This window comes from Parasteatoda tepidariorum, unplaced genomic scaffold (genome assembly GCF_982258835.1).
Source record: "Parasteatoda tepidariorum strain Cologne lab strain unplaced genomic scaffold, Ptep-v5.0 scaffold_34, whole genome shotgun sequence".
NCBI classification, from domain to species: domain Eukaryota; kingdom Metazoa; phylum Arthropoda; class Arachnida; order Araneae; family Theridiidae; genus Parasteatoda; species Parasteatoda tepidariorum.
In genome coordinates this window covers 294,382-425,497 of record NW_028257393.1, presented here as the reverse complement: position 1 = coordinate 425,497, position 131,116 = coordinate 294,382, and the positions used below count along the sequence as shown (strand labels likewise).

Genomic DNA, 131,116 nt, shown 5'->3' with positions numbered 1-131,116 from the left:
TTCAATGCTCTATCATTTATTAAAGTTCTTCATTTTTAATATATTTTTTTCATCTATGTGAATGCATTTGAAACTAAACTAAAAGTGTTTCAGAGTAATATTTGAAAGGAGAGGTCTAAATATATTCTAGAATTAAAAAGCCTTTAAGTTAATCATACTACGTCATCAGGTGAAAAATATATTCTCAAGCAGGCAACCTAAGATATTCTTCAGGCGATAAATTTAGAATTTTGTCTGAAAGATACATCTTAACGGGATCTGCAAATTTTCATTAACGCTTAGCGAGACAGAAAAGCGTAAATTGCAATTGACTGGTAACTATGGCAACGAATGAGTGGAATAGTATCTAAATCTAGATATTAGAAAACTGAATTCATGGTCTCCCAATTCAAAATAGGATAATCATTTGCCGCTGAGATATCCCTAGTTAAAATTTTTGATGGTTTTCCATTGATGGACCAACATAATGTTGATGGTAACCATCAATAATTCCATCAAGAACCATTATATTTTTTTGATGGTAACCAACAATTAGTAAGAATTCGGATCGATTTATGACGGTCCAACATAAGAATAGCTGGTCCAACATGAACAACACACCATCAACTTGATTTGTTCATGTTGAATCTTCACGAATTTCCATCATAGTGTCGTAGAAATCCAATGTTGGAACGATCATGAATAACCGTCATCCCGCAATGAAGAAATTCGGGATGTTTCAACATAATTTTTGATGGTCCAACATAAAAAACAAAGCAAATTGTTCTGATGGACCAACAAGAATTCCCATTAAACCAGCATGAACCACCACAGATCATCATGGATTGTTGGTTCATGAGAGTCAAACTTCTCTTGATGGTTAATCATCATAGTATTAAAGTAGCATTTTCCATCATGGAAATTTGCACTGAGTGGAAAAAGTCACTGATTAGTTGAATTATTTTAAAGATTGTAGCCTTCCATCTACAGCTTTGCATATTTGTTAAGAATAAGCTTTTAGTTCTTGTTGAAACTAATCATTAATAGGAGACTTTGCGAATTTGTATTTGCTTAAGCCGTTGGAGTAAAAATTGCACCAATTAAAATTCAGCTGTACTTTGGAATTTGATAAGTGCAATGTTTACACGAGTTCGGTTTATCACAATATAAAGAAAATTTGAAATAAAAAAATGCCTTTTTTGAGAAAAACTATTTCTTTCAGTATTAAAAAAAAGTAATATTGTGGACTTTTTATTAATTTTTGAGGCCCCCCAGAAAGTGTGGAAAGTTTACAAATTTATTTATTTATTTCATAAAAGTTTATTTTGTTTTATGATTTAAACTACAAATTTCAAAAACGGAAAATTTTAAGAAATTTATAAATTTGTGAAGGAGAGATTTAAGTTTGGTTATGGTAAAAAGTTTTTAAGATTTTATATCAATTTTCAATTTATGTAAGCTTATTTCTTTTTTTACCAAGTCGTTTGAAACCTCAACTAAATAATTTATTTTGCGAATTGATAAATTTGTTTCGATTAGGAGCAACATAGATTTAGTTTAGTATAAATTCAAGAAGAAATAAATAAAAAATAAAAACAGCTTATAATAAAATTTAAAGTGATGCAATTAATAATATTCTTTTCTCATCATGACTTTGATTAAAATAATTTTTGTAAATAAAAAAATAAATAAGTAAGTAAAGAATAAACGAATAAAAACGAGTTTTATTGTTTAATTACTTTCATTATAAAATTACTTTTATTATAAAATTACTTTAATTTCAATAACTAGATTTTACTTAGATGACTTAGATTTTAAAATAATTAAAATATGCAAAACTCTAACTGAAAAACTCCCTTCGCTCCAAAATTATAAAATGATTTTAATAATTTTAAATATGAATTTTTTTTAAAAATTGATGCACACAGAAAGTGTACGTTTTCACCACTCTTAATATATTAGTTAAAAGTTCTTATAAAAATCTAAGAAATTAATTATTGGAAATTAGTATATAATCGAGAAAAAAAAACGAAGACTTTATAAAATAATAAATTATTAAAGAAGTAAGCTAGTTTGAAAATGTTGAAACCTGTTAGATTTCCAGAAAAATATACACTTTCTAAGAATTTAAGTTAGTATATTTTAAAACTACTTCAAAATTTCCAGCATGGATTCTAACTGGTTTCGAAATTTCCATCATATTTGAAAACTGGTATCAAAATTTCCAGTACAATATTATACTGGTTTCACACTTTCCTGTATATTTGAAAACTGGTATTAAAATTTCCAGTATGCTACATACTGGTTTTAAAATTTCTAGCGTGGCGTCATACTAGTTTTAAACTTTCCAGTATGGGGCTATACTGGTTTTAAAATTTCCCGTATGGTGCCATACCAGGTTTTAAAATTTCCAGTAAAGTTTCATACCAGGTTTTAAATTTCTGGTATAGTCATACTGATTCTGGTATCATTGTTACTGGTTTTTGATACTGGTTTTGTGAATTTTTTCCAATAGGGAGGCGATAATCAGGCCCTGATTTTAGGCTAGGATTTTGTATTGTTGCTGAAAGGAGACTAAATAAAGCCCTCAGATATGATGGCTCAGCCGATAGAGCGTTCACCTACTAAAATGAACCGGACCCGAATCCCAGTGACAGCTGTATGATATATCTGCACTCGGCCCACAATGACTTCAGTGCTGACGTAAAATATCCTCAGTGGCAGACGGATCACGGGTTAGTTCCCTTTTCATCAGGCTAACCGTGGGGGTTTTTCTTCATGTCACGCAAATACGGGTTTGTTTCATCAAAAAGTCCTACACGAGGGTAAATTTCTCCCAATACTTGATCCAGGAGTTCCCTTGTCTTCTGTATTGGGTTCAAAATTACAAGGCTACGGAGTTGAACATCAGTAGTCGTAAACCCGTGAATTGGGTCGGCTGTTTAACGACGGTTAAAAAAAATTATGCTAAGAAATTTAAGACAAAAATATTAAATGCAAGCGCTTAGCAACTAAAAATTGAAATTCACCTGAAAAAATAGGCCTTATTTTGATTCCTTGTTCATTTATTTAATCTTTTTCTTGGGCACTAATAAAGTTTAAATTTTTAAGAGGCCTGGTTGTTAGGGTCATGTCCAAGAGGTCATGGATTTGATCCTTCCGGTGAGTTCCATTCCGATCCGATGAGTGCTACCTTTGATAACTCGGAAACAAGTTTACTCTATGACGATCCAATTTCGCCTCTATTTATTTCAAACTTGCACAAGATTCGTAAAGTTCTTAAAAGAGTTAAAAAGTGATAGGAAAATAAAGTGTATCTTAAAAACGTTTTATTCGCCAGCACACTTAATTATTTAAATAAATATATCTAGTCTCGAAATGAGCAACAACTAATTTTTTAATTTTAAGAAAAAAATTGATAGAAATAAATGCGTGCTTGTCACCTGTTCAGCATTTTTTTTTCTTTTGTAATTAACTCACTTTGTCCTATAGCGTCTCTTTAACACTAGATTTATGGGACGCGTCATTTTGACGCATTTCGAATTTTATAAGGAAAATTACAAAACCCGGTTGCATTTTTATTTATTCTATTTTTGTTGTTTCTAATGTCACTTGCCTCACGGACAAGCTTGCTCGGTGAAACCGAGCAAATTTAAGGCAGAGTGTGCGCTTCTTGTTTTTCAGTGGCGCCATCTATGGCCTAGAATTCGACTTCTGCCACACCATACGTCGCAACCGTTTATAGGGCGGACCCATTCATACAACCATTCATTCATCCACAGATCGTAATTTTGACTTGAATCGGAGAACGATCGATCTCCAATCCAGTACCCCCAGAGGTATTGATTTGTTATGGGAACATGGAGGACTTTTGCGACTCAACAGATTTAACGTGCATCAGTCACTTAACGATAAATAGTCTTCGACCGGCGGGATTCGAACCCGCGAACTCTCGGACATGAGCCCAGCGCCCTACCGACCAGGCTATCTCGGCCTGCATTTTTATTTTATCTCTGGTAATGACTTTTATCCATTGATTGAGGTAAATATATATTGAAGTCTATTTTCTTCAAAAGTGTTGAAATATTGAAATTCTCTTTGTGGTATAACTATCTCGACGGATATGCGTCAATTTGACCTTCGATCGTAATTTAGACAAAATTTTGAGTAAACATGCAAACACCACATTAATAATAAATAGGAATGTACCAACAGTATTTCGATCCGTTATCTCAAATGAAACAAGCGATAAACAACTGTTGCCGATGAGCAATAATAGGAAGAACAAACGCAGAATGTCAATTGATGTTAGATTTTGAAGGTTTCAGTTTCTTAGTTCGAGTATTGAAAAATAAAATACTGGAATATTTCATAAATATATATCTCATATTTTAATTTTTTTTCTTATAGTAAATATGTACAATGCCTTCTATGTTTAAGAGATACCAACTGCTCCGGACACGCCTAAAAAATTATTTTTTAAAAAATCGGTAAATAACTACTAAGTAAAATTTGCAAATACAAAGAGGTGAATTATATAAGCATGCGAATTATTTAGAAATAGTGGTGGATAAAAATCTACTTAATTGAATTTATAAAACCAAGAGTCACAATTGATAAACTACCACTTTAAAATATATATTTGCTGTCCAGAGCAAGTAGGCATCTTCAGTAAGTGCTGTTATATATATTCGTTCATGCGTCAAATTGACGCGTGTTCGTAGAGATGGGTATATAAGAAGCGTCCGTAAACCTAGTGCTAAAAGAACAGTTCTTTTTTGAAAAAAGGTGTTGAACATTTGATTTATTGCTAAGATTTATCTTGCAGAAACAAGGAAGCTCGGTCTACCATAATACAATATAAATAAGTATGAAGCAAGTCATATTACCTTTATAAAGTTTAAGTCAGTGACTCCCTAAATGGTCTCTATCGACCCTCAGGGGTCAACGACAACCTGCAAGGGGTTCATGTCAAATGGGAAAAAAAATGGGGGTCAACGATAGTGGATCACATATGAGCAGGTCGTGACTTTTAATTTTGGTCTCTATCAGTGTAGAAGGGCTCGGAGAGTTCGTTTTGCAACTTAACTTTGCACTTTAGAGAATTCTTAGTGTTGCCTTTGTCAAGTTAATAAGCTTCAGGGGAATACCAAATTCCTCCATTGCTTCCATACTACTTACTTCGTTTGATACTGTCGTATGCTGCCTTAAAGTTTATAAAAAGATGGAAAGTCTCAATACTAACCAAAATATAACAAAATATATACCAAATATAAATATGAAATACTTTTTTCTTTGATATTTTTTTTTCTGTTATTCAATAGATGACGCCACAATAGAAAAAATTAATGTTACGAAATATAAACAATAAATGTTTTTTTTCTTGATATTTTGCTTCGTTTGTTATTCAATAGATGTCGCCCCAATGGAAAATATTAATATACTACAAAATATCAGTAAAAAATACTTTTTCCTGGTATTTTGCTTCCTTTATTATTCAATAGATGCCGCCACAATAGAAAATATAATACTGCAAAATATTAATATTACAAAATACAAATAATAAATATTTTTTCATGATATTTTGCTTCGTTTGTTATTCAATAGATGTCTCCACAATAGAAAATATTTTTATTACACAAAATAAATAATAAATATTTTTTCATAATATTTTGCTTCATTTGTTATCCAATAGATGCCGCCACAATAGAAAATAAAATATTACAAAAATATTAATATTACAAAATATTAATATTACAAAATATTAATATTACAAAATATTAATATTACAAAATATTAATATTACAAAATATAAATAATAAATATTTTTTTCTTTGATATTTTATTTTCCCTGTTATTCAATAGATGCCGCCACAATAGAAAATAAAATATTACAAAAATATTAATATTACAAAATATTAATGTTATAAAATATCAATATTGCAAAATATAAATAATAAATATTTTTTCTTAATATTTTGCTTCCTTTGTTATTTAATAGATGACGCCACAATAGAAATTATTAATGCTACAAATTATATATATGATATTTTGCTTCATTTGTTATTCAACAGATGTCGCCACAATAGAAAATATCAATATTACAAAATATAAATAATAAAAGTTATATTTTTTTCTTGATATTTTGCTTCATTTGTTATTCAATAGATGTCACCACAATCGAAAATATTTATATTAAAAAATATAAATTCCTCTTCTTCTTGGGCACTACAGCCCATGACAAGTCAAGGCCGACCCAAGTTTTTGCCATCTTGATCTAATCTGTACCATGGCCTTCCAGTTAGTTATTCCTGTTATCTTTTTTGTCCCTCCCAACTGCGTCCAGCCACCTAGTCAGTGGACGACCCCTTTTCAAGGCTTCAGATCTATAAGGGTGTCCCAGCCATCGATTGCGATTGGTCTTAATAACACGAACTATGTCTGGTTTTTTTATACTTATTATATAACTCATGATTGTAAAGGGTGCGCCATTTGCTATTCTCATAGACTGCACCAAAAATTCTTCTAAGTGTTCCTCTCTCAAAAATCAGCAATTTGTTCTCCTCGTTTTTATTAAAAATCCAGCACTCACCGCCATATAGAATCACAGGCCGTTTTGCATAGGCTAATTTTTGTCTTTTGTTTAAGAAATTTACTTTTCAGTTGGCTTTTTAAATCAAAGTAGCACTCGTTTGCCATTGCTAAACGGCTATCGATTTCGGTATTAACATCATTTTTGTAGGTTACAGTAGTCTCAGGATGTTTAAATTTATCAACAGCTTCAAATTCATAATCATTCAAGGATATTGCCTTTGTGAGCCCTCTGTTTATATCCATTTATTTAGTTTTGTCAGGATTAATGGTTAGTCCCATTTCATAAGCTGCTACTTCAAGAGCTTTGAAGTTCTCCACCACTGATTGTCTAGATCTTCCTATAATATCAAGAGCACCTGCATAAGCAAGAATTTGCGTAGATCCCTGAAAAATAGTGCCTCTTACATTGATTCCAGATGCTCTGATTACTTTTTTAAGTGCGATAATAAATAGAAAGCAGGTAAGTGCATCTCCCTGCCTCAGGCCTCTATCAGTGTAGAAGGGCTCGGAGAGTTCGTTTTGCAACTTAACTTTGCACTTGAGAGTATTCTTAGTGTTGCCATTGTCAAGTTAATAAGCTTCAGGGAAATACCAAATTCCTATATTGCTTCATACTACTTATTTTGTTTGATACCGTCGTATTCTGCCTTAAAGTGAATGAAAAGATGGAAGTATCAATACTAACCAAAATATAACAAAATATATACCAAATATAAATAATAAATATTTTTTTCTTTGATATTTTGTTTTCCCTGTTATTCAATAGATGGCGCCACAATAGAAAATATTAATACAAAATATAAATAATAAATATTTTTTTCTTGATATTTTGCTTCGTTTGTTATTCAATAGATGTCGCCCCAATGGAAAATATTAATACTACAAAATATCAATAAAAAATATTTTTTCTTGGTATTTTGCTTCTTTTATTATTCAATATATTAATGCCGCCACAATAGAAAATATAATACTACAAAATATTAATATTACAAAATACAAATAATAAATATTTTTTCATGATATTTTCCTTCGTTTGTTATTCAATAGATGTCGCCACAATAATAGAAAATATTTTTATTACACAAAATAAATAATAAATATTTTTTCATGATATTTTGCTTCATTTGTTATTCAATAGATGTCGCCACAATAGAAAATATTTTTATTACACAAAATAAATAATAAATATTTTTTCATAATATTTTGCTTCATTTGTTAGCCAATAGATGCCGCCACAATAGAAAGTAAAATATTACAAAAATATTAATATTACAAAATATTAATGTTACAAAATATTAATATTACAAAATATAAGTAATAAATATATTTTTCTTTGATATTTTGTTTCCCCTGTTTTTCAATAGATGTCGCCACAATTGAAAATATTAATATTATGAAATATGAATAATAAATATTTTTGTCTTGATATTTCGCTTCCTTTGTTATCCAATAGATGTCGCCACAATAGAATATAAAATATTACAAAAATATTAATATTACAAAATATTAATGTTACAAAATATTAATATTGCAAAATATAAATAATAAATATTTTTTCTTAATATTTTGCTTCCTCTGTTATTTAATAGATGTCGCCACAATAGAAATTATTAATGTTACAAATTATATATATGATATTTTGCTTCATTTGTTATTCAACAGATGTCGCCACAATAGAAAGTAAAATATTACAAAAATATTAATATTACAAAATATTAACGTTACAAAATATTAATATTACAAAATATAAATAATAAATATTTTTTTCTTAATATTTTGCTGTCTTTGTTATTTAATAGATGTCGCCACAATAGAAAATATTAATGTTACAAATTATAAATAATAAATGTTTTTTTCTTGATATTTTGCTTCGTTTGTTATTCAATAGATGTCGCCCCAGTGGAAAATATTAATACTGCAAAATACAAATAATAAAAGTTATATTTTTTCTTGATATTTTGCTTCATTTGTTATTCAATAGATGTCACCACAATCGAAAATATTTATATTAAAAAATATAAATTCCTCTTCTTCTTGGGCACTACAGCCCATGACATGTCAAGGCCGACCCAATAAGTTTTTGCATCTTGATCTATTCTGTACCATGGCCTTCCAGTTAGTTATTCCTATTATCTTTAGGTCCCTCCCAACTGCGTCCAGCCACCTAGTCAGTGGACGACCACTTTTTCTTGTACCTTCTGGTTTAAAAAAGTTATTTTTCAAGTCTTCAGATCTGTAAAGGTGTCCCAGTCATCGATTGCGATTGGCCGTAATAGCATGAACTATGTGTGGTTTTTTATACTTTTTATGTAACTCATGATTGTAAAGGGTGCGCCATTTGCTATTCTCATAGACTGCACCAAAAATTCTTCTAAGTATCCCTTTCTCAAAAATCAGCAATTTGTTCTCCTCATTATTATTAAAAATCCAGCACTCACCGCCATATAGGATCACAGGCCGTAGGACTGTTTTGCATATGTTAATGTTTGTCTTTTGTTTAAGAAACTTACTTTTTAGTTGGCCTTTTAAAACAAAGTAGCACTTATTTGACATTGCTAAGCGACTATAGATTTCGGTATTTATGTCATTTTTGCAGGTTACAGTAGTCCTAAGATATTGAAATTCATCAACAGCTTAAAATCCATTGTCATTCACATGCAAGGGTAGGCATTGCCTTAGTGAGCCCTCTGTTTATCTCCATGTATTTAGTTTTGTCAGGATTTATGGTTAGTCACATTTCACTAGCTGATACTTCAAGCGTTTTGAAGTTCTTCGCAACTGATTGTCTAGATCAGTGATTCCCAAAATGGTCTATATAGATGAAAAAGGTGTCCCAAGATAGTGGATCGCTTATGAGCAGCTCGAGTCTTTTAATTTTGACATTTCATGAATGGAATAATCAACATACACTGAATGTACCTATTTACTTACATTATACTACCTTATGATACAAAGACATCTGTCTACATAATTTATAAAAGTAGTTATGAAGTAAAAATTTTATTAAAATTTAAGTTATCATTATAGGGAATAATTATAAACTAGTAGTTGCCTGCAGCTCTCCCCGCATACGTTTTTATTTTCTCTGCGTGTAAAGTTTTATTTTGTAACTAAAAGTATTTTTCCGCGGTAAATCGTAGCCTAACCTGTGTCAACTCTTTAGCTAGCTAGACTTCCAACTTTATCTGCACGCAAGATCACGGACAAAAAAAAAATCAATATCCGAAACTGAAAAACATGACAAGGGGTCTGCGAGACAAAAAAGTTCAGGAACCACTGCTTTAAGTGATACGTAAGAGAAAAAAAATATTCACTTGGTATACAGATCTGCCGACTTTCTACGCTTTTGGTAAAAATTTATTCTAGTAGTGGCTAAGTAAATGCTCAAAGTTATTATTTTTTATTCATTTAAACATATTTTCGGCACCACTACACATAAATGATTCAAAAGTTCATATACAACACCATATTTTTCCAGACCGACTCAATCTTGAGTTCACGCCCTATCAACCAGGCTATCCCGGCCAAATTTATTAGTTTATTTTATAACAGTCATTGCAAAGCCGACCTAATTTCGAGTTTACGACTACTAATATTCAACTCCGTGGCCTTGTAATTTTGAACCGAATCCAGAAGACAAGGGAACTGCTAGATTTATACCCACAGGTATTTATTTGTTATGAGAATTTGGAGGACTTTGTGACCCCGACAGTTTTAACATGCCCCAGTCACCATTTTATACATGGGTATTCTTCTGCCGGTTGGATTCAAACTCCCACTCTGACCAGCACGAGTCCAACGCCCTATTAACCAGGCCAAATTTATTAGTATATTTTATAAGAGTCATTGCACAACCGACCCGATTGCGAGTTAACGACTACTAATATTCAACTCCGTGGCCTTGCAATTTTGAACCAAATCCGGAAGACAAGGGAACTGCTATATTTGTACCCAGAGGTATTTATTTGTTACGAGAATTTGGAGGACTTTGGGACCCCGACAGTTTTAACATGCACCAGTCACCATTTTATACATGGGTATTCTTCTGCCGGTTGGATTCAAACTCCCACTCTCACTAACACGAGTCCAAGCCCAAATTTATTAGTATATTTTATAACACTCATTGCACAACCGACCCGATCACGAGTTAACGACTACTAATATTCAACTCCGTGGCCTTGTAATTTTGAACCGAATCCAGAAGACAAGTGAACTGCTAGATTTGTACCCAGAGGTATTGATTTGTTATGAGAATTTGGAGGACTTTGTGACCCCGACAGTTTTAACATACACCAGTCACCATTTTATACATGGGTATTCTTCTGCCGGTTGGATTCAAACTCCTACTCTCACTAACACAAGTCCAAGGCCAAATTTATTAGTATATTTTATAACAGTCATTGCACAACCGACCCGAATGCGAGTTAACGACTACTAATATTCAACTCCGTGACCTTGTAATTTTGAACCGAATCCAGAAGACAAGGGAACTGCTTGATTTGTACCCAGAGGTATTTATTTATTATGAGAATTTGGAGGACTTTGTGACCCCGACATATTTAACATGCACCAGTCACCATTTTATACATGGGTATTCTTCTGCCGGTTGGACTTAAGCTCCCACTCTCACAAACACGAGTTCAACGCCCTATTAACCAGGCCAAATTTATTAGTATATTTTATAACAGTCATTGCACAACCGACCCGATTGCAAGTTAACGACTACTAGTATTCAACTCCGTGGCCTTGTAATTTTGAACCGAATCCAGAAGACAAGGGAACTGCTATATTTGTACCCAGAGGTATTTATTTGTTATGAGAATTTGGAGGACTTTGTGACCCCGGCAGTTTTAACATGCACCAGTCACCATTTTATACATGGGTATTCTTCTGCCGGTAGGATTCAAGCTCCCTCTCTCACCAACACGAGTCCAACGCCCTATTAACCAGGCCAAATTTATCAGATTATTTTATAACAGTCATTGCACAACCGGCCCGATTGCGAGTTAACGACTACTAATATTCAACTCCGTGGCCTTGTAATTTTGAACCGAATCCAGAAGACAAGGGAACTGCTATATTTGTACTCAGAGGTATTTATTTGTTATGTGAATTTGGAGGACTTTGTGACCCCGGCAGTTTTAACATGCACCAGTCACCATTTTATACATGGGTATTCTTCTGCCGGTTGGATTCAAACTCCCACTCTCACTAACACGAGTCCAAGGCCAAATTTATTAGTATATTTTATAACAGTCATTGCACAACCGACCCGATTGCGAGTTAACGACTACTAATATTCAACTCCGTGGCCTTGTAATTTTCAACCGTATCCAGGAGACAAGTGAACTGCTAGATTTGTACCCAGAGGTATTTATTTGTTACTAGAATTTGGAGGACTTTGTGACCCCGACATTTATAATATGCCCCAGTCACCATTTTATACATTGGTATTCTTCTGCCGGTTGGATTCAAACTCCCACTCTCACCAACACGCCCTATTAACCAGGCCAAATTTATTAGTATATTTTATAACAGTCATTGCACAACCGACCCGATTACGAGTTAACGACTACTAATATTCAACTCCGTGGCCTTGTAATTTTGAACCGAATCCAGAACACAAGTGAACTGCCAGATTTGTACCCAGATGTATTGATTTGTTATGAGAATTTGGAGGACTTTGTGACCCGACAGATATAATACTACAAAATATTAATATTACAAAATACAAATAATAAATATTTTTTCATGATATTTTGCTTCGTTTGTTATTCAATAGATGCCGCCACAATAGAAAGTAAAATATTACAAAAATATAAATATTACAAAATATTAATGTTACAAAATATTAATATTACAAAATATAAGTAATAAATATATTTTTCTTTGATATTTTGTTTTCCCTGTTTTTCAATAGATGTCGCCACAATTGAAAATATTAATATTATGAAATATGAATAATAAATATTTTTGTCTTGATATTTCGCTTCCTTTGTTATCCAATAGATGCCCGACAGTTTTAACATACACCAGTCACCATTTTATACATGGGTATTCTTCTGCCGGTTGGATTCAAACTCCCACTGTAACTAACACAAGTCCAAGGCCAAATTTATTAGTATATTTTATAACAGTCATTGCACAACCGACCCGATTGCGAGTTAACGACTACTAATATTCAACTCCGTGGCCTTGTAATTTTGAACCGAATCCAAAAGACAAGGGAACTGCTACATTTGTACCCAGAGGTATTTATTTGTTATGAGAACTTAGAGGACTTTGTGATCCCGACAGTTTTAACGTGCACCAGTCACCATTTTATACATGGGTATTCTTCTGCCGGTTGGATTCAAACTCCCACTCTCACCAACACGAGTTCAACGCCCTATTAACCAGGCCAAATTTATTAGTATATTTTATAACAGTCATTGCACAACCGACCCGATTGCGAGTTAACGACTACTAATATTCAACTCCGTGACCTTGTAATTTTGAACCGAATCCAGAAGACAAGGGAACTGCTAGATTTGTACCCAGAGGTATTTATTTGTTATTAGATTTTGGAGGACTTTGCGACCCCGACATATTTAACATGCACCAGTCACCATTTTATACATGGGTATTCTTCTGCCGGTAGGATTTAAACTCCCACTCTTACCAACACGAGTTCAACGCCCTATTAACCAGGCCAAATTTATTAGTATATTTTATAACAGTCATTGCACAACCGACCCGATTGCGAGTTAACGACTACTAATATTCAACTCCGTGACCTTGTAATTTTGAACCGAATCCAGAAGACAAGGGAACTGCTAGATTTGTACCCAGAGGTATTTATTTGTTATTAGATTTTGGAGGACTTTGTGACCCCGACATATTTAACATGCACCAGTCACCATTTTATACATGGGTATTCTTCTGCCGGTTGGATTTAAACTCCCACTCTCACCAACACGAGTTCAACGCCCTATTAACCAGGCCAAATTTATTAGTATATTTTATAACAATCATTGCACAACCGACCCGATTGCGAGTTAACGACTACTAATATTCAACTCCGTGACCTTGTAATTTTGAACCGAATCCAGAAGACAAGGAAACTGCTAGATTCGTACCCAGAGGTATTTATTTGTTATTAGATTTTGGAGGACTTTGTGACCCCGACATATTTAACATGCATCAGTCACCATTTTATACATGGGTATTATTCAGCCGGTTGGATTCAAACTCCCACTCTCACCAGCACGAGTCCAACGCCCTATTAACCAGGCGAAATTTATTAGTATATTTTATAACAGTCATTGCACAACCGACCCGATTGCGAGTTAACGACTACTAATATTCAACTCCGTGGCCTTGTAATTTTGAACCGAATCCAGAAGACAAGGGAACTGCTAGATTTGTACCCAGAGGTATTTATTTGTTATGAGAATTTGGAGGACTTTGTGACCCCGACAGTTTTAACATGCACCGGTCACCATTTTATTCATGGGTATTCTTCTTCCGCTTGGATTCAAACTCCCACTCTCACCAGCACGAGTCCAACGCCCTATTTAGGCCAAATTTATTAGTTTATTTTATAACAGTCATTGCACAACCGACCCGATTGCGAGTTAACGACTACTAATATTCAACTCCGTGGCCTTGTAATTTTGAACCGAATCCAGAAGACAAGGGAACTGCTAGATTTATACCCAGAGGAATTTATTTGTTATGAGAATTTGAAGGACTTTGTGACCCCGACAGTTTCAACATGCACCGGTCACCATTTTATACATGGGTATTCTTCTGCCGGTTGGATTTAAACTCCCACTCTCACCAACACGAGTTCAACGCCCTATTAACCAGGCCAAATTTATTAGTATATTTTATAACAGTCATTGCACAACCGACCCGATTGCGAGTTAACGACTACTAATATTCAACTCCGTGGCCTTGTAATTTTGAACCGAATCCAGAAGACAAGGGAACTGCCAGATTTGTACCCAGAAGCATTTATTTGTTATGAGAATTTGGAGGACTTTGTGACCCCGACAGTTTTAACATGCACCAGTCACCATTTTATACATGGGTATTCTTCTGCCGGTTGGATTCAAACTCCCACTCTCACCAACACGAGTCCAACGCCCTATTAACCAGACCAAATTTATTAGTATATTTTATAACAGTCATTGCACAACCGACCCGATTGCGAGTTAACGACTACTAATATTCAACTCCGTGGCCTTGTAATTTTGAACCGAATCCAGAAGACAAGGGAACTACTAGATCTGTACCCAGAGGTATTTATTTGTTATGAGAATTTGGAGGACTTTGTGACCCCGACAGTTTTAACATGCACCGGTCACCATTTTATACATGGGTATTTTTCTGCCGGTTGGATTCAAACTCCCACTCTGACCATCACGAGTTCAACGCCCTATTAACCAGGCCAAATTTATTAGTATATTTTATAACAGTCATTGCACAACCGACCCGATTGCGAGTTAACGACTACTAATATTCAACTCCGTGGCCTTGTAATTTTGAACCGAATCCAGAAGACAAGGGAACTGCCAGATTTGTACCCAGAAGCATTTATTTGTTATGAGAATTTGGAGGACTTTGTGACCCCGACAGTTTTAACATGCACCAGTCACCATTTTATACATGGGTATTCTTCCGCCGGTTGGATTCAAACTCCCACTCTCACCTACACGAGTCCAACGCCCTATTAACCAGACCAAATTTATTAGTATATTTTATAACAGTTATTGCACAACCGACCCGATTGCGAGTTAACGACTACTAATATTCAACTCCGTGGCCTTGTAATTTTGAACCGAATCCAGAAGACAGGGGAACTGCTAGATTTGTACCCAGAGGTATTAATTTGTTATGAGAATTTGGAAGACTTTGTGACCCCGACAGTTTCAACATGCACCAATCACCATATAATACATGGGTATTCTTCTGCCGGTTGGATTCAAACTCCCATTCTCACGAACACGAGTCCAACGCCCTATTAACCAGGCCAAATTTATTAGTTTATTTTATAACAGTCATTGCACAGCCGACCCAATTTCGAGTTTACGACTACTAATATTCAACTCCTTGACCTTGTCATTTTAAACGCAATCCAGCAGTCCCTGGAGCAGGTGAGGGTCGTTACATTAATACTGTTTGTTAAAATCAAAAGAAAATTTCGTAAGCTGATATTATTTAATTGATGTTTATATTGAAAATATTTTTTCATTATTTTTGCTTTCCTTTTAATTATTTGAAGTACATTTGATAAATTTTAGTGCAAGAATTTTTTTTTCATTATTTATGTAAATTTTTGTCTTATAAGGGTTTATTAAAGGGTCTATTAAATATCAGAGAGAATAAATGTCATGCGTGTTTGAAGTATTAGCTCTGCTCTTGATGGTGTATAGTGGCTAGGATGTGAAAGAGCGACTGTCCCGGGCATCCAGCCAAAACGAGCATTCAACATATCAATGGAACACACTAAAGCTTTATATCAATTAGTTTTAGATAATTACAATTGTAGAATAATTATCTTATTATAGAATGAAATGTTTTAAAAGACAAATATTTGTTAATGTTTAACATTTAATAAACGAAAAAACAGAACCAATATTGAAATCTAAAGAGTTTATTATTTTTAATTACTGATAAAGTTTGTGATAGAAAAAAAAATTAAAACCTGATAGATTTCAGAATTTTAGAAACAACTTCTATTTATACTATTACAATCAAATAGGTTTCGATGTCTTTTATCCCGGTCTCATCAGTGATTCAGCATATTTCGATAACATTTTTGTTTTGTTCTTACTTAATATTAATTTGTTTGCGACAGTTAATTTGTATACCTCTTTTACTACATTTTGGAGGAATTTAAAAATATGATATTGAGGATTTTAACTGAAATGAAATTTGCTTTTTTTGTATGCCTCTTTTATTACGTCATCATCACACCCACACGCAACTGTCTACTCTAAATAATGCTATATAGAATGCGATAGCAAAACAAACGTGTGCAGTTATTTAAATTCTTATTCAAAAGTATTAGTTAAATTTTTTTCTTTTTTTTGAACTGACAATTTCTGTACTTTTTTAGATATTTTGAAGTGCTATTTAAAACCCTGCATATCACATGAAAGCATTAAATACATCATTTGTACAATTTTAAAGTAAAATAAAAGGGAATTCTGATCCTTAAAAACAAATATTAAATAGTCTGATGATCGAATGATGGGGCAAAAAAAAAAACTTTTTTACCTTTAAATTATTTACATATAAATAATTTATTATAAATAATTTATTGATACTCAAATTGCTTGAAAGATGATATGTTTCCTACTAATGACAACGAAGTTTTTTGTTTTATTCAGTCATTTATTTATATTTATTATGTCCGACAATGTAAAAAAGAAAAAAAAAATGCATTTTGGGCTTCTGAGGGCCCCAACTCCGAATAAAAAAGAGGGGAGGGGGAAGTAGGATCTGGGGCCCTTCTCATCTCGGGGCACCAAGCAACAGCTTATTTAGCTTATACGTAAATCCGGCCTTGGATACAGTGAAGAGTAATCACATCTAAAAGTGACCTCTTTTTTAGAAGCAAGATACTGCTCAGAATACTTACGCATAACCCTTCTTCTTCACCCAGATTGTCACAGTGACGTCATAAAGAGTCATAAATATCACAGCAGTCACAGGTATGACCGTTCTGAAATGTTTCTCAGAGGCCATAAGGTGACTGATGATTAGAGCCCGGAAGTTCAGGCAAAATGCCATAAATGCCCTTTTCTGCCTTTTTTAAACGTTTTCTTCTGAAAATGCCTTTTTCGTTCCTTTTGTTCATAAATGCCTATTTCTGTCTAATTTAAAATTTTTCTGCAAAGCTTTTTGTGCTTTTGACCGAGCATAAACGCAAAATGAAGAAATTTTGAAGTACAGAAATGGTTGACTGTCACCCGACGTATTGTAATGCATTTATAGAGATTAGGACTTTATTCCTCTTATCTTATTAATATTTTCTCTCCGTCTCTTCGTCGTGGCGTCAGAAAACGTGGCGTCACCTTCGCCCGATGCGTTTTGCAAGGAGAGAGAGAAAGGGAGTGAAAAGATTGGAGTTATTTTTACTTACAGTCAATAGAATTTATTCTTACTTATGGCCCATATAGCCTACACCATCGAATAACTCGTATGCTCTCTTATCTACAAAACGAATTCACCAAGCTGGTTGAGCACATTGTAGCAGGAGCACGAAAAAGTTTTCTAGTACTACTAGTTATTTCTAAAATGCCTAAAGTAAAAGCCTGCACAAGCAAAAAACTGGATAGTTTTGTGAAAGAATTTGGGTCGGATGTATTTTCTACTGATGGGAGCATTCTGTTTTGTAAGGCATGCGAGAAGTCAGTAAATTTTGAGAAGAAGTATTTTATATCTCAGCACTTGGAGACATCTAAGCATAAAACAGCAAAAGAAAAAAAAGATGGGAAAACACCGACTCTGATTCCCACCTGTTTTCAATTATCTTCTTGCAAATCGGAATTTGCAATGAATTTATGCAGATCAATTATAGATGCCGGCATACCGCTGTGGAAACTTGAAAATAAAAGTATACGAGCTTTTTTGCAAAAATATACGAATCAAAGTGTGCCCTGTGAATCAACTTTAAGGAAAAATTATTTAGATGACTATTATACCGAAGTTCTTAAAACTATTCAAAATGAAATCGGAACGAAAAACATATGGCTATCTATAGATGAAACGACAGATGTAACTGGACGATATGTTGCGAATGTTATTGTTGGTGTTATAGACCCATTTGAAAAACATAAAATCTTTTTGTTGACATCTGAACAGTTGTAAAAGACTAACAGTACTACAATTGCACAGTTGTTCACTAATGCACTGGCTTTACTTTGGCCAAATGGTACTGAGCATGAAAGAGTGCTATTATTTCTTACAGATGCAGCCTCCTACATGAAAAAAGCTGGAAATGCCTTAAAAGTTTTATTTCCTAATATGATCCATCTAACGTGGCTTGCTCATGCATTACACAGGATAGCAGAGGAAGTAAGAGGTCTCTAACCTGAGGTAGACTCGCTTGTTTCTAGTGTGAAAAAAGTATTTGTGAAAGCCCCTTCAAGAGTTCAAGTGTTCAAAGAAATTGCACCAGACATTCAATTACCTCCTAAACCGATCCTTACGAGATGGGGAACATGGATTTCAACAGTCTGATACTACTGCACAAATTTTGAGGAAGTTACTCGAGTCCTTACCAGCTTTTCGGATGAAGAAGCCATATCTATAAGAAAAAGTAAAAATCTGCTTAGCAGTTCTAAAATTAAAAATGAACTGACTTTTATTTCAACTTATTTTGGGAAGCTCCCTGGAGCTATTGAACACATGGAAAAAAGAAATATGTCTTTATCCGAGTCACTACAGATTTTCGACAATACTATTGAAGAACTAATGTCTGTGCCTGGACCATCTGGTGACATAATAAGGAAGAAATGTGAAAACGTCATCTCTGCAAATACAGACTTTGAATGCATCAAGGACATTGCAAAAATACTTTCTGGTGATACTACAGTTGAACTTACCATATCTCCTACCATGGCAAGTTGTTTTAGGTACGCACCCATAACTTCTGTCGAAGTAGAAAGATCCTTCTCTTTGTTTAAAACTATATTGACTGACAGGAGACAAAATTTCTATTTCGAAAATTTGAGAAAGCATCTAGTTGTGACGTGCAACAACAACCAATCATCAGAATAAATCTGCATACAATATTATTGTAAGTACGAGTTTTCAATTTTTATTTCGCACCTACGCAGTTGAGGTTTTTTTTTGTGCAATTATGTCCACTTCTTTTGTACTATTGCTACGACAGTCGAGTGAAATGAATATGTAGGTATGCTGGATACTTCTAGCAACTTTTTTTATACCTTGGATACCTATATGGGCTTTTAAACATTACCAACTACCATTTTGCTCCAATTTTAAGTGCCTTTTTTAAGTGCCTATTTCAAGCTTTTTGAATGCCTTTTTGCCTGCCTATTTTTGCATTTTTTATTGCCTGAAATTCCGGGCTTTACTGATGATACACTGTCTCGTGAAATCGCATAAAAGTCTCCATGATTGTGACTTTTGTTACTTCCCAGTTAGCAAAATAAGGTTCATTTTAACTCAGGAAACCTTTTAACATAAACCTCAAAAGGTTTGTTATGTGGTTTACATGTAAACTTTCTAACCTTAAAACGAGATCTGACAATCTGCTCCATTCTACAAACATTACCCTAACCCAAAATCTTGGAAAACATCCTTCGATATAAAAACCTCTAATCGAGGTTTTAGGATGAAATTAACCTTAAATCAATGTGTACTTAGGATTTTCAAGCGTAAAAACATCCTTTATCAAAGCTAGTCTCAAGGTAAAAATAATCTTAAATCTAGGTAGGGTAAACTAACCAGTGAAGGAACACTTAAGCCTCGCTTGCCTTTTAAAAAATCATATTAATTTCAAAACTCGTAATTTTAGTTAAATGACAGTGTCGACATATTTGTTACTGATTGCAAATTATGTAAAAAAAAATTTAGAGAACTTACATAATATTGTTTTAAAGTTTTGGAGGTTCATATAGCAAGTAGTAAGAAGACCCAGTGAAGGAACAGCTCTTACCAGTGAATGAACACTCAGTAAAGGAACACTTAATTTTGGTTATTTTTTAATGCTCTTTATGAATTTATTAGCCATACAAATATATAAAAACAAGACTATTTGTGTAATTATAACATATAAATACTTGGAAAATGTTAACTTTTTTTTGTAATCATGAATTGAAAATTAATGTGTCAACATATTAACACATACTGTTCATTCACTCGGAAATCTATGCCCAGTAAAGGAACATGCCTGTTCGCTCACTGGTTAGAAGTTGTTTTTCGTATTTTTAACATACTTTTGATACGGAACATAACATCCCTAAAGGTACAAGAAAATTAAAGTTTCTCTTTTATTGTCATTAACTTAGAAAAAAAAAACCAGTAAAGGAACACTTGTTCCTTCACTGCTGTTTCATCGTTTGGTGATCCAGTGAATAAACACCCCCCTTATCTCAGCACTTTATCATGCTATGATGCTTAAAAAAAATAAAACGCAAGTTCAATAACTATATTTTGAAGTGCTTTGAAGTATAACTATATTTCACAGTGCGAAAAATAAAACTATTACATGCAATTAATTCCACTTCAAACATATAAATACAAACACTCACCTTATATTTTTTTCAAAGAAACAAGGTGTTGCAGAGATAATAACAAATTCAAAAATTTTTCCAGAGAAGTCTATTTGACCAGGTAATCCAAAACATTGCTAGATGACTTCCTATTGTTTGGCAGTAAGCTATTGTTTCCAATCAATCTAAAGAAAAACTTTCAAATTCTTATTTTTAATCAATATATATGAAATGTTCCTTCACTGGTTGGTTTACCCTAATTACAAAGTTTCTTTTCGCAAAGTCTTGTATACTCAGCTAAAATCCACCTTGTCATGAAATTTTAATGGACAATGCCATTTGATCCTATCGCTAGTGTGACGTTAGCTAAAACGTCATTATGGATCTAAGTGACCATTTTACTTAAGCGACAATACTTTTTTTTAAAAAAAAAGCTTTAAAAATAATTTTTAATCATTTTAGGATGAAAGGTTTGAAACAGCAATACTTTTGCTTCATTGAAAAAAGGTTTTTAGTACAAACGTTTTCGTGTCACTAAAAAGAACACGAAGTTGCATGCTTTCTGGGGGAAAATATCACAGCAGTCACAGGTATGACCGTTCTGAAATGTCCCCCATGATGATACTCTGTTTTGAAATCCCATAAAAGTCTCCGTGACTTTCGTTACTTGTTGTTGTTGCTGGCCCACACGGTTAGCGGAGCTAAACCAAGTCCATGACTCCAGAGACTCTGAGCAAGTCTGTAACAAAAAGTGGATCTGAAAAGAGGTCCACTTTAGAGATACAGTAGAGAACCAATTATCCGGGATGCTCGGGACCATCGCTATCCCGGATGTCTGAATTTCCCGGTTTTCTGGATCGGCAAAAAAACGTAGTTTATCGATGTTTTATCGAACCCAAATTACAATGAAAACAAAGTAAAACATTTTAAGAAAAGAAAATTTCTCTTCACATGACAAAAATAGAAAAATAACATTTACAAGAATAGAAAAATAACATTTTAATAACATTTAAAAGTTTTGACAAGAAAAGTAAGTTTAAAAATTACAAAATTCGCATATATTTATTTTTTAAACATTTCATCAACTTTTAGCTGACGAAACTTTGGTTTTTGATTGAGAAACAACTGTTGGATTTTATAAACAGCCATTACATGAGTTTCCTCAATAAATGATTTCTGTTCCATTCCAGCTATTAGTTCTTTAGTTAGTTGGATACATCGTTCATTAGATATGGCAGATACTTGTTCAACTTCATCTTCGTCGTCACTTTCGTTTTGTTCTGCGCCTGGGTTCAACACCATCTGAATAATTTCAGAATCTGTCATTTCGTTTACAATTGGGACGTCGTTATCTATATTAAAGCACTCATTAATCTCTGCTTCTGACATTAAGTCCCGCTCTAACCATTTTCGAGAGTATTCCCGGAGCTCATTTTGAAAATCCTTTTCTTTTGAAATTTTAAACCCTTCAAAAGGAGAGTCGTCAACATCTTCTTCTAAAAAAATACAAGTCGGAATTAACTTCCGCCATGCGTGAGTTAATGTATCGTGGGAAACAAATTCCCATGCTTTCGCTGACAACCATATAGCATCTTTCACGGTGAATGTTTTCAGAAAATCTTGGACTGATTTTCCTTCATTAGCTGCGTCGATCAGCTTCTTTAAAAACTCAACCTTATAGCGGCATTTCAAGCTGCGTAAAATGCCTTGATCGAGAGGCTGTATCAAGGACGTACAGTTTGGGGGGAGATATTGAATTTCAATATTACTGGCAGTTAAAACGGCTGCAGGTGGATGTGCCGTACAGTTGTCTAAAAACAAAACAATTTTACAGTCATCGGGCAATCCCACCGATTTACAATGTGCGCGTGATTTAGGCACAAATTCCTTCTTGAACCATTCCGTGAAAAGTTCCTGCGTGATCCAAGCTTTTTTATTAGCTGTATAAACTACAGGCAAAACTTTGACACCTTTTAATGCCCGGGGATTTTTACTTTTGCCGACAACAGTCAGTTTCAATTTACACGTGCCCGCTGCATTCGCGCAGGCTAATAATGTCAGCCTATCCTTCGCAATTTTGAAGCCACTAGGATTAATTTCATCTGTTGTGGTATAGGTAGTATCTGGTAGATACTTGTAATACAGACCCGTTTCATCAACGTTAAAAATTTGCTCTAGGGTCAAGTTCTGAGTCTGAACCACATTCAGCACAAAATCTACATAATTCTCAGCGGCTTCTATATCGGCTGAGGCTTTTTCACCGCAAAATTTCGTTAATCGAATGCCGTTTCTCTCTTTGAATCTGGCAAACCATCCTATGCTGTATTCGCAATTTTTTTCTATGCCAAGCTCATCATGAAAATTTTTCGCTTGAGCCATAATTATTTGTCTAGTTAAAGGAAAGTTTTCTGATCTTCTCTGTCTTATCCACTCCATTAATACTTTGTCGACATCCTCATTTTTTGCCTGATGTAAAGTCTTTCGTTTTTTCATTGCATCTTCTCGCTCGGAATTTGAAAATAGAGCCAGTATTTTTTTCTTTTGACCGTCTTTTCGAAGATCATAAATGGTTTGAGTCCCTACGTTATAAATCTCACTAAGAGATTTTACTGAAGAACCTTCATCTAATTTTTTTAAAATTTCTACTTTCGTTTTTATCGATAAACTCACGTGCTTTCTTTTTTTAGACGTTGAAATAGACGAAGACATTTTCTTTCAAAATCACAAAATATACGACTAGTGCTATAAAATTCCAAAATTAAAATAAATTTTTCACACTCTAAAAAAGATTTCTAACACGTTTTAACTAATCCTAGCACAAGTAGATAAATGATGGATGATCTACTAATGTCAGAGAAGGGGGTGGAACCAATGTCAAATAAATGAAGCTGCGTGTAAATTATCTGCCCATCTGGAGGTGAAGGTCATGATGTGAAATTATTTTAAACTATTCTTTCTAACAGTAAAGACCAGATGTCCCATGAGTCATCCATTTTACAGAAGGTGGTTGGTAGGGATTAAGACAGGTCAAGTAGTTCTTAAATTACATTGCTAAAAAAAGCAAGATTATCTTATTTATGTTGCGTGTCATTTCAAAACTGATTAAAAAAAAAACTAAAATTTAAACGCTAATTAAAATCCAATATATTATTGGAAAGAAAAGCACCAATGAGTTTGTAAAACAAAGCATATTTTTAGCATCTAATTTCAGACCGTTCTTTAAAGAAACTAACAAATATGTAAACAATCCATATTTAAAATTAATCCTTATTTATTAAGTTAAATCACAAAAAGAATAACTAACTAAAAAATAATGCATTTTACCAACAGATAAGCAAATAAATAAATATTAAAAATAAATAAACTATAAAAACTTATATTTTTAATCTTTAGATACAAAATAAATAAATTATCCCCTGAAGTATTAAAAAAAAATAAAAAATCTTAAGGGAGAACTAATTAATCAATAAATTAATAAGAACAGCTTTTCAACAGTCATCCCCCAAAACAACTAAATTAATGAAATATTCAACATTTTATTTATATTTAAATGAAATTAAAACGTATTTAACCAACTGGCGAACGTTTTTAAAATCGAAGGAGAAAAAATTATAACAATGCAATACGTTTAGATTTTCTATATAAAAAAAAATTAAATCACAAATAAGATGGATAGATAAAAAAATAAAAATTAAGATGGTAAAACAGCGAAATTAATAAAGATAACTTATTTTGATCATAATACACACAAGGAAACAAATTAAATATATAAGTTAATTGAAGTTATTAATTTAATTAAAGTTGTGGAAAATTATAATAAACTAAATAAAATCAAATTAAATTTAAAAAAAAAAAACAACGCTGGAAAATTACCAAATGGAAACAGTAACTAGAAAGGGCTCTATCATAAATATTAAAACCGGGAGATTATAAAATCTACTGAATTAAAAAGAAATTATCTTAAAATTCATGAATAAAAAGATATAATTTATGAAGTACGAAATTTATTGTGAACGACAGGAGGAAAAAAAAAAAAGGGTATTGAAATCAGAAATAAATCGCTTTTAAAAAGGGAAAGCTGCAATCTTTTTTATTTTTAATTTTAGTAATAAATAATTGTATGCTTCATTATTAAACAATCTTTTCCGCTAATTTTTTTTATAAAATCAGAGGATTTTTAACGAAAGCAAATGGGATTCCACATCAAGCAAAATTTGAAATCATTATTAAACGAAAGAATCTGAATTTATTTAATCGAAAAATATTGTTTCGTTAATTAGTGTCAAATAAATTAATATAACAGAAAAAAAACGTTTTAAATTGTAATAACGATGTATTGTCAGAAATTATAGAACAATAATTTGTCATAATAAATCACGGATAACAAAAATGAAAAAACTGGAGAAAAAAAATAAAAGATTAAAAAAAAAAAAGTTCTAACATGTTAACAAGTTCCTTGACTCGGACTTCTAATAGACAACATTCCAGAAATGATTAAGAATAATAGAAGAATCTTAAAGATGCAAAAAATAACGTCGGTCCGGTAAAAATCGGATTTTTGTAAAATTCTGTGTTGCGCTAGCGCAAATTACAGTACTGAAAACGGAAGCGAAATCTCGCAATTTAGTAGTGTCGAATTCTCTGACAACTGTTTCCAATTGTGTTTTAAGTTTTATTTTGCGAAATTATTCTGATTACTTTTTTAATGATAAAATGTAATCTTTTTTTAAATGATCAACTTAACTATATTCTTACTTTATTATTGAACTAAAATTTGTCGTACAATTTTAATCGTTTTCGTATTCCAATTTGTACTCCCATTTCAGTTTTTTTTTTTACTTAGTAATGTATAGGGATATATTTTTCTTTTTATTTCTCTTTCACCTTCTATTCAACGATATTCGAGTGCAATGCTTGTTCCCCGCCCCCCACATAAATCAAAGAGAAAACGAAAACAGCATGCCACTCCCTTTTTGATTGACGGTAGCTTATCTGAAAACCACAAATTCTTGGGAATGCAGGGATGAAAGTAAAAAGTTTCCCCTTTTCCGGCCCCTTCCCGTCCTAAAGAACTTCAAGGTTACAGAAGAAATAATCAAGTTTTCTCTTGACATATGACTCCCCCCACCCACCCTTTTTCCTACTAAACTTCGAAAATGAGTAACACTTCCGCATTTTTTCTCCATCCTTCCAGTTCAAAATGGCGGGAAAACGAAGCGAAATTTTTCCCGGTTTTCTGATTTCCCGGTTTTCTGGGTCCCGGATAAATGGTTCTGTACTGTATTTAGGCATTGAAGTATATGTTCAGGAGTAGCTTGTTGGTCGTTACACTTAGTGCAAACAGGGAAAACTCTTGAACCATTATTGAACAACATAGTTCTTAGGTGACCGCTTCGAAATCTTGATATAACCGTCTGATCCCGCCTGCTGCACTGAAGGGTCAGGTTGCCACCTGGGCGGTTGCACTGATGCCAATGATGAACTGGAGGGGCCACAGGATCACGAAGCCTGTTAAAACGGGAGTGGAGCTCCGAGAAAGTCAGAGATGCCGAAGAATGCAGGGGCAGATCAGTTCCGCTCTTAGCCAAGGCAATCTCATTACCCTCAACATCGACATGAGATGGGATCCATTGCAAGTGTATGTTATGGGAGAAAGAAAGGGTCTTCAGCTTGTTTAAAATTGAAACTCCATCACTGTCACCCACCCCATACCAATCTGAAAGGTGCTGGATTGCACTCCTACTATCGCTCAAAATCCAGATGTCATTTGATCCAGGAAAAGTAACTTAGTTTTAGCAGTTGTTTCAATTTCTAATCTTTTCTTCAATTATAACTTTTATTACAAATGCCAAAATTTATGCCAAAAATTTTAAATAAGAACTATGATAAACTAATGTCATAAATTTTAGGGTACTTATATAAGTTTTACAAACAGCATGTTGGTGACAGCTTTTCAGATTAATCAACCAATAAGAACATCAATTCCTATTACCGATTGGATATGATTATCACCAAGTATTCTCAAAAAACCTGATATACTTTTGTGAAATTTAATTCATATTTTTACATGGGTCGATATTTTTATTGCAACAAGCAAAATTTCTAAAGACTCACAATATCGTATTCAAAAATTATCACATAATATTTAAGATGATATCCTTGACATTTAATTTTTCTAACAATCTATAATTATAGTTACAAATAATGATACTGACTTTTTCATATTCAATATCATTGTAGGCGATATTCTCGTATTTGATGCACATATGTTTATCAGGATGTACTTTGAAAATACCAGTAGAGATATATTTTTCAAATTTACTAATTTATTTTGACATTTGCCACTATTTCTGTAGTTTGGATAGCGTATAATACTCATATGCATTTAAGTAAGTATCCGCTATATATTGAAGGCAGAATTTATTAGCAAAAATCCAAAAAAAAAAGCACGATGTGCAAAACGAATTCTATCACTATGTGCTTGAAAGCATGAACATTTAATGCAAAATGAGTTTTAGACTTTCTGGAAGGCTGCATTTAGTAGCTTAATTGATCAATTTTATTTACTATTCGAATTTATAAGGGGTCGTTCAAATATTACAAAAGCAAAGCAGATGGTTTTGAGATTATTTTGCCCACAAGGGTGAGGAGTTTGAGAAATGCTTACCTATAACATTAAAACCACATTTTCAAAGCTTCTCAATTGAAAAAAATTGCACTTAGTAAACTTTATTTCAAATTTAAAGTTACGAAATAAAGAATTGGACTAAATTTCCTTTTCCCGAGGTCAAGACTTTACCACTGAAAGTAAACTCAAGATTCCTAAAGAAACAGGAAACTTTATAAAATGGAACACTTGTTTTGCTAACTTGCATCGCTTATTTTAATTTGAAGCTGATTTTTCACAAAAGTATTTTATTTTCAAGTTAGTGAAAAAAAAAAGTTTTAGACTTTCCTACATAAGCGATGGAAGTGCAATTCTTATTTTGCTAACAAGAGGGGGGTTAGTGCCAAATTTACGAAAACTCGCTGGTAAAATATTTGAGCGGCCTTTAAAAATTGAAATGTACTATATAGAAGTAATATTAAGCAACAACACTAAAAATAATTTCAAAATTACAAGTTTATTCAAGATATTTACAACAGTTGTTTGCCATTTAATAAAACAATGTATTTGTACAAGACATGGTTTAAATATTTACTTCAAAAAACTGTTATAACATATGATCTGGAAAATAACAATTTCTATTACAGTTCATGTATAAAGTCCCAAATGTCTAGTCTAGGTGCAAATCTTAACTACCATCTCGAAAAGCAGTTGTACAGAAGTTTTTTCTTATTCTGAATATTCTTTAAAATTTTATCAGTATATTTATTTAAACAACTGTTTATATGTTTTGTTAGAGAAAAAACCTTGCTGCAGGCAGCAGTGTGAAGGTTTTGCATCTGGGCTCTTTTACAATAGCGTATGAATACATTGTTTATTTCAAAATTGACAATTCAATAAAATGATACACAAGTATGAAAACAAAGTTTGAATAAAAGAATATAGTTTAGAATTTTCACACTAAACGAATAAACTCAATAGCTTCCAAACAATATTACAGGATACGGAAACAGATTTTAAAAGTTAATATTTAAATTCTCTATTCCAGGCAGATTTAACGAAGCTGAGACATGGTAACCATGTTAAAATTCCTCCCCTACTCTGAAAGTGGGCTACTATATCGTCTTTCAAAGTTATTTCGCGCTCGGCAAAGAAAAAAAGATAACAAAAAGAGAGTGGGCCTTTTTTATTTTGATGCATCAAACCTAAATTTTGCTTGACTATTAGGTATAGATAAGATAACTAATGAACCAAGTTCAACAAAAGCAAACTTAATGACGATTAACATTTATTAAAAACAAACGTTATACGAACATTATTAAAAAATGCGACATACATCAAAAATCATCATTCATACATCACTTGGAAATTTTTTATTCATGAAAACAATTAAAAAATTCAAAACTTTAGTCATAAATAAGGTTTACCAACAAATGTTAACAGGTTTCAAAAAATAAATCTTAACATTAATGCATAATGAGCAACCTGAATGTTCAAACTGAGAAATAAATGTTAAAATAAAAGATGTTTGTTGCACATTTTACTTGAGAGGAAAATAATTAAAAATTTCAATCATTTAAAAAAAATCAATAAGGGACAGTTTTGCTGTTGACTAAAGACATCTAAAAAGTCCTAACATCTTTTGTTGCAAAATTTTTTAAAACCTGAGAAATAAAAAATTGGTTAAATAAATATCAGTTTAATCAATATAAACTAATTTTAAACAATACAATTCCAATTTTTTACCAATTAAATTTAAATTTCTTAAATTTTCAACTCAAGTGGAATAAACCCCTTTTCAAAAAGAATTATCAAATATCTAGACAGTTTAAAATAGCAATCTAGTTTAAATAATAATATTAATTTTAGAGCTTTTTAATGTCATTCTCAAATAAGTGAAGAAAAAAAAATTATGAATTTCTTAAAAAATTAAAATAAGTGATATTTTTAATATATTTTATATAAAAGAATTTAAGTTATGTTTGCAATATTTTATGTAAAATTGTATTTTATATTACTTAAAAGAACATAACCAATTTATCAATATCATTAAATAAACTAATCACATATTAAACATAGTTACTACTAAAATCATATATTGAATTCACAATTACAAATAGCATAATAATTTTCATTATCAAATAATTTTAAGTATGAATACCCAAAACTCTTATCAGAAAAGATGGAAAAAAATTAGTAAAAGATGATAAAATAAGATTTTTTACATTATCTGAAAACCGATAATAAATAGAGAAAATAAGGTTGAAATTTGGAAAAAAAATAGTTTTACAGGGGTTTATTGTTTCAGAGAATATCGTAGTAATGAGAGGAGCATGACATTCATTCGCATGCAAGTTTGTCGGAACCACGAAATATTATCGTAATAAGGGAATTATTGTTGTATAGGATATCGTAGTAGCAAGAGTTCACTGTAATTTAAATAATACAGTTAATTTTGAGTAGCAGTTTATTGCTACTCAATAATTATGTAATGCTTAACTTTTACAAAGTCTAACTATGGAACAAAAGAATTTTGAGATAGTTTTTATGATTTTAAATCTAACCAACCACAGTTTTTAATGTCAAATTTTACCAGCCAAAAAATTCCAAATTCTGAAGATACACAATTCATATTTATTATTATTCATTTTAAGAAGCAAATATTTCCCACCTGTTTTATTAAAACACAAGCATTTCAATGTTCAGTTCATAGAAATAAAGAAAACCTTCTAAAGATGCTCACATACGGATCATTTCATATCCTGAAATAATTCAATGAAGTTAAACATTGCAATATGTAATAGAAAACTTAAGAATCACAATATTTATTTTAAATTTTGAAACTTTTATTACTTTATTAAGAAAAAAATGTTAAAATAAATGCTGAGTACAAAATGTTAAATAGCAACAAAAAAAAGCTTCATTTTTTAAAACACTTGATTTCCAAAAAGGAGTTTTATGTAAGAAGAAAAAAAAATATACATAAAACTAAAATTTGTAGATATCTATTTTACTCCCAGACAAGAGACTCAAAGCTTTAACAAACTTGTTTTTTTTAATGATTATTTCATGGCAATAAGTTTTAAAAAATAAAATAGCAAGAAATTCGTATATTTCTCATTTTTCAAACACTTACTTTTGGTGACATAAGTGATTTGAACAAATCATCAAATATTAGTTTTTTACCCATCAGCATAGCTGCCAACATAGATAGGAAAAAATCCAGCAGATTTTACGAAATAATATAAATTTCATAATAACTGTTGCATAATGTACTAAATATTTTACACATAAGGAATTTTAGGGATTTTTATAGTAATAAAAATAGAAAAAATTTAATATTTTCCAGTTATGATTGACATTAAATATACTTAAAATTATTAGTTTAGTATTATATTCCTTCATAATTTTGAATACTAAAAGGCATTTAATTCATCAAAGATAGCTAAAAGAGTTTTTTTATTAATTTCAAACGGAGTCCTGAATAAAAATTAACTGAACGATTTTAGAACAGAAAAAGTTTTAAATTGATATCTCTAAATGAAGCCCATTTCATTATGCATTATGTACTTGTTTAAATAATTAAACAGGCATTAATCTATTTCAATGGAGATTTTTTTAAGAAACTTACACAATTTTAGGGAATTTTTTAAAATGTACAGAAACTAGGAGAATTTTTATTAAACCAGTAGACCAGGAGAAACTGGCAAAACTCCAGTAGAGTTGGCAGCTATGTATCAGTGTTTTTCTTTTCACTTGAGACTCTTTTTCAAAAAAAAAAAAAAAACACTTTAGTGTTTTGAAAATAAAAACTCAGTGCACCCTAATATACAATCAGTATTTGATCAGGGAGCATAGTCAAATCTTTCAACAAAAAATAAGTATCTTTCAAGTACTTTTTATGCGCTCAGAAATATTTTTCAGCACTATATACATTAACAAAATACAAAATAATTTTTAGAAACTTTACATGATTATGATAAAATAACTAGTTTATGACAAAGAACTCTTTTCTTGATTAAATTAGCCATTATAAAATAATCGAGAGATTTTTCGGTTCGAAATTAGAGGGTGGAAAATGAAGCCTGAAATTGATAATATTTTGCAAAATGCAGCAGAGTTGTACATGAGAGTCTCATCTCGTACATGAGAGTTGTACATGAGAGACTCAATCTCACCGAACCCAGCTCAGCAAAAGCACATGCAGTCTCGCAAGTATATTATCAAACATGTAAAATGTTTGGCGCTTTCGTACGCTATAAACAGATGGTACGCCGAAATAGATTGTGGGTGAATAAATTGGTAAAACGTTGAATAGACCAATGTAAAAAACACGTTTTTGCATAATACAAGTCGAAAATCGACACGGTAAAGAAAAAAATATCATTTTCGAAAAGGGAAAATTACGCACTTTTAAAAAAACACCCACTGAAAAAAGGACCTTTAAGGTCTTTTAAAAAATGAAAATAAGCACCTGAAAGTACTTTTAAAAAACGCTATGCACCATATGTATTAATTTGACTCCGTTAAGGTTGGAGTTCTTATGTAATAGTATTAAATAAATAGTATTGTAAAACATAAATTAGATAAATGCCATAAAGCTTCTCATTTTTAAATTTAAAAATTATATGAAACAAATAAATGTTTTGTAAATTTATATTTTGATTAATCAGAAAAAGAATAATCGCAGCCAATCGCTGCTTCTATGGTTTAAGATCATTATTGAAATCCCACTTAATAAAAAGACGAAGATTTTACTTTATAAGGTATTAATCAAGTCAGTTTTGACTTATGCTTTAGAAACATGGACTTTAACGAAAAGGGAAGAGAAGTTATTAGCAACCTTCGAAAGGAAGGTCTTACAAATCATCTTTGGTGCTATCCTCGATAACAACAACAGGAGAAAAAGATATAATTTTAAAATATATAAGATCTCTAATAGCGATGATATCATTAAATTTATTAAACTAAGTAGAATGTGATGGGCCGGGCATGTAGTGAGAATGAGCCCAGAGCGAACAGCATTAAGAGTCTTTAATGCAACCCCCTCCAATAAAAGGCCAAGAGGGAGGCCCAAAAAGAGATGGAAGGACTGTGTGGATGAGGATTTTGGCATCCTTAAAGTAAAGAACTGGAAATCAATTGCTGGGAAAAGGTCAGAATGGGAAAAGCTTCTGAGGAAGGCCCAGGCTCACAAGGCAAGATGATGAAACTGCAGTGCCAGATTTACCAGAATGGAATGCAAAAAAATCTAGTTTTAATGTTGACATTAATTTTGAAGATGTTTACAAGTGGACAACTGCCTGGCAACATGCGGAACATTGACAGATGCGGAAATAGATTAGGAATATCAGATGAAGAGGAAGAAGGTGAAGATCATATTGATGAATCAAAAGTGAATGCAAAAGAGGTAGAAAAAGCTGTAGAATTCTTATAAACTATTCTTGAATCCCAGGAAGATGTTGGCTTTGATGTATTTGTGCTCTTTCTAACCTCAAAAGAATAATCAAAACAAATAAGGTTATACGTCAAAAATCATGGAAAAATTATTTTCAGTGTTAAATATATGTTAAATTTTTTTTATGTAAATAGATATATATGGTATAATTAATTTAAAGAAATGTGTATATTTTTCTACTAAAAACAATTAAAGCACTTTTAATAGAATTTCCTAATTAGTATACTGTAAGTACCTGTATAACTTGAAACCTCTCAATCTCAAATTTTTCGCCTTTCCCGTGAGATTTGAGATAAACAGGTTTGACTGTAATTCCAATTCACTAGTATACAAGACATGTTAACTCGATTCTATGTAGTAGGGGTACCTTTTCATAGGTGAAGGTTGATATTGTGGTTAACTACTATCCCCAAAATGTATACTAATTGAAGTAAAATAAAAAGCTATGCACTGAAAGAAAAAATTATGGAGAAATGTTAATAATTCGTTTAAGAGAGGGTAAAAGGGCTTCCATAGCTTCCAAAAATTTAACAGGATCACTGATGGGTTTTAAATGAAATATCAATCTTCTCAAATTATTCTTATGACAGATCGTTATTATCCCTTTAATTCAGAGACAAGGATTATGTTTTGAGAAATAAAAAATAATGAACTGCAAAGATCAATTTAGAATAATTTATTTTTTTGATGTTTTCTAATCTAAATTTATTTACTTTTCATTTGATATTTAACTGACAAATTGAGTTCTTGTCTTATTTTTACGGTAATAAATTTGCAATTTTTTTTTAACCATTTGAGTTAGTAATATTGAGTTCTTTAGTTATAATATTGTTTGTAAATAATATTAAGCAATATTAATATGTTTTACATAATTAAGCAATATTAATAGAACTTTTAAAAGGTCTCTTTTACATACCACATGAGAAAAGACGAGGTTCTAAAGTGATGAGGAAAGTATTCCCGTCTAACAATCCTATTGGAGATAGCACAGGCTGTGCTTTCGTAGTAGTTTTGTCGTAGGTTGTGTCTTTGCAATGGAACATAATCAATGAGCAGTTCTTTATGAGGCTAAATAATATTCGTGATGCTTGTATTTCTAACTTCTGCAATTACTTTCCATAAATGCATAGCCTATAAATATTCAAACTGAATTAACTCAAGTAAATATGTATAGAAATTTAAACAAAACAGTTTAGAGGCCTTCAATGTTACACAGATAATAAATGCTAAGAATATATTTGAAATAAAGATTACAAGTTACAATCTATCAATAATCTCACACAGTTTCTCAATGTCCTCAGTTAAAATTTCACAAACCATTGTAAAACTTTATTTCTTTTATTTCAGTAGTCCCCAAAAATAAAATAAAAAACGAGAATGTATTTCACAATTAAACAAATCAATTGATTTTATAAAAAAAAACGTACATATTTCTATGATTTTCTTTCTTCATAAATGCAATAGTTAACTTTTTAATGTAAAGCAACTAAAACAAATATAATTCAATTCTGTCCCAATTGTGTACAAAAAACAATTTAATAGGTTTACTTTGATTTTCAACGAACTTCCTGGAAATAAATCTCCAGCCTGCTTAATTAAATGTTAAAGTACAATTGGCTTGAATTTTGGCTTTGTCCATTTTTAATGGATCTCTTTCTGTATTCCAAACCAACAATTAAATATGCACTTCTTAACTGGCATTTAATCAGACAGGTCATAGTGAGTTTATCTCCCATGGCTTATTCTTATATTATTATTCAAAATATATTATTTTTTCCTAAAATGTTACATGTAAACTAGGCAACAAGAGCTCTGCATTATTATTTTATGAAATAAAAGTTTCATACAGTCACCCTGTTCCTGTTTTAAATCACTTATGATTTATTTTATTTTCAACATATATCGTCTACAATTATTATCGAAGCAACATCACCTATCCCAACTGAATTGTAAGGTTTAAGTATACTTTTTTACTAAGTTTGTTTTCAGTTAAAAATAAACTAACAATTAAATTGTTTAATTGTAAGTAAACAATTAAATTGTTTACTTACATCAACTTCAAAATAATTGCCACATGCAGAATTTGATCAGTTGCGTGATCATCCAGCTAAGCTAAGAATTAGTAGTATCGAATTCCAAGATTAAAGTCAATTTTTTTCAGTAAATAAGACAAGTTTAAAAGTTATGAATATGTTCCACAACACCTGCATTTCAAGTTTGAATACAGATTTCAATGAAATTCGCTTATAATTGGATATTCAACGGAAATTGAAAAGCAATGACTACAGCAATTATCTACAGCTTGTGAGGCAATAGTAATTGTTCTGTAATTAAATCAGGTATGAGATAATTACCACTCACATGCCAGTCTGAAAATATTTTTTTTAAGACTTGACAAAAATAAAAACTTGAAATAATTGAGCTACAAGTTACCAATTAATAACAGCATCAAACAGCTTCTCTATGTTCAGAAATTAGAATTTTCCGTATTCTTGATAAAGCCTCCAAACATAATAAATACTAAAATTATATTTTCTAATCAAAAATCATACATAAAAGGATTTTCATCAATTGAACCAGGTAAAGGGAAATTACCACTCACAAGCCAGCTCTTTCCTGTCTGAAAAAACTTTTTACAACTTGCCACAAATAAAAAATATATTTACTACATAATATTTACAATAATTATATCCTTACCAAATTATTGTATATTAGAGATAATATATGACTTCAAAATCTTATCCTTTACGAATAAACATGCATTTTCATCCATGAACCTTATGAAGAATTTTATTAAAAATGGAGGCAAAGGGATGAACATTTAGCATTACTTTTTGAAATTTGAACAATTCAGTTCAAAAATTTTTTACAAATAACTTATGAAATCTCAATTGCAGTTTAATGCAACACATTGCTATTTTTGCTGTAATATTTTTAAGCTTCATGAAATTTTAAATTATTATCTTCCAATTTTCAAAGAATTTTGCTTAACACTGTATAAAGATAAACTAAACTATTTTATGATAAGCTAAATTTATTTACAGGGTGCGTAGCCAAATTATTCAAGAAAAAATAAGCACTTTTCAAGCACTCAAAAAATATTTTTAAGCACTTTAAAAAAATATCATAGTTAGGCAGGGTTGGAAAATTTTTGACAAATAATGGTTTTATCTTGTTAAAAAAAAAAAAAACTTTTGGCGTTGTTTTTGACAATCGTCAAAAATCATGAAATTTTCAATCATGCAAAACTAATGGCGTTTTCATACGCTACGGACTGACAATATGCCGAAATAGGTTGGGGTTGAATTGTTTATGAAAACATTGAATAGAACAATGTGTACTGTGTCTTTTTTGCATAATTTGAAGCGAAAACTAACATAGTAAAGGAAAAAACTCATTTTGAAAAAGGGAAAATTAAGCACTTTTTAAAAACACCCAAAGAAAAAAGCACCTTTAATGACTTTTAAAAAACGAAAATCGAAAAAAAACACCTTTAAGCACTTTTTAAAAACGCTATGCACCCTGACATATGTTTTCAATGCTAAAAATTTCCGGTCTTATGAACATTTTAGGGAAAAACAATTATGGTCCCTAAAATTTAAGTAGTAATTTTCTATACTGACTTAAGCTTGGTTAAGTTAAAAAATTAAGTTTCTGTAGTCAGGGTTGTCTGTCTCCTAACAACCCTGATGACAAATTTCTTTGAAGTCTCGAATTTTTTCAAATTATTCTTTGAGTGATAAAAAATTATTCTTTTTTTATAAATAGTATTATACCATATAAATTTATAAGGAAATCATTCACGTTAATTTATATATTTGTTCATAATATTAAATTTTTTACATAATTAAAACTAAAGAAATAAATCTGTTTGTTATTAAAGTTATTGAAAAAGACATTAAAAATACTTACTCTGATCTTTAACTCATGTATTTGGTTGAGTCGGCTGTCGTACAAGTTCCTGAACAACTTCAATTATAGCTTTGTTTTGAGCTGCAAACATGTCTGCATCATCACCAGGAAAATGTTAACAGTAAGTAGTGAGCATCGTTTATAAATTATTTCTAAACAAATAAAAATGTAGAAAAAATTTATGAAGTAAAATCATTTCGTTTCTTTTTAAATTGTTTGTAAATGAGTAAGGAAAAAAAAAGGATTTTCATGAGAACTAATAAAAAAGCATATAACATGTAGTATTTTTGACATATTGGCTAACTTTTTCAACCTATCAATTACAATAAAAAATAGGAAATATTGTTGTGTCATGATATCCACTGATTAAAGCAGTTGTCATTTTTTTTAGCTAATGCAAAGTCTTACATTTTGAAAAGCCTCGGATTGATACTTGACACATTAAACAGTTTATTTTTTTAACTTAAGTAAAAGCATTACATTAAAAAATATTCACAATTTCTTTTGTTTTCAAGTTTATTTAACTCAAGGCAATTAATACATATAAAAAGGAGAAATATTTGGTTTTTCTTGTAATCATTGTTTTAGAATGAAAAATTTGAAAAACTAGGTTGAAAGTACAATTTAAAAACATGTAAGCTTGATGTGAGTATGCTGCACAGAAGTCAAAGTAAAAATAACATTATGATAATTCATGCTTAAGTTAAAAAGTAATGTAACAATGGTATAAACTATACTAATATTAAACTATAGTGGTAAATATACACAAAAACAATATTGATTGGAGGATCAGGATAAATCTAAACAAAGTATTAATAAGGAAACTAATACATCATACATTACTTGATTAACTAAATAACTTTGAAATATACATTATAAAATTATTTTAAACTCATAAATAAAACTTATATTGTTATGTCTCAAAAATAAATTTGTCTACTTTACTTAGCAAGATCAACAGCACCACTTGAAACTTCACCAGTTAAATCCATCATTACAAAAAGTAATGCTTTAAGAAAACTATACATAAACCCATATCTTATTTCAGGGCAGGAAGGGAACGAGCAATTATATCGACATCATCAGCATATGCAAGTAGTTGTACTGATCTAGTAAAAATGTAACCACTGGTGTTGATGTTTGAATCACGAACTACTCTCTCAAGCGCAACATTAAAAAGAAGACAGGAGAGCGAATCTCCTTGTAAACGTGTCAAGATTTTCTGACAGAGACCCCAGAAACTTAATCTTACACTTTGTATCTTTCAATGTAAGTCTCATCAATTTAATGAGTTTTGAAGGTATTTAAAAAGTATTCATTATTTCAAAAAGATAGTTTCTATTGATAGTATCAAAAGCAGCCTTGAAATCAATAAAAGGTGTTTCAATGTTAAATTCCATTGATTTCTTCAAAATCTGAAGGAGACAAAATATCTGATCTTTAGTTGATTTTCCAGCACGGAATCCACATTGATATTTTCATATTTGTGAGTCAATAAATGGTAACAGCCTAAGATATAAGATTCTAGATAGAATTTTATAAGTTATACAAAGAAGACTAATGCCACGATAGTTGGCACAGGTCATAGGATCTCATTTCTTGTGAATTGGGCACAAAATGCTGATATTCCAATCTGTTGGCATAATCTCAGAGTGCCAGATGTCAGTAATAAGTTCAAATAAATTAATCAATAATGTATGTTCACAATTTTTTAGTAGTTCTGCTGAAATAAGATCATGTCCAGCAGCCTTCTTATTCTTTAAGTTTTTAATTGCAGCTCTAATCTTCTCAATAGTCGGAGCCTCAACTTCTATGTAATTTATGAATTCAGGAGCAATTATTTCAACATCCTCATAATTTTCATTTAGAAGTTCTTTAAAATGTTCATGCCATCGTTTTAAAATGTCTTGTTTATCAGTAATAATTTCACCAAATTTGTTTTTGCATAGACTAGAGGTCTGTTTAAAGTCCAATTGACTGCGGTTAATTTTCCGATAGAATGCTCTGCATTCATTAATGGATTTCAGATGTTCAACATCTTTCAACAATTGTTCATCAAAGACCCTTTTCTTCTGCCTAAAGAGTTTCTTCACCGCTTTTCTGCATCTATGGTACTCCTCTGCACTATTTCTTGTGTGTGTTTGTATCATATGTTTATAAGCAACATTCTTTTTATCATTAGCAATGGCACAATCAATATCATACCAATCATTAACCTGTTTCTTAGTTACTTTACCAATCAGAGTATTGGGAGCCTTATAGATACTATATTTTATACATTTCCATTTATTTTCCACAGTACTACCACAATTCTTTAAATTCAACTGTTCCTTTACTTTTTCGCAATATTCAAGTCTTATCCTTTCATTTTTAAGTTCATCACAGTCATATTCTCTCTAAGTCTCTCCCTTAAACTTTTTTGCATTTGATAATCTTGATCTAACTTTGGCAATAACCAAGAAATAATCTGAATCCACATTAGCCCCATGATAAGTTCTCCCGTCCATTAAGTCTGAGTAATGTCTTGCGACAATTAGTATGTGATCAATATGATTTGCATAGGTGCGACATGGGGCATGCCAGGTAGCTTTATGAATATTTTTATGCTGAGAGGATGTACTTCCTATAATCATATTATGTGAAGCAGCAAAATAAATTAATTTGTGTCCATTATCATTGGTTGTATCATGCAAGCTAAATCCACCAGTTACAAACTTAAATTCCCTTTCTCTACCTACTTTAGCGTTTAGATCTCCCAAAATAATTTTGACATCATATTTTGGAGAACTGTAGTAAATTTTGTCTAAATTTTCATAGAATATTTCTTTTTCTTCCTCTGTTTTATCTTCAGTTGGTGCATAAGCATAAGAACAGACAATACTGAAATTAAAGAACTTTCCCTTAATTCTGAGCTTACACAGTCTCAGAGAGATTGCCTCAAAATCCAAAATCAAGTGCCGTATTCTTTTGCTTACGATAAAGCCAGTGCCCTCAATATGTGTTTTGGGGTGACAACTGTACAGATGAAAAGACATTATTAATAGTAATCTTTTATTTTCCGGATTTTTTAAAAATATTTTGTTCTTTTCTCCCCCCCCCCCCAGTTTTTTGTTATTTTTATTGTTATTTTTCTTTTTTTTCCCCTTTTTTCATTTTTCTGTAATTTTTCCCTTGTTTTCGCTGCATTTTGAACTTATTTTATAAGTTCTATTTACTCGAAGCTTATGCACAATAAATGAAACTTATTGTTTTTCCTAATATTCCTTGTGTTTTTTTTTTGTTTTTATTTATTATGCTATATATATATATATATATATATACTTTTTCTTTCCCTGTTTTTTTAAAACAATTTTCTCTTCTTTTTATTTTACAGCTTTTAAAAAAAAAATCAAATAAATAAATAAACAAATAAAAAAAAATAATCATATTCACTTGAGCCGGTGAAATGAAAAAGTACCAAAAAAATATAGTAATAATAACAATAATACAATAATAATAAAATTAAAATAAATAAAAGCACATAAGTAATAAGACAAGATAATAAGTAAGAATGAGGTTATTCTATGAGCAGGCCTATTGATGGTCTAAATTTTATGGGAGAAAAATTAATTTAAAATAAGAGAAGCATTCAAATTGACACAATACTTACGTCATTGGTCGCTGCTGAACAACTTGTCCAGGAGTAGGGACTGTTAATGTATAAATATCCAAAGATTGTAGAGCATACATCAATCTTATAAAAACTAGAGTTTCTTTATGTTGGTACTGCTTACTTGGATTAGTGTTTTAATCTGAAACAATTTAAATAAAGGAACAAAATTAAATGTATAATTTGATAGGGAACACATATTAAAAAAATAGTAATGGCAAAGTCAAATATTCAGGTAAAAATAGTATTTAATTTGTAAAGAAATAGCATAAAACACAGAAAATAATGTAGTTTTTTTTTTTTTTTAATTTTTATAATGATAAAAGAAGAAATAACTCAATTTTTATGAGAATAGCATGATAGTAGAAATACGAACAACATTCACTTTTTCTTTGAGAAGAATGTAATCTTAGAAACTCTTTTATAATTTTGAAAACTATATAATTTTACCAGAATCTTACTATCAAATTTTATACTTACACCCTATGGTGACTGCAGAAGCATTGCAACATAGCACAAAAAAAGTTGCAAAAAGATTAAGAAAGTATGCCACTAGTTATATGCTGCATTTTTTATGAGCTACAACAGCGAACAGCAAAGATAAAGGGGAAAAAAACTAATCAAAGTGATATTTTGATATAATCATAGATACATGCAATTTTAATGGTATTAATATAGAAAAAGGGATGATTCTGATCATATTTTTTTCAGTGTAATAAACAAAAATTAAAAAACTACTTTTTTAAAATAATTTGTTTAAATAGTTTTGATAAACTATGCTCTCATGCAATTCCAATAAAGCATGTACATTGAGGAATATGTAAAACAGTTTGAAATATCCCTTTAGTATTAAAATTAATATTATTTTTAAAGCATTAAAATAAGTCAAATATAGCCTAAAAATTTGAAGAAAATTACATGTAAAGGTTTATATTCATCAATGAGAATAATTTTGTTTTTTAAATATTAAAAATCAACTTGAAATTTTAAAAAAAAATTATAAGAAATTAAGAAACAATTCTGCTAAACATAACATGCATTTCATGATAAACAGAATCATAAAATTAAAAAAAAAGCCATAAAAATCACCTGAAAAAAATATTTAACTTAAAAAAAAATCTATTTTTAAGCACTATTTCTGATATTAAATTCACATCACACAGAATATAAGCTAACTTAAAATTTCCCCAAAAAATATTTTTTTGAAAATATATATAAAATAGAAAGTTTAACTATGACAATAAATTAAGATATAAATAAATTACTGCTTTTGAAACAGCCATGCAATTTGAAAGTTTAATATACATTTTATGTATTGATAATAAAATTAATAGGAAAATTAAGAAAAAAATTCATCAACACTTATTTGTTGTTTCAAAAAGTCAATTCATAAAAATTTGTGATGTAATGCAAAATGTTAAATATCTTAATCTAAAATTATGCTTAATTTTAAAAAGAAGGCATCCAAGAAAAGTTACACTTGTATTTACTTTACTAAAATATTCTCTGAATATCAATTAATAAATAAATTTAACAGCTTAATAACTTCTGGACACAAGAAAAAAAATTTAAGTGAAACTAAAAAACATAAAAAGGCTATATGCCAAATACCTTTGAAGGTATATATGCCTATATACCCTAAAATGTGATACTTAAAAATAATTTATATCTATTTAATTTAAAAAAATAATAATAACTATCTCTGAGTTTCTGATACACTTTAAGAACTGTATCAAAAACAGATAAAGAAACAAGTGAACTAAGCTCAGAAAAATTTATAGTTATTAGTATCACCACATTTCAAATTCTGTTTATTTTTACTATCTAAGAGATAAGTAGGAATAAATAACATTCCAGGCAGTACCTTATTTGGGTTATTCTCACATAGGAAAAGAATACTTCCTTTATTGTTAAATAAAGGATAGTTATTTTGAACACAATTTCCCCATTTATTAAATAACAAAAAAATATTTTGGTATAATTTTCGTTTAATTTTATTTAACTGTAGCAAAAACTGACTTGCTACTGAAGGTAATTATATTCAACAGAACCTTAACTACCTTCACCTTAACTAATTTGATCATAATTATTTTTTCAATGAATAATAAAAAAGATATTCCAAAATATTGATCCGATATTTAAAATAAATTCAGAAATTACATTTATATAATTCTCTGACGTTTACAGGAAATCCTTTTTTTGTCTGACAAAGACCTTTAACACTAGAAGACTGACCTTGAGTTCATTGATTGCTGTTATCATTTTTGTATTATAATTCATTTAAAACTCAATCCAGTGAGGGGATAAGCTACCGACCATGTTAACTGTCATCTATCTAAAGGTACCTCTAGATGGAATTGAGTTAGCATGTCATATATATTAGTGAATGATTGTAGTGGTAGCTATGCTACAATACTCCTCACCAGAATTTTATCTGTGATAGAATTCAATGAACGGATACCAATAGTTGATTCCTTGCTGTTTGCCAGAGTCCAGGAGAGTTGCATTAAAATCACGGTTGTTAGAGCGGTCGCTCTCGCCTTGAAATTAGCAGTCGAGTGTGTGTGGGGTGCTGTTGTGTGTGATCAAGGCTGTGTAGAAACAGCGTGAGGAAAACAATGTTGCAGTCAAAAATATCAAGTCAATTGTTCTCGTAGCAGGGTTCAACTTTATTAATTATATGAAAATGCAATTCTGATTTTTTTTTCCTTTTTAAAAGTAACTGTAACAGTAATGATAAAAACCTTATAATGCGTAAACACGACTGCTTTCTCAAATCTTACTTTTTCATCTCATCGGTCTAATAGACCCCCTGAATGGAACTTCAGTCTTTACTTTAACTCCACCGGGGAGAACTCAAGGAGCTAAACTAAGTGGAAAAAAAATATGATGATAAAAAAAGCTTGGTGAGTAGATGTTTAACATTGAAATTGCTTGTCATGTTTGCACTTTGTCTGTTGGCAATGATATAGATAGAAATTTATTTGCATTAAAAAATTAAAAAATAAAGTGGATGCCTTTTACCAAAATAAAAGTTTCATTCTTTGTGTTTCAATTATAAATATGTGTGACAAGAATGATTTCTAAAATGCATTTGCAGTTATCAGCACTGAACAGATACAAATTCTTTAAGATAATATTTATTATATATTAGACAATTATATATATTAGACAATATATATTATATAGACAATATTAAAATTAGTATTCTTTAAGACAATTGAAAATATCCTTCAAGTTTTTTTTCTACTCTAAATGATTAATACTAGTCAAAAGATGTTAAAAACAGTGGATATTATTATTTTTTTCAAGGAGTTATTACATTTTCAAGTTTTACTGTGAATACAAGCACTATAAGCAACTATATAAATTTAACAGAAAGTAAATGTATGCTTACGCTTTTTTCTGCAGAACAGGCAGTTGCAGCTTTGCAGTAGTTTTAAAACTAAAAGCTCAAGCCTCCTCATTAACAACTCACGGCTATAAATAAAGCATAAATTTTTTTCAAAATATAATAAACATCATAGATGACTTTTCACTGCTTCATACATAATATACCAGAACTACTGTTGCTACAAATATTATTCTTATGAAAATTACTAATTTGCAAAAGAAAAAAAAACTTGGAAAATTTCTACAATAGACTTAATAGTTAGCAAAGAACAATTTTCATTGCCAGAACAACAAAACTAGTTATAATATCGTGAATTATAAACTAGTTATAATACCATAAAATAATCTGAACTGAAATTCACTTTAAGAATAGTTAAGGTGCAAAAATGGTTGAAATTCGTAGCTAGAAGAATATAATGTAAAAATACAATGCATTCAATGGCTGAAAGTATAAGGCTTTGATATGCTGCCAGATTCTCATGGTTATTGACATCATATTTTTATAGACATAAGAAGTGTAACAAAATAAATTTAACTGCACACACCACTCTCATGATTTCATTAAAATGCAACTATTATTCACACAATAAAAAATCTTCACAATTTAAAAGCATTATTGCCTTGCATTATAATAAATTTAATTAGTGGCCTAAAATTTATATTTTAATTAATAAGAAAAAAAGAACTTACATTGACATTTTCTTGATCAGATCTTATTCTAATGCATTCAATTACATTCAGAATAAGCATACAAGACATTGTTTGAATTGTAGTTACTAAAGATTCATCATGAACATTTCTTGAGAACACATTTACAGCCTTAGCCAGAACCTTCAACTATAAATATTGTCTCATATGATGCACAAGATCAGCTAAAGTACTATAAGCAAAAGGCCTAAAAATGTACAAGATTCTAATAATAAAATAAGTAATACCACAGTCAGTAAAGGCAATTAAAGAGCTGTGAAATATAATACATTTAACAAGAAATTTTAATTTAGAATATATTTTCCAAGCCTCATAATGAAACAAAGAAAAACTCAAACAATTAAAAAAAAAATCAAGATATTTTTTGGAACAGTATACAGGGTTAAATTAATTTTGAAAAATACAAAAGACAAAGTAAAAAGGTGTATTTTTCTCTACTAAAACAAAGTTCACTAAATGTTACTAAATGTTGGTTGTGAAAAATTCACATAAAGTTAGAGTAGGATCAATTAATGCATAGACAAAATTACTATGATACTTAGATACTAAATACACTATTTTTCAAAAAGAAAGGAAAAACACTTACATTACAATACAAAAATTGTAATTCTATAAACCTTTTCTCTTTCCAAACAGTTTATTATTATTTTAAACAAAATTAGATAATTCAAAGAGCAACTAAAATCTAAGTGCTACTATTAGCCCACAGACCACACAATAAAATATCTTTAATAGATGTAACTGATAGACGGTCTCTGAGTTGGAACTACTAAATTTTGAAATTTTAATAGCATTATCAATTTATATTAAAATAATAAATAAAAGAAAAAATTTGAAAACAAAAATCCTTTTATTCTACAAACCAAATCTTTTAAAGTTCATGCTTGTAGAAAATGGGAGGATCAGAAAATACACGAAAAAAATTGGGAATATTAGATCAAAAAGTTAAAAACAAGAACAAATTTTTTTTCATCCAGTCAATCTGGAATATTAGGACAACTGTGAAATCTTAAGGTTTTTCAGCACAAGAAACAGATGATGTTTTTGTGTCTCACTGAATTATCTCATTTAGTTTAAAACAATTTGATAGGAAAATAAAAAAGTTTGTGCACAGAAAATTATTTCAGAAAACTTGAAATACAACATTTGAAGCAGAGGCTTAGAAGATTATAAAATTAGATGCCAAGTAAACATATTCGAACACTTAATTAAAAATAACATAATTGACAAATTAGCATTTAGCAATAAAACAATTCATTAAATATTGGCACTTTAAGTAAAGCAAAAACAGAATCACATAATCACATAAAAAAGTCACATAATCTTTTTAATTAAACTTTTTTGTAATTTTTTCATGCTGTTATATTGTAGATATTTTTAGCATCTCCGTATATTATGATTTATCCATTTCAAACAGCAGTAAAATAAATAAAAAATAAACTGATTATAATAATTTTTTAATAAATTTTTAACAAAACACCAATATGTTAGAATTAGAAACTTAGGAACCTATATTAAAATTAATTATTTCCCTCTTGCTATTGAATTACTAACTATATTATATAATCTAATAGATTTTGGGAAACAAGGAAAATTGAATTTATTGATTTTTATAGCCTAATCTTTCAACCAAAAATAAGCACCTTTTAAATACTTTTTAAGCACTCTAGAAATATTTTTAGCACTATATACATTAACAAAATGCAAAATAATTTTCAAACAGTTTACATGATCATGATAAAATAGCTAGTTTCAGACAAAGAACTCTTTTCCTGATTATATTAGCAACCATAAAAATATCGAGATATTTATCGATTCGATTTCAGAGGGTAGAAATTGAAGCCTTAAATTGAAAATATTTTGCAAAATGCAGCAGCGTTGCACATGCGAGGGCTATAATCTCACCTGACCAAGCTCAGTAGACGCACCTGTGGAATCCAAAGTATTTTAACGAACATGTAAAACGATTGGCGCTTTTAAACGCTACGGATGGAATGTAAGCCAAAATGGATTGTGGTCAAATGAATTGTTAAAAACGTTAGAACAATATGAAAACCACTTTTTTGCATAATATGTGGCGAAAATCGACACGGTAAAGGAAAAATTATAATTTTCGAAAAGGGAAAATTAAGCACTTTTTAAAAACACCTCATGAAAAATTTAAAAACGAAAATCGAAAATAAGTACAGTAGAACTCCAATTATCCGAGCTCCAACTATCCGAATCGCCGATTATCCGAATCGCTTTCAGAATTCCTATGGAAGAATGAAAATATAGTAAAAAGATAAGTTTCTCTTTTTTCTTCTTTTTTTATATGAATGAAATAAAATTTTAGTAAAGCCAAGGAAAGATTTATGCAGAGAAAGTTTACAGGATAGGACAAAGATTTGTGGAAAAGCTAAGATCTTAGCTGAAAAGCTGGGTTATTTATCTTTCAAAGCAAGTAACGGCTGTTATCTGCAGACTCCAAAGCTTCTGACGAGTTTAATGAAAATTTTAAAGTTATAGCAGCCTCTTACGATTCCGACTTCTTATACAACGCCGATGAGACTGGTCTAATATGGAAAGCTTTACCCAAAGCCACTTTAGCCTCTAAAAGAGAGTGCATTGCCAAAGCCTCCTAGTGCTCCAGGGCATAAAGCTAGTAATACTTTGTACTGTGCTTAACTGTCCGAACTCAACTGGGAGCCATAAAATAACCCTTCTGTTAATAGGGAAGTCAAAACGCCCAAGAGCATTTAAAAACATCAAAAAACTTTCCCTATTTTATAAAAACCAATACAAAGCTTGGATGACTGCAGCACTGTTTACAGAGTGGTACGATGAAATTTTCATTCCTGAAGAGAAAAAAAGCCAAAAATCTGTTGGAAATCCTGTGCTTTTGATTTTTAATAATGCACCAACTCATCCCACAGAAGAATTGTTGAAATCCTTAAGAATCCTTAGAAGAAATCCCTAAAAACATTTTTTCCCCTCATTTCCACTATATATACAGTAATTATTTAAAATAAGCATTTTAAAAAAAAAAATCCAATTATCCGAATTTTTGATGATCCGAATGGGGTTCGGTCCCAATTGATTCGGATAATTGGAGTTCTAATGTACCTTTAAGTACTCTTTAAAAATGCTACGAACCATGTATTATTTGAATTTATTGATGTGACACGTTTGCCTAAGAGGCCTTCTGGCCAAATGTGAAGTTATCACAATTACCACTTTAACCACAAACCTAAATATAGCCAAAAAACTTGGACCTTTTTAATGCTTTGTAACAGCCTTGGTAAAAGTTTTACAGCATTTTGTAGAGTGAAGGATAATCAGTGATTGAGCTGGTACCCCCTTTTCCAAATTTTTACAAAATTAGAAGGACTTTCAGTCATAACATATAAGTTGCTATCTATACTTACTAGATTTTTGGATGGATACCAGAATCAAACACGCTTTCAGAGATATCAACAACAACAAAAAAGAAGATATTTACTTGTTAGTAAAAAATCTAAATTTGACATAAGGTATGATTTTTTTAAGTCATGCAATTTTTGTGAAACAGAAATGTTAATAAATAATCCTAAAAATTTCTTAGGCTTACATAAAGGAAGAAAAAGTGAACATAATGTATTAATATAATATATTACTAGTTTCACAATTAAAATCATAAAAATTGGTTTGAAGATTCGAGATTCTTTCAATTTCAATATAATTTTCCTATTTTACTCTCCGAATAGTTAGAGAATGGAATGGTGTAAAAAATTAAATTTAATGCCACAAGAATCAAAACTATCACCTTAATGACTCATAAGATGTCCATCTAGTTCCAATTAATATATTTTTATCAAAACGCTCTTTAAGGGAAGGCACTAATTCTGAAAATAGAAAACTGTTAACTTTACTTGAAAATAGGGTTAAAATAAATGTTAAAAAAAAAATTTGTAATCCCCCCCAACATTTAAAATATAGATACTGCACTTGACATGGCAGAAACAAACCTGTTAATTGATATATGATTTAAAAAGTGCTTGATAAAATAACTAGAGGAAATGAGTTTAAATTTTTGGAAAGAGCATACAGTTTTTTTTTTTTTCTTTTTGCCTTTCAAAAAACTTACAAAAATTTTTAGTTTGAATTCAAGTTTTTCTCAAAATAAACTAAAGTTTTATATAAATTTTTATAACAACAAACCAAACATTTAAAAAAAATTCCAGATAACAAATGGGAATTCGTTAAATTAAGGCTAGCAATCTTTTTCAAAAACTCTAAGAAGTAACTGTAACAACTGTATATTTTCAACAGTAAAACAGGATGATAAACAAGACTCAATATTCTAAAATAAATATCATTTGTCATCGTAAACTCTTTTAGAGAATGATTTTCTTTAAAACAATAGTAAACTGGGATGAAATTATGTTTAAAGTGAAACTTAAGAATTGGAGAAATCTGTGAGTTTGGTAAGCTCAGCTCCAAGGAAATGAGATGCTTTAAATAGCAGTTCATGAAGGCCCCTAATTTTCAAGCAAAATACATAGATAAAAATAAATCTTGTTGTTAGTGTTGAAAAATCTTTGTTTCTAAACACTAGTGATCTTCAAAGCACCTTTGAGCATTAGTCTGTTTTTGAATTGTAAGCTGCAAATAATAAAATCAGTTTTCCTCCTGTTATTCAATAGAAAAGTGGGTAGCAAGGAAATTTCGGTACATTTATCCGAGAGGCTCAACCTTTGGAGGACTTATAACACTCTTGAAAACGTTTAAAAACCAATTAAATATTAAAACTATTATAAATTAATGCTAATAATGCATACAGCCCCCTTTTTTTTTGGTAAATATAGTTGATCTATAACTACTAACAATTAAATATTTGAATTCCAACTTCCACAAACTAAAATAAACTAAAAGCAAAAAGAAGAAACAAAAAAGTTTTAAATTTTTTATTAATTACATAATACATATTTAATCTAGTATTCTTTATAAGATACTTAAGGTTTATTAACTTGACTCAGAAAATGAATTTTTCTTTACTGTTCTAATTAGACATGTAAGACTTTTTTGGAGGAAAACTAAATTCACATTGTATAAATATATGAAGAAATAGTTATCAATGTTGAAAAATTTGTAAGACTTTTACATTATTGAACATATGTAATATTGTAAGAATTATACAAGGATATTTTTTCAAATGAAACATTTTTTATATTATATTTTTTAATTTAAACATTAATAGCAATTATGCCATTGTATAAAATCTTTTTTTAGTTGTTTGTTCATAGTTATGAAAAGTATTTTACTCCATCTTAGCAAATGAAAGATATATAATAACATAGTTTATTTTTAAAAAAATAGTATTTAAATTATGAATTAGTTTAGACTGAGAAAGGCTGTTTTAAAATATAATTTTGCTATTCTTTTTTTAAAAAATCCAGCTATTACAAACACTTTTACAAATTTCCTTTTCTTAGAAAATTTTCAGTTTTCAAAAAATATTTTCAGCTATTCAAAATTTTTACCAAATAAACTTCACTTTGCATAATTTTTGTATTCGTATTACCTCGGAGAGATAAATTTAATTTTAATTAGAATATTATTTATAATTACGGGCTTACAAATCCTGGGCACATGGTTGCCTAAAGACTTACAGCCCAATATTTCAGTAAAATTTAACACTTCTTTTAATCAAACAGCATGGCGCATAAAAATGAAATCCTAGAAGTTTAAACTTTTCTAGATCCATGCTCTTGATTTTTATGTATTTCAATTATACTCAACAAATAACAATGCATGCAGAACAAAAACCAGAGTTCTCCCTAGAAATAAAAAAGGGCAGGGTGCTCTTAGACTGGAAAGGGCATTTCAGTCTTAAATGGGGCACTTTCAGTTCCAAAGGGGCACCTTCGGTTTCGAAATGCGCCTACTCAGCTATTTTATGAATTTCATTTTCAATAGTCTGAAATATTTAAAATTTTAATCCCAATATGACACAAAAGAGCTGGCATTTGCATATCTATGAAATTAATTAATTTCTTCATTAATTTAATCAATTGTTAATTTCTTTGATTAAACTAATTTATTTGAAAAAATGTAGTACTTAAAAATTTTAATTTTAGTATATTTTGTGACTAATATGAGCTTAGCTCATATTTAAAAAGAAAGAAAAAAAAAATGTTAATCAAGACTTTCGCTAATTATGGATAATTTTCTGTCTATAGCAAGTTTCATTTTTTCACAAGCTTATTAAGATAAATAATGGGAGGCATTTCTGGATTCAATCAATAGAAAAAAATTAGGAACAGCATTATAAACAAAATATAGATATGCATGTGTGATTCAAGGTTTGGGTGTTAAAAGTATTCTTTCAAAAAAACAAACTGACACAGAGCTTTCAAAGAAAAATATCAATTTTATTGAGAAAAAGTACCGTATTTTTCGGCGAAAGCGCCGCTTCGTCGCAAGCGCCGCACATCGATAAAATTGAAATTTTTTTAAAAAAAGTTATTGTAAGCGTCGCTCCGGCGCAAGCGCCGCAATGGCGCTAAACCGAGCATATCAGCATCCTTTTAGAAGAGACCTTTAAATTATCATTTAGAATATCTGTATAATAAAAAATTAAATTTTTGTATGCATTTCATAAAGTAGTTTTAATTTCTTAATTATAATAAAAAATTTCTTTTTCGGCAAAAAAAAAGAAAAGAAAACAACAAAACGATATAAAATAAAGTTGTTCTTACCAGTTGGCACCGCGCCAAAGAACAGAAGAACAGCAAAAAAATTATTTATATGTGCAGTAGCTACGCTGAACTGATTACAGAAATCAGTAAAACAATGTAATAAGAAAAGTAAAATAAAAATTTATTATATGAAAAATTTTAAAATAAAAAGATTTTAAAATTTATTACCGTTAACAATTTGAGGAAAAACTAATACATAATAACGAAACAGCTAATAATAACGAAATAACTAACAATAACAAGAATAATAAATAACTAAACAAGCCCCAAAAAAATTCTGAAGGAATGAGAGAAGAGGAAATAAGTTTCACTTTCACAATCTTAGGGGGTGGAATTTTAGTGGGTAGAATGCCCTCTCCTTCAATGGAAATAACCCAATGTGACTCAACCAGAAAGAGAAGAAAATGTTTAAAAGAGGGGTGTACCCCACCTCCTCCACGTGTCATTTCTACTGGAGCTGATTAGGAGAAATCAATCAGTTATATTTTAAAGGGGTTGGGGAAAAGAAAAGGGTATGGGACCCCTAATCCAGCATTCCAAAATTCAGCACTTAATCTGATCTAATTTTTTTTTCTTTTTTTTTTAAGAAATTTATATTGATAAGATAAAAAAAAATTAGCTATATTCTTTTTATTTGGAATTTTATTCTGTTGAAGTAACTTACTTTATTTTATCTTTTAAAAATTAAAAAGAAGCTTGAAAAAAAAATCTGTGTCAAGGGAAACATCTGTTTCTTAAGCAGTTTAAAATAAATTGAGAAGTAAAAACATCTGCATTTCCAATGAACAAAATAAAGAAATGCAAGTTGGAAAAAACAGATCAATCAATCTTGACAGCTTGGCTTGTGCTTTACTGATTCGCCCCCAAATCTCCCTCCTCTGTTTGACCATAAATTGGCCACACCCAGTTGACATTGCAACTACCATGTAGACAACAAAATGAATTCTATTCCTTTTGCGGTTTTTTATTCGATTTATTAATTTTTTATTTTGCCGCTTTTTATTAGTTATTAACTGCTAATTTGTTTTTTTTTTTTTTTGGTAAATAGTGAGCTTGTTTTTTTTTCTTGCTAATAGTTGTTTGCTTGTTTCTTTTTTTTTAACGTTATTAGTTTTTCGCTTGTTTTTTGTTGTTATTCATTGTTAGTTTCTTAGCATTAATTGTTACATTTTTTTTCTTTTTTTGTAGTTCCTTGTTAGCTTTTTTTTTTTTTTTTTTCTTGCGAGGTAAGCGTCTTTTGTTAAAACAAAATGTTATCTAAAAGAAAAAACGAGAACTATGATCTCGCTCCAAAGAAGAAACGATTATTTCTTCTTCATAGGATTCGAAATATTTCTTCTTGATTATATTAGTAAGACAAAATAGTGGCTAACTCAAGAAAGATAAGAAGATAGAGTAATTTATAATAAGCTTTTGCAAACTGGCTACGTAAAGAGTTCAAAACACGTTTATCATGTTAATCTCCGCCCCCTTCACGGAGATTATCTTATCGGCCGTTATCTGTCACAGAAAGCCAGCAATACCCCTTTTCCAAGAAAGAAAAATGACTTCTTTTTTGGAGGGGTGGGGAATAAGGGAAGAAAGCGAGAATGGCGGCAATTTTTCTAAAAGGGCGGATTGTTTATGATAAAAAGGGCAATGAGGGGCGCATCAGTTCGGGAAAGGGGCAGGCAGGGCGGGCCGCCCTTTGAAAAATGCTTAGGGAGAACACTGCAAAAACATACTGCAAGTTCTTGTTCTGCCTATACAATTCAAATGTGTAATTGAGTTGAAGATTACTTTAATCTCTTTAAAGTAGGGTTTCAATGATCTCAAAATAAAAATGCAATGAATATACCGTTTAACATTTATGTAGAACACTAATTTTAGTAAGCAATCCCCTAATATATCATTTAAAAGTTTTATAACTGCTTGTTGACTGAAATCACATGAAAGAAAACAATCAATATTTGTGCAACTGGGAAATCTTACAAGATTTTTTATTGTATTTGGTGAAAATAATAAGTAAGCATATCACCCTTGAAATCGACATCATAAAAATTTTATGTTGCGAAATTGCTTATCAATTTTCCTTTCCATTGAATGACTTAATTCCCAAAGAAGTTGAAACAATGAATCCTCTGGGTAAGACTCTAAATATCTAAACCATGTAAATAATCAATAGACAGTCCCTATATTGGAACTATCAAATATTGTGATTATGACAAGCATTTAAAAAAGAAAGAAAAAGGATATTGGATCAAAATTTTTCAATTCTTTAAATCTACTTTCCCAAAAATCTGCATTTTCATTCCTGGAAAATCGAATATTCAATACACACAAAAAATTCAGGACAAATACGGATAAAATACTTTAAATCAGGAACATCAAGATCATCAGGACAATTACTAACCCTGATTTAATCTAATTTTTAAAAACAGCAGTCTTGAATATAAAAACAAAGTGAGATGAAGCGTAAATAGAGAAAACCTGATTATTCTGCCAAAAGATTAAAATGAGGTTGATTTCATACACACACAACACAACACAGACATTAGCAATAATGGGGTTATTTTTTTAAATACTGTTCAAATTTTGTTATCTTAAACCCAATGACTATTAACTGTGTTCATTAAGTTCATCAGTTATGTAAACTAAATAATTGACAACATATGAATAAAATAAAAACATAAAAGAGTAAAGGAAAAAAATTTAGATTGGCTACCTTCATAAAAAATAATACAGGATATATATAAAAATATGTACATTAAAATATACAAAATGATCCATTGGCATGACATGAAAATACATACATGGGTGGCTTTTTCAGCATTGAACTATGGTTCTCCATCTTCTAAAACTCTGATGAAAATTTTTATAGCCTGATCCAAAAATGAAGGATATTGTGGATTACTAACAATAGTCTGCAAAAATAAAAGGATACTTTTATTACAAAATTATAACACAAATATTTCATTCAAATATTCTTTTTATTATTGTTAGTTAAACATCTATTCAAATTCTTTTATTTTTATTTATTATTTGAAAAAATATTTTTATAAACATAGTACATTTTATTTCAATGGTGTGCCTCTAGTCTTTAGGTTTCAAATTCAAACTGTAATGTATCAAAATAAATATTTTTTTCCCCTTCATTAGAGTAATAAAACTAATAACATGTTTATCATTAATAGTCTATTAATACTAATATAGGAGGGAGGAAAAATAGTGTTTTTATGTCTCAGCTTGCTTAAACAGTTTTTAAAAAGCTTTTGAGCCAATCACTTGAATGCTCCTTAATTCTTAGAATTTAAATTCTTATTTGCCATTCAATTAAATTCAATGATCTTCATACAATTGGTGCTAAAACATTAATTTCCAAATAAATAAATTTATCAATATATGGGAAACTAAACTGCCAATTGCATTTAACGTAAAAGAAAAAAAATTGGTAAAAAAGTGAAAAATGAACCAAAAAATAGGAGGGAAATTTAAATATCTAGAAAATGGGGAGAGGTTTAAAAAGGTTCCTGTAATTCGGTAGTCAAAATAGATTTGAATGCTGGGCTTAACGGCACAATGACTTTAATTGTGGCATACATAATCTGCAAAATTATGAAAAATGAACTGTCATTTCTGAAACTGAAAAAATAAATTTCAAATTCCCCATACAATGACATTCTGAATATAGCATTTTACTATACTAAATTTAAACCTTACTTCAAGCTCTCCACTCAATTCTGGCAAAGCTTTCAATTTACTTTCCTCCTCTATAAAAGAAAAGAAAAGAGAAAATTAAAGTTATGCAATATAAAAATCGATAGGAAAAGTGAATCAATGACAGATAATTAAATAAAAAATAAAATAAGCTATAATTACAGGTTACTACAATAAATGCATAAAATATATTTGATCAAGGTTTTGCTTTAAAAAGACATGTGGATTTGATTAAATTAAAAATGAGAAGTAAGAATATTTAAGTATGATTTTTGATCAGGTGCAGATAAATACAATGATTTATTTATAGGTAGGTATATAGTTATCTTTAAGTAAGTATGATTTAAGTAGATAAGTAAGATTTATTTATAAGTATATTACTTTGGTTATTTTATTTTTTGTGAATATCAATGTATGGGAATTGTAAACATTACCAACAAAGTAACATGAGCCATAAGTATATAGTTATTCATTAGGTACATCCTTAGTACAAAATATAATATCTATGTAATCTCAAATACAAAATTGCCATGAGAAATTCTCAAGTGAAAATAAATTCTGATTTTTCAATTCCCAATGACTAATTATTAAACTTACTTGCAACAGGATCTATGAGCATTGATACATATGAGCAGTAAGTATTCATAACCGCAACAGGATCATTAATGGATGCTGATACACTCATTACTGGTATCTTTGCCATGCTTAACGACTCCAGAAAAAGCTATTCAACGATAAAACTCACCTCCAATTTTAACAATTCTATAAAAAAAATTTAAATATTTTTAAGAATTTGCATAAATTGTAAGGACTGCAATTATTCATAGGCAAAATTAGTAAACATGCATTAGAAATTTAAAAAAAACAGAGATTATTCTGTTTTATAAGAACAAGAAATGTTATATTAGAGTTTTCACTTAACGCCACTTAAAGCTTCAGTCTCTAGCTGAGTTATATTCCATAAAATAATAAAAATACAGTTGATGCTCAATATAATGAATCCTCCGGTCCAAACAAAAGCGAATGAGATAACATGAGTTTGCTTTATCGTGTTTATTTATATTGCACATATTTACTTAGATTTTATACTAGATACCTTTTTAAAAAAGTAGAGTTTCAGTTATTTTGAGATTTATAATCCAAAATCAAAACAATATATAACTACAAACTTATATTGCTTTAGGAACTGTGGATTTACATGCTCGCACTTTCAGATCTGGTCAATATTTATTAGGTCTTTAGTACATATTCTCACAAACACATAATAACAACTAAGACAAGCACATGCATACATTTTTAGTAACTATTCCCTTGCGCCCAGTGAAGCAAAAAGTACTTGGTTACCCTTGATTAGTTTACCCTCACAAAAGGTTTAACAATTGCGTAATATTTCCACACAAATTAACTAAGAAAGCAGAATTTTATTTACAATTATTAGTTAAGTTTCTATACAGTAATAATGAGGGGAATATTTCCGTATCCTGATCTGTTATACCGACTATAAGGTAACAAAATTATTTTAAATTTGCAAACTAAAAAAAATAAATCAAACAAGTAGAAATTTGTCTGAGGATGGCTATGAGTAATATCCTTTCTATAGGCCCCCTTTTATTTTATTTTTTTTAGTTTCTCAAGGACCACTGCATGAAAGCTGCCAAAACTAGGCATTTATTCAGCTATAGATCATGGTACAGAAATCTTCCCATAATGAGCTACTTGATATAACAAGGTAAAATAAACGGACTGCAATAAGTGATTAAGGTAATAAAAGTTTAATAGGGTTGCAAAAACTACGGTTAACCAATTTTAAAAAGGGAGAAAAAAAGGAATTAAAAAGATTATAGAAAAACGGACTTTACAGCAATTTAGACTCATTGAACTTGTATAATTATAAAGATAAAGCAACTACATTCATACCGGCACTAGGTTTGACAAATTTCCACGGCCCAATTATAAAAAAATGTTACACAAAATTTTCTTTAAAATATATTAGTTGCATTTAAATGTGCAATGCAAAATTGCTGAGCTTTTATATAAATAATTCCAATGTTGAAAGATTAAGAACACGTTATTGCGCTTATTACTATGAGAAATAAAAAAAAAGAACTCACACCATTCTTAATTGACATTATCTAATGCTGATGCACATACTGGAATATTTCAAACTATTTTCATTAAATAATTAAGGGTATGCTTGGTGAAATATTCATCACAGCCTTTTGTTTGTTTACGAACTGATTTCATAATTATGTAAAGGATCCGGTTGCCTATTTCTGTACATGTTACTAACCCGTTCAAATGGAAGTATGTATTCAAATTGTAACAAGCCATTGTCACTCCCAAAAATGCATTTTTTTTCTTTTTTGTTGTTGCTGTTGTTACTTTACGTCGCACTGGAGCTGCACAATGGGTTATTGGCGGGTTATCCGGGAAACATCCCGGAGGATGATCCGAAGACATGCCATCACAATTTTGATCCTCTGCGGAAGGGATGGCACCCCCGCTTCGGTAGCCCGACGACCTGCGCGCGAAGTCGAGCACTTTACGGTAGCACAGTTTAACGAGGACCAATACCGCACACCCTCGGTCCCTAGGCAGACTGATCCAAGTGGTCACCCACCCGCACACTGACCTTAGCCAGTGATGCTTGACTTCGGTGATCTGCTGGGAACCGTGTCTTAACGATCAGTCCACTGCGGGACTTTCTTTTTTTACAATGTCGGACATAATAAATATAAATAAATCACTGAATAAAACCAAGGCTTAACTCGATCTGCTGCTGACGTTTGCCGCAGCGCCAGCGTGTGACGGCAGATCGAGTTAAGCCTTGATAAAACAAAAAACTTCGTTGTCATTAGTAGGGAACGTATCATCTTTCAAGCAATTTGAGTATTAATAAATTATTTATAAATAAAAAATTTTTTAGTTTAAAGATAAAAATATTTTTTTTCCCCATCTTTCGATTATCAGACTATTTAATACCCGGTAATATAATACATGGACCAATTAAAATATTATGGGTCAATATTAAGGTCTGATGTCGGGCCATGCGTTAGCTAATATTGAATGACTTCGAATTTTTAAAGCTCTTTAGAAGACGAATTTCCTAATTTCAAAGCTTTACAGAAGACTATTTTAGATATACATACATAGAAAACTACAGGGCCACATTGCGTACCCCCTATGAGGTCTATAATTATTTCCTCAGGTAGGGTACTCCATAACCCGGTAATATGATACGTGGTCCTATTTGAATATTATAGGTTAATATAAGAGGGAGATATATGACCATATTTTTATACAGAAAATAGACTTCGAATTTCTTCATTTAAAAAACATAATATAAAATAAGTAAAAAAAATTTATAGTCGACCCTTGCAGGGTTTCGAACCCAGAACTACATGTCAACCTTGCCCACAACGCTACCAACTGCGCCACGTTTCATATTCTAATTTTGAGCGGAGTTTGAAATTTATAGGTAAATATTATAGGGTTTTACGGGGTGTGATGTGTGCGTGCCTCCTGATATGACTTCCGTCCCTTTTTCAGCCATTATTCGCTCTTTAACAAAGAAAAATATTTCTTTTGACATATTTGACACTTTATTCGCATTAAAATATTGAAAAGAAGTTAAAAAAATAATATAAATTAAAATAAATAAATAAATAAAATTTATCTGAAATTTATCCGATTATTAGCTATTATTCGCTATTTCCCCATGAAAAATTATTTTTTTTTATATACAGAACACTTGATTCACGTTAAAATATCAAAAAATATATTTAAAATAATAATATAAAGATAAGAAAAAATAAGAATGTCGACCCTCGCCGGGATTTGAACCCATGCCCGCCGGGACAACAAATCTAACTTGCCACACAGCTTTACCAACTGCGCCATGATTCACATGCCTGCTCCGCGAATATTTAGCTTAAAACACCTCCTCCCGGTTAGTAAACAAAACTTATTTTGGCAGATTGTTGGCCCTCTAACTGGTATATAAAAAAATCCTTCGGCACAATTGTTCGATACATTAAATTCTAATTTTGGGCGGAGTTTGAAATGTATAGGTTAATATTATAGGGAGTTACGAGATGTGATGTGTGCGTGCCTCCTGATATGACTACTGTCCCTTTTCCAGCCATTATTCGCTCCTTAACAAATAAAAAAATTTCTTTTCACATATAGAACACTTTATTCGCTTAAAAATATTGAAAAGAAGTTAAAAAAATAATATAAATTGAAATAAATAAATAAGTAAAAATTATCCGAAATTTATCCGTTTATTAGCTATTTTTCGCTATTTCCCAAAGAAAAAATAGTTTTCTTTTGTATACAGAACACTTGATTCACGTTAAAATATCAAAAAATTCATTAAAAAAATAATATAAAAAAAGAGAAAAAATTTGAATGGCGACCGTCGCAGGGTTTCGAACCCATGGCCCCCGGAACAACAAATCTAACTTGCTTCACAGCTTTACCAATAGCGCCATGCTTCACATGCCTACTGCGCGAATATTTAGCTTAAAACACCTTATCCCGGTTAGTAAACAAAATTTATTTTGGCCCATTGTGGGTCCACTAAGAGGTCTATAAAAAAATCCTTCGGTACCATTGCTTGATACATTAAATTCTAATTTTGGGCGGAGTTTGAAAATTATAGGTTAAATATTATAGGGATTTACCGGGTGTGATGCGTGCGTGCCTCCTGATATGACATTCGTCCCTTTTTCAGCCATTATTCGCTCTTTAACAAAGAAAAATATTTCTTTTGACATATTTAACACTTTATTCGCATTAAAATATTGAAAAGAATTTAAAAAAATAACATAAATTAAAATAAATAAATAAATAAAATTTAACCGAAATTTATCCGATTATTAGCTATTATTCGCTATTTCCCCAAGAAAAAATAGTTTTTTTTTATATACAGAACACTTGATTCACGTTAAAATATCAAAAAATATATTTAAAATAATTATAAAGATAAGAAAAAATATGAATGTCGACCCTTGCGGGATTTGAACCCATGGCGCCCGGGACAACAAATCTAACTTGCCACACAGCTTTACCAACTGCGCCATGATTCATATGCCTGCCTTACGAATATTTAGCTTAAAACACCTGCTCCCGGTTAGTAAACAAAACATATTTTGGCAGATTGTGGGCCCACTAATTGGTATATAAAAAAATCCTTCAGTACAATTTTTCGATACATTAAATTCTAATTTTGGGCGGAGTTTGAAATTTATAAGTTAATATTATAAGGAGTTACGGGGTGTGATGAGTGCGTGCCTCCTGATATGACTTCTGCCCCGTTTTCAGCCTTTATTCGCTCTTTAACAAAGAAAAATATTTCTTTTCACATATAGAAGACTTTATTCGCTTTAAAATATTGAAAAGAAGTTAAAAAAATAATATAAATTGAAATAAATAAATAAATAAAATTTATCCGAAATTTATCTGATTATTAGCTATTATTCGCTATTTCCCCAAGAAAAAATAGTTTTTTTTTTATATACAGAACACTTGATTCGCGTTAAAATATCAAAAAATATGTTTAAAAAAATAATATTAAAAAAAAGAAAAAATTTGAATGTCGATCGTCGCAGGGTTTCGAACCCATGGCCCCCGGAACAGCAAATATAATTTGCCACACAGCTTTACCAACTGCGCCATGATTCATATGCCTGCCCCGCGAATATTTAGCTTAAAACACCTCCTCCCGGTTAGTAAACAAAACTTATTTTAGCAGATTGTGGGCCCACTAATTGGTATATAAAAAAATCCTTCGGTAAAATTGTTCGATACATTAAATTCTAATTTTAGGCGGAGTTTGAAATTTATAGGTTAATATTATAGGGAATTACGGGGTGTGATGTGTGCGTACCTCCTGATATGACTACTGTCCCTTTTTCAGCCATTATTCGCTCCTTAACAAAGAAAAATATTGCTTTTCACATATAGAACACTTTATTCGCTTAAAAATATTGAAAAGAAGTTAAAAAAATAATATAAAATAAAATAAATAAATAAGTAAAAATTATCGAAATTTATCCGTTTATTGGCTATTATTCGCAATTTCTTAAAAAAAATACAGTTATTTTTATATACAAAACACTTTATTTACGTTATAATATCGAAAATTATATTTAAAAAAATAATATAAAATAAATAAAAAAAAATTAAAGTTGACCCTCACAGGGTTTCGAACCCATGAGCTCCGGCACTGCATATTAGCCTTGTACACAGCGCTACCAACTGCGCCACGTTTCACATGACAGCCCAGCGAATATTTAGCTAAATACACCTACTCCCGGTTAGTCAACAAACTATATTTTGGCCCATTGTGGCTCCACTAATTAGTATATAAAAAATTTCTTTCGTACAATTGTTTGTTACATTAAACTCTAATTTCTGGAAGAGTTTGAAATTTATAGGTTAATATTATAGGGAGTTACGGGCTGTTATGTGTGCATGCTCCTACATACGACTTTTGTCCCTTTTTCAGCCATTATTCGCTCTTTAACAGAGAAAAATAATTCTTTTCATACATAGAATACTTTATTCACTTGAAAATATTGAAAAAGAAGTTAAAAAAATAATATGAAATAAAATAAATAAATAAGTAAAAATTATCGAAATTTATCCGTTTATTAGCTATTATTCGCTATTTCTTAAAAAAAATATAGTTATTTTTATGTACAGAACACTTTATTTACGTTATAATATCGAAAATTATATTTAAAAAAATAATATAAAATGAATAAAAAAAATTTAAAGTTGACCCTCACAGGGTTTCGAACCCATGAGCTCCGGCACTGCATATTAGCCTTGCACACAGCGCTGCCAACTGCGCCACGTTTCACATGACAGCCCAGCGAATATTTAGCTAAATACACCTACTCCCGGTTAGTCAACAAAATATATTTTGGCCCATTGTGGGTCCACTAATTAGTATATAAAAAATTTCTTTCGTACAATTGTTTGTTACATTAAACTCTAATTTCTGGCCGAGTTTGAAATTTATTGGTTAATATTATAGGGAGTTACGGGCTGTGATGTGTGCATGCTCCTAGATACGACTTTTGTCCCCTTTTCAGCCATTATTCGCACTTTAACAAAGAAAAAAAAATTCTTTTTATACATAGTATACTTTATTCACTTAGAAATATTTAAAAAGAAATCAAGAAAATAAGATAAAAAAAAATAAATAAATAAGTAAAAATTATCGAAATTTATCCGTTTATTAGCTATTATTCGCAATTTCTTAAAAAAAATATAGTTATTTTCATATACAGAACACTTTATTTACGTTATAATATCGAAAATTATATTAAAAAAATAATATAAAATAAATAAAAAAATTTAAAGTTGACCCTCACAGGGTTTCGAACCCATGAGCTCCGGCACTGCATATTAGCCTTGCACACAGCGCTACCAACTGCGCCACGTTTCACATGACAGCCCAGCGAATATTTAGCTAAATACACCTACTCCCGGTTAGTCAACAAATATATTTTGGCCCATTGTGGGCCCACTAATTAGTATATAAAAAATTTCTTTCGTACAATTGTTTGTTACATTAAACCCTAATTTCTGGCAGAGTTTGAAATTTATAGGTTAATATTATAGGGAGTTACGGGCTGTTATGTGTGCATGCTCCTACATACGACTTTTGTCCCTTTTTCAGCCATTATTCGCTCTTTAACAGAGAAAAAAAATTCTTTTCATACATAGAATACTTTATTCACTTGAAAATATTGAAAAAGAAGTCAAAAAAATAATATGAAATAAAATAAATAAATAAGTAAAAATTATCGAAATTTATCCGTTTATTAGCTATTATTCGCTATTTCTTAAAAAAAATATAGGGGAGAGGGGGGCACATGTGAACAGGGGGCACATGTGAACATGGTATGTTTTACCAATATGAATTGAAATAAAAAATCTCTAAAAATTTTCAATTGATGTCAGTACTAGTCCTACCTCTCTGAAAAACTTTCAGAACAATGAGACATTTTGTTGTTCTATTCTGACAATTTCTTTGTATCAGCTGGTGTTGTATATATTATAATCACTCACTTCTTCAAGTGAAAGCATAATATAAATCAACTAATAAACTAAAATTAACTATTGCAGTCCATTATATGAACATTCAGGAAAGTTTATGACAATTATTCTTTTTTTTTTTACTCAATTAAAAATTCTTTATTTTTCAAGTTAGGTTTAAGAAGGATGATGGGGCACTTGTGAACAAAAGATCTGGGGCAGATGTGAACAGTTCACAAGTGCCCCTACACAGTATTAAGATTATTATCCTCATAATATTATAAGTTTAAAAAACATGTATGCATTTAAAATTATTATTATTTAATTTTCCATAATTAATTTATTAATTTTTCCTTTAAAAAAAATTTTTTTTTATTAAATGGTTGATCGCGCATCACGCATATTAACTGATACACCGGAGAAAATAGAATTGCTAAAGCTACAAATGAAAAGATAGAAAAAATGAAAAAAAAAGCATGAAAGAGTATTAGAGAAGAAAGAAAAAGGCCCATTACAGCTCCCTTGGAACATGAAGGTGCGAAAAACCCAATAACGGAAAAATTATTGTACAGCTGAAAAATTATTTTCTGATTGACAGTACTGTTGTACAATTTAAATTCACATAGTAAGCTACAACCCCTTCTGTATAATGCACATCTATATCTGTAATAATAATGATTTTTTTCTTTGAAATATGATGATTGCTTTGTGTTTTTAATCTTGTTCATATGTGCCCCAGGCATGTTCACATTCAATTCCCCAGGCATGTTCACTTCAATTGTTCACATGTGCCCCCAATGGGGGCACATGTGAACAATTGAAGTCATTTTTCTAAAATATTATAAAGTAAAGAAATATTTTATTGAAAAATCTCAAAAAATTTCACAAGATAAAGAAAATACTATTTAAACATATGGACTTCTTTACTATGAAAAATTGATGACATTTTTTGAAAAATGAAGAAATAAAAAAATTTGTTCACATGTGCTCCCCTCTCCCCTAGTTATTTTTATATACAGAACACTTTATTTACGTTATAATATCGAAAATTATATTTAAAAAAATAATATAAAATAAAAAAAAAAAATTAAAGTTGACCCTCACAGGGTTTCGAACCCATGAGCTCCGGCACTGCATATTAGCCTTGCACACAGCGCTACCAACTGCGCCACGTTTCACATGACAGCCCAGCGAATATTTAGCTAAATACACCTACTCCCGGTTAGTCAACAAAATATATTTTGGCCCATTGTGGGCCCACTAATTAGTATATAAAAAATTTCTTTCGTACAATTGTTTGTTATATTAAACCCTAATTTCTGGCAGAGTTTGAAATTTACAGGTTAATATTATAGGGAGTTACGGGCTGTTATGTGTGCATGCTCCTACATACGACTTTTGTCCCTTTTTCAGCCATTATTCGCTCTTTAACAGAGAAAAAAAATTCTTTTCATACGTAGAATACTTTATTCACTAGAAAATATTGAAAAAGAAGTCAAAAAAATAATATGAAATAAAATAAATAAATAAGTAAAAATTATCGAAATTTATCCGTTTATTAGCTATTATTCGCTATTTCTTAAAAAAAATATCGTTATTTTTATATACAGAACACTTTATTTACGTTATAATATCGAAAATTATATTTAAAAAAATAATATAAAATGAATAAAAAAAATTTAAAGTTGACCCTCACAGGGTTTCGAACCCATGAGCTCCGGCACTGCATATTAGCCTTGCACAAAACACTGCCAACTGCGCCACGTTTCACATGACAGCCCAGCGAATATTTCGCTAAATACACCTACTCCCGGTTAGTCAACAAAATATATTTTGGCCCATTGTGGGTCCACTAATTAGTATATAAAAAATTTCTTTCGTACAATTGTTTGTTATATTAAACTCTAATTTCTGGCCGAGTTTGAAATTTATAGGTTAATATTATAGGGAGTTACGGGCTGTGATGTGTGCATGCTCCTAGATACGACTTTTGTCCCTTTTTCAGCCATTATTCGCACTTTATCAAAGAAAAAAAATTCTTTTTAGACATAGAATACTTTATTCACTTAGAAATATTTAAAAAGAAATCAAGAAAATAAGATAAAAAAAATAAATAAATAAGTAAAAAATATCGAAATTTATCCGTTTATTAGCTATTATTCGCAATTTCTTAATAAAAATAAAATTATTTTTATATACAGAACACTTTATTTACGTTATAATATCGAAAATTATATTTAAAAAAATAATATAAAATGAATAAAAAAAATTTAAACATGTCCCTCACAGGGTTTCGAACCCATGAGCTCCGGCACTGCATATTAGCCTTGCACACAGCGCTACCAACTGCACCACGTTTCACATGACAGCCCAGCGAATATTTAGCTGAATACAGCTACTCCCGGTTAGTCAACAAAATATATTTTGGCCCATTGTGGGCCCACTAATTAGTATATAAAAAATTTCTTTTGTACAATTGTTTGTTACATTAAACTCTAATTTCAGGCCGAGTTTGAAATTTATAAGTTAATAATATAGGGAGTCATGGGCTGTGATGTGTGCATGCTCCTAGATACGACTTTTGTCCCTTTTTCAGCCATTATTCGCTCTTTGACAAAGAAAAAAAATTCTTTTCATACATAGAATACTTTATTCGCTTAACAATATTGAAAAAGAAGTCAAAAAAATAATATAAAATAAAATAAATAAATAAGTAAAAATTATCGAAATTTATCCGTTTATTAGCTATTATTCGCTATTTCTTAAAAAAATATAGTTATTTTCACACAAAGAACACTTTATTTACGTTATAATATCGAAAATTATATTTAAAAAATAATAGAAAATAAATAAAAAAAATTTAAGGTTGAACCTCTAAGGGTTTCGAACCCATGAGCTCCGGCACTGCATATTAACCTAGCACACAGCGCTACCAACTGCGCCACGTTTCACATGACAGCTCAGCGAATATTCAGCTAAATACACCTACTCCCGGTTAGTCAACAAAATATATTTTGGCCCATTGTGGGCCAACTAATTAGTATATAAAAAATTCCTTTCGTACAGTTGTTTGTTACATTAAACTTTAATTTCTTGCCGAGTTTGAAATTTATAGGTTAATATTAAAGGGAGTTACGGGCTGTGATGTGTGCATGCTCCTAGATAGGACTTTTGTCCCTTTTTCAGCCATTATTCGCTCTTTGACAAAGAAAAAAAATTCTTTTTATACATAGAATACTTTATTCACTTAAAAATATTGAAAAAGAAGTAAAAAAAAATAATATAAAATAAAATAAATAAATAAGTAAAAATTATCGAAATTTATCCGTTTATTAGCTATTATTCGCTATTTCTTAAAAAAAAATATAGTTATTTTTATATACAGAACACTTTATTTGCTTTATAATATCGAAAATTATATTTAAAAAATTAATATAGAATAAATGAAAAAAATTTAAACATGTCCCTCACAGGGTTTCGAACCCATGAGCTCCGGCACTGCATATTAGCCTTGCACACAGCGCTACCAACTGCGCCACGTTTCACATGACAGCCCAGCGAATATTCAGCTAAATACACCTACTCCCGGTTAGTCAACAAAATATATTTTGGCCCATTGTGGGCCCACTAATTAGTATATAAAAAATTTCTTTTGTACAATTGTTTGTTACATTAAACTCTAATTTCAGGCCGAGTTTGAAATTTATAAGTTAATAATATAGGGAGTTACGGGCTGTGATGTGTGCATGCTCCTAGATAGGACTTTTGTCCCTTTTTCAGCCATTATTCGCTCTTTGACAAAGAAAAAAAATTCTTTTTATACATAGAATACTTTATTCACTTAAAAATATTGAAAAAGAAGTAAAAAAAAATAATATAAAATAAAATAAATAAATAAGTAAAAATTATCGAAATTTATCCGTTTATTAGCTATTATTCGCTATTTCTTAAAAAAAAATATAGTTATTTTTATATACAGAGCACTTTATTTGCTTTATAATATCGAAAATTATATTTAAAAAATTAATATAGAATAAATGAAAAAAATTTAAACATGTCCCTCACAGGGTTTCGAACCCATGAGCTCCGGCACTGCATATTAGCCTTGCACACAGCGCTACCAACTGCGCCACGTTTCACATGACAGCCCAGCGAATATTCAGCTAAATACACCTACTCCCGGTTAGTCAACAAAATATATTTTGGCCCATTGTGGGCCCACTAATTAGTATATAAAAAATTTCTTTTGTACAATTGTTTGTTACATTAAACTCTAATTTCAGGCCGAGTTTGAAATTTATAAGTTAATAATATAGGGAGTTACGGGCTGTGATGTGTGCATGCTCCTAGATACGACTTTTGTCCCTTTTTCAGCCATTATTCGCTCTTTGACAAGGAAAAAAAATTCTTTTCATACATAGAATACTTTATTCACTTAAAAATATTGAAAAAGAAGTAAAAAAAAATAATATAAAATAAAATAAATAAATAAGTAAAAATTATCGAAATTTATCCGTTTATTAGCTATTATTCGCTATTTCTTAAAAAAAAATATAGTTATTTTTATATACAGAACACTTTATTTACTTTATAATATCGAAAATTATATTTAAAAAATTAATATAAAATAAATAAAAAAATTTTAAAATTCTCACTCAAAGGGTTTCGAACCCATTAGCCCCGGAACTGCATATTAACCTTGCACACAGCGCTACCAACTGCGCCACGTTTCACATGACAGCCCAGCGAATATTCAGCTAAATACACCTACTCCCGGTTAGTCAACAAAATATATTTTGGCCCATTGTGGGCCCACTAATTAGTATATAAAAAATTCCTTTCGTACAGTTGTTTGTTACATTAAACTTTAATTTCTTGCCGAGTTTGAAATTTATAGGTTAATATTATAGGCAGTTACGGGCTGTGATGTGTGCATGCTCCTAGATAGGACTTTTGTCCCTTTTTCAGCCATTATTCGCTCTTTGACAAAGAAAAAAAATTCTTTTCATACATAGAATACTTTATTCACTTAAAAATATTGAAAAAGAAGTCAAAAAAATAATATAAAATAAAATAAATAAATAAGTAAAAATTATCGAAATTTATCCGTTTATTAGCTATTATTCGCTATTTCTTAAAAAAGTATAGTTATTTTCACACAAAGAACACTTTATTTACGTTATAATATCGAAAATTATATTTAAAAAAATAATAGAAAATAAATAAAAAAAATTTAAGGTTGAACCTCTAAGGGTTTCGAACCCATAAGATCCGGCACTGCATATTAACCTAGCACACAGCGCTACCAACTGCGCCACGTTTCACATGACAGCTCAGCGAATATTTAGCTAAATACACCTACTCCCGGTTAGTCAACAAAATATATTTTGGCCCATTGTGGGCCCACTAATTAGTATATAAAAAATTCCTTTCGTACAGTTGTTTGTTACATTAAACTCTAATTTCTTGCCGAGTTTGAAATTTATAGGTTAATATTATAGGGAGTTACGGGCTGTGATGTGTGCATGCTCCTAGATACGACTTTTGTCCCTTTTTCAGCCATTATTCGCACTTTGACAAAGAAAAAAAATTCTTTTCATACATAGAATACTTTATTCACTTAAAAATATTGAAAAAGAAGTAAAAAAAAATAATATAAAATAAAATAAATAAATAAGTAAAAATTATCGAAATTTATCCGTTTATTAGCTATTATTCGCTATTTCTTAAAAAATATATAGTTATTTTTATATACAGAACACTTTATTTACTTTACAATATCGAAAATTATATTTAAAAAATTAATATAAAATAAATAAAAAAAGATTAAAGTTGACCCTCACAGGGTTTCGAATCCATGAACCCCGGAACTGCATATTAACCTTGCACACAGCGCTACCAACTGCGCCACGTTTCACATGACAGCCCAGCGAATATTTAGCTGAATACACCTACTCCCGGTTAGTCAACAAAATATATTTTGGCCCATTGTGGGCCCACTAATTAGTATATAAAAAATTCCTTTCGTACAGTTGTTTGTTACATTAAACTTTAATTTCTTGCCGAGTTTGAAATTTATAGGTTAATATTATAGGGAGTTACGGGCTGTGATGTGTGCATGCTCCTAGATACGACTTTTGTCCCTTTTTCAGCCATTATTCGCTCTTTGACAAAGAAAAAAAATTCTTTTCATACATAGAATACTTTATTAACTTAAAAATATTGAAAAAGAAGTAAAAAAAAAATAATATAAAATAAAATAAATAAATAAGTAAAAATTATCGAAATTTATCCGTTTATTAGCTATTATTCGCTATTTCTTAAAAAAAAATATAGTTATTTTTATATACAGAACACTTTATTTACTTTATAATATCGAAAATTATATTTAAAAAATTAATATAAAATAAATGAAAAAAATTTAAACATGTCCCTCTCAGGGTTTCGAACCCATGAGCTCCGGCACTGCATATTAGCCTTGCACACAGCGCTACCAACTGCGCCACGTTTCACATGACAGCCCAGCGAATATTTAGCTAAATACAGCTACTCCCGGTTAGTCAACAAAATATATTTTGGCCGATTGTGGGCCCACTAATTAGTATATAAAAAATTTCTTTTGTACAATTGTTTGTTACATTAAACTCTAATTTCAGGCCGAGTTTGAAATTTATAGGGTTAATATTATAGGGAGTTACGGGCTGTGATGTGTGCATGCTCCTAGATAGGACTTTTGTCCCTTTTTCAGCCATTATTCGCTCTTTAACAAAGAAAAAAAATTCTTTTGATACATAGAATACTTTATTCACTTAAAAATATTGAAAAAGAAATAAAAAAATAATATAAAATAAAATAAATAAATAAGTAAATATTATCGAAATTTATCCGTTTATTAGCTATTATTTGCTATTTCTTAAAAAAAAATATAGTTATTTTTATACACAGAACACTTTATTTACGTTATAATATCGAAAATTATATTTAAAAAAATAATAGAAAATAAATAAAAAAAATTTAAAGTTGACCCTCACAGGGTTTCGAACCCATGAGCCCCGGAACTGCATATTAACCTTGCACACAGCGCTACCAACTGCGCCACGTTTCACATGACAGCCCAGCGAATATTTAGCTAAATACACCTACTCCCGGTTAGTCAATAAAATATATTTTGGCCCATTGTGGGCCCACTAATTAGTATATAAAAAAATTCCTATCGTTCAGATGTTTGTTACATTAAACTCTAATTTCTGGCCGAGTTTGAAATTTATAGGTTAATATTATAGAGAGTTACGGGCTGTGATGTGTGCATGCTCCTAGATACGACTTTTGTCCCTTTTTCAGCCATTATTCGCTCTTTGACAAAGAAAAAAAAATTCTTTTTATTCATAGAATACTTTATTCACTTAAAAATATTGAAAAAGAAGTAAAAAAAATAATATAAAATAAAATAAATAAATAAGTAAAAATTATCGAAATTTATCCGTTTATTAGCTATTATTCGCTATTTCTTACAAAAAAATATAGTTATTTTTGTATACAGAACACTTTATTTACGTTATAATATCGAAAAGTATATTTAAGAAAATAATATAAAATAAATAAAAAAATTTAAAGTTGACCCTCCCAGGGTATCGAACCCAGGAGCTCCGGCAATGCATATTAACCTTGCAAGCAGCACTACCAACTGAGCCACGCTTCACAGGACCGCTCAGCGAAAATTTAGCGAAATACAGCTACTCACGGTTAGTCAACAAAATATATTTTGGCCCATTGTGGGCCCACTAATTAGTATATAAAAAATTTCTTTCGTACAATTGTTTGTTACATTAAACTCTAATTTCTAGCCGAGTTTGAAATTTATAGGTTAATACTATAGGGAGTTACGGGGTGTGATGTGTGCGTGCCTCCTGATACGACTTTTGTCTCTTTTTCAGCCATTATATTTGTTCTTAACAAGGAAAAAAAATTCTTTTCTTATATAGAACACTTTATTCACTTTAAAATATTGAGAAAGAAGTTAAAAATATAATATAATATAAAATAAATAAATAAATAAAAATTATCCAAAATTTATCCGTTTATTAGCCGTTATAAAAAAAATAGTTATTTTTATACACAGAACACTTTTTTTACGTTGAAATATAGAAAAATATATTAAAAAAATAATTTAAAAAAATTTGAACGTCGATCATCGCAAGGTTTCGTACCCAGAGCCTCCGGGACTACATATCAACCTTGCCCAGAGCGCTACCAGCTGCGCCATGTTTCTCATGCCAGCCCCGATAATATTTAGCTTAAAGCACCTTTTCCCGGCTAGTCAACAAAACTTATTTTGACCCATTTTCGTCTATAAAAAAGTCCTCGGGTGCAATTGTTCAGTACATTTGACTCTAATTTCGGGCCGAGTTTGAATAATAACTCTAATCGAGAAAAATAACTCTTTTTATATATAGAACAGTTTATTCACTTTAAAATATCGAAAAAGTATTTAAAAAAATAAAATATAATATAATAATCAAGTAAATGAAGTGTTCTATATAAAAAAAATAACTATTTTTCTCTTGAAAAGAATGAATAATAGCTAAAAAACGGATAAATTTCGGTTCCGACGCTACGCATTCGAAACGCCCCCCCGTAACTCCCTTTAATATTAATTTAAATTTTCATACTCGGCCATTTCAAACTATGTTTTTGCTGATGGTATGCAACGGAAATGCGGGTTAGTTTTATCAAGAAGTCCTCCAGGAAGGCAAATTTCTTTCAATACTTGATCCATGATCCGCGATGGCTCAGGAGATAGAGCGTTCGCCTTCCAATGATTTGAACCGGGATTCGATTCCGCAAAGGCTGGTCGATACAAATTCCTCATCCGGCTTGCACCGACCACAATGCTGAAGTGAAATTTCCTCAGTGGTAGACAGATCATGGACTGGAGTTCCCTTACTGTCTGGCTATCCGTGGGAGGTTCTCGTGGTCTTCCTCTCCATGTAACGCAAATGCGGTTTAGTTCTAGCAAAAAGTCCTCTACGAAGGCTAAATTTCTCCCAATACTTGATCCAGAAGTTTCCTTGTCTCCTATATTGGGTTCAAAATTAAAAAGCTACAGAGTTGAACATTAGTAGTCGTAAATCCAAAAATTGGGTCGGCTGTTCAATGACGGTTATTAAAATTAATGAAATAAATTTTACAAATAGAATAGGCCGGGATAGCCTGGTTGGTAGGACACTGGATCCATGTCCATCAGGTCATGGTCTTGACACCCGCTGAGCGATGACTCCCCGTGTAGTAAATGGTGACTGATGTACGTTAAATCTGTTGGGTCGCAAAGTCTTCTGTGTTCATATAACAAATAATTCCTCCGGGTGTACTGATCCAGGAGTTTCCTACTCTTCTGGATTGGTTCAAAATCACAAGGATACTGAGTTGAACATTAGTAATCGTAAACCCAAAAAAATTGGGTCGGCTGTTCAACGACGGTTATAAAATATAAAATTGATTTTAAAACTATATTCTTTTATTAATATAATGTTTTCACTAAGAATTAATGGTAGCTCTGAACTTACAAAATTAAAAATTAATTTTTCTCTTCCATCGCAGTAATAAAAATAAACTTTTCTTGTGTTCTAAATCAATACCACAATACTATGTAGTATAATTGTTTTGTCAAGTAAAAGTATTTTCATCAATGCTATAAAAATGCTTTATCATGTAATTAAAACATTTAAATTAAAATTAAATAAAATAATTATTTGAAATATAATGTATAAATAATTAAAATCTATTCTGAATTAAAATATGTATTGTTAGCAATAAAAATATCTATCAGAAATTAAAATCTAAACTGAAAATTAATAATTAACTACTTTAATACGATATCAAATGAATTTAGTTGAATCAAATCAAATGAATTGATATAAATTTGGCTCAGAGCTAGACATATTTTTTAATCAGTCTATTATAAATATTATTTTTGTAGTGTTCAACATATTATTTTTTTAAATAATTTTCTTAATAAAAGGATGAAAAATATGTCCGATTGAAAAAGAACTATCAAATTAAAGCTATGTAGATATAGTCTTAGACATAGTATCATTTTCGATAAGTCGTTCCTCCTCAGATGTTTTGCTTACGAGTTGATGTGTGAACAAGCTTAATATTCTAAGAAGTTTTATCGTTGTGATTTGTGTTTAAATGTACTCTTAATAATTTTACCATTCATAACAGTTTTCTGCAACTTATGAATTCTAACAGGTCGTGAGCTTTAAGCAAATTTAAGAACAATAATATCACAACATAAATAAAGGGTAGGGTTTGCCATGTTTTGAATGTTATCCTTTATTTGCTATATTATATTATATCCTCAACGACATCGCTGGCGTTTGTCAGCTGTTGCGGCAGACAAGGCCTGCAAGGGGCTGTCACACAGACAAAGAAAAAGAAGTGTACAATATCACTGTAATGTTATTTTTAATATCGCAATGGTATCATAGCTTGCTAGTAGAGTTTTCCAAATTCATTTGTTGTTTGTTTCGTTCAAATTTAAATTGAAAGAACACTTTATAATGTATTATTGGATGGTGCGTTTCTTGAAATTTAAGGCGTAAAAATCAATCGATATTAGTAACCCAGCATACTTACGACGAATTTTAATCACTAGCGCTATCTGTGCTTAGCTTTACACGATCAACTATCCACCTTTTTCGTATTTTTTTGTCAAAAATATTTTTTCAAATTTCCAAGACCCTTTCTTTTAGAACTATGCTCAATGTAGTTTTTTTCCATATAGCTTCCTTACTTAAAAGTTTTTAATCTTTTTGAAAATTAAGACAGAAACCAACGGATTTCCTTCCCGTATGACTCTCCATACGCTATTGGCGAATTATTGCCATAGGTAAAGAGTTCTGCTCTACGCCACCTGTGTCCCGCATTAAACTAATAGTAAAGACACGGTTCCCAATAGAACACCGAAATCAAGAGTCCCGCAGTGGACTGATCGTTAAGACACGGTTCCCAGCAGATCCCCGAAGTCAATCATCACTGGCTACGGTCTGTGTGCGGGTGGGTGACCACTTGGATCAGTCTGCGTAGGGACCGAGGGTGTGCGGTACTGGTCCTCGTTAAACTGTGCTACCGTAAAGTACCCGACTCCTCGCACAGTTCGTCGGGCTACTGAAGCGGGGGTGCTATCCCCTCCGCAGAGGATCAAAATTGTGATGGCATGCCTTCGGATCATCCTCCGGGATGTTAACCAGACCATCGCCAATAGCCCATTGTGCAGTTTTTGTGCGACGTAAATTAACTACAACAACAAGTCAAGCGCAGCTTAACCCTGTCCCGCCCCGTTGAGGGGCATCCAGGTGATACTGAAGACCTTGTGCGCGTACGTGACCTGCATCAGTAGAGAATTGGCACTTTGGCTTGGCAACGTCGGGGTGGCAACACTTACATCGACGGGGAGGTCCGCAATCTGGAGCACAGTGTGATGACGGGTACCAAGATATTAAAATGTAAAAGCGAATTTTAAGAAATTGGATAGTCCGGCTGCTGCACGCGCAGAGCAACCACCAACCCACCAACACAACAACAAGTCTAGTCAAACTGGCTGGGGTCAGTTAGCGGATGGGCACCACTTTGATTAGTTTGAGTAGGGACCGAAGGTGAGCGGTATCGGTCCTCGCAAAACTGCTCCACAGTAAAGTATTTGACTTCGCGCTTAGGTCGTCTGTCTACCAAAGCAGGTTAGCAATCCCCTCTGCAGAGGATTAAAATTGCGAGGGCATGTCTTCGTATCATCCTCATGGATGTTTCACAGACAGTTGCCAATAGCACATCGTGCAGATCTAGTCCGATGTAAATAAAGTATCTACCAACCTACGCCCCCTATAGCTACTACGTCTCTACAAAGCGTTGAAAGTTTCAAGCTTGTTTTAAATCGCACAGATATATGCAGCAGCATGAAACTTAGCAAAACAAAAAATTTGATCTCTTTCTGATTCAAGAATCTAATTATTATTTAGTCTTTCTGAAATAAATATAGCACATATAAGGACTTTCCAAATAAATATAGTTCCGAATTAGAATGGGTGTTCCTACTCTTAATGATGCAACTGATGATGAGCAGGTTGAGTTAAATTTTTTATGTATTCTACAATCAGCATGTGGGTATGGAACTGTTTCTCTCATGTTTCTTCTAATTATTGTATCTGCGTGATTTATATTAATTCATTCGACTTTAATGTGAAATTGAATTATATTATTAATTTAATTTCATATTAAAGTTGAAGAAATGTGAATCAATTGTAACGAACCTTGCTGTTATTTTTTTTTTTTAAATTTTTTTGTAATCATGCATTGAATGATTAGTTGCTTGTATATAATGCATGGATTATTCCCTACAAATTGGCTATTTTCAGGTAGGAACAACAGCAAAAAAAATTCAGTAATTAGTAATTTTCTGTAATAAGCTACAGGATAAGGTACTATTCAAGAAAAATAGCAGTCTCGGTTATTATTAAAAAACTGCTTTTATTATTTTAAGTATTTATTAAAGTGAGTTTATAATAACGTAGTAAGAGAATAATAATTTTAGGCATAAACATTTAAAATAATATTTTTAATAAACATGTTTAAGTATATCCTTAGTCCTTAATTGCTTTTTAAATCATATATTATCCATTACTGCCAAGTATTAACTTTAAAATATGTATATTATTTTCTGTTATCAACTATAAGTAGTAAACATGCAAATCAATTAAGCAGAGATGCCAACTTGCTCCAGACAGCAAATATATATTTTAAAGTGGTATTTTATCAATTGTGGTTCTCGGTTTAATAAATTCAATTTAGTAGATTTTTATCTACCACTATTTCTAAATAATTCATAGACTTATATAATTCACCACTTTATAGTACTTCTGTCATGCTATACCTTTTAAAAAGCAAGCAAAAATAGTCAAATATTTGCAAAATTTACTTTGTAGTTACTTACCGTTTTTTTTAAAAATTATTTTGGCGTGTCCGGAGCAGTTGGCATCTCTGATTAAGGGATGTAATTTTTGAGAGGTTTTCATTATTTTTCTCATTTTTTTTTTACCACTTACAGCCTACTTTTTATCATGTTATGGTAAAACTGGTTGTTAAATTCTAACCTTAACCATATTTGTCCAAATGTTATTTGAGTGTTCCAGCTATTGAAAAAGCGCTTGATTCCTAAACAATCAGTTTTAAAAAACAAACTGTAAGGGTATTACTGAATTAAAAAATTAAATCTCTTTTTCTGCCCATTATTGATATTTATAGTTTTATTCTTTAGTATCAAGATCTTCGTAGCTATTTGAATAGTTTTTGAGGCAGTATTTGCAGAGCTCATTCTAGGCAGAAAAAAGGGCAGGGTGCAGAAGTTTAAAAAAAGGGCATTATTATTCTAAAAAAGGCAATAATTTCTTTCTATGGTCTTTACACGTTCTAAATAATTATGATTTAATGATAGTGGAAGTAACTGCAAACTTTCAAAGACAAGTGCAAAAAGGGGTGTAATGGCTATTTTTCCTTTCCAATATAAATCTATGAATTGACAGCAATGACAAACTAAATAAAAAGAGTTGAAAATAACAATCCATAGTAGAGTTTGGGGAAAAAACAAAGAAGGGTTGAGGAAAAAAAAACGCAAAAAGGGTATGGAGTCTATTATATATCAGGGGACTAATTTACTTAAGGGGCAACAGGGTGGATTCTTTTGACTAAAAGGGCCGCAGGGTGCTGCGCCCTGTTTACCCTGCCTAGAATGAGCTCTGGTATTTGATAGGGATGTAACGAATATTCGGCCCTTTTGCCGAATATTCGGCCTAGCCGAATACTGAAGTTATTCGGCTGAATATGAATATTATTAGATATTTGGCTGAATAAATTCATAATAATAAAGAAAGATATTTTTTTAAATGTGCTTTTAAATATATTTAATCATGAATATTGCAGAGTTACATTTCACTGTATTAATTATTAGAAAATCTAACATTTACTCAATTTAAGTTGTATAATACATAAGTGTATTTAATAATGTTACATAAATAAAAACGTTTTCTTGTTGCAAATTTATCATCATATGTATTTAAGCAAGCTTTGGAATCTTTTACATTAAATACAAATATATATAGTTTGTTAAATAGAAGTGTGAATACTATCTGAATCGGATATTAAAATGTATTTGTGATTCCCTTAATAATATCTATTTATCAATAATATGCAATAGAAGATATAATGTTTTACATTTATAATAAATAATAAATAATTATTTATTATAAATGTAAAACATTAATTATCCATTTAATGGATGTCTTGATACTTAGAGAAACAAGCTTAATTTTCTGGGTTTTAATAATTTTTCTGACAAAAAAGAAAGTTAAGAATACATTTAACAGTAGTAATGAATTCTTATTTTAAATAAAATAGCATATAAATAACAAGCATAACTATAACTAAAATATGCTATTATTAGTTATTTTGATTTCTAAAAGCCATATTGACTTGTTATTGGCATCAAGATATTTAAATTATTACAAAAAACAAATCAAGTTGTTAAAATTTTTTTAAACATACAAAGATTAAAAAAGCAATTTTGTTAATATTTATTTCATTTTTAATTTAAAATTTGAAAATTACTTTAATTACAAAATTACAATCAAAAGAGAAATTTTTAAAAAGTAAGTATTTGGCCACCGAATATTCGGTATTCGGCCTAAAATTTGGCTGAATATTCGGCTATTCGGCCACATCACTATTCGTTACATCACTAGTATTTGAGAAGAGAATTCAGATGAAGGATTTCTGGCTGATTTCGAAGATGTGATTGGCTGTTGCAAATTATTACTTCATGATGCTAATGAAGCTAGTAAAGTTGCTGCATTATTTTTCTGAAAAAAAAACAAATGATTGTATGATTGGGAGTTTTCTTTAAAGAATAATTGCTGCATGTGGCCAGCTCCAAATCTATCTTAATGAGTAAATATCTACCTGACTTTTTCATTGCAGGTCCACATATAAGTAAAACAAGTACCAGATGTTCACAAACACATTTAATAAGGAAGACACAGATACATAGACAATCAAAATAACTGACAAAATTCCAAGAACTCTGCACTCTTTAAAATCATAAATCCATCTACCGGTTCAAGGTTAATGCAGGGGTCTGTTTAGAAGAAATTTGGTTACGTTAACGACCCTTCACAAACTAATTTATCTTTAATCGGACCCCTCACAAATTTGTTTATTTTCATTATTGTTTTGTTAATCAAATAAACTCTTCCTGGGGGAGGTGAAAGACGGTTCGAGACAAACTAAGTTTTCCTAAGTTTAAATTCCAAATGTGGTATTCTAAGAAAATATTTCTACTTTTACAAACATCGTGTGCGCATTCTTATTAATATTAAATCATTTTTTTTTTATAAATAAATAATTGATCAATTTATATTTATTCATAAAATTAATTAATAGAATATTATATAAATAAAAATTAATTTCTGGCAATTTTTTAAATAAAATATTATAAATTTAAGAATTGTTTAAATTTACTTAATGCGTAACACATTAAAAGTGATACGTTACTAAGTTGCGTTATTTAAAATATACCAATTGAAATTATTAAAGGTGTGAGTGAGTTTGTTTCCATTATTCGTCCGATATGAATATTCTGAGTTGAACAGTATAGGCTAAATACCAAATATTCGTATGTTGCATCTCTGATTTAGTTGCAGCAATCGTTGAACTGAATCTTGTATCTATTTACTATTTAGAAACTTCTTGAAAAGATTTTTAGCAATTTTTGCAATAACAGGACCCTCTTTGCACAAATTCACAATAGCATGACCCTGATTGAGAGTATGTGACTTAATGCTTATTTTATATTCACAAATTGTGAGTAGTTTTTTCACAATTTTACAAAAACAGGACCTTTCACAAAATGTCTGGACAGACCCCTGTAATGCCTACACATGTACGCATAATTCAGAGTAAGAAATAAAACCACTGTCCACACATGGTTTTATTTTTCTGAAATAACAAATGATTATATGATAGTGTTTTCTTTAAAGAATTATTAAAATAGACTCAAATTAAATTCGAATTTAAAATGTATTCTTAAAACTATTTTTTTTTTCATTCAGGGGAAAAGATTGCGTTTATAATTATCATCATGATTGCATCTCATTATTTTTACTTTCTGTAAATTATTATTTACTTTTTATAATGTTTTATGGTACGTTAGCATTAATTTTAGTCTCATCTGTTTTTAAAAAAAATTTCATAGATACTATAATTGTTTTTAAAGCAATACGAAGCTTTTTTATATTTTTAAGTCATGAATTTGGTATAAGTAATAAAAAAATACTGTAGTGTAAAAACTAAATTATTGGTATTAATTTCTTTGAACTCAGCCGACCGGCCTGTGTAGGGGCAGGGAACCGTCCTTGCATCAGAAAGGTTCAAGGTTCGAATCCTGGGCAAGGCATGACTGTTTTTTTCTCTCTATCTATGTCCTTCTCCTTTGTGTGTGAATGTGATCTGCCCTATAAACGGGTTGTGGTAGTGCGACGTCGGCGACGCTGCTCCACCGCAGTGGCTTCGCTACAGGTGCCTACTGGGTAGCGAAAAGAGAGTTAGAAGTTCTGGCACTTTCTGTGGCCAATGGACAATACAGTGCCTGCCGTTTATTAAAATCACTTTCGTTTTATGCTCATATGATTTTATTAAGCTGCTGATTGTATTAAGAAGCGATTCAACATTTAAAAAAATAATAACTTTTACGATATATTCTAAATGCACACACTTTAAAAGCTGAAATAATGACAACATTAATGCTTTATTTTATTTAATTTAATTATTTTAATAAAGTAAAATCCTACATAAGATTAAATTTACGAAATTTTTGCAAAAAACTGTTCAATGGTTGCTTGAGTTGCAGTATTTAAAATTAACTTTTCAACATTTGAGAGTTGTATAGAAGTTTTTATAGTTTTCGATATTTCCTCCTCTTTGCTCTAAAGCTTGCCGCAATACATTAAGTGCTTTTCTGACTTCCAATGAAGATGGCACTGATGAGTTTATTTCATCTTCTGAGTCTGATTCCTCCATTTCTTGATTGGAAATAACTTTGCAATTTTTGATGTCTGTAACAATTTCAGAATCAGATTTTTCTCCTGATGTTTGCAGGTTATCGTCAATAGCTACGTAACGTGAAAAATTCTCGTCCATTTCATTTTCTTCATTGCTGAGCATTTCTTTGAAACAGTTGTCAGCTCCATCGCCAGTGCTTAATCCACACTTTTTAAAGCAATTTGATACTTTTTGATTGAAACAATGTGCCATGAGTTACGAATCAAATGCATTGATTCCAAAATTGTAAGGGATTTCGATAGTTTGTTTGCAGTTAAGAGTTCCGAAGAGCTGTCACAGTTTATGTCGCAAATGATTTTTTGAACAACCATTTTTCTGTAATGAAACTTGAATAATCTTATGATTCCCCAATCAAGGTGTTGAATAAAAGCTGTAGTGTTGGGTGGCAAAAACACTAATTTAATGTTTTTCAAACGCAAGTCCTCATCAGTAGAGTGCGCAGATCAATTGTATAAAAGTGAGATGACCTTTTCATTTTTCAGCTTCTTGTCCCATTCAAAAAGAAATTTTGTGAAGATGCTGGATGTCATCCATGCGTTATAGCTATTGGCATAACTGGTGGGCAGGTGTTTTACTCCTTTAAAACATCAAGGTTTTAAACTCTTTCCTATCACTAAAAGTTTTTTTTTCTCAGTTCCTGTTATGTTAGCAGCACAGTTAGTCTTTCCTTAAATTTTTTACATTCACCCGTCAATTCATTTTTAAACAGCAGTGTGTGTTCAGGAAGTGCTCGGAAAAATAATCCTGTTTCATCTGTGTTGAAAATTTGCTCTGGTTTATAGTCTTTGATGAGTGTTGGCCACACGTCCTTTACCCAATCGGCGGCAGAGCTAAAATCAGCATCCTGCTTTTCACCATGCAATTTATGAAAGACAATGTTGTTGCGGTCTTTCCATCGGGTTAGCCACCCATCTGTAGCTTTAAAATCAGAATCACCAAATGAGTTAGCAAAGTCCTGTGCTTTGTGAAATAAAATTCCACGGGAAATTGGAATTCTTCGTTCGCGTGCATTTTTGAACCATTCTAACAGAGCCATTTCAATTTTCTCCGATTTTCCTTCACCCTTACGGTTTCTTGACAGATTTCTATTCTTTTTTATTTCCTGGGAAATATTTATTCTTTGTTTCAGAATATATTGAAAAGAGCAGTTTGGGAAATATCTAATTTAATTGAAGCTTCACATTGACTACATTTAGGAAACTTATCATAGTTTTGCAACACTTCGAATTTATCTTTAAGACTCAAATCCTTCCTTTTCGGCATGCTGATAAAATTTAGCACCAAATGAACTTAAAAATGATATGTGCTCTAACTATAATTTACTCAAACGACTTAAAATGGAAAATGGGCACAGACAGTTTTTGGAAATCTATTCATGTTCTCTGTTAAGATAGAACTCAAAAGAAACTTCTCTCCCTTCTATGGTTCATTCAATAAAAAGTAAGATAAGAATTCGACCCCCTGTTCAGTGAGATAGGTTTCTCCAAACTTCATTCAAGTCAAGAAATTGACATTGATAAATTGATTTCTATGAATTCCCTGCTTATCACCCACATTTTTCCTTAACTCTTACACTATGTACATCATAGGAAAGTGCTAACCACACCTGTTTCACAGGTTTGTGAGTAACTGTTGCTTCTTCTAAAAAAAATCTTTAAACTTCGAAAAAATAAAATTTTATAAATAAGAACAAAAAAAAGCTGAAATATTGCACTTTTGATTTGTTATGTAGTCAAAATTTAGATTTTAAAAAGCAGCGGCATTGATTTTATTAAAGGATGTTTTTAACATGTATTAATATTGTAACAATTCGGTTCTTGCCGATTTGATTTTATAAAGCGGCTGATTTTATTATCTGGTGAATTTATTAGCGGCGGGACCTGCCATTAAAAAAAATAATAAATAAAAAAAAATTTCTTTGAACTCACTAATTTTTTTAAAAATTTTTCAACGATTAACCACTGCATATTATGAGAAATAATATAAAATAGAAGTAAGTAAAAAGTTTTTAAAAACTTAAATTGCAACCAATACATTAATGAATAAAAATTTACACATTGTTTATTTGAAACATTTTAAATTTTAATTCAAAAATTAATTTAGTTTGCATGGAATGCCAGATTTTCTATTTTCACTAACATTACACTTATTGTTTTGGGTATAAAATTTTTTAGTGCATTTGTATTTTGTTTTGAAAGGTGACTTAAGAGAATGCTATACCCTTAAGGAAACTTTTCATGGAAAGTTCTCTTTCATCTCCATAACTAATTGAGAAACATTGAGTTCAGACAAACCTAGAGAAAGTTATCACGTTTAAGTCGCTGAAATTTTTTTTGTAAATTTCAAAATGCAAGCTATTTATTGGAAGTAACCGTTGCATAAGCAGAAGTTATCTTCTCATAATTTATTTTCATTTTGATAAGTTTAATACTTTATTACCAGTATTTGAAACTTTATGGCTTACTCTTGGTTTGTCTGAACTCATTTTTTCTTTAATTTAAATTAGTTATTAAGGTGAAAAAGAATTTGCAACGAAAAGTTTCCCATGTGGTATGACGTCCTCTTAAGCACAATTTTGCATTTAATAGTATAAAAATAATTCTTGATCTTCTGTCAGCGCTTACTATTGTTTGGACCAAAGCTTAATGTTGCCTTTTACATTTAATCATGAGGTATACACGCATAACACTTAAGTAGTATTTATATACGCAGTTACTGGTAAGAAGATATTTAAACTAAAAATTTCTTTAAAATGACAATTTAATGAACATAATATAGCTTTAGTTATGGTAAACTAAGAAAATATTTTTGAAGAAATTATCCAGATAAAAAACAATGGGTCCAAACAAATATTTTTCTGCTAACCTTCTATTTCTACTTATCAAATTCTTTCCTGATAACCTTTAAAGTTTGAGCCTATGTCAGTGATCAATTTGATTGTCATTCATTTTATTGATGCTGAATCTTTTTTCAGATGCAGAATGTACTTTAAACCCTCCTGTTAATGGTTCTATATAGTGAGAGTGAACCACTTATTCACACATTTTACGAAAAGCTTGCAAAAGCTCCTTCCACTAAAATGGCTGCAGTTTGACTAAAAGTGTAAGTTTTATTTTAATGCTGAGCTCTGAATATGTTTGGATATGTATATCATTCAGAATGTTTATGTATTGCTGTATCTTAAAAAACGTTTTTGTTACAAATTCAGTGTGAAGGAAGATATAGACCCAGACTTGTACAGTTTATTTCTATAGTTGTACCATTCCTTGGTTTTAAGGCCTTTTTATTTCATCCAAGTTTTTGGGCGAAAATTGTTTGAAATTGAGGAAAACTTTTTTTGTTTGGATCTTGAATTGTGTAAACTAGGGGTGCACAACCTTTTTGAGTGAAGGGCCACTTGCACAGCAGGTTGACTAACGAAGGGTCGCACATGTATTTGGATATGTTAACAGCAAATGTAGTAATATTTATTTAAACATTAGTATTCTAATTTTTCTTATCTATAAACTTAGTAATATATTTGAAGAAAATTAAAGACATTCTATTATTGAGGCGCATAAAAAAATAATGCTTCAAAAAAAATTGTTACAAGCCGCTATATTTAACAATTCTATGTAGTTATTAGGCAAACAACTGTGATTTTAATAGTAAATTCACATTTTCGTGAATAGCAGTACATAGGTCGTAGTACAGCAAACTTAAATTTGCGAATCTTAGATTTGGGTGCATCTGTTTTGAAATGCTTCCATCAAGGTGCATATTTGGCTTTGTGGGCTTTCTGTCCATTTTCTCTGACAAGCTGTCCACTTAACTCTACCAGAAGTCTGGTAAGAAAGTTTATCAGATGTGTAGAAATTTATTACAAGCCTTTTTTGTTTCATCCGAAACTTTGTTACTAGGCTATTTCTTTTGTTTTGGTAGTAAGGTTGCAGAGTATGCGGAGAGCAGTATGTTTTCTTGGAGATGCACAGTTGGCTTTTTTAATAGCTTTCCCCAATGCCTAAGGAATACTATAAAGAATATATTGTAGTTTACAAATCATGCATTGCGATTCACAAAGGAGAGATTTAGGAATTACCACTTGCAATTCTCATCAAAATGATTTAAGAATCACACATAGCTGTTCTATATTAAGCACCTTTTGAATCACAAATTGCAGTTGTCCTCATAATGTTTAAAATTCACATGAAAACTCTTAGCTAATCACGCAACAGAATTTATATTAAAGTGATTTATGTATCACACATTGTGATTTACGCCTTGTTAGTTCGTGCATTTTGTATCATTTGCTATTCATATTGTTCCGATTAAAGAAACATATACCGCAATTCAATTTCAATTTACTTATCACACATTGTGATTCGTGATTTACATAATCTTTGAGACTTCCCCTTTTTTATAATTTTGATTTACATATAGTATATCTAGATTCATATAAATGCGATTTAAAAATTCAGCTTAGTGAAAAGTACGCATATTCACAAAATTATAATAATCATTCTTAATATTTTATGGATATATTTTAAAGAAAACAAAGCTTGTTAAGTTTTAGTTATCTGTAAAATATTGTTCTACAATAGATTTTATTATGTTCAAAATACATTACTGATATTCTGAAGTAACAAAATAGATAATTTGTTATTAAAACTGAAACAGATATGTTAAATGGATATATTTTGATATTTTATCTAATTTTATACATTTCCTGCAACCTAAATTTTGATCTAACATATTCGGAAATAGTATTTATATTTTAATAGCAATACAATCACACAAATTTTATCAATTATTTAATGTAATATGCATTATTCAATTATTCAGTTTCATTAATTCTAATTCACTTCATTAAATTTTTCATGAAGATTTCATGTAAATTTTGACAATTAGATAGGAATGTTGTCTAAATATCACCAATACAGTCATATATCATTAAGAAAATTACATAAAACTCATTTTTTTAACTATTCTAATTATTTGCTTTTCAATTTATGAATAATGTAGGAGATTAGTATTTAGTCGTAATATTTTTCGAATGTTAGTTTTGAAAAACAAAAGGAAAACTAAAACAAAAACTATCTATTCACTTTTATTATTGATATAATGACTTGTGTGTAAGTTATGTTCAAACTTGCATTCGTTTTATTCCCCCCAAAGTAATAGAGTGATATCAAATTCTTGCTATGTATAGTATATTATTTACAGTCTGTTATATTACAGTCTATATGTTATATTAGCATCTGTATCAATTCAATGGAAATATAGATGTTTGCTAAAAAAATATCATGCAAAATATTTAGACCATATATCTTGTTTAGCTATAATCTTTTGTCAATTTATTAAACTTATCTTTAATATTACAACATGGTGCATAGCATATTTAAAAGGTGCTTATTTTCGTTTTTTAAAAGCCCTTTAAAGGAGCTTTTTTCATTGGGTGTTTTTGAAAAGTGTTTATTTTCCCTTTTCCAAAATGAGATTTTTTTTTACCATGTCTATTTTCACCACGTAATATGCAAAAGCATGATTTTCACATTGTTCAATTCAGTGTTTTCACAATTCATTCAATCCCAATCTATTTCAACGTATGATTGGTCCATAGTGTATGAAATCTCCAATGATTTTACAGGTTTGATGAAATACTTGTGAGTCCGCATGTGCGTATAGTGAGTTGGGTTCGGTGAAATTATTGCATTCTCATGTGCAACTCTGCTGCATTTTGCAAGATATTCTCAATTTCATGCTTCATTTTCCACCCTCTGAAATCGTACCGAAAAATCTCTGAATCATTTTTTAATGGCTAATATAATTAAGAAAAGAGTTCTTTGACAAAAACTAGCTATTTTATCATGATCATGAAAATTATTGGTCTTTGAAAATTATTTTGCATTTTGTTAACGTATGTAGTGCTTAAAAATATTTTTAATATTTTTAAAGGTGCTTTTTTTGTTGTTGCAAGATTTGGCTATGCACCCTATACAAGTTATCCACAGTATACTTTTGCAATGGGCAGTTACAGAGAAAAAAAGTCGGAAGCTGCGGAAATGATGCAGCTGGATGGATATACTTTAGATTATGTTGAACTAGTGCTTGGTAATAAATTTTCTATGTTTTACTTTATTTACTTACTTTTCTAGTTTGTATTTAATTTATATGCATAAACTCCAATAACGAAACTTTTATATCTTACAAATTATTCTAAATATATTGTACAACCAATTTGATAGACCTTTAACTGTAAGGAAAAAAAGCATATCACATGATTATTACACTAAACAACTAATTAGAAACAATTAATAAGTCACTTCAACAAATGGCAGATTTTTAAACTTTAGCAATTAAAACTCAGCATAATTTTTGATGGATTTTTCTTATTTGCTCTATTTTGAATATAGAATTTTATATAAATAATCAGTGCTGAACTGCACACTCAGTGGCTGTGGTGGTCATAGTGTAGCTTAACAAATATGAACTCTAGTAGAAAACAAAATTTTTTTGGGCCATCAGGGACGTGGATAAGCAGACCGTGTTTTTAAAATTATTTTTAGAAACATTTTATTTGTAACTATTGTCCCATATATAAACTACATTGAATTTTTTACATTTGATATTAAATCTGCCTATTTTGTGATTAAAAAATTGGTATTAGTGTTGTTCAATTTGATTTAAACTAATAAGATTGGTATAAATTTTTCATTTTTTTATAACAGTCTTTGAACCGCCGGCCCAAATTTTTGGGTTCTTGACTACTAATATTCAACATCGTAGCCTTATAATTTTGAACCAATCCAAAAGATAAGGAAACTCCTAAATCAGTACCCTCAGAGGAATGGTTTGTTATGAGAACATGGAAGACTTTGTGACTCAACAGATTTAATGTGTATCTGTCACCGTCGGGGATCGAACCCGTGGCATTAAAAAAAAAAAATGGATATTTTGTCTCCTTTAACGTGTAGAGTTAATATTTTGGACATAAGTCCTTCCCTATTATTTTAAGATAGTTCTCATCCCACAAATTTTTTTTTCTCATTTTTGTATCTACTGATGAGATAGATTTTATCCAAGTTTTTATACAAAATACAGTAAAACCTCGTTAAGTCGTCACTCAAGAGACCGAACATTTTCAACAACTTAAGTGGAGTGACGGAAACTAATTGAAATTACGGCACGTAATTGATCGCGTCTAAAACGGAAGCTTCAAACTTTTCATTTTTATACAATGCTTTTATCAGGTCCTTTCCTAGCATTTTTTGTACTTTCTTTTGAAGTCCCGAATTATCCCTTGATCCAATGGCTGAAGAAGTGCAGTAACATTTGGAGGAAGGAAAACTATTTCAATAGCTTTTAAGCTTTCGGGCTGACTATGGGCTGTGCAATTATGGACAATAAGGGCAACTTTTCTCTTTTGGCTTTCTCAACTTTTCTCGTTTTTAAAACAGCTTGGCCTTTTGCTCTTGCCTATCACTAAAGGTTTAAGCTTTTCATTTCCATTCATATTCGCTCCCAGCAAAAGTGTTAGACGGTGCTTGCTGGTTTTTCCAGTGGTACATTTTTCGCCCTTAAACAATGGAGTTTTATCTGGCAAAAGACGATAAAATAAGCCCGTTTCATCTAGATTAAAAACATTCGAGGCATCAAACCTGGATAAAATGTCCTTGAGAACACTATTCCTCCAATTTTCTATAGCATCACCAACAGCTGCGGCTTCCCCACAAATCGTTTTAAAAGAAAGACAATTTCTGTCTTCGATTTTGTAAGAAAAAAAATGGCCCTTATAGCAGAGCTTACTCGCTATGAAATGAAGTCCCACTGAATTACGTACAATTAAAAAAAAAACGTCTACACTCGACTGAGTCGGAGCAAGAAGTGAGAACTTTGAATGATTGGCATGCACAATTCCCAGAATCCAAATCCCCTGAAAGGAAAGGAATGCTAAAAGCTGTAGAGCGAACTTCGTGGGTGGTCAGTAGGACTGGGCGATATAAGAAATTTTATATTGTGATGCATCATCAGTTTTGCATCGCGATATAGCGATGTATCTCGATATAGTATTTTTGAATTTCATTTACTTGTAAGGCACAGAAGTAGGATTTCTATCAAAACTTCATACTCAGATTGATTTCAATCAATTTATGAATTTGAAGATATATATGTTTTGCTAAAGAAAGATATTAATGTTATATTTTCTAAAAATGATCGCGCACATAACAAAAGATTTCTTAGCTTAAAAAAAAATAATAAAAAAAGAAATAAAATTGAAATTTATCAATATAATATTTACTTAACAATATAGAAAGAAAATTTAAAAAATAAGTTCGTTAAAAATTATTTGCAGACTTAAAACCAAGTGCTAAAGAAATTTAAAAAAAACTCTTTTAGAACAACCCTATTTTTTATCATTATTATTTCGCATAAATAATTAAGTTAAATTGAATAATTACCGAATTCTGCACGAAAAAACAAAGTAAGGTTTAATTTCTTGAAAATAAAAATAAAAAAAGAATTATGATATTCGATAATATATTTAACTGACAATATTGAAAGAAAATTAAAAAACACGATTATACTCTTTAATAAAACAAAGTGCTAAATGATTAAAAAAAAAAAAAAAAGGAAGACATCGCAAACTTTACTAATTTTTTTGAATAAACAAAGTTGATTGACTTATGTCCAGATCCGAAAGAGGAAAAATAATTTTTCGTTATAATTTTATTTATAAAAACAACTAAAGATTTATCAATTTAAAATCAGTAATAAAAACCCATTAAATTATTATAAGTTTTATCCAAAAAGTTTTTAATAAATTAAAATAAAGTAAAAAATAGCCTAACAATTTAATTACTTTGTAATTTAATTCTTTATGGGCACCTTAAATTAGATTTCCGATTGTAATAAATTCAATAATGTAGCAAATTGCTTAAATATGTAATATCAAAATTAATTTTCACGTATAAAAATATAAAAAAAAAAGGTTTCTTTTAAAAAAAATAATTTACCTAATTAATTAAGAAACACTTCTTTATGTATTCTTTTCAATAATAGATTACGTTCAGAACAAGGTAACGACGGCGATCACAAAGTCAGTCCCACTGAAAATAATCTACAAGAAACGATATCAAGTCGCGACAAGGAAAAAAACGATAAGGCTCGAAAACGAACATGCGAGATCACGATATATGTTCTCAAAACTGATTCTGATTCTACCGCTCATCAATCACGGCCATTTCAACATAACGAAATGAACATGGTCTTCCACAGCTCGAATTGGCATCGGAACGCAAGAGAAGATCCTTGCGTGTCTTGTATCGCTACATCGTTCGTCTTCTTTACTCGACGGCTTAAATCAGATTTCTGATGCATCGCCTGGAACGAAAGTCGATGTATCTGCCTGCCGATATAGGCGTTGAATCGATATATATATATAGATTTATAGCCCAGTCCTAGTGGTCAGAAATTCCCCGAGATACTTAAAGTGAAAGGGGCGAGTCTGATAAGATAACAGAATGGTATACAAAAGTGCGAAAAAAGATAGGTTTGCCATTTTTTGGGGTGACGAGTTATCCGGAGTAGAATTAAATTTGATGACAGGTAAAATAGGGTTATTTTACATTATTGTCTATGAAGCTTAGTCGGGACCATAGGAAAACGACAACTTAAGCAGAGTGACGACTTAATGAGGTTTTACTGTAATACATTTTTCTTCAACTACGGTTGAAAAACTTCTTAAATATTTGTTTATTGAATTACAGAATAAAGAGAGAAAAAAAACCTGGGTTTGATAATTTTATCTTAAGTATAAAAAAAAAGCAGCTGTTTTGAATCAAAACTGTTTTATTAAGAATTACAAAAATGGGGAAAAAAGAGTCTAACTGGGTCAAAAAGAAGTAAAATATTATTATTTACAAGTTATATTGTATTATTAAGTATATGTGTTATTTTTCATTGAAAAGCATTGCTTTTTTTTGTTGCTTTTTAGAACTAGTGCCCCCTTCAGTATTTAAAAAAAAAAAAAAATACAAAGCATGAAAAAATTTGTTTTAGATTGACACTTATTATTTAATATTTATAGGTAAAAAGGCTTTAATTTCTATCTTTTTGCTCTCTTAATTTCTATCTTTTTGTCAAAGCTCTTTATATAATCCAGTCATATCTATCTGATCTTGGTAAACTGAAACAAGTAGTTTTTTTATTTTCCAAACTTACAATTGATTTCTTCTCGTTCCCATGAAAATAGACGGGCTGAAATTTTGCCCTCTAAAATTTGATTGTGATAAGTGTTCAAAATTAATGTTCCATAAAGATTAAAGCAATCTCTTGCCTATGCTCATAAACATATTTGATTTCTCTATGTTCCGGACAGCAACACTAGACTATTTGTAATGTGTTTCAATATAGTTTATTTTAAACTAGATATCAGCATACATCAAACATTTAGATTTGCGATTAACTCATAAATTAAAAATGAATACATATTGTACATACCTTCGTTTTATATAATTTTCTTGAATAAAAAAACTAGGCACTTTTTTTCTATTTTTCAAAATTGTGTGACCATTACAGGGTTAATAGACAGATTAATAGCTATGCAGATTGAAAAGATGTAATGAAATTTCACCTAACTTAATTACTTTTCTAGTCTTTTAGTTACTAGTATTTTCATAATTTCCCTTTGTAATTTTTTGTTAATAAGTCAGTGTTTATTTAGATGCTGATCGTACAAGGAAGCATGGCATAGATGAATTTATATCAGCAGATCCATGTAAATTTGACCATCATAAGCTGTTCAGAAACTTGCAGACTAAGACTCTTGATTATCGGCTAAACGACCTATACTGCTGTTTGGTTTGTGTGCCAAATTTTTGTATTTCATTATTGCTCTTCAGTTGCATGCTAAGTAATTTTTTTTGCATATTTTAATTTGTGAGGTGTAATTCAAGGATGGGTTTTCAAACATTAATTTCAGAAAATCTTGGAAATCTTCATCGCAGAATATAGAAATCAATGAAAAACAATTTCTAAGCATTTAATTTCAAGCTTCTTTATTTTTTTTAAATCACATGAGCACAAGAAATCTTATTGACTATGGAGATGCAACTTTTTAAAAATTCATGAATAGGATTTTTAAAAAAATCTTCATAGGGTACCATTATATATGTCTGTTAGAACTCCTAACGCTGCATTTAAGTTACAATCTATTTTCAGAATCCTAATAATCAATAAAATATGCCTAACTAAAGTATTATTCATGTTTTTTATGATAATATCCCCATCAGCAGAAAACTTCCAGCTTGGAGGCAGGCACAGCAGATTGTTACAGCATGTGCAGATAGTTTTTCATCTGAGTTTTCTTTTAAAAAAACAAACAAACATAAAAATTAAAAGACTGAATTTAGGCAGATTTTAGTTTTGTCACTAGATTACAGGCTTAATGTTTAGATATTTATTCCATTTTATTTAGTATGATTGTATAAAATTCAACTTAAATTTAAACAACATAATGTTTTGAGGCATAACATTTTAGAACTTGCTAATTTTGCTACATGTACCTTCTTTAATTAAGCTGAATTTTTATAATAATCTTTGACTATGTTGAGATCGCAGGCAAATTAGTGCTGTAAATTAACCATGTAAATTCTTCTACCGATGATATCGCGATAAAATATATAAATGCATTTTATCAAGATGAATTAACTTAGAAATTTCTTAACAGCTTTAACCAAAGTGTCTTAATAAGAGTCTTAATACTCACAATTCTATTTGCTTGTTAAAAGTCATATTTCTTGCTAATTATATATTGAAATGTGTTTGCAGTGTTGGTTCAGTCCCGGACAAATTTTTTGCCTTGATGAGTATTGCGCTCGTTATGGAGTTCGTAGCTGTTATCCTCATCTGTGCTACTTGCATGACTTATTGGATTGAACAGAAAAATCTATTATGATTCCCCCTACTCTAATGCATTATGGTTTTGCTTTTTGTATGTCACATGTTCATGGAATAAGAAATGCTTTTCTTGAAAATGATTTTCTTGAAATGAGTGTCAATAATAATATGCAGATTTTTACGTTTACCAAAAGTGCTTTTCTCTTTATTTTTGCTTTTTAGAACAGAAGTTACTTTTTTTTATTTCAATTAATACATATTACCAGCATTAATTAATCATCATTGTCGTAAATAATAGTTAGATGACTTCGTATGGTTCTTATAGAAAATAAATGCCTTTACTCCATTTCTTTTTCTTTCTAGTACATAGCTTATTTCTTTTATTTCAATATACATATATTACCTTAATTAATTAAAACATCATTGGCGTCTATTAGCCTCATTGGCGTCAAATTTTTATGTTTCCCCTAAACGAATTAGTACCACTTTCCCATTAATTTTCGCTTTTGAATACATTAAATTTTTTTTTCTATTTCTTTACTGTTGATTTCAAATAAGTATTTTTTTCGAAACACGTTTAAGAGAATTAATATAAATAAAATAAAATCGCATAGCATCAGACAAAGTGTAAATTTGATGACGTAAACCACGCATACTACCACGTAATGTTCTTCGAATTCATCTGACATAGCAAATATAAAATTATTAAATATTTAAATAAGTGCAATTAACTATTTTATGACCAAACAGAGCTATAAGCTAGCAATTATCACTGATGTTATATTTAAAATATGTGAAAATTGAATCGTTAAATTTAAAACAATGGCTTAACCAATCAGAAAATTCTATTTTGTTTTTCGCTCATCATGCAAGAACGATTTGTCGCAGAGTGTTCTAATGTTGACAGTGACCTTCCTCGTGCTTCAAAATATCTGTATGGCAAATTTCATCGCTTTCTCTCGGATGGTTTAGGAGTCTATAAAGGACATACACACACACATTCATTTATATATATATAGATTATAGTGTTTTTTTTATCTTTCTTTTAAATGATAATTATTACTTTAAGCAACTTGCTTAATTATTAAACTGTGTGTGTCCTGATGGTAAATTTTTACCCTTCAGTCATTTCTGATCTACATGTATATCTTCTTTATAATTTGTGTTACTGCAATTATTTCTTTATTCTTTTCTTTTATTCCTTTTCTCTTTGTGCTGCAATTGACTTTGGGTAGGAACTGAAGCTGCAAAACAACAGCAGTAACAACAACCTCCTAAAGAACATGGTAAACTTTAGAGTATGCTAATTCAGCTTTAAATTTGCATTTTTCCTGATATTCCTTTTTCTGTTGTGTTTATGTAACTGCATGTAATTGTCATTTAAAATATATAATGTGCATAGGCATTTTTTTCTAATAATAGTTTGACACATTTTTTTCTTAGGCAGTTCCAGTTCTAACATTTTTTTTAACATTACAGCTAAAATGAGTCAGTTAGTTACTCTTTATATATTTGTAAAAGCTAAACCTGTTAAAGGAGTTTTTCATGGTAAAGGAACAGCTTTTAATTGAGTAGACAGAAGTTATAATATCTTACCCATATTGCGTTAGTAAAATTTAATGTTCATATTACAGACATTCATGAAGGAAATATGTATTTAAGTGTCTCTTCTAAAAGAAACAAAGTAGAATTTATTGTTTCTAAGTAATATATTGTGGAAAACTGTCCAAGTTTTTAGTATCTTTCTAAACCTTTTATGACATCAAATAAACTAAGAATTTCTGTAACATTTCCTTTCTACTTATTTCTTCATCCCCCGCTTACTTGATGAACTATTCTGATGGCTCTCTACTCTTTTCATAACACATGTTTTTCTGAATTGAGTGTAAAAGTCAATGAAAAAAGTGACCACACATTTAAGACCACCTAAAACTTCTTTTCCCAGTATCGAGAGAGTTTTGCCACGCTGTATTTCATATCTAAAAACTTGTCTCTTTGATTGATTTTCCATGCTTTGAAAAGAAAATTTACAATCTTCTTAACAGTTAAAAACAAAATTTTTTAAAAGTGTTAATTTAGTATTGTAGAAATAGAGGTCTAAATGGTAATTTAAAGCTTTTTAAAAGGGAACTTCTTTAACAGGTTTCAATTTGTGTGTATATATATATTCGTCTCAAAATGAGTGGTGACTTAAATATGACTTGGACCATTATAAAATAAATAGTCAGTGTTTTTAAACTAGCAATCAATGTTAAGGGGATGTTATGGTATTATTTCAGTTGTTGTTGCTTATCCTCATAGACCTGACATTAGTCAGGTCAACTCCAAAAAGTAGTTTGCAGCCAGAAAGTCGATGAGAAGAAGGGGATCGGAAATTAAGTCTGCTCTGGACAGTCCGACACAATCAAGTATATGTTTCAGTGATGCTGGTAGGATGCAGCATTTTTTACAAATCTGGTAAATTGTTGAGCCACATTCGAATGTTAGACATTTTAGGTGACCAGTTCAGAAACTGGCCAAGGCAGTCTGGGTGCTTCGATCGCTTATTTATTGATTATTTCAGTTCTTTTAGATATTGGTCCTTTGAACCAGTGACAAAACTTCTTAATTTCTACTTCTATATACATTTATACATTAATGTTCTAATATTAACACGAATTTGTCGTTCACTTTTTTGATTCAATCAGGAAAATATTTTCTATACATATTTTTGTGATTAATCAAGGACATCAGTATTTTCACTAAATATCACAGATTTTGTTATTTTGCAAGTAATATGCTTTTTAACTTCTTTTTTCTCTTTCTCACTTCTTCAAATAAACATAGATTTCTTGATTACAAGTAAATTTAATTTTTTTTCTTTGTTCTCTTAAATTTTTTTCTTCTTTGTCAGACATCATTTACAATAATGAATCAACACTTATTTTGAGTTTGTTATGTCATTTACCTTTGGTACTGTAAAGCCAATTTAGGTTCCCTTATTGGCAAACTCTACAGTCAATTAAATGTTCTTTTTTTTTTATAATTTTTTTGAGTGCATGATTCCAGTAGCTTATTCTAGCAAGAAAAAATTAATTATAGTTTTTCATTATATAATTGTTATGAATGTATTTAATAACATATTTTATTATTATATCATAGAATCAGAGATGAGTCACCTGGAAAGAAACTGGAGATACATTTAGCTGAATTATGTGTCGATCTTTTGCAACAGAACAATAAGAACTACGCTGTGGTAAGTGAAATAATACCAAATAGCAAGTATATTTTATTAACTTTTTATTTTTCTCCCTTTTCTTCTTAGGTTTTGTAGAATTTCTAATGCATTTTATACTATGAATGAGAATACATTATTTGACTTATTGTTAACTTCAAGGATTTTAGTTTAATTAATTATTTCCTTGTTTGATGTTTTTTATTTTATTTCGATTGTGTATTTAATTCAGTTATTCTTTATTTTGGGAATTATTTATGGTCTCATTTAAATATGAAAGTTATAATTTTATTTTAAACTTAGGACAATGACATAATTGTTCTCTCTTCAGTTAAATATTTTTTTTAAAAAATTAAGCTTAATATACATGTACCATGTTTTCAAGTTTAAGTTATGAATAACTTTGAAATGATAAACATTTTTGTGTCAAAACTATAACAGGGCATATAATATATATTTTGTAATATTTTTAACAACACAGTTCAAGCAAAATATTTTACTATGTATTTTTTTTTAAAATTTGGTTATGTAACTTTACTAAACTGTTAATACTAAACGACATATTTTAATGAAATATTTATAATTTTTAAAATAATTTTTTTATAAATCTTAATGAAAAAAAGCTATTTCTGTGTCTTTATAATTATCAGGGTAAATGCTTATCTTAATTTAAATATCAACTTGGGTTTTCAATATATTAGTAATTTATAAATATTCGGTACTTCTATATGTTTTGATATTAATTTATCATATCTTATTGATGTTTTTCTTGATAAATATATCACTTTTATGTATAAATCAGCTATTAACAATCTTTTTTTTGAATAAGTTACTCAGTTTAATTTATTAAACTTCAGGTTTTTGTAAATAATATTGCATCTAATTTATATATATTTTGTAATACAGTGTATAATTAAAAGTTATTTTTTTTACTTTTATTATTCTTTTTAGTGCATACATTTTGTATGAATTTTACAACTTCTTTTATTATGAATGATTAATAAGTTCAATTTGCCAATGATTTGATATTCATATTACTACTACTAATATCAAGCGCGTTTTCTTTAATCACGTTCCTACTATTAATTGACTTGCTTTTCAGGTGACCGTAATTGTAATATTTACTCCTTTATAGTTAACGGAAAATTAGGAATTAACTGTTCAATAATAAATTTTTTAAAAAGTTTATATTAATCTTTCATGAGTTGGCCTTAAATCTGTAAATCTATATGCATATTTTAAAATTTATCAAGGAGAGGTACAATTATTCCCTTATTTGTTTATTTATTTATCTTTTTATGATATTTTGTTTCCTGGTTTTTAGTTTCACTACCTCTTAATTCTAACTTCTTAAACTGTTTAAATAAATCAATATTTTTTATGTTTTAACAAATTTATTAGTTTTCTACCTTTTAACTTTTCTGATTTCAATTCTTTAATTAAACAGTCTTTAATAACACAATAAAACAGTTTTAACTTTTAATTTAATTGTACCTTTTATTCCCTTTATAGTGGGAGAAATATGGCTCATACAAATTCATTTCTACTCATAGTCATAGAATTGAATCGTTGGTAGTATGAGATACAACATTTTGTGTTGTATTGTGCTTTTAATATTAATTAAAGACTATCTTACGTGTTTGTAGGCATGCACAGTATCCTAGTAAATGTACAGTGCACAAAATAAAAAACAGACCACCCTGAATAATTTTTATCTAATGACCAGATTTTCATGTGTTTTCATGTTCATTCTTAATGGTTCGAGGAGGTGACCTCAAATATACTAATTCATAAGTGCAAATGATATATGAAGTTACAAAATCATATACAAAAAAGTACTTTCTCTTAATAAAAAAATATTTTTTTGTTTAACTGATTCGGATTTCTGGCTCCCCTAAATATAGGGGGTAGCCACAATCTGGAAAATATGGTCCCAATAGTTAGGTCAAAAAGTGGTCTAAAGTTTGAACCCTGTGTCAATTTAACTTTTTATGTATTTTGCTATATATCGAACTTTTTAAGCTAATTGAAACATTTTTGCATACAATTATAAAATTCATTTATCCAAATATAATTCCATGCAAAAGATAACTTTTAATAAAGATTTATTATTTCATTTAATAATGGTTAAAAAAATCTTGAATTGTATCATTTTGAATCATTTTAAAAACTGTACAATTTACATGGTAAATTACAAAATTTGATCAAAATTGATTGAATAGTTCATGAGAAATTGAATTTAAAAAAAACCAGATGTTTAAAATTCTGTTTTTCAAGAACTATTCGACCAATTTTGCTGAAATTTTGTAATGTAAAATTACATTCTATAAGTTGATGTAAGAAATTGCATATCTTGCAATTCAAAATTTTTTTGACTAATATTAAATAAAATAAGAAAAATTTTATAAATATTTATTAAAAGTTATTTTTTGCTTGGAATTATATTTGGATAAACACATTGTATAATTGTGTGCAAAGTTTTTTTCAATTTGCTTTGGAATTTCTCAAGATAGATGAAATACACAAAAAGTAACATTTGAATTAAGGGGTCCAAATTTTGGACCACTTTCTTCACCAAACTATGGGGATCGTGTTTTCTAGATTGAAGCTATCCCCTGTATTTTAAGGATCAGAAATCGAAAAGGTATGTTTATTTAGAGAAAGTACATTTCTGTGTCTGATTTTATAACTTGAAATATCGTCTGTACTAATTAGTTAGCATATTTGAGGTTACTTTCTCGAACCATGAAGATTGAGCCCTAGAATGCTAGAAAGCAGTTTCAGTGGTTCCCAACTTATTAATTTCCTTTTTTTCCAGCTACCTAAAAATGACTAGTTGCACTTTTGTATACAAAGTTGCCAAAGTTCAAATATACAGGGTATCTACATATAAATCTTCTGATTTAAAATTCCATTATTAAGAAAACTATTTTTATAAATACTTGCTGTATGTGTTGTTGTGGAGAACAATTCATTGAGTTTTTATTTTCTTAATTTGTTTCCCTTAAAATTTTATCTCTGTCTTCATGAGTAGTTTATTTTTATGACAAAGATATAGTCTACACCACATATATTTTGGGAAATAAAAAGAAATCTTGGATAAATCTCATAGATGTTTGATAGAATCTTGCTTTTGTAAAGTGTTACTGTATAGAATCTCTTGTAAACAAAGCAAAGAACAGAAAAAAACCTGATTACATTAGAAGATGCTAATTTCTGTAGCATTTGTAACAACATTTCTCTGTATAAATTATTGTTCAAATGGGATTTGACGCTTGAACATTATTGCAGAATAATCACAAAGATTATCCACCCACACCTTAAGAGCAATTCTTGATAGAACCATCAATATTTTAAAAGCACTACAAATTTTATGACAATGGCATAAATGGCTCTAAAACTGCTAACCCCTATAAAATCAGATCCTGAAAATAGCAATTAGATTTAACTACATTTCAATTGGAATCAGGTGTAATACTTTTTCTAGTATACAAAATATAAAATAAAATATCTCTAGTGGTATATGCAGAGCATGTCCTGAAATATGTTAACCATTTTCACAATGATTAACATTAAAAAAATTATTCTTACAGTTAAAGCATGTAACAAGATAAACAATTTTCCATCAAGTTTTAGTTTCAAATTTATTTCAACAGATAGTGCTACAGAGAGCCAATGTCGAATACTTGAAAATGCGAAGTTTAAAAATTTTAAATCTTTCAAAGAACCATAATTGTTTGATTAATATTAAACTTTTTCTTCTTATAAGTTTTTGAACTTTAAAACTTTTTTTGAATACAGTGTATATAATATCTGTCTTACTGTGTTAATAGTACACTGGTTTTGTAATTTTTTCTAAGAGGTTTTCAATGATGGTGAGTTTGTCCTAATATTTGACTTAGCATTTGTTTTGTGTACTAGCTCGATTATACCTAATAATTTTTTTATAGTGAAACATTAAGGGCCACACACACTTTGTAGATTAGCATTTTCAGTAGTGACAAAATAAATTGATAATGAATTTTATTCTGAACTTGTTGAACTAAAAAAAATGCTTTTATTAGAGAAATATGAATCACATGCTGTTTATCTAGTAGGAATTTTGAGAACCTAGGATCTATTTCTTTGTTTAAAAGTTCAGTGGTTTTATTTTTAGTATACTTTCAAAAAATCGTGTAGCCAGAAATATTAATTAACAGTTCATATATGTTTGAGATATTTCTTAAATAATGCATAAAAGTGCAAATCATTGGTACGTGAAATGATGTGAAAAGAAAAATTAATGAAAAATGTACATAGTGAGTTTTTGAATTATACATTTTGTGAATATTCAGAGATCTATTGTAAATAATTTTTAATTTTATTGTTTTCACCTTTTTTGTTATAACATATCAGACAAAAATGTTTATTGATCATTGATAACATAATTATTTTATTTCATATTTGTTTTTTTTATTAGTATTCAGTATGAGAAAAAAATGAAATTGCTTAATTTAATTTGTTGAATTTCAGTTACATATGTTTTTAGTATATAACTAGGAGGCTTCGCCCCCTGCTCGCTGCGCTCGCCAACCCTCGGAACTGCTTTCGCAGTTCATTTCGGATTACTTTGCAATCCGATGCTCGCTCATTGGATACGTTCTTAGCGTCTAGCTTTTGTATACTTTTTTGAACACTGAAGTTCCGAAAACTTTATCTGTAGGAAATTTTAAACCTGTGCATTTCAATATTAATTTGAAATTGCAAATAGTTCACATATTTTTCTTAATCACACTATTCTAAATTTCAGTTCTTGAGAAAAGTAACTTTTGTAAGTTTTGTTTAAGAGTCTTTCCCACCAGAGGGCTAAAATCATGTGTTGTAAAACAATATGAAATAGTACTGAACGCCGGATGTAAAGCATCAGCTTTGATGAAGATAATTTGGTGAGAATTTCTTTGCTAATTCGGTGAGAATTCAAGCGATTAGACATATGATATGCTCACAACGTGCTCTTGCGCGCTGAAGCCTATCAATTAAAAATGAAAACTGTTGCCAAGTGAGAAAATAAATGTCATCGGTTTTATTGATACATAAATATTAGCGTTTTATATAATATAGATTTGCTTTTTTTCTGATTGACACTAAAATATTTTGTCAGTTGTCAGTATTGAAGTTAATTGGGAAATTACTTGCAATGGTATTTCCTTTTGAAATATTACTCAGCATCAACTTATTAATATTACATGTTTTAATTTGTTTGCCATGTTTTAAAGTTCTTTTTTCATTAGGTTTTAATTTTTTCAGTTTAAAATTTAAATTACTGGGGGGGGGATGAAGCACCATATAGGGAGCTTCCGACATCCTATAAGATCATCAATGATTTGAGTTAGGCTCTGACACGCGTGCTTCGGATACAGAGATTAGTCTCCGGCTAATGCCCTATAGTAATGTGTTAAATAATATTGCTTCTTCGCTTTATATAAGTTTATAATGCTGATAATAAGCACCTCTGTGATTTTATAATCCTATCATATTCTCTCTATGTGATGTTGGTGTAGAAAAATTGTCAGCTAATCTCCAGGAAAACGACTTTAATTTTGTTCGCGAAGCAAACAAAAATGTAATTGCGTAGCAATTATCAGGGGTTGGTGAGCAGAGGGCGGAGCCCTCTAGTATATATTCTGGTTGAAATTAAGCATTCAAAATTTAAAAAAATACTTTACAAGAAAATGGTAAACATTTAATTTATAATCAATGCGAATGATACCATTTCAAGTAATTCGGATTATTGTTTTTCTTTGTATTATATAGACACAGAAATATTATAAAGAAAAAGAATATTCTATAACTATCACAGTTTCTGAAATAACACTCATTCATTGGTATAAAGTAACCAATGCATGAATAAATAACTGCTAAAAAAAGCTTCAATACGTTAATCAATGTTCATTCCGTTGCAGGATGATCAGATTGAAGAGTCAGTTGAGTGAGTATCAATGTTCTTTTCTTTAGTTTTGTTTATTCTTAATGGAACTTGTTAGATTAATATTTATATATTTTATAAAGTAAGCAATTTGATAAAATAACCATCACATTTGTACCAGGGTTGGCAAGGTTTAGGACAGAATGGATTAATCCACGGTTTAAACCCTGGTTTAAACCGTCCTGTCCAAAACCCCATTGTCCAAAACTGTCTTAAACTGTCCAAAACCCTTTTACTCAAATTATGTCACAATTTTATCTGAACAATATTTAAGCGGTAAAATAAACATAGAGCTAATAACATATTGATAATTAAATATACTAGAGAATATTTGTTTTTAAAAGCATAATGTTTCATTAATATTGAATGATTCTTCAATTTAAGCAAGGGAAGATTAATCAGTAATCAAGTTCAATTGGTCCTCTCATTCAATAGTACATAACTGAAGTTTGGCCTTGCCATACAGGTTAAAATATTAGGGACTAAGTGCTTAGTTCGTCATAAACAGGTTTATTTATCTATAGGTTCAAGAATACTTTTATTTCATTCATGTTCAATTCTTTTAGCATAGTGGTGATACATCACCAGTGTCAGTAACTGAAGTTATGCCCTTCAAAACTGTTAATACATTTTTCAGTTATTTTGTATTTTCAATTTAAACTAATATATTTATATTTAAAAACAATTTTTTTAAAAATAGATGTCTATTTTATCATCCTATAATGCAGAAATTGTAACATTTTTTTTAAAAAAAATATTGTGAACAACAAAAGGTTAATTTTTGAACAAATTTAGTATTTTTTTTTAGAAAAATTATTATTTTGCCATATTTATCCTTATGCAAAAATATTATTTATCAATATTAAAAGCATATTTATATTTAAAGGATTAGGTATTCACTTTTGTTGTTCAATGAATTGTGGAGTTTCAAAAATTATAAACCTTTTACTGTTATATTATTTTCCTTTAATAAGTTATAGTAAATTGTATAAAAAATATCAAATATTTATTGATACATGTAATTATTATGTGTGCAATGTTTACATCTATAGAATTTTTACCTTTTACCAAAGTTCAAGGTTTTGGACACTTTAGGACAGTTTTACCCAGTTTAAGACAGTAAAACCCACGTGTCCTGTCCAAAACCAGTTTAGGACGTCCAAAACCCCAACCCTGATTTGTACGATACTAGTGACTTTTTCTCCATTCAACATTCTGACCTTTATTTATTTTTCAATATTCAGACCATGTTCAGTTATGTTCACATTTTAAGTGATTTTGACATCTATTGTTTTAATTCATACACAGTAAAAACCTTTAGTGTATCTCAACACATAAAAAAGATTATTTTATATTAAAGTAGAACCAAGGATAGTGAAACACCTGTTTTACTCAATTTGGAGCTAAGTAGCTTCAGAGACTGTTTTTTATGTAGCAGAAATTGAATTGAATGTAGGGTTTAGTGGCACAGGTTATTAAAAAGAGCTGCTGCGCCAAACAATACCGTAAAACAGTTCAAAAGGCATACTAAGCTTCACTTGTCCTGAAATTATAAAAGATAAAATATTATAAGTAGATGAATAGAATCAGATAAAAGGAATGAATAAAATTAAATACAAAGTATAAGTACATACAGAAAGCTGGAATTAAAATGGTATAAAGTTGATGTTTGCAAAATTGTATAAAAGTGTAAACATTTATATATAGTTAAAAACACCAACAGTAAGTTATGATACACATGAGAATCAGTAAAGTTATTTTTACTATAAAATATAAAGTGAGAATCATTAGTTTACGATCATGCCAAAACTAATTCTGAAAATAAAATAAGTTTGTAAATCTAACATGCATTGAAGATCGGTGACAATATTAAAAAGAATTATATATATTAAAAGAATATACTTAACAGAATAAAAACAGATAGAAATTATACACTATAAAATCATTAAGTTCACAAATATTTAATAATCAAAATATTATTATCTTTATTACACAACTAAATACATACACACATATTTTAACGGCCAATATTGGTGTTTTCGGAAATGAAAATAATTCTCGTATGGTGTAATAGTGCAAGAGTTTAATGTCAGCTTATTCCATTTAAAGCGTTTAGACATAAATGACACCTTTTAAATTGTATATGAATGCTTGATTTGATATTTACCTGAAATAAAATGCTGCTTCACATAATTTGTTTTGGGTTATTAAAGATCTTATTCGGCGAGATATTACAACAGTTTTTTACAGTGTATCATATTTCCTGCATCATTGTATTAATTTGCAAATTCCAAATTAAGCAAAAAAATTTCTTTGTGACAGGAGGAGATCGCCTATAATCATCAGGCTGGAAGCAGTAAGACAAGTAAGTTTCTTTAATGCTCTAGTTGCCCTAATGGACAAGTGTCATGGGGATAATTGTGATACAATTCATATCGGAATCAATTCATAACGGAATTCTCCACGGAACTGATTAATCAGTTTAAATGAGAGCATTTTGTAGCATATCTACTATTACAATTATTCAATACCAATTTACTAGTATAATGCATGTTAACTCGACTCCATCTTGATATATCTTTTCATAGATGAAGTTGACATTTTCGATATTATTCTCCCCTCATTGGTGACGTGATTCGAAACTACCTTAAGAGTAACTCCTTACTTGATATGTACACTACTAATTGGATCAATAGTCCCATGTGAATAGTTTACTTGCTATTTGTGACATTGCCCTCCTTGAAATGTTATTACTAATTCTCAATCACACACCACTAAAGCTTGTCACATTCAACTTCTAGTAGCATCTCTGGAGTGACCCACAATCGTGAACTTAATATAGCTCTCGCGACGATGATCCAAATCCCGGTAAATTGAATATAGCTCTTCCGGCCTCACGGAAAGAACGGCACTGAATCAACTAGTGGTTCATTGAATTATATCTCTGATAAAATTCTGGTGGGGTACTATTGTAGCATATCTACCAGTTCAATTCTTTAATAATAATTCGCTATCATATAATACATGTTAACTCGGCTCTAACTTGAAGCATGATGAGTATTGACGTAGTCTCCAGAATAAAACTATAAAAAGAATGGGAATTTTTAGTGGCTAAAACATAAATTATTATTAGAAATAATTTAAGAGTCATTTTTGTAAATGTTTTACATTAATTGTGTAGTATGAGTGCTCTTATAATAAAATGGGGTTTCCCAATGATAAGTACTTTTTTTAAAATACGTGGTCAACTTATCTTTAGAGTTCGCCCACCTATTGGGGAGAACTCCCCGCTTGAGAATATTTAGCTGTAAATGTTAAAAAATACATGATCGATCAGATAAGTAAGGAACATTTACTAATAGTTAAAAATTAACTCGTTAGATATTGCTTAATCTCTCCCTACTGACTGTAATAAATAATTTCAGTATTTCTGCGTTTTTTTCTTCGGATGATCTTGGAGGCAATTCTCAACTTCTTTGAGGTGTTTAAAAAACCTCCATTGAAATCTTAATTTAAAAGTATCATTTAAATTTAGTATTGAATACATGAAATTTTTAATAATTCCTTCTATTACAGGACAGTCCACCCTCTGAAATTAATGAAGATGATGGATTGGTAAGAAATCATTCATTTGACCATAAATATTTCACTAAATTAATTTACCCTATTTTATGTGCATATTTTAAAGAGTGTCATAATGAAACTAAGACAGGGTGGCCACTCAGTCTGGAAACCGGGAAAACCGGGAATTCTCAGGGAATTTTGAAATACCACTGGAAAACCGGGAATTCTCAGGGAATTTCACGTCGATTCTGGAAAATAATTTTGTCGCGCGTCGCCGTTTTTTTCTTCCCATTCCGTTATGTTTAGTTTTTCAGAGCGAAACGCGTCTGCTTCATCGCGATCAAGCATCACTTGATTATCCTCCAATGAACGCTTCGTGTCCCCGCGAAAAAGCGGAAATCCGATTTTTTTTCTCCCAATTTTGAAAATTTCCGACCATGTTCCAAAAACTAAAATTTTTGGGAAGTCCTATTGGAGAAACCCAAGCCGCCCGAACGATAATCGGATTACTGCGACTTCCGCTATAGAGTGGAAAGGAGTCTAAGCGTTTCGTTTCGACCGCCGATATAATTTTTTTTTTTTTTTTTTTGTCTGACTGATTTTTGGAATTTTAAATAATAGGAACTGCACCGGAATCTGCTAAAATCGCGATTTTTAATCAGACGATTTTAATATCAATCATCGATTTTCGTATTTAACTCATTTAAAACTTACGTGTTGAAATTTTTTTACGCGATTTAAAAATCGTACTAGCAATTCCTATTCACTCAATTTAAAAATCCAATATCGCGATTTGTATTTAAGCGTTTTTGAAACCCAATATCGCGATTTGTATTCTCGTGAGTTTAAAATCCAACATCGCGATTCGTATTCACGCATTTTTGAATCCAATTTTGCGATTCGTTATCACGCAGTTGTAATATCAGATATCGTTTTTCGTATTTGTACGCTATTTAAAAATTACTCACTGCGATTCGTATTCACGTGATTTAAAACTTATGCATCGTGATTCTTATTTACGCGATTTAAAAATTCAATATCGCAATTTGTATTTTCGTGTTTTCAAAATCCAACAGCTCGATTCATATTCACGCGATTTTAAAATCCAACCGCACGATTCATAATCACGCGATTTTAAAATCCAACCGCACGATTCATAATCACGCGATTTTAAAATCCAATATCGTGATTTGTATTTTCGTGTTTTTAAAATCCAAAATCGCGATTCATATTCACGCGATTTTAAAATCCAATATCGCGATTCATATTCACGCGGTTTTAAAATCCAAAATCTCGATTCATATTCACGCGATTTTAAAATCCAATATCGCGATTCATACTCACGCGATTTTGAAATCCAAAATCGTGATTCATATTCATGCGATTTTAAAATCCAATATCAAGATTCTTGAAAGAAGTAGAAGTAAGTTTTTTCTTGAATTAGTTACTATAAAGATGTGATATATTTTTCATTAGTAAGTAATTTAATAGTCGTGCCTTCCTACAATTGCTTAATTTTTTTTAATATATTAGTGGTCAAAATTTTAAAAATATATTTAAGAAAAATTTAAAGTTAACTGTCTAAATGCTTCTGCCACTTTAAATATTGAATAAAAATCTCCCAGCATAATTAAAAGTTGCTTTTATTAATCTCAGTATCATATAGAGCACTCCCTCCCCCTCCTCCCAGTGACCTGCGTTGTAAAAGTTCAGCTTTTTTTATTTTTCTCCACTTTCATGCCTGATTATAGGGAGCAATTACAAAAAACCATAGCTAGCTGTGATTATTTAGTTATGGGCTTTGATGAAAGTCTAAATAAAATCGCTCAGAAACAACAAATGGACGTAAGTGTCCGACTTTGGAATAAAGATACAAATAAAGTTCAGACACGATATTTGACATCAGTATTTCTTGGTCATTCAACAGCAATGGATTTGTTGGATAATTTCAAAGAAGCCCTTACCCAATTTTTCATCAATAAAAATAAAATAATTCAAATATCTATGGATGGACCTAATGTCAACCATAAATTTCTTAATGATCTTAAAAAAGAACTTGAGGAAATGCCACAAGATCCTTTGCTGTTAGATATAGGTAGCTGTGGACTGCATACAATCCATTGTGGGTTTAAACATGCAATAAAGTCTACAGGGTGGAATGTAGTGAACTTTTTACGGGCGCTATACTACATTTTTAAAGATGTACCATCACATAGAGCTGATTTCATCTATTTCACTGGATGTGAAAAATTTCCGAAGAAATTTTGTGCAATCCAATGGGTTCAAAATGTAGAAGTTGCTGAGAAGAGGGCATTAGAAATGTTGCTTCATATTTTCGAATTTGTAAAAGCAGCAAAGAAGGAGGAAGAAAATCTATGTTGGCTCAAAAAATTTCAGTGTATCAAAGACAGTTTCTTTGCTGCAAAATTGGCATTTTTCCAGTCATTAGTTGCTTTTATTGAAACATTTCTCACAGAATTTCAGATCGATGCTCCATTAGCTCCTTTACTTTTCTCTAATTTAACATAAATTTTAAGATCTCTTGATAAATTTGTAAAACCCGATAACTCTTCAAAATTAGGAAAAATAGATTTGTCATTGGCAGATAATATGCTTCCAGTCAACGAAGTTGCTCTCAGTTAAGGATGAAATTAGGAAAATAAAAGATTCTTCACCTTCTGAAGAATTTTCATTTAGGAAAGAATGTGCAATTGCTTATAAAAAATTCTGTGAAAAGATTTTAGAAAGATCACCTTTTAAATTCCAGTTAACAAGGGGGCTATCTTGTCTTGATCCTGGTGTAATTTTAAATACAGCAATTGCTGAAAAACGGCTTTCATCTTGCCTTTCAATGTTGGTATCTAGCAATTGGATATCAGGTATCAAGACTGACTGTGTGAAAGATAGTTACAAAATTTTCATTCGGAATTCTCTAGTTAAGAAAGAAATGGAGCAATTTGAGAAGAGGGAAAAACGACTGGATAATGTTTTCTTCTCTCTATTTGAAGTTTGCAATGCACCAGAACATTTACGTTCCTTTGTTAAACTTCTCCTCATATTGTCACACAAAGTGCTTTTATAGAAAAGGGCTTTTCTATTAATTCAGATTGTTTAATAAAAAATGAACATGAAGATAGTTTAGTTGCTCTAAGGCAAATTCATGATGGTGTTATGGATGCTGGTGATGTTAATATAACTGTGACGAAATCCATGATAAACTACGGAAAACAGTCTCACCCACGTTATAATGAAGTATTAGAAAAAAGGAGGGAGGCAGCAGAAGAAAAAAAGAAAGTTATGTTAGAAAAGAGGCAAAATGAAAAATTAAAAAAAGAATTGCATGCTAAAAAACAAAAATTAACGGCTGATTTTTATTTAGAAACTTCTTTAATTGATGAACAATTAAAAGCTATAAGAAATTAATTTTTAAAAGCTTTCAATTATTCACTTATTGAGCTATTTATACTGTATAATTTGATTAACTCCACTTTTTAAAACATCTCAAACTTAAGTATCAAAGAATATATTAATATACAAGGTCCGGCTATTAATTTCCAGGACTGACGTAACTGTAGGAGAAAGAAAAGCCGGAAGATGGCGCTAATGATTGCATATTGAAGAGTGTTCTCTTGCGCATGTGCAGTGCAATCGGCGCCATTCTGAAGTGAATGGTTCTCGTGGAAAAGCGCATTAAAACGGAGCTCTTAAATTCCTGTTGTCGAAGTGAAATGGAGCAAAGAATTAACATTAAATTTTGCTTCAAATTGGGCAAGACAGCTGCAGAAACCTACAAATTGTTAAAACAAGTTTACAGCAAGGAAGCATTATCTCGCTCAAGAACTTTTGAATGGTTTAAACGCTTTCGAACGCGAAAGCGTGGAAGATGATCCGCACACAGTTCGTACGCAAGCCGAAAGCAATTGAAAAAGTTCGCGTCCATGCATTGCGTTTGCCTGTGAGGCGATTCTTAGCTCACCAAGGTGTCGTTGAGTCGCAGCATCCACCATACTCGCCAGACCTAGCACATACTTTTTCCTGTTTCTTAAGCTGAAAAATTCACTGAAGGGAACAAGATTTCAGGATGTCAAAGCCTTCACGAAAACTGTAACGTTACAGTTTTCTGTAACTGTAACGTTACAGTGAATTTTTCTGCTTAAGAAACAGGAAAAAGTATGTGCTAGGTCTGGCGAGTATGGTGGATGCTGCGACTCAACGACACCTTGCTGAGCTAAGAATCGCCTCACAGGCAAACGCAATGCATGGACGCGAACTTTTTCAATTGCTTTCGGCTTGCGTACGAACTGTGTGCGGATCATCTTCCACGCTTTCGCGTTCGAAACATCTTCCACGCTTTCGCGTTCGAAAGCGTTTAAACCATTCAAAAGTTCTTGAGCGAGATAATGCTTCCTTGCCGTAAACTTGTTTTAACAATTTGTAGGTTTCTGCAGCTGTCTTGCCCAATTTGAAGCAAAATTTAATGTTAATTCTTTGCTCCATTTCACTTCGACAACAGGAATTTAAGAGCTCCGTTTTAATGCGCGTTTCCACGAGAACCATTCACTTCAGAATGGCGCCGATTGCACTGCACATGCGCAAGAGAACACTCTTCAATATGCAATCATTAGCGCCATCTTCCGGCTTTTCTTTCTCCTACAGTTACGTCAGTCCTGGAAATTAATAGCCGGACCTTGTATATATAGGTAGTATATTTTTTATATTTATATTTAAAATAAGTTTCCCAGATAATATAAATGAACAACATTATATGACTAAATATTTTTGGCTTTTCATTTATTGATAATTTATTTCACAAGTAATTTTGATCTCAATTCTAAATTTTTAGTTTGATGGAGTTGATCAATTTGTGTACTAAGCTATTTATATAAAAACTTTTTATTTTATACAAAATAAAGTTTCTAAAATTCCTTGAAATGTAGATTTTTATTTTTATAATTTTTATAAACTATTATTAATTTTTAAGTTTATTTTTATGGTTGAGTATACAGCAGTTATTTTTTTATTTGTAAATTTTATGGCTGCTATTTCAATAATCTATATTTTTAGCCGAAATATGTGTATTAATATATATTTTTTGGTGCTAGAAATGCCTAACTTTTTACACCTGTTTTATCAGAGAACATTTACACTTTTTTCTCATTTTAATGTGTCATCAAATCTTGTAAATGTGTATCCACATTTGTAAAAGAAATTCATACAACACATTTTAAAAGCAACACAGCTGTATATATATATATATATATATATATATATATATATATATATTTTATTTACTGTATATTGTTGTATAGCTAATAAATTTATGAAGTCTCGTTAATGTTGCGTTGTGGTATCTGGAATTTTAGAAATTTACTCTGGAAAGTCTGGAAAACTCAGGGAATTTTTTTTGATCTGGAGAGTGGCCACCCTGTAAGAAGGAAAAAAATAGTAGTTTCGACAAATGGTTAAAGGCATGCTAAAATAAAATGTCTGGGCATATTTTTTAAAAGAAAAAATAATAAATAAATAACTAATACAACAAATTATTGATTGATAAATAACTTAGATCTTTTTTCTTTAGTTTAAGCTGAAAATTATAAGAAAATGAAATTTAATGGTGCATTTGATTTTAAAAAAAAAGGTATTTGTGTAAGAAATAATCACGTAAGAAATAATCACTTTATTAATATTCCCTCGGAAAATAATACTTATAAAAATGTTAATTAGTTAAGAATAATTTTAACAAAACTAATATTAGTAAAACCTACCTAGTATTAAACCTACTATAAACAAATATAATTTTACTAGTGTTTGATTATGATTAAAACAGTGAATTATTATTTTTCAAAATGAAATATGAATAAAAAGGAGGTGTTTTTAAGGGCTTATTTGTACAAAAAGGGCAACGAAAATTTATTCGTTTCAAACCTATAAATTTTACAAAACTAAAAATTAAAATGTAACCAATATAGTACAAAATAAGATTCGATAATTATATAGCATTATATTTAAGCCCTTATATATGATTTTTGAGTTATTTGGGGCTTATAAATTTTAAATAAAAAGCACTTGCTTTTTCGTTTTCTTCTGAAAGAGGAAAAAAAACCTAAGCTACAAAAGTTTAAATCAAAATAAATTACAAACAGTAATTGGTTTAAAAATTCGATTTTTCCCGACAATTTTCAAATTGCAATAATGTCATATTATAATATCAGGATTCTAAATAACAGTTACTAATGTGTAGCACTAACTGACAATAGAACAATGGAAAAGTAACTTTTAAGTTTACTTTGAAATATGCACAAATAAATTCATTATTTAAATGCATCATAAGAAACTCGCGTATTGTAATAACATCGTAGTTAAACTAGCGAGATCATCAAAATTCCGTGGAAAAGCATTGTAATACTTAAAACGAAAAATCCCTTACGCTTGCGATGAACGTAGCACTGATATAGTGCGTCATTAAGTAATTATGCATGATTTAAAATTCACATCTCCAAATAAAAAATTTTAAAACTACGAGGGAATGCATCACAAAATCTCCCAAAAAAAATGGTTGATAAATAATATGGGAATTTTAAAATAGCGAGGAATTTGAAAACCAAATAGAAATTGCTAGTTATAAATACCCATGGTAAAATTGGCATGCATAAATAGGGTTAAAAAGTGATTACTCAACATTGGAAATCGTATATCGTAATATCGTGGATATTTTGAAACCATTTGAAAATTCGTAGCAGTTTGAAGAAGCGATCGGGAAACAATATAGATTTACAATGAAATCAGCGTAAAATTGAGCGCTTAAAAAAGTGACGACTTTAATTTATTTTTTATATTATAACCATCGTTGAACAGCCGACCCAATTGTGGGTTTACGACTACTAATGTTCAACTCATAGGCCATGTGATTTTGAACCAATCTGGAAGACAAGGAAACTCCTGGATTATTACCCCCACAGGTGTGATTTGTTATGGGTACATGGAGGACTTTATGACTCAATTGACTTAACATGCATCAGTTACCATTTAGTACACGGGGAAGTTCCACCGCCGGGGATTAAACCCACGACTTCTTGAATATGGGCCCACTGCAAAGTTTTTATAGTGTATGGAATATTAATTTTACAGAGTCAAGATCTTTTCAATTTAAAAGCATTCCAAACTTGGGATTTGATTTTGTAATTTTTCATAAATACTCTGATTACAGGGAGAACACAATCCTCCAGATGAAGAAGTTTTGGATGAGGCCACTGATGTGGTGATGATAAATTTTGAAGATGAACTTGGAAGTTCAGACGAGGAAGAGGAATCCATTGAAGATTCTGATTCTGAAGTATTCATTCTTTGTTTACTTATTCAACCTTAAATATTTAACTAATGTGAACAAAATAGGAAGCTAATTTGAACAAAATAGGTTAAAATATGTTTATAGTTAATTTTAATAAAATACAGTTTTATAATTATGTTATAGATAAAAAATTTATTTTAACCAGCCCCAAAGAGCACCCCCAAATGGTATATGTAAACCTAAATAAATACTGTGACAAGCACAGGGGTCGCATTCCCCCTAAAATTCCTAAAACTATGTGCAAACCCTAAAATTCCTAAAAATCTGATAAAATTTTGTTGGTGTTCCTAAAAAATTAGAGTTATAGGCTAAATATAAATAAAAAAGCAATAATCTAAAATATAAGAATTTAACTACATTAATTAAAACTGTTTTAATTTTGTCACATGGGAATTCTGATCCTGAGAGAGGTTTTTCGATAAATGAAGCAATGCTTAATGTGAGTCACCATGAGAATACTATTATGTCTCTTAGACTAATCAAAGATACCATTTGAAATTATGGAGGAATGTTGAAGATCACCACAACACTATTGAGGGCAGTAAAAGAATTTCACAAATCATATCAAGAATATGTTAGAAAAATGATCATGATTAATTTGTTTTTCTCTAACTTCTAATATAAATTGCTGATTTGAAATCTAATATTATCACACAATAGTTTTTCTTAATAAAGTAAGGTAAAGGGTAATAATAAAGTTTTGATTAAGAAGGTAAAAATTAAATAAAAATCCAAGTTGGTGATAATTTAATTTTTGTCTTGATTTATTCTCACTTTTGCCTGTTCCTGAATTATGCACTTAATTTCTGATAGGTAATATGTAAAGTTGAAATTTCATTTTTACACTTTAGAGATTTCATTCTTGACTTAATAAATTTCAGAGCTTTATTTTATGACTTGCAATTATATATGATATGTGTGGATGAATTGTAATAATCTTCTGTTATGTAATAAATTACCGTGTGATCTGTTTTTAACCTAGCAAAATCGTATATTACCCCTAAAATTTACCTAAAATTTTTTGAAAAAAGTTCCTAAAATTACCCTAAAATTTTAAAAAACTTTGGTGCTACCCCTGTTATTTTTTTCATGAAAAACGAATTGATTTTAATCAAATAAATTTATAATGTATAATTTATAATCAAATTAATATTTTTAGTCAAATTAATTTTTTACTTTAAAATATAAGAAGTATAAATACAATGAAAGAAACTTCACTTAAAGGAAAGACAGAAGAGGCAAGTAGCACATTTGTTACCCCCTAAAACGTGAAACATCCTAAACATCTGACAAACTTTTTTCATATTGCCTGGATTTTGTTGAAATATTATAATAAAATTAGTTGAATAAATTGCTGCAGTTTTAAAAAATTGTTCTTAAATTTTGTGGTTTTAATATAACTTTTCTTTAGAAGATTCTATTATTTTTGTAATTTCTCATCTCATAAACTAATTTAAACTTAAGTTATAATTTTTAATATTAAGTTAAATAAAGACTGTACTTAATGTATTAAAATTATTTTAGAGTTTAAAAAAATGATATAAGCTTTTTAATAGACCTTTTATTGATTTGAAGCAGGTTTTTATCGTTTTCTTATATGAAGCACATTTTATGACATATAAAGTTTTTAAATTATGGCACAACTTTTTTTATAATACCTGGATTCTAGCGGGCCACATTTAAAAAAAAAAAGACTCAGCAAAAATTCTTGAAACCCCTTAAAACTACTATTTTACTATTGGGTTGGCTGAAAAATAATTTCGGTGTTTTAGAGTGAAATAAACTCTTTCTATGTAAAAAATAGAATCTTTCATACTTTTTGATTTTCACCATCTTGTTGTATTTAATCTTTTCATGGTCATATAACTTCAGGTCCTTATCAGCAAAACTTTATTTTTTTAAACTAGAAATGTCATTACTAAATAGAATGGTAATTTTATCAAAATTTTATGTGATTTAAGGTAATTTGTATTACTAAATTTTTAAAAAGTTTGTAAAAATGGTGATAAAGATATGATAAATGATATAAATATTAAATGATAGTGCAAAATCAGGGCTATATGGAGGATGCGACATTACCTACCAACCAAGCAGCTATAATTTTGTACGTATTGATGAAAATGTGTGAGGCCTTGCATTATTGTATTAAACAGGATTGCTTTGCGATTTTAAATCTCCCATACATCTGCCACCTTATATCATCAGAATATCATTTATTTTGAAAAGTTGAGTTTTTTTTTTATGATAAGGACCCTAAGCTCTGTTGGCTTTGGGATCATGAAATTACTACTAAGATGGTAAAACGTCAAACAGAATCAGGGTTGGCTTTTTGCTGGGAGAAACTGGTTATAACCGGTAAAAACTGGCAGAAACTAAAAATACGTCTATATTAGTTCTAGTAATTGCTTAATGGCATTTTGTTTAAGTAAACTGAAAAATGTAACTCATAAAGAGTGCAGTATATCAAATATTTTTATAAAACAAATCGGACCCATTTCCTGAAACTTATTTTTCCTGTCAAGTTTCGACGACTACCCCAGCTGCGACATGGTGATCTAGTTTTAAAAAATATGCAATAGATGAAAGTTTCACAAATCTTGCTTGTTCTTTGATGGCCATGCCTGCTAGTTCTGCTGAACTTGAGAGAATCTTCTCAAATTTCTCGTTCGTGCATAGGCAAATTGAGAAATTGTTTAGGTTTAGAAACTGCATCAAAACTTGTCTTTTGTTATACATTACTGCAGAGTGAAAACAATGTAATATTTGATTTCGAATGGTGATAATTTTGAAAATAAATTGTACTTTGTTTAACATTTAATTGTTTTTTCTATGCATTATCCATTGTATGTCAATCTCAGTACTTACTTTTATGTCATTTTCTGAATTTCTGCCAGTTTCTACCACAAATGTGGCAGAAAAGGGTTTCTGCCATGCCGGTTTTAACCACTTCGGCAGAAACTTGCCAACCTTGAACAGAATCGAAGATATTTGACTAATTAACAACTACTACTATTTGACTAATTTTTGTATAGAAAAAAATCATTAAACCTGTAATTTATTATACTTTTTAATTTATTGTACTTAATATTATGATTTTTAATTTATTATATTTATTATTTATTCTAAAAATATATATTGATATTTTCAATTGATTTGAGGAGTGCATGTTTTTTCCATTCTTTTAAGTGTATTAATTGCAAACAAATTTTTTCGAAATTTTAAATTTTAGTCATTTTTTGTCCTGAAACAAGTAACATAACATTTATTGTATAAATTTTATGTTGGTCAATTTTAAAGGTACTATAGTTCTTAAGAAAACAAATTTAAAAAGGGTCTATTTTAAAATTTTATACCACTTTTACTAGTGTTTTCTTATTGTCATTAGTAATTACCAAATTTAGCTATTTTCAGTGGAGAAAAATATTCCATAAAAATTTTTTCTTAATTTTTAAAAGAATGTTTTAATAAGACTTCAGAGCAAAAGTTGGGAACCATTGTTGAAATATGTGATGCTTTTCTCTCCACTCACACTGTTTTACTTTATACTTTTTTTACATCGTTAGAAACATTTTAGCATCTGTATGAAGACATATATTAAAATTTATTTTATTGTATAAACTTAATGTAGAGTAACTGAAATATCCGTGAAATTTGGAAAAATATTTAAACAAATTCATAAACAATTCAACTGAACAATTTGGCTTTCTTAAAGTGGTGACAGTTTTATGACCATGATTTGTTTACTTAAATTTTAATATCTGTCACATTTTTTTCCAAAAAAGCTAAAAAAATATTCTGCAGAGTTTCTGAAATAGATCTGTGCATTACTGATTTTTTCTTATGAACTTAAAAAAGTACATTTGGAATAGTTTTCAGTATTTCTAAATATAAAGAATAAACCTTTTTTAAATATTATTTTCTTGTTTAAATATAGTATATAAAGTTTTACTGTTTTGATAGTTTTACTGTTTGCTACATTTTGAAGAATTGTTTATAGTGATGTTTTTTTTTTCTTTTGTAATCTTTTATTGCAAATATCTCATTTTTAAAAATTAATGTTTTTTTAATCTGGTTTTAATATTTCTTCGGTAATATTTATGGTTATAATTCATTTTTAAAGTTTTTCTCTTCTTCTACAAATCTTAATTCTTCAAAGAGCAGTATGAATAATAATAATTTTAGAGAGTTGTCTACATTAGATTTTTTTTTTTTACTTTTTCAAGAAAGTTTTGAATTTTGTAGAAAATATGAAACTTCTGTTTTTTTTATTTGGTATCTTAGAAGATGTTTTTTCTCAATATTATGGAAAATGTTTCCGGACTTATTCTCTCTTAAGTTAGTTTAAGCTGTCTTCTACCAGATTTGAAAAAAAAATGTGTGAATGTTTTTGTTCGGTTTTTGAAACTATTTGTACCAAAACAGCTTCTAAATTGCTAAAAATTGCTTGCTTTAAATTTTATCTTACCCACTAGTGCACTCAATGCACTTTGAAAATTGTTAATAGAGGTCAAGGTGAAAAGTTTTGCAAATAGTATAGAGTCAATAAAAGTTGTGTACATTTAAAAGTGAAACAAATTGAATGTTTGCTGAAAAAGCTTATTGGCCTGTTATAGAATTTTCAGAAATTTTTTTCTGAAAATTTCAGAATTTTCAGAAAATTTTCTTGTTCAGAATTTTTTTTTTCATATTTGCAGACTTTTTGTCGTATAAAATGTTTCTATTTCTTTTAGTTTTTTATCAATCAAGAAGTTGACCAGAAGCACAATAAATCGTATTTGTTTCTATAACAGATTGATATTTTTTCTCTTGAAATCTTATAATATAATCAAAAACATTTTAAAGATTCAGAAAAAAAATTGCAGAATGATTATAATGCAGCATTTTCACTATCTGAAAACAAAACATGCCCATACTTTTTCCTTCACAATTCAATTTGGTGACCAGTCAATTAGTGACTGCTAAAAATTAAATTCAATTTTCAGCAATTAATGTAGCGTTTCAAAATTAAATTGTGCACTGCATAACAGTTTTATATTTGATTAACTTTATTCATTTATATAATCAGCACTTCGCTTATGGAACCTTATAAAAAGCTTGAACTTGCTTTGCTCTTTGATTTAATGTTTCTGATAAGTATTTGAATCAGTTTAATTATTAATGCGATGTTAGGGATTCAATTTTAATTAAGTTGACTCAATGAATACACATAAAAGTAATAGAAAGTGCATTTAAAAAGTTTGGTGATAATGCTCCAGACAAAATCAGTTAGTCACGAAACACTTTGCACAAACTGAGACAGTGAAGGCTCTTTTTGCAATGAATTGGTGTTACTGTCCTTAAATGAGTCCTCAAAAGACTTTTTTACATTAAATCTAGAGATGATGTAACTTGTCTTCAGGGAGTCCTCAAGGACCTTTTCTATATTAAATGTTATTTGTCTTCAATGAGTGCGGGATAAAATGAGAAAGTATTATTCATTTGCTGAAACCTCTGTGAATGATCTACTACCACTGTTCCTTATTGTTACTTAATTCCAGAATCTTTCAATGTTTATAAGTGATCAACAGCATACCTGGAATCGCCACATCTCTTTATGGTCCCCCCTAATATGACTTGTCATCAGTATGGTTTCCTTTCCTTCTCTGAAATGTTTAAAGGTTAAACCAATTGAATATGGATTCTAGGTCTACATGTAATGCATTTCTTAGACATACACTTAGAATAGTAGATATGTTTCACTGCTCAAACAAAACTTCTTCTTACTCTCCTTTCTATCAGCCATCTCATGTGTATGCATAGAATTGCATTTTTTACTCTTGTTACTTTTGAAATATTCGTAAATGCCATTCACAAAATTTTTAGATTTATCTTGTTATTTAGTGAAATAACTTTTTTCTGTATAATTTTTAATGGTAGAAATATTCTTTAGGTATGATAAGGATAGCTATTAAAATTGTTTGCATCAGCAAAGGATAATAAATGTTAAATAAATTTTACAGGCTTTTGCATGGTTGAACACTCGGAAATCTTCTGGTCGTTGTTAGCTGTTGATATGGACACACTTTTAGCTGAACAGCCTCCAAATACATGGGATTGTTTTCCAGTGAAGATGGTAATGAATTATATTTTTAGCCATGTTTTTATATGTTAAAATTCAATAGTTAACTTTCTTAAAATTGAAAGAATGCCTCTGTTCAGCATCAAAATTTGTTATTGGAGAATATTTAAAATAATAACAAGATTTAATGCAATATTTACTCTAGTCACAAATAAAAAACTTACTATGAAAATGTTCTTAAAGGTAATATTATTTACAATACATAAAGAAATTATTATAAAATGAACAAAATCTAAAAAATGGCTTGAATAATCCACCCACCCACCAACATCCTAATCTTGCTTATTAGTATATTATGTGCATTTTTCGCTTAAGCACCGCTTTTCTTCCGAAAACTTATGCGGAGGGAGGTTCCATCAAGAACTTAAATTTGCTCCCCAAGTTGCCCGTTATCTGGATCTAATGGAATCATCTATTGCTCTTCATAAAAGCTGCGAAAAAGAACAATGGGAATTAAAGGGGTATTTATTTTACTACCTAATTTAGTGGGAATTTTAAATAATTAAAATATGTATTATTTAAATATTTTTTAATTACATGAAATATATTATCTCATATACTCCACTTGTTTCTATTCTTGCGTAATCTTTTTAGCTAAATTTGAAAGGTTTCCACTCACTGTACACCCAGTGGCAGAATCGCAGCGACATTGTTGACACCACTGTTTTATCAGAAAGAATTTTCTTTTGAAAAGTAAAAAAATGTAGTTTTCTTCTTTACTTTACTTTTGTGCTGAAATTTGCATGTTATGTTTGACTCATGCATTTAGATAATCACTTTTTGATGCTCTCAATTTATGCTGATCGTATCGTAAATCGAAGTTTTGTTTCGGCAGTTATTGATTCTCACATGGTTTTTGAATATCCTGATATATTTCAAAAGATATGGAAAAAATTCAAATCATGCAGTTGAGTATTTACTTTTCAAGGCAATAATTCTACTGAATTTTTGGCAGTTATCGCTATTGACTTTTCTGTTGTTTTTAAAAACTGCTTTTTTTATGATATTTATTACGATAACCTAATCTGGGAGCTAAAAACAAATTTGTGGAGAATTCGCGTAATTTCAATGCTGAATTTCTTTTTTTTTTTTTTTGTTTTTCCTTTTTTTTTTTTTTTTTTGCAATTACTACTACGGATTTCATGGTTTTTAATTTTTTTATTGTGATGATTATTTACAAAATATGAAGGAAATAATTGTGCGCTTCCCTCAACAAAATGCTAGAATATCACCCATAATATTAAAATAAAGAACTATTATAAATTCAATTTAAAAAAATTATATCATTTTTTTAAACAAATTTTAATAAATATAATTCTAATTAATAATAATACCACTTTCTATTAAACAGCACTTTCTTTTATTCAAATTATATTTCTTAAAGCATTAAGATAATATATTTTTTAAAACTAATTCTCATTGTGTTTCTGACATTAATAATGAATCTATTAAACAAAAATGTTTTGTTTGACTCTGTGGTGTATCTACCACTATAAATAAACAATTCCAACTCACTAGTATATGAGACATGTTAACTCAATTCTATTCCTTTTCATAGATGAAGGTTGACATAGTCAATAACAACTCATTCTCCACATTGGTGACCCGGACGTGATGTGAATGTGCCTACCTTGACAGAAAGTCCCACTTTGATAAGAGCATGCCTATCTTGGCAGTAACTCCCGCTTCAATCTGAACACGCCTACTTCAATGGATGGTTTGTATTCCATAGTTGACTTGCTATTTGTGATTGCGATATGATCCACCTCCTTGCACTGTTGCTGCTCGGTCTCGATCATGTACAACATATACAATTGACTGCTAAAGGCAATACAGGAGCGACCACAACCGTGATTTTAATACAGCTCTCATAATAAGCACTCCATAGCATGGTGATCTTAATACAACTCTCCCAGCTTTTCACAAAACAGCAATGAATCAACTAGTTCCGTTGGTATCCGTTCATTGAATTCTATAACAGCTATAATTCTTGTGGGGGTAATCTTCTTTTTAAAAGAGGACTCAGGAAAATAATGTTAGTCTGGAGAGAGTGACTTCTCAAAACTCAGCAATGTATATCAGCTTGGCAAAACAAATCAATCATTTACTTCTAGAATGTATTGAAATTGGTTGTTCTTTTTTTTTTCTCAAATTAAAATCTTCTGCAATAGCATTGTACGGAAGAAACCTGAATCTTACATATGTATTCTGAAAGTTAATGTTGTGTGCAATTGATCTCTTTTATCGGGGGTCTGTCCTGAATGAATTTAGTATGCTTTAGCAGTACCTTCACAAATTCAACTTAACGTTATTTTCACAAAATACTTTTAAAAAAGCAAGCTCTCATGCAAACCCCGTTCTCGTTGCAATCTATGAAAAAGAAGAGCTTTTCTTTCAGCTGTCTTTTATGAAAGGATAGCATGTGTTTGGTCAGATAGTACAATGTGGTATGCCTAACCAGTCTCTTACGCCATATGAAAGCGAGCTTTTTTTTTGCTGAGCTTTTTTTAAAATTAAACAACAAAGCTCTCCCTGTATAAACTGTACAGGAAGTTGAAATTCAAACATTATTCTAAACATCCGAACATAACCTTAATCACTATTGTAAATTTATTCTACCATACTTTTATTTTTTATGAAACATCTTTTCTCTGGGAAACTTTTTTCTGCTTGACCTAGTCAAACATTTTCTCATAATGAAAATAACTTTTTGTGCTAGTATTGTTAAATGCATGTTTTTATTAAATTCAAGTTTAAATTTAGTTATGGACAATGATTTTTATGGATTTTTAAATTTGAATGCAATTTTAAGCCCAAAATTTTCCAATAGTAAAATTATTTTTGAATATATGTGGAAAAATATATAGAAATTTATGAGTGAAATGATTTTTATTTGTAGTGACAATTTTTAGAAATATTTTCTTTCTTTACCATATTTTTGTGTTGATTTTTTATCATAATTTTTCACTAATTAAATCTGAATTTTCACAAAATACCTCTAAAAAAACCTAGACATACCCCTGATTAATAAATTCAAATGTTGTGTTGTAGTAATAGTTATTTCATTGATTTGTGGTATTGCATTTTCATCTTTGTCTTGTAGGTATGGATGCATTACTTCTGAAGATCTTTTATGGAAACTAGATGCATTACAGTCTTTCATCCGGGACTTGTATTGGCCTGATGAAGTTTTTGCCAAACATTTGAAACAAAGATTAAAACTCATAGCATGTGATATGTTGGTGTCTTGTATTAACAGGTTAATATATTTTATTGTTTATTTCTCTCACTGTAAAATTAACACCCTCTGTATTTGCTCTTTATGTATTCGATCAGATCTGTTTTTTGCAGCACAAACTAGTTTTCATCATATTAGTTAATATTCTGTGAATTTTACTATTAAAAATATTTAATATTTAATTAATCTTGCTCATCTGTAAAGTAATTGTTCATGATTTAAATTATTAATTATTCTAATTATATACAATTATTCTATTAGTTATATAATTTTGTTGTTAGGAAATCCGAGTATACTGTAATTCTGTAGAGAAACTGGAAAAAAATATATGATTCGTTAATATGATTCAATTCTTAAGTTATTGATAATTTCCTTAGTTTATATCTGAACGTTGCTTATTAATTCTAATTGATTAAGAGAGTTACAGGGTATCTGTGCGCCTGGAAAGTCATGGAGAATCATGAATTTCGGTATTAAACAAAATTTGTCATGATTTTAACTATTTTTTTAAAAAAATATCATGGAAAGTCATGAATTTACGTTGCCGAAAAATCTAATTTTTAAAATGGAATCCCCCCAATTTCATGGTGCTCTAAATATCTGAATTTCTAACAAAATCCCCACTCACAGTCATATTTTATTAAAACATAAAATGTTTTTATCATGTTCTTTAAAAATTATGATGCTTTTTTAAAAAAAGAAGGAAAAAACATAATTTTTGGAATGAATTATCTTTTAAACTTCTGTGATTTCAAAATATTTATTATTATTTAATTTTTTTATTTTATCAGTTTAAAAATCTAGCTGAAGCAAGCCAGTCATTGGTGAATTTTTTTAAATTTCGAAATGAGAACAGAAAAATCAGGAGTGTTTCTTTCCTTTCTGATGAACAAGAAAAGTGTCTTTAGAATATAATTCTAGCGATAAAAAGAAAAAAAAGTATTTGCTTTTGTATTTTTTCTGCTATTTTATTGCTTCAACTCTTTCTTTACTCCGATTTTTAAATTTAAAATTTATGATTTCAATTAATGTTATTATAATGTTTTTTTTTAAAATTTATTATTGTGTTTTTGTCGGGGGAAATAGTGACTTTGTTAAGTCATGAAAAATTCTTGGAATTGGTCATGGATTTGAAAATCTAAAATGTAGCAGATACCCTGGAGTTTGTCCAACCTATCTCACATTCCAAAAACAACAGCGTAACACATAAATAACATTATTAATTTTACAAACAGATTTATAGCTATCATAATTTTGAAATGTATGTGTTTTGTCAATATTAGGGCAAGTTTTTTCTGTATTCTGGTACTGAATGAACCTCCTGTTGTTAGCAAGAATTTTCATGATATTGATATATTCAATGTTGTATGTATAAATAACTGATACCTACCTACAATTAATTTCTTTCAATATGAAAATAATGTAAACAATTTTATATTATACAATTTTTCACATTATTCAACGTTTTTATAATTCATTCAGCCTCAATCCATTTCAGCCAACTGTCAGTCCGTAACGTCCAATCAATATACATACTCTTGATGAAATACTTGCGAGTCCACTACTGCTGAGCTGAATTCGGCGAGATTATTGCGTTGTCATGTGCAGATATTTTCAGTTTCCACACTCTGATATCGGACTAAAAAAATCTTTTTATGGTAGCTAATATAATCTAGAAAAGAATTCTTTGTCAGGAACTAGTTGTTTTATCATGATCATGGAAAATCTTTGAAAATTACTTTGTATTTTGTTAATGTACTTACAAAGTACTTAAGAGGTGCTTATTTTTGTTGAAATATATTTTTCGTAGTTCTTACAGGTATGGAAATTCAGAAAAGGTGGAATTGCTTAAGGAATTCCTTCGGGACCAAACGGAGATTCATTCCGTTGTGGCAGACATAGATCCATGGTGGCAGACATAGAAAGAAAAAACTTATTGGATCTGCTTCTTCTGAGGCCAACAGTTTTAGAGTCGGAAACAATGTCCAACATTCCCAATGGTGAAAGAAATGATGACTCATCAGAAATGAGGGGAAAAAAGTAAGCAGGAGATGGACTCATTTGAAAGGGCTGTATAAGAACTCTTAAAAGCGAAAAAAGAAGACAAAGGCCTGTCTTTAATACTCAAAAGACTTAGGCATAGAGAGAAAATAAAAGCCGAAATTTTAAATGTTATGTATTATAACATATCTTCGGATGTACTTTCTTCTCATCTTCCAGATACATCTCACCTACACCTTCTCACCTGATTTTATTATTCCCTCATATTCTACATTGAACTTTTTTTTATTTCTGCCATCACCCTTTCCTGTTCTTCAAATGTCCCCACTTTTTAAATGAATCCTCCTTCATCATCATCAATGGCTCAACAGCCCAGGGTGGGCCTTGGTCTTCTCAAGAAATTTTTCCTAGGCCATCAATCCATTTCAAATTTCGCTTGCCTCTTTTTTGTGTGCCAACTGGTCTGGCATTGAAAACTTTTTTTGTGGTATGGTCTTCGTCCATTCTAATGACGTGGCATGCCCATTTTATTCTTTGTCGTTTAATAAAGTTTATAATGTCAGGTTCATTATATGAGTGCTCTAGATTTGATCTTTTAAGCCATACGCCATTCTTTTTGGATTCCTTCAAAAATACTTCTCAAGACCTTTCTCTCAAAGTTACCCAATATAGCCTCATCCGTTCAAGATAGAGTCCAGGTTTCACAAGCATATGTTAAAATTGATCTTAAAAGGGATTTCTGTAATGAAACTTTCGTTTTTCTATGAATTACAGCAGATATTATATATTTTTGAATTTCATTAAAACATATTTGCTAGGGTAATTCTTCTTTTTATTTCCATTGTAATATTGTTCTTGGAATCCTCCTTCATCTTCTTCCTCAGCTTTTTATATAAACCCAATTAATTTTTTTGTAAACCGCAATTAATTTTTATTTGATAATTATAAAAAATTAATTTATGCTCTGAAAAGCATAAAAGGAAGATGATGACTATGTCCATCATACCTAGCTTTAAAAAAAACTTGCGTCATCGTGAGAAAAAAACAAAGTTAAAGCCAAAATATTAAATGTAATTTATAATAACGCATTTTGATGTAGGAATTGTCCCCTCCCCCTCTACATCTTCCATATTCACCTCATATATTACTTTTTTTAAGAATGGGATAATTTGTTAAATTTAATTTATTGTATGAGTGTTTTAGGCATATTTTATGTAATTTCATTTATTCTGTTTTTATCAAAATAATAAATAATTTTTAAAGTAATTATTTTGTGCTAATTTACCTTTTCATAATTTGGTATTTTTAACAAATAATTTTTTTTTCTGAATTAAAAGTGTTAAGTTTTTAACATTTTAATACTGAAATTGTCTTTGTTATTTCATAATTATGTGTTATCTTTTTTATTTCATTGTGTAAATTTATATAAAGTTTTTATGGTTTCCAAAATGGACCATGTGATACAAGAAAATCGAAATATCTCATCTTGTCTGTTTCTTTTCTTTTAAATAATAAAAAGGTAAATATATGAAATGAAATATGTATAAAAATTATTCCGACCGCAATTATTATTTCTTCAAAATATAAATACTAGTTCTGTCCATCGACTGAATAATTTTATTTTAATTTTTAAGCACAACATTTTCTATTTTTAAAACCATATAAGTTGAACCGAAACAAGAATAGGAAAACGCTAAACTTAAAATTACTTTAATATTCTTGAATTTTCATCTTTTTTTTGCAATTTAGAGTTTTATACATATATTTATTTTAATCATGATAATTTCTACTGTAATCAATGTCTTGGTTTTTCTCGTATTATTTTTAATGTTGTATCTTTCTTCTAAGAAAAACCATATAAATTCAAATTCCTTGTAAAAAAAAAAAGTTTTTATTTTTACTTAGCAAAACGTTTTATGACTTATATTTCTTTAAAAGTTCGACTACAATTTAAAATATTGAAATATGTCCCCAAACATTTATCTCATTTGTGATTGTTTTGTCACATAGGATTACATTAGAGTGCCTGTATTGAAAAGAGTGATGACAATATCCAAGAGCGCATGCGCTGCCGTCATATTTTTGTCCAAGGGGGTTGCCAGATGATACACATAAATTGGCGCCACTCACTCATTTGGTGTTATTCTGAAGGTTCTGTTATTCTAAGAGTATATACTAAAATATCAATAATATAAACTTTAAGATTGGAAAGCACATGATATTACAGATTTTTTAAAAAACATTGTCTAGCATCTGAAACTGTTAAAAAATTAACGTCAATGAAAAAAAAGAAAAGACTTCAGGTTATAATAAATACCTTAAATAAAATATAAAAATCAATAATGATTATGCCATTTATTTCAGAAATAATAAAACAAATTATATAATTTATTATTATTTATTACTTTTTCAGGAAAAAATTATCACATATTCACCTGAAAAGGTATTGTTTATTTCAACAAATTGTTAACAAAAATTTCCATTATTAGTTGAAATTTAAAACAAACTAGCATTTCATACAGTTGGTAACGAAAAGTAAACAAATACTACTTTGTAACGCGAACATTGTAACGCGCCAACATGTCAAAGTAATATCACCAAACTCTGCACTTCTGAAGTTTTGATAAAAAGATGCTCAAATCTTAAGATTTATAAGTAATTTAGATAGAAAAAATGTGTATTAAAAGTAAATACATTTATTCTTATCTAACCATTAGTTATTTCATCCCCTTGTTCTCTTTACAATGAGATAAACATAACTTTATATGCACGCAAGTAAGTGATAATAAGGATAAATTCGAATAACTAACAACTATCCAAATTTTCAGCCATAATTTTAATATTTACTGTAACTGTGAAGTTTCTTATTGAAAAAAAGTAAGTAATGAACTTATTACATGCATTTATTAATACAGAACATAAAGTTTTTGAGTCAGATAATTTTCACTCTGTGTAATTCCAATGGTGAATTTTCCACTCTCGCCTCCGGCGGTAAAGTTTTTCTTTCCACCAATCAGGAATCGTTTCTCCCTTGTCCACACTCTTTTACTCTAGGCACTCTAGATTACATGATATAATATTATGCTTTTATAAATTTTATGTCTTATCAAAAATTTTATCAGATAAAATATTCTTTTCAAAATAAAACTATATTTTTAAAACACTATACCTATTGGATTTATGTAGCTTTGCTTTTACTTTAATGTATTTAAAGAAATAACTTCTGCTTATTTTTTATTGAGACTTTTAACAAAGGGGACATATGTTGTACGTGAAAATGAAATGTGATACATGATACTTTATACATATAATACTTTATATGTTTTCATTTTTACATATTTAGTAGTGTTATAAATAATGTATCAATCAACAGTCTCTCAGGAGCAAAATGTTTTAATAAGTTAAAAATATCAACAAAATTTAAAGTACTTTAATTTAACTGCACATTTTGAGGCTACAATTTGAATTGGATTTTTTCATATATATATATATTTATAAACAGCGACTGCAGACTTCCTGTTTTTCTTACTTTTTCTATTATTTCGTCATCCTTCCTATTTTCCTGTTATTTCCTACTTTTTCTTTTTTATCCAATTAATTTTTTTTTCTTTGTAAGCATAACGCTTTTATTGTTTGTTTTTACGCTTTTATATTAACATATGTATCTATTGTTAAAAGTATCTTGCAGAAACCCATGAAAAATTCTGCCTCAGGGTATATAATAATTGTAGAATGCGATCCATGATAGATAATTAAATAAATTCTAATTTTTTTTTTCAGCATAAAGAAAGGTTTCCTTGCCAAAATAATTTTTTTTAGACAAAATTATATGTGAAATTAATGTATTTTTAAATTTTATAATATAATGGTTTATGATATAAGAATATTTTATTTATAAAATGCAAAATTTGTAAAAAAACAATTTTTTGATAAATTTTCTTAGCTTAATTTTATGTAAATATATATATATATATATATTTATTTAAACGACTTAAAACTCCTCATGCACCACAAAGTATAGCATGAGGCTTACAGTTGTAAGTAGAAAACAAAAAGAAGAAAAATTTACAAATTTACATTAAAAACAAAATTCTGCAAGGCCGCAAGACTTTCAATACTTTTGACCAGTTCTGATAAGAAAGGTGGCCAACAAATAGAGAGACGTCTCAAATCAGTCTTTAAATTCATTTGGGCACTCGCATACAGACTACAATGAAGAAGAATATGTTCAACATCTTCATCAGCATCACCGCAAGCACAAATTCCACTGGTCTGCAGATGGAAACAAAATAAATATCTCTTAAAATTTCCATGGTTTGTTAAAATTTGGGTCAATTTAAAATCAGTTGCAAAGAATTTACATTGCAAACGGTGAAAAATGGATGGAAAGAACCTTTTCGTCCAAAGCGACCAAGGCGAAGCAAGAAATTCAGCATTCCAGTCCGCAATGATTTTATCTCTGGCGATGCGCTTCCAGTGAGAAGCTGGAACAGACACCCTTAAGTTTATTTCACCACACGTAGGTTCCCTAGCCAATTGGTCTGCTCTTTCATTGCCCAAAATACCGCTTTGACCACGAACGTAAGAAAAATGAATAGTTACGTTTTCAAAATCGAGTGAATTTCCACCACAAGCTTCTCAGTAGAAGTCGTGTCACGCAAAAGAAAAAGTGAAGAAAGATAATCTGTACCAATGAGATATTTAAAAATTTGGTTTTCACTAAAAGAATTTTGTAACCACTTAGCAACCAGGTTTATACACAAAAGTTAATCCTGGAAAACAGTACATTCATTATGTAGTCGGTGCATGCAGAATCTTCTCTGTTCCATTTTCATAAATTACAAAAGCAAGACCAACCCTTCCATCAAGCTAACTACCATCCGTAAAGCAGATAGTTTTATATTCCAGAAAAACATTATTTACATAAGGAATGATTATAACAGGTTTCCTGCATGCTGGGTGGGGCAAACATGAAATAGGAAGCTTCCCGTCCAGGGTTAGACAATTGTACATTATATTACTAATGCATCATAATTCTAAAGTCTCGATGAAAAGAGTAGAAAGTAAAATATCTGTCTTACTTAGAGAATTTTTAATCCATTAATTAGTGTTCTTAAACTTTATATTGGCCTATGTAGGGAAGTAGATATTTTTTGTGATTTAGATTAATATCCATGAAAATGTTTTAAGTTACTTTAAAGTGAATTTTTTATTTGTTTTTCAACACTCCTATTTTTTTAAAAAAAAAATCCGCCTATTTTCTGAAAAGTTTGGCTGCTGCCCCTGTATACGAGGTGCGTCCAGAAAGTGAGTTTCCCTAATTTATAAAAAGGAAATCACACTTTCAGAATCATTATTGGCAACAAGTACACCAATGTTTAAGCTATTTTTCAACATAGCCACCACCAGAATTGAGACACTTGTCATATCGTGGGATCAACTTTTGTATCCCTCTGTCATAGAACTCAGCCGCTTGTGAATGGAACCAGCGTAAGACAGAAGTCTACCGTTACTGCGGAAATTGTGACTTGGCATTCAAAACAAGAATCATGGAATGTTTACTGCAGGTGTGGCGCTCATCCATGACAATGTTTGTCCACATACTGCATGACGCACAGCAGCTGTTTTGACGGAATTTGGCTAGGAGCTGTTTGATCATCCACCCTACAGTCCTGATATTGCTCCCAGTGATTTTTACGTTTTCTTGCACCTCAAGAAATTCTTGTCTTCCGGTGAGCATTTTGGCAATGACGAAGAACTGAAGACGTCTGTCACACGTTGGTTCCATTCACAGGCGGCAGAGTTCTAGGTCAGAGGGATACAAAAGTTGATTCCACGATACGATGCGTGTCTCAATTCTGGTGGTGGCTATGTTGAAAAATAGCTGACACATTGTTGTACTTGTTAGCAATAAATATGTTCCTGAAAGTGCGAGTTCGTTTTTTTTATAAATTAGAGAAACTTACTTTCTGGATGCGCCTCGTATATATTAACCTCTATTCGTTCTTCATAAACTTGTACATCGCAATAATATAAATAAGCTATATAGGAAATACCAGTTTGGGTTCTAACATTACTAATTTGAAGTTCCCTTATCCTAATTCAGTAAGATCAAGCACTCGTATAAATGCAACAAAAAATTTGGTCCCCTGTGTTATTCTTCTTTTTTAAAAGAATGAGTAGTGGAGGTGTAAGAGTGTAATCATTTTCTTAAATACTATGAAGTGTTTAAATTAATCCTTATGTATTAATAATTTTTTTAAAATCGATACAATTTCATTTGAATAAATACTTAATTACTTTAAATTGTGGTTCAACAGGTCAATTCAATAGACTGTTAAATTCATATAGTTACTTACAAGGTGTTTTTTTCTGCACCTTTTCTTCAAGTGTTTATTTATCACTCACAGTCAAAACAATGGGGTGGGCTTACCTAATTATTATCAATTTTTACAGTTTCAGCTGTTTCTATGAAACAATTCAATTTATAATCATAGTATAAATTTTCAGTTTTTTAATATTATATAGTAATTAAACATAGAATACACAGAAATGAAAGGTTGGAAAGGTAAAAAATAAAATTGATGAGAGATTTAATGCTATTTTATAAAAAATGTATTGGAAAAAAGAAGAAATAATCATTCAATCAAAAAATGAAAGCAAAATAAATAATAACAATGCATAGCTGCCATTCATCAGACTTGCCAATTAATTATATTCAAAATTTACCAAAGACAAGTTTCTCCATAAATTTTTTTTTCTCATAATAATAACTTTTGCTATTTATTTCAATTACCGTTGATTTTAACATATTTAGTCTCATAAATATAAAAGTGTAACGATAAACGTGACACATGGTTTTAGATGTGGACCTTGCTCTAAAATGACATTTGTGTTGTTCCTTGAGCTTACCTGATGTATAAAACAAATCAAAAAATATTTTACTATTAAAGAATTTGCAATAAACGATGTTTTTTTAATTAAATCTAAAATTCAATTTTCTTCAAAAAAATATTAGGAAGCCTATTTGAAACAAATTGTATTATTATTATTGCTCGATATTAGATAACTCGTTTAACTACTATGATAAACTTCATTAATGAAAAATACTTCTATAATGCAGCCAAAAAATTTAATTATTTCGACTAATGCATAAGAAGTGTTTTTGAGAACATTTTGCTTTGAATGGGAGGAAAAAGCTGCACATAGCATATTTCAGGTAGACGGGATGGAAAAATCTGTATTCCTTCGTTTGATAACTTTAAATTTTCATCAATTTACTTAAAAATAAAATTCACTTATTAAAAAAACCGGAATTTTATTAATGTAGGATAGGATTAATTTAAAGACACAAACTTTTTTTCTTCTTCCAATGCCCACCTGTGATAACATCCGTCAATTCAGGCATATACAGGACGATTTTGTTGGCCTCTCTTTCTGGGACACCATATTAGGTGGGCCAACATCTCTCCCACAGTGAGGACAGATAGTACAGAGAAGGAAAGAACATCCATGCCTTGTCCGGGATTCGAACCCAGAACCTTTCTGATGCAAGGACAGTTCCCTGCGTCCTACACTGGCCGGTCGGCATTTTATGGACAAACTATAATCTATGATTCTTAGG

At 30.0% G+C, this 131,116-nt stretch overlaps 2 protein-coding genes across 51 annotated transcripts; one reads left to right on the top strand and one right to left on the bottom strand.

Moving 5' to 3' along the window:
* Positions 1 to 27,912: 27,912 nt before the first annotated feature.
* Positions 27,913 to 57,218, bottom strand: LOC147800823 (transcription-associated protein 1-like). 10 transcript variants are annotated; one of them, XR_015431140.1, is made up of 8 exons: positions 57,061 to 57,218; positions 55,547 to 55,711; positions 54,953 to 55,002; positions 54,046 to 54,156; positions 48,319 to 48,397; positions 44,517 to 44,721; positions 43,831 to 43,913; positions 40,434 to 40,575 (listed from the first exon to the last, which is right to left on the bottom strand). XR_015431140.1 is itself a non-coding variant. In XM_087156372.1 (5 exons), the coding sequence occupies exons 2-4, from the start codon at positions 55,650 to 55,652 to the stop codon at positions 54,070 to 54,072; spliced, it is 243 nt and encodes an 80-aa protein (XP_087012498.1). In that variant the 5' UTR covers positions 55,653 to 55,711; positions 57,061 to 57,218; the 3' UTR covers positions 52,275 to 53,546; positions 54,046 to 54,069. The 10 variants fall into 10 exon arrangements, 1 of the variants encoding a protein (XP_087012498.1); XR_015431144.1 differs by lacking the exons at positions 48,319 to 48,397; positions 54,046 to 54,156; positions 54,953 to 55,002; positions 55,547 to 55,711; positions 57,061 to 57,218 and adding exons at positions 27,913 to 30,176; positions 33,789 to 34,003; positions 36,785 to 36,936; positions 47,942 to 47,965; XR_015431143.1 differs by lacking the exons at positions 48,319 to 48,397; positions 54,046 to 54,156; positions 54,953 to 55,002; positions 55,547 to 55,711; positions 57,061 to 57,218 and adding exons at positions 27,913 to 30,176; positions 33,789 to 34,003; positions 36,785 to 36,936; positions 45,121 to 45,188.
* Positions 57,219 to 74,426: 17,208 nt separating this feature from the next.
* On the top strand, positions 74,427 to 124,756 carry LOC107440643 (calcium-dependent secretion activator 2). 41 transcript variants are annotated; one of them, XM_087156407.1, is made up of 15 exons: positions 74,748 to 75,163; positions 83,142 to 83,269; positions 86,102 to 86,257; positions 90,870 to 91,006; positions 93,280 to 93,330; positions 95,186 to 95,279; positions 100,085 to 100,183; positions 101,201 to 101,226; positions 103,546 to 103,588; positions 104,800 to 104,838; positions 118,135 to 118,247; positions 118,848 to 118,946; positions 119,812 to 119,970; positions 121,357 to 121,512; positions 123,311 to 124,756. In XM_087156407.1, exons 3-6 carry the CDS (start codon positions 86,170 to 86,172, stop codon positions 95,195 to 95,197), a joined length of 288 nt encoding a protein of 95 aa, XP_087012533.1. In that variant the 5' UTR covers positions 74,748 to 75,163; positions 83,142 to 83,269; positions 86,102 to 86,169; the 3' UTR covers positions 95,198 to 95,279; positions 100,085 to 100,183; positions 101,201 to 101,226; positions 103,546 to 103,588; positions 104,800 to 104,838; positions 118,135 to 118,247; positions 118,848 to 118,946; positions 119,812 to 119,970; positions 121,357 to 121,512; positions 123,311 to 124,756. The 41 variants fall into 41 exon arrangements, with proteins under 41 accessions (XP_087012513.1, XP_087012533.1, XP_087012526.1 ...); XM_087156400.1 differs by having other exon boundaries at positions 93,280 to 93,342; XM_087156377.1 differs by having other exon boundaries at positions 91,976 to 93,330.
* The last annotated feature ends 6,360 nt before the right edge of the window (positions 124,757 to 131,116 follow it).

What these genes read in the sequence shown, in the direction of transcription:
- LOC147800823 (XM_087156372.1), bottom strand. Translation starts at nt 55,652, where the DNA reads ATGGCAAAGATACCAGTAATGAGTGTATCAGCATCCATTAATGATCCT. An exon ending in GCTCATAGATCCTGTTGCAA is followed by an intron (nt 55,003 to 55,546) that starts GTAAGTTTAATA and finishes TTTCTTTTATAG; the next exon opens with AGGAGGAAAGTAAATTGAAA. An exon ending in AATTGAGTGGAGAGCTTGAA is followed by an intron (nt 54,157 to 54,952) that starts GTAAGGTTTAAA and finishes TTATTTTTGCAG; the next exon opens with ACTATTGTTAGTAATCCACA.
- LOC107440643 (XM_087156387.1), top strand. Translation starts at nt 86,170, where the DNA reads ATGGGCAGTTACAGAGAAAAAAAGTCGGAAGCTGCGGAAATGATGCAG. An exon ending in TTATGTTGAACTAGTGCTTG is followed by an intron (nt 86,258 to 90,869) that starts GTAATAAATTTT and finishes GTGTTTATTTAG; the next exon opens with ATGCTGATCGTACAAGGAAG. An exon ending in ACGACCTATACTGCTGTTTG is followed by an intron (nt 91,007 to 91,975) that starts GTTTGTGTGCCA and finishes ATGTGTTTGCAG; the next exon opens with TGTTGGTTCAGTCCCGGACA.